This window comes from Heloderma suspectum, chromosome 4 (assembly GCF_057233095.1).
Source record: "Heloderma suspectum isolate Gila_16-S chromosome 4, 16-S_ref, whole genome shotgun sequence".
In the NCBI taxonomy this organism is placed as follows: Eukaryota; Metazoa; Chordata; class Lepidosauria; order Squamata; family Helodermatidae; genus Heloderma; species Heloderma suspectum.
Genome location: NC_139461.1, coordinates 17,916,407 through 18,060,585, shown reverse-complemented (window position 1 = coordinate 18,060,585; position 144,179 = coordinate 17,916,407). Strand labels below are relative to the sequence as shown.

Sequence of the window (144,179 nt, the reverse complement as noted above, 5' to 3'; positions counted from 1 at the left end):
TTTGTCAGAACTCTCTGCCTGACCTGTCCGTCTTGGGTGGCCCTGCATGGCATAGCTTATGGCTTCACTGAGTTACGCAAGCCCCTTCGCCACAACAAGGCAGTGATCCATGAAGGGGTTATCTATCTATCTTGCAGCATTAAGCAGTAGTAGTAAATCAGATCCCTGGCTGAATAAGTAACCTAGCACCTGCCAAGATTTCAACAGAGTCAGATGTTGGGCTCTCAAGTTGAGCCCAAAGGGGAAATGAATTGTGAGACTCTTTATTCCAGCCTTAACAGAAGAAAAAGTAAATAATTCGTAAATGTTTAAAATGACATGAAGGTATAAAAATAGGAAGACCCCATTTTTTTAAGAACTTGTAGGAGGCATGGATAGATGGATTAAATTAAAACATTTGAGAAATATTAAAAATGCAGCACTTTTGTGAGATCTGAGTATAACCACATCTGAATTTTTTTTGGCAAGTCACCTGGCCACTTCAGGATTAAAGAGGAACTCCAGGATAATTGCATTCCAGTGTTTTAATGTGAATTGGGCTGTATTTGACCCTTCACATTCAGTTCTGTAGACGTTATGTCTACCACGCATTGTCTTGTGCATGAATAATCTATTGCACTGCCTTTGTTCTCCGTTATTGTCATTGCAGTTTTAATTAAATAAATTAGCCTGCCCTGTTTAGGCACCAGTGAGAGGTGATGTTTGGTACGTTACTTGGCATATCATAACATGGAGATAGTTTTTAATCGCTTGGAGCAATGCTTCCACTCCTCACTGTGTGAACACTGGGGGCCTGGAATGGCAGTACCAGCCTCATACAAATGGGTGATATTAAGGAGAAGTGGAACTATAAAAAGATATAATTTCAGCAACATGAATAAGAAGTTGGTCTTCCCAGGGATGCATTGGATAGAAGCATCAATAGGGGAGAAGAATTGGAAGAAACTTGATGAGTAAGGAAGAAGCTCCCCTTTTGGGGAGTAGACTAGAGGCATGAAGGCCTGGGGGGGGGGGCGCGGTGGAAAAATTCAGAAAACAGAACAAAACAGATTTTTTTCCATTTTGTTTCCAAGGGCCATTTTTTGTTTTTTTCCAAAACATTGGAAACATTGAACCTTCAGATTATGAAATATTTTCTTTAAGAATTTATGAAAAGGTGTTTATATATAGCTACCAAGCCTTTACTCTCCCCCAATGATTTCTAAAACTATGTAATAAGAAGACTTTTATAGAAAGGCTAGAGATGTAAAATGTCTGGAAATAATGAAGCCATGAAAATGATTTTTTAATCCCCTCTGTAACATTCTCAGCACAATTATTTCTTCCATTTTTTATTAAAATTATTGATCCAATGTATCTTTTACTGATGGACTTTTGGGAATGCTCCAAGTCATGCTCAGTTTCTCAACATGTGAATAGAGTCACCATATCATAATATGGGAGAAAATGTATGTTCTTGACAGTCTGAGTTTTGTTCTACAGAGTCCTGTGTTTCTGGACTTGTCTTCCTCTGCCTCCTTCCTGCTGCTTCTGACTCCTAGGATGATTCAGATGTTTCAGGGACTACTTGCTGAAGTTCCCTCTGGTGAGAGATAAACTAGGAACCTAAAATATGTTATGTATAACTTAGTTTGCTCATAAAATTAATCACGTTTGTTATATCAAAATTTTAAAGTATAGTTTATTCAGACAATAATTATAAATTTACTGAGTTCACTTTTAAAAGTTTTCAAATATAACAATAATTTTACAAGTAAACCAAGTTATACCTTGCCGACAAAGGTCCGTCTAATCAAAGCTATGGTTTTCCCAGTAGTAATGTATGGCTGTGAGAGCTGGACTATAAGGAAGGCTGAGCGCCGAAGAATTGATGCTTTCGAACTGTGGTGCTGGAGAAGACTCTTACGAGTCCCCTGGACTGCAAGGAGGTCAAATCAGTCCATCCTAAAGGAAATCAACCCTGAGTGCTCATTGGAAGGACAGATAATGAAGCTGAAGCTCCAGTATTTTGGCCACCTAATGCGAAGAGAAAACTCCCTGGAAAAGACCCTGATGCTGGGAAAGACTGAAGGCAAAAGGAGAAGGGGACGGCAGAGGATGAGATGGCTAGATAGCATCACGGATGCAATGAATATGAACTTGAGCACGCTCCGGGAGAGAGCACAGAACAGGAAGGCCTGGCGTGCTATGGTCCATGGGGTCACGAAGAGTCGGACACGACTGAACGACTGAACAACAACAACAAACCAAGTTATACACAATATAACTTTAGGAATGCAAAGGCTGCTTCCTATAGCAGCCATCCTCAACCTGGTGCCCTACAGATTTTTTGGACTACAATGCCCAGCATTCCTAACCACTGGCCATCCTGCTGAAGTCAAAAATATCCAGAGAGCACCAGGTTGGGAAAGGTCGTCCTAAAGCAACAAAGTGACTTGAGATCTGTAAAATGCACTAAAAAATAAGAATTGCTTATTTTTCAATTCCCCCCCCCCCAAATTTCCACTTTTTTTCTAGGAAAGAAAAGACAAAAAACCACAGGAAAACCCCTGGGGCTTTTCCCATGGAGTCAAAATTTCTGGAAATTTTACATCTCTAGAGTAGACCCATTGAAATTAATGGATCTTAAGGCAGAATAACATTGGATACAGCCCTTTGTCTCAAGCATCTGATATTCATAAAATGAACATGCCTCTGAAAATGGAGGACTCTTTTTGCAACTGTTTCTAAAGGTATGGACAAATCTCTCAGTTTTGGTTTCTTTCATTTTCTTATTTTCCTATCTTAATTTGAGTTGATCCTGAACTTTGATAATTTCTTCATTCTTAAGCTTGGGTTTTCCCAAAATTGGAGGGTTGTGTTTTTTTAAAAAAGAAGTTTGCATAAAAATGTGTACACATCTTTGTGCACATTTCTTTTAATGCGTGCATTTTGTATGCAATTCTTCATACAAAAATTCTGCCTAATATACACAGTTTTTGCACGCAATCATTCCTAATATAATGCATGTTTAATGTTATTTCCCCATAAAGCTGACTTGAATACCATTTGTGATAGAAAGGTGGGGTACAAAATAAATAAATAATGTCCACATTTTGTACATATTATTTGATTTGGAGAACTCCATTGCAAAATTTGGAGAAGTCTGAATCTCAAAAGATAACCAAGTTGTGGTTTGTGGATTGGTTCAAAGTTGTGAGATTAGTTACATTTACATTAAAATGTGAACTGAACCAATTTCTGCCCCATCCCTACCTCACCTCAAGTGTTTCCCTAGCACCTTGAACTTCTGTTTTGTCTGGGAAGATATGATTAGCAGAGGCTTAGCCACAGGGGATAAAACAGGTTGTAGGGTACACCAGCTTTTCCCCATTGGCATGATGAAGAGAAATAGTTCCCACCCTCTGTTCAACAAGCATGGGACCTCTGGGATGCATAAACGCCCCTCTCTTCACCCAAATACAATCTAACCTAGTCTGGCAAAGGTATGCCCCTAAAATTCCCTACTCAGAGTGCTTCACAGAGAAGAGCATCAGACAGGAAGTACTGAAAAGCTCACTGGAAGATGATAATATAAAGGCCTCTCCACCCGTTAAGTTAGGAACTCACACCCAAAATACCCTTGCACTCTGCACCTTTTCACACACTAAATACCCAAGGAGAGAGACCAAAGCCCCTTCAGTGCCATCTGCATCTTTTTGTTGTCTTTTGCATTAGGAAAACCTCCTTCCCCAAAACTGGATTAACCAAAAGGATTTCCTTTTGGTTAAGAAAGGTCATTACTTACTCTGAAAAACAGCTCAGACCTTTTGGGGCCTCTTTTATCCTTGCCACTACCCTCCAATGTTTATACCATGGTAGAGAGTTCAAGCAGGTTTTTGTTCAGTTTAGGCAAAAAGAGTGGGGCAAAATTACAAAAATACCAGGATATTTTCACTTCAGCTCTTCCTGTCAGTAACTAAGCCTGAGGAGGCATTTCAACCTTTTAGAACTGGGGGGAAAAACTGCACAAAAGCCAGGAAACTGGTAAGGGAGAAAGGGTGGGGCCAAAAAAGTGGGTGTGGAAGTGGAGGCTGGTGGCTCCAATTTTGGCGGGGTTGTCAATCCATTCTGGGTTTTAGTCAGAACCAGCCAGAACTCTAAAGGGGATATCTAAGGTGCTGAACCTATTTTGGGGACAAGGTTCAGCACTTTGGATATCTCCTTTAGAGTTCTGTCTGGTTCAGAATAAAACCCAAAGCAGAGTCACAGCCCCGCCAAAATCAGAGCCACCAGCCTCCACTGGGGTGTGGCCATCTGGGGAACCCTAGAAACTGGATTGGCATCCCAGGTGGGCCAGATTTGGGCTGGGGAGGGCGCTGAGGTGCTGCACCCCTGGTCTAATCCTTCTTTCAAACCACCTGAGTTACTAGTCGTAACTGCATCCTGTGCCTGTGAATTCCTTAAAGACTTAAAATAAGCTTTGCTCTGTACAGAGAAATGTTATTCTGGGGTCAGGGAGATAGACATACAACAGCTTGCTACATTGAAACCGAAGGGTCATTCTGTACCAAAGATAAGCATGAAAATGTCACAGAGATGTGGGGTGGGAGGAAGAGAAGGAAATTAAAGAGGCTTGCAGCTAGCCACAATTCCCTGAGCAGAATCTACATTAAAGGCTATGAATCTCACGTACTCCATTGTTTGCTTCCAAAGCAGTTAGAAGTTCTCTGGGACTCTTTAAATCAAACTTTTTGGACTTTGGAAGCATACCCAATGGGCCTAGCCTGAGGTAACCCCCCAGGTGGGCGACTGGCCTATCACAGAGAGAAAATAGGACAGCATTGATTTCAAAATTTATGCAGCTTTCCTAGCAGAAAATCATTCTAAACAGCAAGGAGCTCCTGGAACACTGTATCATGTGCTGGATGCCTATTACAGTCAAATGATTTCTTGAAATGTGAAGGAAACGTACTGAGTTCCCCGAAGAAGAGAGTATTTTGAATAGGCACTGATGCAAAAATGAAGTAGACAGAGGTGGGTAGAGGGGAAAGTGCTTAATACAAGGGTATTTGGGGGCAAACCATAGGAACACAGCTTGACTATCAACTCAAAGACTACAAGAGTTGTCACTTTTTACCCTGGATGGAGAACTTTGAAACTCCCAACGCAGTGAGGAACAAGGCAATCAAAGGTGCTCCTGACCATTCTTGGCTGCTCTGGTCATCTACCTCACCTGCTTGCAGACACACCTGGAGACCTGCTTGCTACAGCAGGTGAGAGAGATGAGGCGATGACAGGCATATGGAGTTCAAGAGTGGGAGCAGCCAAGCTCCATCAGAAGTCAAGCAGGTGGATATTGGAGGAAGGGACTTTCCTGTGATAGCCCCCCAGTAAAGAACTACAGCAGGTGGAGCCAGGGGCATTTCTATGTATGTATTTCTGTGTTATGTTTATGTCCCACAGAATCATAGAATAGTAGGGTTGGAAGGGGCCTATAAGACCATCGAGTCCAACCGCCTGCTCAATGCAGGAACCACCTTTCCTCCAAGGAGCCCAAGGCCGTGTACCTGATCCTCGTCCTCTTCATTTTATCCTCACAAAAACCTTGTGGGTAGGGCAGTCTGAGAGTCAAGTGACTGGCCCAGAGTCACCCAGTGAGCTTCATGGCCAGGTGGGGATGAGAACCTGGGTCTCCCTCGTCCCAGCCCAACACTCTAACCACTACACTACACATATACATTTCTGTTGCATGCTGAAGAGCCAAGCCATTGCTCCACTGTAATTTTTTTAAGCTTAAATTAAAAAGCAGTTTACCTCTTCATTAGAACTTCAGGGAATGGAAGGATGATGAATGGAATGAAATTAAGAGATTTAGGTTCCAGTGTGGGGGAATACCTGAATGGTGTCTTTCCCTCTCTGGAACCTGATTTTGTCAGCTCCTCATGAACACCCCTTTCTCTCTCCTCAACATACTGTGGGAACGGAGGAGCTTTTCTGCAAACACTTCCCATTTATTTGCACAAATAATGCCATCTCCCTCACCAGAATCTGATTCAGTATAAGTAGATACAATAATCATCCTTCCATTCCATTCATCAACCCCTGGATGACCACTGCCTTACGTTATTTTGCAGCATTGCATATATTAATTTCATTTAGAACACCTAGACGAGGGGTGCACAACCCGTGGGCCACGTGTAGCTCTTGGCTGAACCCAATGTGGCCCACAAACTGGTGGGACCCCTCCCACTTGTCCCTACCACCCAGCTGATCAACTGGACTGGGAGAAGAAACACCAGCAATCGCTGGGGATGGGAGAGGTGAAAGCAGGCAAATTTAGAAGGGGCAGACAAACAGTGATCTCCCTGGAGATTGTGGGGGAATGGGAAAGGCTTTCATCCTTCCCAATCCCCAGCAACCCCACTTCTGAGATAGCGGTTTTCCAGCTGATACTAGTGCAAGTCTCTCCCAACACCCAGTGATCCCTAGATCTCAATGGGCAGGGAGCAGAGGTTTAAGCTGCGTTGGTTACCAGTGTGTTTCTGAGCCCAATTCAAAGTGCTGGTTTTGACCTTTAAAGCCTTAAGCAGTTTGGGACCAAGTTCCTTGAAGGACTGCCTTCATCCATATCAGCCTTCGCACACTTTAAGATCAGAAAGAGAGGCTCTTCTCACTTGCCCACCTGTGAGAGCAGTCAGGTGGGTGTTCACACTTGAGAGAGTCTTCTCTGCAGTGGCCCCACACCTTTGGAACAAGCTGTCATCAGAGGTCCGCCATGCTCCGTCATTGCAGACTTTTAAGAAGGCCTTGAAAACGTATTATTTTACCTTGGCCTTCTTTTGATATGACTGCTATTGTTGCTGTTACTGCTGTTAACATTGTTGCTGGTTTTATTGTTGGCTTTTATTGTTGTTTTTATTGTTTTTATGTTTTTATCACTTTTAATATTTTAACTGTTTTTATGTATTTTATTGCTGTAAGCCACCTTGGGAGGGCTTCTGCCCTGAAAGGCGGCCAAGAAATATTTTAAATAAACAAACAAACAAACAAACGCTGAGATGTGCGCTTGTGCATGTCTGTGTCTGCCTCCTGAATCTATGTGTCTGTGTCTGTGTGTGGGCAGACAGGAAGCCCAGAAGCAGAACACAAGTGCAATAGAACCTTCCCACCCATGTTCCCCAGCAACTGGTGTAACACAGGCAAACTGTCTCTGATACTGGAGGTAGCATATAGCCCTCAGGACTAGGAGCCATTGATAGCCTTCATGAATGGATAGCTGGAGGGAGCAATCCTATGGCCACTAGACACTGTCTAGAGGGCCATAGGATATGCTCTTTTCTGGGAATCGACCTCGGAGCCCGCACTCCAAGGTCGGTTCCCGGAAAACTGACCTCCCCCTACGTCCATGCTGCCTCGGAGGCAGCGCAGAGAATCCCCATCCTCCGTGCTCGGAAGAGGAGCGTGGAGCGACTGAAAAGGGGTGGGGCTGGGGGCATTCGAGGGCAGGGAATGCGGAGCTGTGTGTACGACACATCCTACGTGTTGTACATGCAGCATCCTCTCCCAGTTGGCCCCCCACGGCTAAACAGCCAAAAACGGCTGTCTGGCGGAAAATAGCAGGGCAGGAGAGGCACGGAGGGAACGATTCCCGCCCCCCATGCCTCTCCTGCCTTGCTTTGGATAGGCAGTTGCCTCTGAGTTTGGAGGCGGCCACCTATCTTGATAGGATCACATCCTTATTCTCCTCATCCTTATCCTCCAAGACAGAGCAACACAGTAAAAAAAATGGTGGAAGCCTCCTTTCTTTTCATGGTCCAGGAGAGATCACATTCTGAGGTCTGGGAGCCAAGGCAAACCAGCCCCAAGAACTTGCGGGAAATCTCCCATGCTGGGCACTCCACAGGAGAGTTGTTTATTAGAATGAACTCTTCTTTGCCAGGGAGGGGCCTTAATAGTGGGTATTGCTGACCCCCCCCCCCAAACAAACAGGGGAAATGATGGAGGGTGATTTATAGGAGAGGAGTAAATAGAGACCAAAGGATCATACAGTGCTGTGGTTGTGGGGGAAACAACAAAGAGGAACCTTAACATTGGACTCCTGTTTTCAATGCTTATCTCATCCTATGTGTAGAGGGCACTGGAGTTAACTACAGCTCAAAGTTGTAGCAACCCTCTCTCTAGCATGCTTGCGTTTTCCTGGGCTTCCTATGGCAGGTGGAATCTTTTATTCTTTCCTGTATTTCTAGCTAAGATGCCCTATATTTAGTACCTCTTCCTTTTGACAATTTTTTTTTATTCACATCATTTATATGCCCCTGTATTTTTCCCCCATCATCTTTTTTTTTTTGAGCCATAGTCCATCTTCTACAATTCGAGATGAACATTGATAACATCTGTCTTTCCCTCCCTTTCTTTCCACTTTGATCCTCTGCTCTGAAAAGTCAATCTTTTCATAAGGTTGATGAATAGGATATTTTCCATCCCTGGACATCAAAGCATTTCATTAGCCTTTATTGATTTAAGCCCCACAACTCCCCTTTGAAGAAAGTAGATTTTGTTGCACCTGCTTTTTTTTAAGATGAAAAAGGCAGAGTGAAAGTGCAGCCAATGCTTTTAAAAAGACATTCCCTGTGCTTTGAATACCAAACACTCATGGCATATTCACCCACGGCTCCATTGGAGGCTACTTCTACTGGGCAACCAGATGAATTTTTAACATCTGGAATCAGAGGACACATTTTAACATTTCTTTAATTTCTACACTGGTAGCCAGTCTTGACCTCTGTCTGCTAAACCAGGGGTGGAGAACCTCAGGCCTGGTGCGGGGAAGGAATCTGGCCCACCTGAGATTGCAATGACATGCTCCAGAGTTCCTCAGATGGCCATGTCCCCACCTCCTTTCTCCCAAGCACTGACCGTTTGGTGGTTTCCCAAGCATTGCATGTTTTTCCCCATTCTAAATAGGGATAGCAGAGAATCCAATGAGTCTGTGGCAGAACGGACTACCCACCTCCGTCACCCCGCGAAGTTTCCCTGGAATGGATCCTACCTGCCACCAGGCGGGGCCAGTCCGTCCGCTGCTGTCCGCTGCCAGTCTGCGGAAGCAAATGGTGTCCAGCGTAGCGGACGCCATTTACGTCCCTTCTCTTTGCCGTGATAGGCTACGTAAAGATTTACGTAATCTATCACAGCGAAGAAAAGGGACGCAAATGGCATCTGCTATGCTGGATGCCATTTGTGTCCACAGACCGGCAGCGGATGGAAGTCCAGCTGTGGATGGACCCGGCCAGCGGCTCCATGGACTTGCTGTGGAGCGCAGCCAGCCAGGGAGGATTCTGGGGGGAGGGAGGGATCACCCCCCCCCCAGGAACCCGCCCAGAGGATTGGTGAGTGAGATTCGTACACCCCTAATTCTAAAAAGTTGAAATGCCTCTCCTAAAGTGTAGTTTCTGGCAGTAAGAGCATTAAACTGAAATATGCTGGAATTTTTGGTATCTTGGGCTCTATTTCTTTTGCTTTCAGCCATGCCCACCTCTGGAATGTGGCCCCTTGACAGCTTCTCCAAAATGGAATTTGGCCCTTGGGCTGAAAGATGTTCAACACCCCTATCCTCAACCATGTAACTGTTTCAAAGGCACTCTAAGATCAGGCCAAGGCTCCATTGGGCCCATCATTCTATTCCAGTAGTGGTGAGCCAGAAGCCTCAGGGAAACCCACAAGCAAAGTACAAAGGTCTCCAGCATATGGTATTAAGCATGATCTTTCCTTTACATGGAGCATCTATTTAGCTATCAAGGCTGACTGTTGATAGACGTATCCGCCATGAGTTTATTTAACTCGTTTCAAAGTTCTCTAAGCTTAGTGTCATCACCAACTTTTGTGGGAGTGAGTTCCACAAGTTAAAGACGCATTGTATGAAGTACTGCCTTTTGTCAGTCCTAAACCTTCTGCCATTCATAGGTGATGTCAAGTCCTAGTTTGGGGACAGAATCTCCACCCTATTCATAATTTTTGCAAACCACTATCAGATCAGAGGAAAGTTTGGAGGGAACCCAAGAGATGGCTTTTTCAGTGGACACACCCAAACTATGGAATTCCCTCCCTCAGGAACTCCCCTCTTTGGTGGCATTCCAGTGAGGCATGGGGGATCCTTTCATGTTCAGCTGGCTATAGTCTGTAATGTGGGTTATTTTATTTAGATACTTTCTGGAACCTAGGAAGCTGCCTTATACCAAATCAGACGGTTAGTACACCGGGCTCAGTATTATCTCCAGCAGCTTTCCAACCAGGTGGCCTCCAGATGTATTGGACTACAAATCTCATTGGCCATGCTGGCTGGGGTTGGAGGGAATTGTAGTCCAACAAATCTGGAGGGCACGAGGTCGGGGAAGGCTACTCTACACTGATTGGTAGAGGATCTCCAAAGATTCTTACAGGGTGGCCACATGCATCACCAGAAAAAGAGGACACCAATTTACATGTATGGGACAAATTTAGAAATAATGAATAATAAATTTAAATAGGAATGCAATACTTCTCACCATAGTGGGAAAGAATGTGACCAGGTGACCTGTTTGCCTGCCTGCTCAGTCTGCTGGTTAGATGCTAACTGTTGATGGGCAAAGTCAAGGCCCTTGCTCTCCCCTTTTATGTATCTTTAAACTGTACTTGGACAAGACGGTTCTTCAAATAGAGGGCATTGTCAAATAGAGGACTGTCCCCTAACAGCCCTTTAAATAGAGGACAGTCCTCAGACAGCCCTTCAAATAGACGACTGTCCTCAGACAGCTCTTCGAATACAGGACTGTCCCCTGACAGCTCTTCGGATAGAGAACTGTCCTCAGACAGCTCTTCCAATACAGGACTGTCCTCTGTAATGTAGGACACCTGGCCACCCTAGACATACAGCCAACTGTAAATGGGAGAAGTTAAGAAGTAATGAACATTAAAAATGAAAATGAAAAACAGTATCCAAGTTGACTCTTGATTTAATGTGCTATTGCTATTCTCTGGACAAGTGTGGGGAGAGCTTTTAATTTGTGATAGCTATCCAAATACTTTTGGCTGGTCCTGCTTAGGTCTCTGGCCTGCATTGTTCTCTAATACCCATTCTCAACATCCTAAGAAGATAGGATTATATCTGTTCTGTGACTCACTGGCCCTTTGAGATGATCCATCATCTGACAACGCATGTGTGATCAATTTTTACCATGAGCGGCCTGAGTTCCATCTTGTTTTACAGCAACTAAAGCTGATCCGGGGGCGTATTAATGAGCAAGAACTTTGGGTTCTTTTCTTTGTTCTCAGCGCCAAACCAGAGAGGTCTAATCCCCTATTGATTGGAGGTGATGTATGCGACACGTTTCAATTTACCTGATCGATCGTTGTAGCTGTTGGGGGAGGCCGTTGCTTCTGAATGAGGTGTTTCTCTTCGGTCGGCTCCTAAGTACATCTTTCAGTCATAAGCAGTGCTCCTTGAAGTAGAGATCCCGCAGCAAATTTATGGCCCCACTGATGTATGTAAGAACTTATTAGTAGTGTAAAAACACACACACACACAAGTAGAATGTTGGGTATGCTGTGACCGCTCCGGCACATAATTAGCCTAGCCAGAGTTATCCATGTCCTGGTTAGGGATGGGGGAGAATTCCGCCACGGACCCCAATGAGGCCGGATTCCAAGAATCCAGCCCCACTGGAGCCTGTGGCGGAATGGAACACTCACCTCCATGCCCCTCCGGAATCCGTGTGGGTCGGCTCCCTCCGTGTGTTGATCCCGCGGAGCCGGCCTCCAGCTCCGCTCCGCTGGCGATACGGCCGGCTGCCACTGCCGTGCCATATCGCTGGGGTAGGGTAAGTGAGTCTCTGGATACAAATGGCATCCACTATGCCATTTGCATCCGGAGACTCACTTACCCTACCCCAGCGATATGGCATGGCAATGGCAGCTGGCCGTATCGCCAGCGGAGCGGAGCCGGTGGCCGGCTCTGCAGGATTGCCACAGAGCGGAGCTGGCCCGCATGGATTCCAGGGGCGAAGGAAGGATCACCGCCCCCCGTGGAACCCCCGCAGACTCAAGCTAAGGGGGTTTTGCACATCCCTAGTCCTGGTAACCTCTAGACTGGACTATTGCTGTGTATTTAGGGTGGCCACTTATGAATTGCCAAAGAAGAAACACATCACCCCCCCAAAAAAAAAATATTTGCACAACATTTGAATAAGCTAATTTATATGTATAGATGCAAATTTGGAAATAATGCATGAACTGAAATAGAAATACAATACATCTCACCATAGTGTGGAAGACAGTGACCAGGAGACTCATGTGCCTCGCTCTGTCTGCTGTCCAGGGCTAGATCTACACCAATTCTTCTTATTGGTATTGAACTGCACTGATAACTGTTGGGGTACATGACGTATTCCATATACCGCTTTTCCGGTATTATTTCCTGCTTTTTATTCTGAATTATCCCAAATACTGCAATAGATGTCTGTGAACGTCCTACAAGGGGTAACGGCGCAAAAGGGATATAGCGTCCCCATGATGGGATCACATCGGCATGATGCAAGGTGTAGACCTGGCCGACTCAGGTGCGAATGGCGGATGGCCAACTTCAAGGGCCCTGGGCTCTCCCGTCTTAGGGTTCTTTATCTTTAAACCAGACTTGGGGGTGGCTCCACCAGCAATTTACTCCGAGCTGGCTGCATGTTGAGGTCGTTAGGGATACATGATGTCATGGCCATCCAGCAGCCACCCCAGAGCTTATCAGGGAAAAAACGGATTTCCTGAAACTGTTCAAAGTCCAGTTCTTTTCCTCAAGTCGGGTTCTCCCCGGTATAGTTGCTGTGTGCCCCAACCCCTGCATTGACCTCAGGTATGCTAGCCCTGCCCAGGGGTGTGCCTTTCACCATGACCCCGGTCAAGGGGTGTTTCCTGCTCAGTGTTTCCCAGCACAAGCCAATTAGTGTCTACTCAGAGGTAACTCCCATTGTGCTCAGTGAGGCTTGTGCACATCAGAATTTAGAGATATCCCCCTGAGCTGAAATACAGATTTTAAAGCACTGATTCCCTGAAGCCTGTAAAGCGCTTTACTGAACCTGTGATTCTCTGTGGCTTGGTTTATTGCCTTTGGAAGTAACTACTTCACACCTTTGTTATAGAGATCCTGCAGTTAGAAAGGGGGATAGTTTCCCATCCTTGTGTCCCCCATCCTTTCCCAGCACAAGCATATGTGCGTCTACTCAGAAGTAACTCCTATTGTGCTCAATGAGGCTTGCTCCTGAAATGCAGGTGCATCTGGACTTTCAGGGGAAAGGAGAAGGGGGGGGAGTGCAGGGTAAAGCCTTTCTTATTGGTTGAGCAGGCCCTGACAGTCAGATGATGTTCACTCTAACCTCCACCCCCCCACCAGGAAGTATGTTTTGTGAAGCAATTTTTACTGGTGCGGAGCACTCGCTCATGGAGCCCTGCATAGACCAAAGCGCAGCAAAGCTGATTCCTTTTAAAAAATCTGGTACTCCTCCATTTGCTTCTCCTTCCATTGTCATGGAGACACAGTTTTTGGACTGGGCAGCCTTTCAAACAGAGGGCGCCTTCAAAACAGAGGACAGTCCTCTGGCAGCCCTTCAAATAGGACACATGGCCAGCCTATAGCAGGGCTGCCTTTGAAAACTTCTCTGAAACTTTGTTGTTTATTCGGTCAGTCGCTTCCGACTCTTCGTGACTTCATGGACCAGCCCACGCCAGAGCTTCCTGTCGGCCGTCACCACCCTCAGCTTCCAGAATCTCATCCATCCATCTTGACCTTGGTCGGCCTCTCTTCCTTTTGCCTTCCACTTTCCCTAGCATCAGCATTTTCTCCAGGGTGTCCTGTCTTCTCATTATGTGGCCAAAGTACTTAAGTTTTGCCTTTAATATCATTCCCTCGAGTGAGCAGTCTGGCTTGATTTCCTGGAGTATGGACTGGTTTGATCTTCTTGCAGTCTAAGGCACCCTCAGAATTTTCCTCCAGCACCACAGTTCAAAAGCATCTATCTTCCTTCGCTCAGCCTTACTTATGGTCCAGCTCACGCAGCCATAGGTTAGAATGGATTTATGGCCCCACTGAAATTGTAGCCACCAGCCTCCACTGCGATCAAACCTGGCTACCTGACAAACTGACTTCCACCATACAAACCTGCCTGCATCTTGCGATCTTCCCCAGAGGTCCTCTTCCATATTCCACCCTCCCGCCGGCTCTCCCAAGGTTAGGATCTGGATGACCAGAGAAGGGGCTTTGATGGTCACAGGAAACCATATTTGAAATATCTTACCCAGGGAGACTTGTCTAGAGCCAGCTGTGATGTCTTTTCCAGCAGTAGGCAAAGACATTTTTTAAAAAAGATTGCTCAGGCATTATACTGTGTTGTGTAGCCGGTTTTAATCGTTTTATGATTCAGCTGGCTTTTATCAATTGATATTGCTGGTTGTCCATTCTTTTCTGGCTCTGGTTCTTCTACTTTAATGCACTATTTTAACCTTTTAATTCTATCCTGGAAGCTTAGGCTGAAGGGCAGCTGAAAAATTCATAAGATCAATAGATAGACAAATAGATAATGAACAAATGTGTACCGTGTATACCCATATACCTCAATCGCCTTCCCCTTCCCAGACCATCGCTTCATGCTAGTCCTTTGTTGCTTAAGATCTTCAGGATGATTCATCCCGTGCTGCTGGTGGAACACACATCATGACCAGAGCCTTCTAATCACCCTGCAGAAGTGATCATGCAAAATCCGTGTGCAGCAAAAAACATTTTAGCCTGTTGCCATGAGCAGCAAAAAGGTGGTTTTGCAGCAATGGATTAAACATCGCTGCGGCATGGTCTGAAGCCAAGGAAGTCTGGGTCTGGCCAGGGCTTGGATGGGTGATTATGCTACGTATGCCACCTTGAGCTCCATGGAAGAAAGGCAGGATATGTCTGAGCGATAAAAATAAATGTGAGCCATGGAGCACCCACTGCTTCTGGGAATACTATTGGGCGTTTAGAGGATGGCGCATAGTGAACTAGAGGAGCCCCGAGGCCCCACATCTCTTGGCGTTGGGGGTCTGCCAGGACCCATCATTGCTGTCTTTTAGAAAGGCCCTGAAAACCTACTACTTTTCTCTGCCCTGCCCCTGGTTATGTTTTATTGAACAGGGCTGTAGCTGCAGATGTATGTGGTTTTTATGCTGGTGTTGTTTTTTAGGGCTGTACAGGGACCCCGATCCACCTCGGAGGCCGCTTTGGGGCTTCCGAGGCAGGCCTGCTTCGCTTTAGGATGATTCGGGGGTGTGAGGGGGTGTGACGTGTTTCGGCCTCTGAAGCTGAAGCGGGATTCAAAAGAGCCTCTGAAAAATCCCAAAGCACCTCTGAGTATGGACAGTAATAATAATTTAAGGCACAATCCTATACATGTTTAGACAGGAAAAAGGCCTAAGAGATCAATTGCTCCTGAGGAAGAGACCTTCACCACCCCCACCGTGCTGCGTGAGCTCCTAGCTCCTTACCAGGGCCCTTGGGACACATGCCAGCTCCCATCTTCCTGTTTCAGGGAGGAGGAGGAGGAGTTGCCACTGCTACCGCCACTGCCTCCAGCTTCCTGGCCCTTGGGAGGAGCACCGGCAGATTATTCCTGTTCCAGGGAGTCACCATTTTTAAAATGGCACCTCCCTGTATTTCTGGAAATATATCCTGTGCCATTTGCACAGGACCTATTTCCACAAATACAGAGAGTCACCATTTTTAAAATGGCGACTCCCCGGAACAGGAAGATGACTGCTGGTGCGCATTCCAAGGGCCCAGGCAAGGTGCTAGGGGCAGGGAGGCTGCGGCAGCTGGGCTTCCAGACTGCTCCGAAGTGCTGACAAAGCGCTTTGGAGCAACCCAGCCCACTTCGTGTCCCTTCCACCTCAGGAGTGGCCCAAAGAGGCCCGAAGCACCCCACTTCAGCTCAGAACTCAGGCTTCCGGCCGAAGTGGTGCACAGCCCTTTTGTTCTTTAGGATCTTTGCTCCTGTTACTTTTTATTTTGCTTCTTTTTATTACCGTATCGTATGATGATGATGTAGGTTTTGTTGTTGTATGCGACCTTGGGAAGGTTCCTGCCCTGAAAGGAGGCCAGGAAATAAGGATGATAATGATGGAGATGAAGCCGCTCACACTTTTGTTAAAGCCCGGTAAGGTTCTTGCCAGTTTCCTCTGCTCAATGGGAAGCCATTTTGCAACAAGGTTGGACCTTTGCATCCGTGCTGTGCTAGCTCCTGATCTGGCCTGCTGATGGCCAACTGGGGGATTCAGGGGGAAATGGAGCAAAGGAATGCTGGGGGAGTTAATGGGGCAGTGGAGAAAGGGAAGGAGCTGACAGAGGATTCACTTAAATGATCTTCCCCAAGGTCCACACTGACCCTAGAGCGGGGGTGTCGAACCGCTTTTAGCCTGAGGGCCAAATTATCTTCCAGAGAAGCTCTCAGGGACCGCGTTCCAGGGGTGGGTGGGGCAAAAGGGGGCACGGCCAAAGCCAAGGCATGGGGTCACAATAGAAAACAACAGCAGCAGCATGTTTTGGCTTAATGCTCTTACTGTAACTAAGCCTGAGGAGAAGCCTTTCAGCCTTTCAGAAGGGGGGGGGGACTGGCAAAAGTGGAGACGTCACCAAATGATTGGTAGTGGTGGTGGAAATGCCCCGGAGGACTTTCGATTATCGAGGAGATAGTGTGACATGCTACAACTGCTTCTTCGGGGCCTGCAGCTCCTGTGAGACCTTAAAAACCAGGTCTGGTTAACCATTCACAGCCTTCTAGCTGCTTGGTGTCAAGGGCTCCTTGGAGGCCTCTCTCAGTCTAATCCAGTAGCCAAGTCCAGACACAGACAAAGGGATTCTTTTCAAAGCTTTATTCCTCTTTTACAACTTAACAACTCTACTGTTAGCAACTAGATATGAGCAGCAGAATACCTATGCCCTAAGTTGGAACAGTTGGTCCCCGTTTGAAAGGGAATCACTGGCAGACCCTGAACTTAAGGACTAGGGAGAGTCCCTCCCCTTTTCCCTTGGATCCTCTGGGTGCAACCGTTGTTTGCGCACCAACCGGGCACTACGCCTCCTTTCCGCGCCCTCCATTTGGCGCCGCTCCCTGCGTTGGCGTCGCGTGTCCAGCAAGTCTGCTTCCCGCGCTCTGTCACTCCCAGGACTGCTATCTAAGCTAGGAATGCTGGTGGGAGGAATCTCTGTCAGCTGTTGGACCTGGGAAAGATGAGCGCACTCCTCTTCCTCAGAATCAGAACTACTCTGGGATTCTATGGGCTCAGTGTCCACCCTGACGCTTGGCCTGACTCCTTGTTTTTCTAACCAGTGAGGATGGTGTGGCCTTGGAAGGCAGGGAGGGCCTCTTCGGCTGCGGACCACCTGCTAGTTTGACTTAGGATGAAAAAATGCCTAGACATCATGAGACCCTCACAGCAGGTGCGATTGATTAGGGAGCTGCGAAAGGCAGCACATAGCCACCGGAGACTTTGGGTTAGCGATGGATGAGCCCATCTCCGTGCAGGGCGGGGGGAGCTGCCCCACGCAGCTCACGCAGCCTGGGCCTGCTCGGCAAGCTTCCCTGCTTGCCCCGCTTGCCTGTGAGCTGCGCAAGCCGCCTGTCTTCCTCACGCCAGCTGTCAAGGGCCAGTGCGGGGAAGGAGGGCCTTGGCGGCCAGCCCCCAGCCTCTCACTCTGGCCTTCTCTAGAGGAGGCCGGGGCAAGAGCGCTGGGGTGCCGCCATTGCCCTTCTTCCCCACGCTGGCTGTCAAGGGCCGGCATAAGGAAGAAGGGCAGTGGCCACCCCCTAGCCTCTTGCCCTGGCCTCTAGCAGGTGCGGGGGGGGGGGAAGAGGATAGGTGCCTCCTCCCCCCTCCTCCATCTACTACAGCAGTGGCAGCAAGGGGCAAGCTGGTCGTTTTCCGTAAGGCCAGGAAAACTTACAGAAAAAGACCAGCGTCTCCCGCACCACTGCTGCTGTAGCAAGGATGGTGGGGGGAGGAGAGGTGCTGCCGTCTTCCCCTCTCCTTGCTAAGGGAGCGGGCACCCGAGCTCTTGCCCGACTCGGCACGCCGCAAGTTGGGCAAGAGCTCAGGTCCAGGAACTGGTGTCCGGGGAGGCCAAACCGGCAACTTCTCACCGGGCTTCAAGCCCCACCAGACACTCATGCCATCCCTACTTCGGGTACATAACGTCTGACCAAAGCGTCACCCAGTTGGAGCTTCGGCGCAGACTGGGACCACAGAGGTGCTGCGTGTCAGCCGGCTGGAGTCTCTCCACTGTTGTTATCTCAGGCTGCCGACAGCACAACAGAGGAGTCAGATATTTTGCTTAGTTTGCTTTATAACATCACATGCTTAACTGTAATACCCTGCTTGCTGTAGTTAATAAAGCTTTTTGACTCTTACTCCCTTGAGTAGTCTGATTGCTCTGAATCCAAGAAAGAACCTCTCTGCCTGTGGCAAAACAGTAGTCAGGAGAAAGGGGAGGAGCCAAGGAAAGAGGGTGTGTCCCTCTGGAGCACCCCTGAGGGCTGGATTTGGCCCATGGCCCTGAGGCCCTTTGCCCCTGCCCTAGAGCCAGCTCTGTACTGCTTTGCCCCAAACACCCTGTCTTCCCCAGGCTACATCCTGCCATTGCCTTCCCTTATGCAAGGGGCAGGCCTCAGCCTCATTTCAAAAGCCCTCTGCATGCAGTCAGTTGAGATCTGTGGCAAGAGCTACCAGTCCTTTCCTTGGCAGCCTGCTGCCTGGGAAGGAAGAGGGAAGAGAGAAAAGGGGTGGCAGAGAGAGAGAGAGAGAGAGAGAGAGAAAGGGGTGAATCACCCACTTTTGGCTCTGTCCCTGCCAACCACCAGCTTTGGCCCTGCCCACAGTCAACGTACAGTCCGTGACAGATCACCCACAAGGGAACTTTCCCCTCAACAGGAAAAAAAGGTGGCCTTTTCCTGAACTAGACTCAGATTAGAATCCTTTGCGTGCCCCGAGGGCAGGGCTGGCGTCAAGCATCGGCATGGTCCGGCACTTGCCAAGGGCCCACGATCCAACAGGGGTCTCACTGATAAGACCCCCCCTCCTCACCACCACTGCAACCTGCTTGTTCAGCGGCCTCCCTCTCTGTCCCAGACGACGGTGGTAGTGAGGAAGAGGGTCTGCTGTTGCCGCGGCCTGCTCGCTGGCTGGCTCTATGCCCGGAAAGCAAGCAGACGACAGCAGTGAGGAGAAGGATCAGCAGCAGCTGGTGACAATGGCGGTTAGAAGAAGACTCACTAAAGGAGGGGCTCATTCAGGGTGTCTCACCCAAGGGTCACACAAAACCCGGAGCTGGCACTGCTGACTGGGTAACCCTGGTCCAGTCACACATACTCGGGCTAGCGTGGTCTAGTGGTCTCGCACTTGGGAGACCAGGGCTCTAGTCCTCATTCTGCCATGAACCTGACTGGGTGACTTTGGACCAGTCATGCATTCTCAGCTTAGCCTACCGCACAGGGTTGTTGTGAGGATAAAATGGAAAGGAGGAGGACCCTGTGAGCTGCCTTGGGTTCCTTGCAATAGGACAAAAAGGCAGGATATAAATGTAATAGTAAATAATAAAATCAATAAAATAACACGGGGGGGGCTATGAGGATAAAATCCCCCCCACACACATGCTCCATGGAGACAGGGCAGGAGATCCATTTAATAAAACAATATGTATTCACAAATGTCAAGTGCAGCATAAACTTTGCATAAACAGATTAGCTTGCAACACAGAAGTTTACTGGGCACAGAAATAAGAGCTTGCTCTCTTGTTATGCAGCCTTTATTTCAGTACTATTCCCGAGTCTCCTGCAAGTATGCCTCCTTTCCAAAGCTTCATGTCAAAGTTTCTCCAGACATATTGACTTGTTGGTACATTCAGCCCAGCAGGAGGGAAAGATGCTCTAAAGCTTATCAGAATGAGGAGTGAAAAGAATTTCGGGTTTGCTTCATACATCAGTAGCTCCCGATAGATCATAGAATACAAGCCCCTTGCTAGAAATCATTATTAGAGTTAGAGGCTGCCTCAAGCAGAAAAGGCTGTGGGGTGACTTTCCACATAGACAACTGCCATCTGATGGGGGAAACAGACAGCTCTTTTGCTCAGGAGGCTCTTGAACATTATTTATGGGATTTGGGAGTGTTTGTGCATGCATGAGATGGGCCTTCAGGAGATGGAAGTGTGGGGGGAAAAATAAACATTCCTCAGTGCTGTGCAACTGTCACGCTAAACAACCGAATTTACGCTAACAACCGAATTCAAAATGGCTGCTGCCCTGGGTTTTCGTTCTCTGCTCATGCTTCACTTCATGCATGCATCCACTCACAGAATGTTTTAGTTTCTACTAGGATCACATGTATGTTTCATGCATACTTCCTAGAGCAGGTGTGGTAGTATGGCTCTGCCTCATAGGTGCTACCCCTAGGGGGGGGGGGCGAGAAGAGAGAAGGGAAATTTTGCTGCCTGAGGTGAAGGGTAAGATGGCGCCCCTCCCATCCCATGTACAAAAGCTTGGCAGGTGGATCTGTCTTCCACACTAATTATGGGACACCAACTTCCACTGCACCTGAAGGCAGCAGACTAACTTAGGAGGTGCTGAGCAATGCCACATGGAACACGGGTCCCTCCTCCAACACCTGGCTGCCACCTCTCAACATCAAAAGGAGCAACTCTTCTTTCTATACCACCACCTTTGGAGGTGAGTTTGATGACGACATGAGAGAGAGCCTTCTCGGTGGCTGCTCCTAGGCTGTGGAACTCCCTGCCAAGGGAGGCCAATTTGGCTCTCTGTTTGAGTTCCTTCTGCCTACGGTTCTGCTTATAATTCTGTTTTAATGCTTTTGTTTTATTATTGTTTGAATTAAATTGTTTATGATTGTAAGCTGCCTTGAGTGCCAGTTTTCTTGCTAGAAAGGCGGGGTGCAAATCAAGTCAGTCACTCAATCTGCCTCCTGAGGTGACTGCTTCACTCTGCCTAATGGTAGGGTCAGCCCTGTATCCCTAATACCCCTGCTGTTAGTGGCAAAATTAAAAACACCCTCGTCAGCTGCATTTCCATTTGGGGTGGGGGGGAGGCTAAATCTGGCCATAATTATTTTTAAGTGATTTTTTTAAGTTCATGAGGTAAAGCACAAAGTATGGTGACCATCCTATGCCCAATTAACATTTCACAGCCTTTTCAATATATACCTATTATTACTACATATTCAAGCATGGTTAGAGACCCCATTTGTCCCAGAATCTGAGAAATTATTATTTTAAAGAAATAAATGGATGTCTCTAGCTAATGAAATCATTTACTGCGGTTATTATTGTTATTCAATCTGAACTGAAGAAATGCAGAAGCAGTCTGGCAGGAAAAGCCACAGTGACTTTTTTCCCCAGAACAACACAGCTGTTCTTTTAATAATTCATGGTGAATTGAAATGACAAGAGAGTGAATGCTGGCGCGCGTGTGTGGGCGTGCGGCCAACCACGATCTACTCTGCTTGAGTGACAGCGGTGCCTCTGACGCCCAGCCTGTATCTTTGACTATCTGCCCACAAGACGCTTCGCTGTCCTTCCTTTGTCATTCAGAAGCTGAGACTGCAGTGACAAGCGTGACACCGCCTGTCATCCTTTCCACCTTCCGATACCAAATGGTGTGGCGGCCTTGGTATGTGCACTGCACTCCTGTCCCCACCAAGACAATGCTCCGTATGTTAATGAGACTCCACAAGCATGTTCTACACTGATCAGTGTTTTTGCCTTTGGCAGCCTGGTTAGAGTGACCATCTTGGAAAGGGTCTAAAAACGCTCACCCACCACCAAAGCACCACACGCCTGCAGCATAATCATGTCCCCGTGGGAATTAAGTGCTTTTTTCCCCTTTTCTTTTTTCCTTGTAGCTAAAGATGAACAACTGAAGCAAAATTCAAAACACAGGCAGCAGCTGTGGGCCGTTTCACACACAACATCACAGCAAATCCCAGGGTAAGCTGGGGATTCCTGGGGGAATTTGGACCCACGTAATCCTCACCTCTTCTTTGAGGTGAGCACTACTAGCCCCTGATGCTAAATTTTCCACGCCCAAGTTAAGCAAGCTTAGTTGATATTTGTATGATTTCATTAGAAAAACAAACATATACATGAAAAGGTTTTTTAAAAACAAAACCCAAGGCTGGGGTCTGATGGGTTATGTGCCATGTTCTTTGCATGCAACAGTGGGGTTTTCCCCCCAAGTCCGCCCCATCTTATTCTCAGAGAGGCATGAGATAGATTAGAGCAGGAACCCACCTGCTGTGCATGAGACCCCAGGGCTACAGGCTGGACAATCTCTCCGGATGCAGAGGGGTTCCAGGTACTCCACCCACCCAGGCTGGTCATTGGCTGTCCCCAACAGGAAGGGCCATAAATGCTTCCTCTCCAGTCTGGAACTTTGTCTGAGCAATGATAGCCTTTCCTGTCTCTGCCTTGGTCTGACTTCTGGTTAAGTTCCTTTGGTTCTGAACCCTGGTGTGATTCCTTGCTCCTGCTCGATGGGTGCTGAGAGCACAGCTCTAACAAGAAACCCCTTTCAACCGCTGCTGCTCCTTCTTCCTGGATCACAAGGGATGCAAAAAAAAAATGTTGTAAAGAATCTTTGTGCAACAAATACTTACAAAATAAATAAAACTTAGCCTACCCTCCACAATCTTTATTTCCAACTGCAATAAAGCCATGTGGAACTGCATCTCTTCACATTCAGTCTTTCTTATCTTTGTCTCTCCCATCCTCCCATCCCACTTCCTTTGTCCACTCCCTATTATCAAATGTTAGGTTGTAAGTTTCTTCGGGTAAGACATTTCCCCACTCTTTTGGTTATGTTGTAAAGTGCAATACATATCGATGGCTCTGTATAAATATATTAATAGAAACAATTCTACAGATCAGTGCTGGCATCAACAATAGGAATGGTTGGGCACCTGCCAAGGGCCCACATCCCAGCAGGGGCCCACTGAGACCCCCCCCCCCCCGACTTGCTCCTCCTCTTCACCATTGCAACCTGCTTGCTGTCATTATTGTTATTATACTTATTTATACACCGCCTTTTCCCTAGTACTGGTTATTCACCTTCCTCTCACTCCGGCCCAGGCAACAGTGGTGGCGAGGAGGAGTAATAGATACCACAGGAGGTGTTCACATAATGCAACAGCCCACAGTGGGTTATTTAACCTATGGTGTGGCTGCAGCATGTGCAAGGTGCATGCGGCTACCATTTTGAATATGCAACCCCTGCTTGGGGGTTGTTGCATAGTGCAAACCTGGCGAGCGTGGGTTCTGCGAGGGTTAAACAACCCTCACATCATCCATGGTCTGTTTTCAGGATGTTTAACCCTTGCATAACCCACACTCACTGCATTCACTTGACACAACAACTCCCAAGTGGCAGTTGAATATGTATTATGGTGCCCATGGGCACCATGACTTATCGTGTGTTAAATAACCCATGACAAGCCATGGCATGTTGTCCAAACCCGGTCACTACCTACTTACTCACTGGGTCTCTGCTTGTCCAGTAAGCAGAGAAGAGTACACCAGGAGAAGAGCCTTCAGTGTGCTGGCCCCCTATCTTTGGAACTCCCTGCTCCTGGAGGTCAGGATGGCACCAACACTGTGCTGTTTCCAGCGCTTTCTGAAAACAGCACTGTTCCAGGAGGCATTCCTTAAGTGACCAGCAACGGTTTCTATTGGCATTCTGTTTTTTTAAGCATAAATTTTAATATGGTGTTTTAATCTTTGTATTCTTTTACTGTTTTATCTTTGGCGTTCACCACTCCGAAATCTGTTTTAGATATGGAGCAGTATGTAAATATTGTAAATAAATAAATAAGCAAGCAAGCAAGCGGTAGCAATGATGGGAAAGCAGATGAGGAACAATGGCAGCTGGTGATAATGGTGGTGAGCTCCCAGTGGCTAAGTGAAGCCACTGGGAGCTATCATCAGGCGGTTTGGGGTGCAGTGTCACCAGTATGCGGATGATACGCAACTTTACCTCTCATTTAAATCTATGGGTCATTTTAGACACTCAGCTGTCCATGGAGGCTCAGGTGTCAACCATGAGCCGGGCGGCGCTGTACCAACTCCATCTGATTTGGTGGCTGCGCCCCTACTTTCCCGACTATCTGCTCCCATCGGTAGTACATGCCCTGATCTCCTCTTGCCTAGACTACTGTAATGCACTCTATGTGGGGTAGCCTTTGAAGACTGTTCAGAAGTTGCAGCTGGTGCAGAACGCGGCGGCTTGCCTGACTAAAGGCAGCTGTCGGCAAGACCACATCAATCCAATGCTGAAGGAGTTGGACTGGTTACCAGTTGTTTTCTGGGCCCAATTCAAGATGTTGGCAATGACCTTTAAAACCCTATATGGTTCCGGCCCAGTCTATCTTAAGGAGCGCCTCCAACAACACCAGGGACACCGCTCAGCGAGATCGGCTTTGGAAGGCCTTCTGTCTGTCCCATCAGCCAGGACAGCTAGGCTGGTGAGGACTAGGGAGAGGGCCTTTTCTGAGGTGGCCCCCACTCTGTGGAATTCCCTCCCTAGTGACCTCTGCCATGCTCCCTCTTTGATGAGCTTCTGCTGGGCTTTGAAAACCTGGCTGTTCAGGCGGGCATTTGGGGTGCGTTAGGATGTGGTTGTGGTTGTTGTTTTTGAGACTAATATTGTTTTCTTCAGTTGATTATGTAAATTTGTTGCATTTCGTGTTGTTATTTGTATTATATGCCACCTAGAGTGGCCAGGTAGCCAGCCAGATGGGTGGCTAATAAATCTAATAAATAAATAAATTCACTGATGGAAGGGGCTAGTGTGGCCATTAAAGATGTGTGAACTCACCCCTGTCTGGGTTCTCCAGATGCCCACCCAGCTCCTGCCCCCGCTTGCCGGTCCCCGGACCACGCTCAAGCCCCTCCCATGCTTGGTGAGCGGCCCGCACTCACCCCAGTGGCCTTGTCAAGCTCCGCAGTTGCCATTAAAAAAAAATAAAAAAAAATGGCGATTGCAAAAAATGGGCATGTTTTCGTTTGTGCGAAAATGTGCATTTTACGAATGCACATATTTGTGTGTGCGGAAATGCGCATTTTCGCATACGTGAATATGCGCATTAGCAAAAATGCGCATTTTTGTGCATGCACAAATATGCACACTTTTGCGATCGCCATTGTATTCCTCAGAAATGGCAACCACGAAGCTTGACGAGGCCACACGGGTGGGTGCAGGCCATTCACTGAATGCGGGCAGGGGGTGAGCAGGGGCATGGTGAACGGGGCTTGGGGGTGCAGGCAGGGGTGGTTCCACCAGTTTCCTGGACTAAATCAGGCACCAGCACCATCCCTAGTGGCCATATGTCCTCTTTTACACAGGGCAGTCCTCTATTTGATACATTATTAGATAATTATTAGATATTAGATATCTATTATCTATCTATTTATCTATCTAATAATATCTATTAGATATCTACTAGATATTGGTATCTATTAGATACACTGATGGAAGGAGCTAGCATGGCCATACATCCATTTTTACACAGGACAGTCCTGTGTTAGAAGGGCTGTCAGAGGATAGTCCTCTGCTTGAAGGCATCCCCTATTTGAAGGGCTGCCCAGTCCAATTCCTGTTCAAAGATAAAGAGCCCCAAGAATGGTTGCCCAACCACAGTTAGCACCTGGCCAGCAGACTGAACTGGCCGGCACACAGGGCCCCTGGTCACAGTCTTCTGCATGATGGCGAGATGTACTGTGCTTCTATTTAAATTCTAATCATTATTTCTACATTTGCATCCATGCATATAAATCAGCACAGGGAAATCACTGCCGTTTTTCAACCTCATTTTTGGCGACATATTTCTTCTTTTTTCAAAATTCAAAAATGGCCACCTTACAGGGGGCCACTGAGCTGGTCTGTTCCAAGGGCCCTCAAAACCCCGGAGGCGGCACTGCCACAGACCGACCCTTTAAAACGCGCGGTCTCCACTTCTCAATGCGGATTTCAAATTCACCTTCACCAGATTTGGAATGTGAAAGTTCCAAACCAGAGCGATTTGGCTGCTGCTTCTTTCATTCTTCCTCCAAGCAGACCGGGGCTGGTGACAAAAGTTCACCTCCTGTTATGAACAGTCGATTAAAGCTGCAGAAGTTCCTGCTGGCTAACGAAGAAGCTTGTTGCTCTCTGCGCCGGGAGCTTGCAAGCGGAAAGGCCATCCCAGCCTCCAAGGTGGCAAGACGAACCTTGCGGGACTTCTTGCTCGGCACAGGCAGGCACGGCCTAATTACTTCTGCAAGCTTGCAAAAGGATTAAACTGACTTTATTGGGATGACTCCAGCACGAACCGACCGTAGCCATTGTTTCAGAATAATTAACATGCAGATTAGAGAATGTAAAGTAGGATGGATATTTCCCCCCTCCCCCACAACTCCATTAAGGCAAATAGCTCCTTTTGAAATGCCAAAGGCATTTCACCTGTCTCTTAATAACTGTTTGCGCTAAGTGATCTTTTTGCTACAGTAGACAGACTGAGAAAGCCTTTGTACATTTCCAGGCCCTCTACGAAAGGATTCTATTATGCATTCTAGATGCTATTCTGAAGCTCTATCTATGGGGGCCAGGCGGAGCATGGTCTGATTGGAACTTAGGTCAGAACAATTACCAAGATGGCTTTTGAAAAGGCCTAAACAGATGCGCAGAGGAACATGAGGGACAAGAGTGGAGGGACACTCAGCCCAGACACAAGGCACAGACTTTGCGTGCAAAGATCCCGGGTTCAATCCCTGCTATTTCCAGTTAAAAGAGAATTGGATAGCAGGTGATGGGATATACAATTGTTGGAGCCACTGCAGAGGTGCTGCTACATGGAGTGGAACCAGTTGCCCTCCAGATGCCAATTCCCATAATTAGGAAAGGAACTGAGAATAAAACTGCCCATATCATACTGCCCCTATACAAATCTATGGTAAGGCCACACTTAGAATATATTGTACAGTTCTGGTCACCGCACCTAAAAAGGGTTTTGTAGAGTTGGAAAAAGTGCAGAAAAAGGCAACTGAAATAATCACGGGACTGGAGCATCTCCCCTACGCGGAAAGGTCACAACAGCTGGGATTGTTTAGCTTACAAAAAAGACGAGTACAGGGAGATGTGATAGAGGTGTACAAAATTATACATGGTGTAGAGATGAGGTATTTTCCTTCCTCTGGCATAATACTAGAACCCAATGGGGTCATCCCATGAAATTGATTGGTGGGAGATTTAGGAAAGATAAAAGGAAGTACTACCTCCGGTACCAGAGGCAGTGAGCCTATCTACACCAGTTGCTGGGGAACATGGGTGGGAGGGTGCTGTTGCGCTCATGCCCTGCTTGTGGGTTCCCGGTCGACAGCTGGCTGGCCACTGTGTGAACAGAATGCTGGACTAGATGGACTCTTGGGTCTGATCCAGCAAGGCTCTTATGTTCTTCACACAGGACATCGTTAAACTATGGAAACAGGGAGAAAAGCTCTCTCCTAATACCAGAACCAGGTATCACCCCATGAAGCTGAGTGGTGGGAGATTCCAGATATGTAAAAGGAAATACTTCTTCACAGAGCACAGTTAAACTATGGAATTCGCTAGTTCACAAGATATAGTGATGGCTACCAGTTTGATTTTAAAGGGGGATTAAACAAATGTATGGAGGTTAAGGCTATCAATGGGTACTAGTCCTTATCGCGGTCTATTACCTCCAATATTGGAGGCAGGATGCCTCTCAGTTCTACAGTTGCTGAGGAATACAAGTAGGAGAGTGCTGTTGTATTCATGTCCTACTTGTTGGCATCCCGTGGGCATCTAGTTGGGCACGGTGGGAACAAAATACTATACTAGATAGGCCTTTTGTCTGATCCAGCATGGCTCTTCTTATATTCTTCTCCATAATGGTAGTGATGCAGTTTGCTACTTGGCTACTTATCTCAGGCAAATGGAAACTCACATTGCAGATAAAGGTCATGTCTAAACAGAAAAAACAAATCTTTCGTGATCAATAAGAGCACACCCATTCCAGTTTTAGAGAGGAATTTATGGCATCAGAGAAAATAAGGACCAGGCCCAAATGCAATGTTTGGGAAATAATGTTTCCCCCCGTCTCATATTATTATCCAATGAGGATATGAAAGTAACTTTATGGGGAATATAAAACCATCATTTATAACTTGGTCCAAAATGTTGGTTGTTTACTTGGTACCCATAAGTTATTGCCGAGCACAATTAGTTTGTGTCTCAGCATAAAGAAACGTTCAGGGGTGGGTAGGTGGTATTGTGGGCGGCGGGAGGAAAGTCAGAAGGGAAGAGTGTGTGGAGGTGGGGTGGGGTAAGTGTTAATTTCAACTCTCTCCAACACTCCAAAGACACTGTTTGTGGTTTGGGGGCTCTGAATGAGAAGAGAGGGCTAGCTGTAGAGAAATCCCTTTTCTCTTCTCCCAGTCTATGGTCCTTCAAGGGGGGCATCCCTTTTACTTCAGCATGGGCAAGTTCTCCCCACGCACCTCAGACATCCGCCTTTAACAAAACATCAAAAAGGAAAAAAAAATCCCGAAGAGCCTCTGAGTATGGACAGTAATAATAATTTAAGGCACAATCCTATGCATGTTGAGACAGGAAAAAGTCCTACAACTCCCGACATGCCCCACCAAGCCATGCTGGCTGGGGCATGCTGGGAGTTGTAGGACTTTTTCCTGTCTAAATGTGCATAGGATTGCACCCTTATTTATTATGCAGATCTCTAAAATACTTGTGGACTATAAAAATGTTTATTAGGCAGATATCCAAGATTCTCTAAAATGCTCAACGCATTTCAAGACTAGCTCTCTAAGATCTTAATCAAACCCTTCAGAGCAGATAGAACAGATGGATTCCAACGGCTACAGAAACAGGCTCACCTAAGAGATCAATTGCTCCTGAGGAAGAGACCTAGTCTCAAAACGTGTTGAGCGTTTTAGAGATCTGCACAATAAACATTCTTATAGCCCAGGAGTATTTTTGAGATCTGCATAATAAATAAATTATTATTGCAGTCCATACTCAGAGGCGCTTTTGGATTTTTTTCCTTTTCAGTGTTTTGTGGACAAGGTGCCTTCCCTCTCGGTTTTCTAATCCGCCTTTAACAAACCCTTATATTTCTTTAAAAGTAGGGGAGTGTGTGAGATGTGCCCTTTTAGTTTTTACCTTGGTTATATATGAGTCGCATGATTATGAATCAAGTTCAGACTCTGCGTAAAATTACCAAAACCATTTGTTTAGTTTAAAATACTTAAATTATAAAAGGTTTATTTAATATGAAGTTCTTGTTCTTGGTTAGATTACGATTTAATCTCCTAACCTAGGGCCAAGATCCACCCACCCCCCTTTCCCCAGGAGATGATATTAATCAGGAAAATCCCTATCTGAACCACCTATATATTCAACTGTCCCCTTTAACCGACACTCCTTCATCCCCCTCCCATCCAACATTCTTACCCATACATTCTCACTCATTCTCCAGGCAACCTCAAATGTATGGAGAAGCTATTAAACCATAAACAGAGTTTAAATAAATAAAACCACACTATCTAATCAAGCTCCCTTTCATGTTTTGTTAGTGACAAAGCTATGAACTTCTTAAAGGCAAACTCCTTCACATTAGCCACCAGATTGTGTTGTTGTTACAGCAGAAAACGCGTATACAAAATCAAGATTACGTTTCCATTCCACAGTGAATGGTAGATTTTATTTATTCAGTAGCAAGTTATTTTATACTTCCTTCAATATCTCAATAAGAAACTGCTACTGAAACTAGGGATGGGTGAATCCCCCAATGTCCTGTCTGGGGGGGGGGGTCCACCACAGGGCAATTCGAGCCACTTGGGTCCCCGCAGATTTCTCTGGAGCCCTGCCACCTCCACCAAAATTGGCGGAATGGCTCTCCAGCTTTCTAAAATATGCGATAGGCTAATGGCAGCTGCCATAAAATTACAGCCGTAAATGGCATATTTTATACCATTTGCGGCTGTAAAGCACTTACGTTTACATACATTACAGCTGTTTACAGCTGCAATTTATGTAAAAGTGCTTTACAGCCGCAAATGGCATACAATACGTCATTTATGGCTGTAATTTCCCTGCGATATGCTAATGGCAGCTGCCATTAGCGTATTGCATTTTTTTTTTAAAGCTGGAGAGCAGCACCACAGGAAAACTTGCGGACACAGAGGTGAGTGTGGCCGGTCCACTGCAGACTCTGGAGGTCAGATTCTTTGGAATTTGGTCTCAGCTGAGTCTGCAGCCGATTCCTCCAGCATCCCTAATTGAAACTATGGCAATTTAATGTGCTAAAATGTAATGGATTAATTAATTAATCTAAGAGGTAAATAATTATCAACTAAGCATTCTTTGATTGGCTGACAGCCCAACTTGAAACATGCTGAAACATAAAGGCAGAGGAGGTGCAACAGCAGACTTTTTCTCAGAGATCCTCATTTGACAATCCATGTCTGAAACCCTGCAGAACTACTCCCAGTCAATATAGTCCAGGAATGGGCAGCTTTTTTGCTGCTAAGGGGCTTAACTCAGAATGGTTTCAGAGTGTGCAGAACCCATGCATCAATTCATCCCACATCCCAGTACCCTTAAAGAGTCACAGGACAGAAATATACACACAAATGGCCCTTTCTCTCCCTGCTTGGGTGGGGGCAGGGGTGCCTTTTGAAAGTGCAGATCTGGCAGGATCCATGCTTTCAAAGGACCCTGTAAAGGTGGGCAACCCATGATAGCAGGATGGGAATACCATGGACGGAATGGCATCAGGGCCCACACTGGGAGCCCACTGTAGCTCACAGGTTGCCCACCTCTGCTATAGAAAAAATGGAACCAGCATACTGGTCCAGTCACTTCCTCTTCCCAATGCACTTAAGGGGTAATATGTGGACCTGCACAGAGGTCACGAATGGGAACTCTTTGTTGTTTTTGCTGAAACAGACTAATCCGGGTCTCTCTGGAATTAAACCACAACAAAAACATTGTTCGAACTGTGGTGCTGGAGAAGACTCTTACGAGTCCCCTGGACTGCAAGGAGGTCAAATCAGTCCATCCTAAAGGAAATCAACCCTGAGTGCTCATTGGAAGGACAGATAATGAAGCTGAAGCTCAAATATTTTGACCACCTAATGCGAAGAGAAAACTCTCTGGAAAAGACCCTGATGCTGGGAAAGACTGAAGGCAAAAGGAGAAGGGGACGGCAGAGGATGAGATGGCTAGATAGCATCACCGATGCAATGAATATGAACTTGAGCACGCTCCGGGAGAGAGCGCAGGACAGGAAGGCCTGGCGTGCTATGGTCCATGGGGTCACGAAGAGTCGGACACGACTGAACGACTGAATGACAACAACAACATGCACGTGGCCGCTCATCAAATAAAGTAGGCAAGATGGAAGTTATTATGGGAATAGAATCAAGATGTCTTTGCAAAAACAAGCCAAATGTTATTACTGCATCCAGAGCAGCCATAGAGGTAACATTTGCATACACTTACCGTTGGGTTTTGGCTTTTGTAAAATGCATCACATTTAGTCAGGAAAAAGACAATAATTTCCATACTCAGTCGGCAGAAAGCACAACTACTGTTATCCGGTTCAAAACAAGCCAAGCCTTAAATTGCAGTAGGTGTGTGTGACAGTGATATATTAGAATTTTTCTTTTAAATTACACCTGTCACGGATGGCGGAAGTGTAGAGTCAATTTGAAAATAATTTACTTGAAAATGTGTAAGCGATGCATGGCAAATTAGTTTTCGCCTTCCCAACCCTGCAGCCAGATATTAACACAGGCAATTGCTTAATTGATTCAGAAAGGTTTCCCTGCTAATAGCGTGAATTTACAGCCCTGTTCCAAATGCAGTTTTAATGGCAAATGGGCTGTAGATAGAGTAGCTGACGTTTTGTGTGTGTGTGTTTTTTTTAAAGAGAAAAACACATTTTGCAGCCATTACTCCTGCTTTTCTGATTACGGCAAAGAGTAATCTCTGCAAATGAACAACAAAGTTTAATTGGAAACCACAATACAAATTCATTTGCTACATTAGCCCCCGTTTTCTCTGTATTGGGGATAAATGATACCAAACAGTTCCCATCTATTTCCATTTAATGGGTAAGCAGTTTCCTACTCACAAAAAAAAATCACTTCATTTTGTCCATACTTCCATCAACTAATTGGCATTTGGAAGAGCAAGAAATATAGCTAACCAATCAATGGGGACAAAACTTGCTACCATTGTAACAATGTAACAATTGTAAATTAACCATCACCCCCAAATCATATTGAAAGCCCCAGTATAGTGTACCTTGTTCCAGATCCTGAATGGCCAAATGGCACGTGGAATAGGATAGTGAAATAATTGGCTTACACGGAAAGCAATAATGGCCTAACTCAGCTGAATGTTCAACTGGTGGTTGCTTACCCATACACTGAGGTCTTCTGGAGTGGCACTGTCAGCTTGTAACAATGAACTAGCATGGTGTGTAGAGTATAGGACTTTGACTGGGCCCCTTGGCCGTGGCAGCTGCCTCAGGATGTCAGGTGCTGACCATAGCCCTGCTCCCTCCCCTTCCGGAGTCAGCTTTCACCCTTTCACCTCCATCTGTTTTTGTTATGGTATTATTATTGGAAATAAAGGAAAAATATGTTCTGAAAAAATAATACACTAAGAAGGAGATCACTTTTCATGTTAAGACTACCCTCTAAAACGTTTGCATTCCCTCCCACCCTTGTGTTATATGGAAACTTGGTCGGCATGCAATTCACTCCATTATCCAAAGTCGTTGCTGAAATAATCAAGTAGCACCAGCTCATTTGGAATGCCACCAGATGCCGTTTCCAGAAGTGTTTAGGTGCTAGTGCACATTCCTTCTCTGTAGCGGCACCCACTCTGTTGAACCCCGCCCCCCCATGCACTTCAGGAGGCAGAACATGTAATATCCTTTAAATGCCTCCTGAAAACATACCTTTTCACACTGGCTTTCCCTGGGCTGTAACTGCTGATGGATTTTACCTGGTATTTTCACATTTTTAACAGTTCTATATTATGTTTTGCAAGTTGTCTTTTATGGTTTTGTGAACTGCCCAGACAGCCTTGGCTACTGGGCAGTATAAAAATGTAATAAATAATTTCCAAAGTGTAGCATTCTTGACTCCTCAAAAATGAAAATCCTATTAAGCTCAAGTGGATTGGTTCCGGTGGAGGCTGGTGACTCCAGTTCCAGAGGGACAACAATTACGTTCTGGGTTTAGTTAGAACCAGCCAGAGCTCTAAAGGAACTGTCCAAGGCGCTGAAACTTATCCCCAAGGTGGGTTCAGCACCTTGGATAGCACCTTAGGCGGTCTGCCTGGCTCTAACTAAGACCCAGAATGGAATCACTGCCCCTCCAAAACTGGAGTCACCAGTTGGTTCCTAAAGGGAGAGATTATTTTAATGTAAAGGTTTTCAAGAGCAGGTCTGCATTATTGCAAAGAACCATCTTTCAGGCAACTATGACTTGAAAAAGGATTTATTGAGCTGGGTGTATTTTTAAGGGGGGGGGACATTTGTTGGAGTTATCAAACTGTATACCCAATGACCTTAAGTTGATACATATTTGCATTATTAATATTTTTATAGCTCAGATACAGAAAAGCCCCTGTCTTTTCCAAACTGAGATGTACATAATGAAGTCGTAGCTACATACACGTGGGCCGCAATCTGTTACATATGCTTCAGCCAACTGAAATCATGGTCGACTCTGTGTTGGATTGTGGCAACAGGTGTTAATGATGACAAATCTCCCAATTCACTTCCTATTCCCTTATGTAGTCATTTCAGCCATGAGATCCTTACATTTACAAACATTTTTGTACATACTAACAAGAATGTGTCCTTAGGATTCAGAGTCGATTTTGCACTGATAGATGACATTTAGCAGGATCTTTTAGAAAGCTATAAAAATTATACTCCATTTTAACCTAAAAGTGTTTAAAATCACAATTTATTATATATTTTTAAATCAGAGGTACACCAGGAAGCAGCACAATCAATTCACATATTCTGTAGTATGTGTTCCCAATCCAGAATCCATTAGAATATTCAACCATCTACTGATTCAAGTCAAATGAAGACTGTATTTTTATTCTGCAAACACTTAGTGCCAATTCAAACATTACATTTAGAACTTGTCTACAAAACAGTCCAAAATTTCTATAGTAAAAATATATACACAAAATAAACATTCTCCAATCCTTTCCTGGTTGGCTCTTCTGTGTTTATTGTGGGGAAACACAGTTGTTTAAAGAACTGCATGTAATTCACAAATCATATTGCCACTTAAATGCTGAATACTTTTTGTGTGCACACAAGTTCAAAATGTAAAGTGTGGCCTGATTGTTAGACAAGTCCCTGATCACAGGCACAGGAGAAATTCTTTTAGTTTCCAGGACTAGCTACACATCTACTTATTACTAGGCATTTATAAGCCTGCAATATCATTTTCTTCTGTTTTGTATTTGTTACATGCTAGGAAATAAAGAGCAACTCCTCTTTTCCCTTCCATGTTACAGCATTACAAGTCATTTTGGCTGCCTCTCTTTCATGGACAGGTATACCTTGTCCAATGTCATTTTTTTCTCTTCTTCCAGAGCCTGGCACTGTGGTATATATCCACCATGATGGGATAACATCACCTACAGCAAGGATGAGCAGAGAGCACCAGGAACTGCCCTTCGTGAAAGGAGAGGCTCCACTAGCGGAAGGTACTGCTGCCCAAATTTGGGGAATCCCCCCTCCACCCCCACATCCCATTCAGCAGGATCTCCTGCCTCTCTGTGTAGCATTTTCAGGGGGCTGGAGGGGCTGCTGTGGGAAGGAGGGGGGTGAAGAAGTCCACTTCCATCAGTGCAGTTATCCAGTGAAAATCTAAGTCCAAACCAGTGGGTGCAGTTGCAGCAGGGACTGGATGTGTACACCCACATGGTATAGAGCACTGCACTGGGTATACATAAACTTGATCCCACAAAACAGTGGTGGGAATTTTAAAATTCTATTTTGTTTGTTGTTTTGTTTTGATTTGTTCGTTGGTTCTGATAAGTTTACTGAAGAAACAGGGGTTTGAGATTTCAAAGGAGTCCAATTGACCACTTGGGAAACCAAATGATGTAAAGACACACCGTCACTTTCATATCCACAAATATGTGCCTACATAATGTGAGAATGACAATGCACACAATTCACCAAAGGAAAGGCCCAGGGACTGGCTAAAGCTGCCCCGGGAGTCAGGCAATTCCCATTTCTTCCCTGTCCCTTGGGATACAGTCATTCTCACCTTTCAACTGTGACATACTTATTGAGTTGTGATTGTTCAGTGGGTTCTGAGGGGAAAACCTTTCAGGTGAACGCACTGAAATGTGGTCCAAATCACAATTCATCATATTGCTCTCCCACCCCAAAAGCAAATTGAGCCCCAAAAGCAAACTGAGGTACAATCGGAACACATACCAGAATAGGGTTAAATTACATCAATACCCCAAAACCCATGTGAATAAGGACTTGCCCAACAATACACTGCTTTTCCTTCATCAAGCACAGAGTGCTGAACCCTTTGTAGGGGCCAGCCCTATAAAACTACTGACAGCAAGATTCTTATATTTGCATTTTTGGTGCAAAACTTCATATCAGATCTCTCTCTCATTATTTAAGGTGAAATAGAAACGGATAAGGCATTCTGCAGATGGCTAGGTCTAGTCAAGTCAGAATAGTGACTGATGCAGGCCCAGGCTGCAGAGCTGTGCCTCTAGTGGAAAAACTGCTCAAAATTTGCCAGGTTGGGAAAAACAGGACCCCACAAAACCAGTTTATCTACAGTTTTTTTGGCTTTGTACTACTTCTCAGTGCCTCAAAATGGCATCCATTGTATGCCATGAGAGACCAAAGTGTGTGTGTTGATCTAGAACACTGTGCCCAAGCTCTACAATTTTTTAAATATATTTCTGAAGTTATTGCTATTGTTTGCAAAGAGAAAAAGGGGAGGCAATGAAATAATGCTTCAAAGACAGAAAGGGAAAAAATCCACTGTATATCTCCAATATATGTGTCCAAAAAATGTCGTAACGATAAAACACTTTGCACTTTAGCAGGGACTATACATCTGAAAGATGCACAGTGGCAGGAGCTTTTCACTTGCATATCACATTAGATCCCATCCAAATGAATTTGGCATGTTTGGGAGGCACTTACCAATACAGAGTCGTAGGCTTGAGATTAAACAATACATGATCTAAAATAGGACACATTTTCTTGTCAAAAATCTTGGGTCATTGAAAATTCACAGTGACAAATAAAGCAAAACTCTCCTTTGGAAGGTTAAAATGCTGAACACGATGTTTTGTTTTTTAAAACCATGCAGGAACAAGCATTAAAGAACAGCTGACCCTGGCTAGGCTAAAGTCTGATTCACACAACTGCCTTTTCGGACTGTTGGGCAGACAGCTTGAAGCAGGTTCCAAATGGACCATGTTCTTGTGAGCAGCTTCACCACATGGTTTCTTGCTTCGCCCAAACATCCTTTGTGAGCCTTACATTTGAGCCTTCCAGGCAGTCATTTAAAGTGTCCTTTTCAGTCTACAGTCTTCTTAAAGTGCATAAAAGAAAAACACACAGCCTTCATTAAGTGCTGTCCGAAGTCACAACCGGTCACTTCTCTTGTTTTTCAGGTTTGCCTCTTGTCATGGGGATAACACCAGGTTGTTGTTGTTTTTTACTCCTGAAGGAAGTAGTCATGCCCATCCATCTCTCTGTAGATATGTAGGGTGCGACTTCGGGAGTTCCTTATTAGAAGAGATTTTTTTTAAGTATAAAAACAGGAGTGCTTTTTAAAAGGAAGCTGTGCATGGCTCAGTATGTACCAAAACATCTACTGGCAAAAAGCCACCAGCTCAATCAACAACCACCCACACATCTGCCAAAGTCTAAACATACAACAGACTAGCAGCAGTATGAGGCTCTGTTCAGAAGGCTGCATTAAACATAAACGAGAACATAACGTTTGTTTTGATTTGGTAAGACCAGAAGGCTTACCTCCCGTGGGAGTCCTATCTAGATTTTCAGTGTGGATTGCTCTTGCTCTTGCACCTGTTCTTCCACTGGCTGCATGGCTTCTTGCACATAAACAATCAGTTCAGAGGCCTCTCCCCCCTGGGTGTAGACCGTCACCGTCCCAATCCCTTCCACATCATCCGAGGAGACGACCAAATGATGCTGTTCAGCCAGTTCGACGGAAGCCTGCTGCAACGTTTCCTGAATCATCACGGTGTGGTTGGCCGACTGCTCCTCTTCTGTCACCTGTACGGAAATTGTGAAAGTTACAAAGGGATCAACAGTATGAACTCTGGGTGGCAGGATTGCATTATAGCTAATATTAAGAGTGAGAAAGCTTAAAGACAAATGACTAAGCCACGTATTTCATAAATTACTTTGGGACACTGCAGCATACGCTTCAGTGAAATGACAAAACAGACCTGCCTGCACAACTGATGACCCACTATGCCAAATGCTGCTATCTAGCCATGTAATGGAGTCTGCCCGAGACCCCACAGCAAAACCAGGATCTTTACTGATCATCTGGATGGCCACCATACATGACTGTTTGGCTGCACTGGCTTGGTGGGTGCCAAGGTGTATAGCCTGTGCTAAAAATGAACCATGACATACCTAATACATGTAGAATCCTTCCCCCATGCCATTTTATCCTTACAACAACCAGGTGAGGGTGTTTGTGTGTGTGTGTGTTCCTGGCTCAAGATCACCCAGTGAGGTTCACAGCTGAGTAGAGGATTGAACCAAGGTCACGCCAGTCTAAATCCCAACACTGTATTCACAACACCATCCTATGGAGAAAATAGTACAACTCCAGAAAGATGTTACATTCATTTCAAATTTAACCGTTGGTTTAACCATACCCCAATTGCTGACACCTTCTGCACCAGCAAACACACATTTCGAATGGTGTGTACTGACTCCTACCCTATCAGCCTTGCAAGTAGTTATCTTTTTTGTAAACAAATTTGGATGAACAGCAGAGAACAGGGCATGTAAACAAGTAAGTTATCGAGAGGACAGGCACCACTGCACGTCCTACTGACACTATTTCTCTCTCTCTCTCTCCGCCACCACCCATGGGACAGCTACAGTTTGGTATTCGTATGGTCTCCAGGGGCAATCACTACTTGCCCCAGTGGAGGACCAAATTGCAAGGCTACTCTTAATCTAAAGCACACTGGTAGAAATATGAAATTGTTTCCCTTGTATCAACATAGACAATTTTATGGACTGCTTTTGTTAAAAACTAGTAACTTACAATGTTTCAACCCACTTTACTGTGGATTTTTATTCACATATCTGCAGCTCCCCAAACATGGTATCTTAAAACAGAAAGGGGGAAAAATCAACTCCCCCTATAATACAACTTGTTGAGCACCTATAAACTATATCATCTTAGCACCTATCAGGCCAGTAATGGAAATATCAAAGAACAGCCTAAGGCTCCCTTCATTTGAAGAAAGTATGCTTTCTCAAATAGTAATAGCAATGAAGCATGAACATGGGGGAGAGGAAAAACAAAAAGGAAGGGGGGTAATAGCCATTTTTCTGGAGAAAAGAAAAATGCAATTGTTTTGTGCCAAAAGGTTTGTTATATGACACAGCTGTGCTCAACAGAAGGCCATTTTATGTGTACATTAATCAGTATATGCCAAGCTAGCTATGCCGTTTAATTGATTTAGGTTGGCTTCTTCTTCTGCTAGGAGTATGAATAGCTTTTATTCAGGCTTGGTTTCTGTTTAATTCAATCTGAAGGAGCTGGGAAAACATAGGACATTGGAGCTCTAGAAAGATCTAACACAACATGCCACTGTGACAGACAGTTTCTGATAAGGTGTACAGGCAAAGGCATTCCATCTAAGACCAATACCCTGCATGCTACATCAACTCGCTTTGGATTCCCTGTTTCTAAGATCAATGTGAAAAGCAGAGCTGGCAGCAAGCTGGGTCACAGGGTCAAAAGCAAAAAGACATGTGGCAGCCCAGATAAATACCCACATGAGTAGAAAGGACAGGTAAAGCAACTTAGTAACATGTTAGCTTTGTGACAGAGTTAAGTTAATCACTCCCTCCCAGCTACATTTATTTATTTCATTAAGAACATAAGAAGAGTCCTGCTGAATCAGACAGAAGGTCCATCTCACCCAGCATCCTACTTCCCCAGGTAGCCATACAGATGCCTTCGCAGCAAGCAGGGCATTAAGGCAATAGCAGGGATATTGCAGAAATTCGCAACAGAACCAAATAAGTTCAGATTTTCATGAATTTGACCCATGAATTCCACAGCAGACCAGTTTTTCCTCTGTTGAGCAGATTTCATGCACTTGCAGACAGTTTTTTTCTAATTTTGCGCAAATGTTGTCATAGAAAAATATGCATTTTTTTAAAAAAAACAACTGGCCGACCCTGGAGTAGGTTTTAAGCAGTTGCCCTTTGGGACAGAATTCCAGAGTTTTGGAACCTCTGGGAGGGGCCGCAGCTCAGTAGTAGAGCACCTGCTTTGCATGCAGGAGATCCCAGGTTCTATCCTTGGCATCTCCAGGTAGGGCAGGAAAAACTCCTGCCTGAAACCCTGGAGAGCCGCTACCAGTCAGTGTTGACAGTGCTGGACTAGATGGACGAATAGTCTCACTCAGTATAAGGCAGCTTCCTATGTTTCCTAACTGAGAAGCCCCTGCCTCAGAGGTGACATCAATGCAATCATATGGAACCTGGACTAGGACCTCTCCTAGAGAGGTTTGTAAGCGGGCAGGTGAGTGGGGCTCAATGGAAAGGGATGTTTTCTGCTTGCTAAGACATGTGAAACGTGGGCCACCTGAGGCTTTAGATTACCAGCACTTTCAATTGTGTCTAGGAGCTGACTGCCAACCATGGTAAAGCACCTGTTTTATGTGCTCTTCTCACCACCACCCGCTCCTCTTCTCTACTCCACACAAGGCCATCTATTAAAGGGGCACACTGGGTTGTATCAAATAGCATTGCGTTGCCAGCGGAAGGGAACCGCTGGTGGAACAGATTTCCTTTTCTCCCAGCGGTCTCCCACCACCCACACCACAAATCTGCTTTGCAGGCCATGCAGCTGACCTGCCAAGACTACAACACAGCCTTTGGTCAGACAGTAATGAGAGTATTTAGGTATTCAGTTACTGAAAAGGTACAGTATGTTTACTGTTGTAGCAGCCATATCGGGGGTCAGACTAAGTAGCCTCATGCAGACTCATGCTTCATGTTCTTGCTGAGCTCTTTCTCCCTTGAATACATTGTTGTAAGCTGACGAGACACAGGAATTCCTTATCTTGTCAAAGGTCATACAATTGTATATCTTGTTCTCTGCTGTTCTCTTCTGTTCTCTCCTTATCATGGCTACCCTATAACCCAGTTCTTGTATTATAAACAATAGTGCTAGGAGAAGAAATGTTAAGGACTGCAACCCCAAGCGGGAGGGGGAGGAGGAGCCGTTTCATATGTGTCACAATGTCTATAAAACCAATGTGCTAATGTATTTCGGAGCTTCTGGCTCTTTGGAAATGATTCCAGCCTTAAGCCCGCGCGTTAAATAAAGAATCTCTTTTTCCTTCACTCCGTGGTCTCTCTGACTCTGGGTTCTGCAACACTGTAATGTATTTGCAACACCATGAGGTGAACACAAATCCAAAAAACCAGTTTTGCCACATCTTTGTGACATCCACACAGGGCTATCCAAGGTAAACATTTAAAATGTTACAGGTTACACATATATCATAATTTATACTACTGGGTCCATACAGGTAGTCAAATAGTAACACACGGGCCACTGAAATGAGTGCACAAACCTCTCTCTCTCTCTCTCTCTCTCTCTCTCTCTGAATTTGGGTACAACCCAATCTGTTACTGGTGGTAGAATTTCGACACCTTTATGCACGTGGTTGGGGAGGGGATGTTGTTTAGTTTTATACATGGCTTCACAAATCAGATTTGCTGTTCATCCTGCAAACGACACTTTGCAGTGCACACACAATCCCTAAGGTGACGAAGCTCACCACCCAGGAGAAAGTGACATTATATTTGTTCTGACCTGAAAGCAAGTATAATGTTGCCAGAACGGGAGTTGAAATTGGCTTGTTTTAGTTGAAAGCCATACATAATTTTAAACGCAGCTGAGATGCGCAAATAAATAACAAGGCGACGAAGATAAATACACACGCCGTTGACACAGAAGCAAAATGAAGCCAGAATCTCATTTGGTGCAAGGGCGTCAAACTGAATGCTTATTCAATTTTATATTCTCTTGAAACGAAAATGGCCAATAAAGAAAGTTAACAGCCCTCCTACCTGCCTTTATCCGTATGTTTTTATTGGCTTTGTCATTCAAGGAAAAATGATTAACTGCTGTTACTTATAGTGCTCCTTGTTCCCTCTCTCTCTGGTGGACATCTATCTATAATCCTCTTAGCATGACAAATTGCTGTGTTTCTCAGGGTAGGCACACTTCAAATCAGCTCAATATTTACATATGTTCTACTTGGTTCCTATTGGATTGATCCACTGGGTGCCATCTTTCCAAAATGTTACTTTTATATCCTTCCCCCCAAAAAGAGTCAGAGGGATGACAGCTGCTACTAAGCCAAGTGGAGGTGCCCTTCTATTGCTCTTTACTGGTGGCATCTGCCTTCTTTTCAAGGCTACCAGCCACAACCTCTTTGCTCTCTGTAGAATCCTAGGCACGCATACTTCTTTATAAAGTAAGAGCGGGCAACTGTTATTTTTTAACCACCTTACACCAAAAGGGTTAGGAATCGTTGCAATATATACTAAAATTCTAACTGTAAACTATATGCCCAAAGAGCATCATGGCTGAACATGACTTTAGACCTTTGTCCCCTCCACTGCACCATGTGCAATGAAAATCTTGTTCATCGATAGCAAACTCACACCAGGAACATAAGAGCAAGTGTTTCTTTTGCAAGTAAACAGATCACACAAGTAGACTGCCTTTTCAAAAAGGAACAGGATCACAGCGCACCTGAAAGGATGGAGAAGGCTACAAATAATTTATAGTTCATAGATGTAAAAAAACAAGAAAACATTGTTAAGTAGGACAAGGACAGTATGAAAATGAGTATTCTGTTAGGTTTGTTGTTGTTTATTTGTTCAGTTGCTTCCGACTCTTCGTGACTTCATGGACCAGCCCACGCCAGAGCTTCCTGTCAGCCGTCGCCACCCCCAGCTCCCCCAAGGTCGAGTCCGGGGCACATTCAGAATTTCAAAATAAAGGAAAATCAGGGATTATTTCAAGAAGTTGCAAAACAAGAAGCCCCAGGAGATCTACCTATTCCAAATGTTTATGACTCAGGGCCAAAACAGATGTGATGGGGCAGCCATCCAAATGCCTGTCCCATTCATATAAAATGTGGAAGTGTTTGCGGGGGTATTCTTTACATCAGTGCAGGGGAATGTGTGGCCCTTCAGATGTTTGGGCCTACAACTCCCATTAGCCCTAGCCAGCATAACCAATGGTGAGGGAGGATGGGAGTTGTAGTCCAACAACCTCTTGAGGGCCACATGTTCCCCACCTGCCCTTTACACAAAAGGAATGTGCCGGGCAGGGAGTGAAACCTGCCCCCCTCTCCTGCCCTACTTCCTTGAGCTCTGTTGCTGCTAAGCAAGGACTTGGTGAGGCAATTAGAGGACAAGGGTGGAGATACAGAGACAGACGACACTGATATATTGCAGGGACCTTGAATATTTTTCTTTCTTGCTATCCATTAGACTAGCTGAAGGTCACAGGGCTACGAGAGCAGCAGAATATTGTTCCAAGGGAAAAGTCAGATACAAAAACACAAGCTTTAAAATAATTTCATAGTGAACAATGAAGAATCCAAAATGATTACCAATTGACATGGTACCCATTTCTCAAGGCATTACATTCCCCAAGGTGAAATTAGCACAGGGCATTTCTTTTCTTTCTTTTCCTCCATATCAACTGCTGCAGTTGAACAGATTCAATTTTCTCTTGCATTCAATAGTGTGTGCGCGTGTGTGTGCGCACGTGCATGCGTGTGCGTGTGTATAAACTAACAAAGGCTATCTATGGAGTTGTGGAAGGTTGAACACGAACTCTAAATAAGACAGGTGGGTAAAAGGTCCTCCATGTCATCCAGATTGAAGAGCAAAAAGAAGCTGGCATGTCAACTCCAGATACACTGGCTGCAACCTGGATTTGGATCCAGATTCCCCTGCTGTTTTTATACAGGGAAAGGGCCCTTTGTCCTGCCTGAAACTCTGCCAGCCATCACAAGTAATGAGAACTTCCATGTTTAGGATCAGGACCTGAGCAAAGTAGCTAAAAAAGCATGGAAAACTGACAGGGGTTGGGTGGCATTTTTTCTGCTGGATTGTCATTCTCCTTTGTGGCTCAGTCCCCACACAGTAACAGTTGCGTAGGAGTGCTGGTTTCTGTTCTGTGGTGAGCACCCTGATTTTCCTTTGGTGGCTAAGAAGAAAGGTGGGGAGAAGCCACCAGTGCTGTCCCAATTGTCTCTCCTCATTAACAGGATAAGGAGGGGACAGAACATGCCCCAGGGTCATGTGGAGACCTTCTGGCACTGCCGCTCTCCTCAGTGCTGTTGATTCCACAATGGAGCAGTGCGATATGGAAGGAGCAAGCTCTGGTTCAGTGACCTCTTGGAGCGTACTGTGGGTGTTAAACCCAGCCGGGCACCATGAAGTGGATGTCAGGGTGGACACTGAGCCCATAGAATCCCAGAGTAGTTCTGATTCTGAGGAAGAGGAGCCGCTCCTGGGAAAGGAGCGCGCTCATCCTTCCCAGGGCCAACAGCTGACAGAGATTTCTCCCACCGGCATTCCTAGCATAGACAGCAGTCCCGGGAGTGACAGAGCGCGGGAAGCAGACTTGCTGGATGCGTGACGCCGACGCAGGGAGCGGCGCCAAATGGAGGGCGCGGAAAGGAGGCGTAGTGCCCGGTTGGTGCGCAAACAACGGTTGTGCCCAGAGGATCCAAGGGAAAAGCGGAGGGACTCTCCCTAGCCCATAAGTTCAGGGTCTGCCAGTGATTCCCTTTCAAACGGGGACCAACTGTTCCAACTTAGGGCATAGGTACTCTGCTGCTCATATCTAGTTGCTAACGGTAGAACTGTTAAGTTGTAAAAGAGGAATAAAGCTTTGAAAAGAATCCCTTTGTCTGTGTCTGGACTTGGCTACTGGATTAGACTGAGAGAGGCCTCCAAGGAGCCGCTGACAGTGGAGAGGGGGAGCATACCCAGCCCAAGGCTCTTGGGCTTAACCATGTATTGTTTGAACCAGCTGGAGAAGGAATCCCCTCCCTTTTGCAGAACTGAAAGAACTGGTGGTGCAGGAGTTTAGAGGCCTTTTCCTTCAGCTGCACACAGCCCCTTCCAGAGTTGCTCCAGATCTGGGATCATCATTCTAGCTTACGAGAGCCTGGGGAAATAGCTACCCGAAGAGATCATGGCCCATTTCCCGAGAGGGGCAGCAGCTTTAACAGCCTCCTGAGGGTAATTTCCCTATCAAGGGCATTTGTAAAGCAGCCACATGGCCCTCAATACACGCATTCACTAAGCACTACAAAATACATGTTTCTTTCTCTACAGATGCGACCGCTGGCAGGTATGTTCCTCTACAAGTTTCTGATTAAATAGATGCCAACCATAACTGGAAACCATTCTCCTCATTACTGCTCCTGTCAATTTCAAGGTAAATGGATGCCCTCTGGAAGCCCGAAGAAAAAATGGAAATCTTCTTACACTGAATTTTTGTTTTCTGAGTCTCCCGGAGGGCATTCTACCTGCCTCTTCTTCCAGTCATAAGGCTTCTGCCTTCCTTGTACACATGGCAGAGGTGGTTAGGGTTCCAGGGATGTTGTTCCTTTACCCAAGGCCTTCTTTCCCATGTAATATTTTCAGAATGTTGACATTATAACAGCTGGGTTGATACTTTGACAGCCAGTTGGCCTAGTTGGGATTTGTTCACAGCAAAATGGTAGAAGGGGTCCTTGAGCTTTCCAGTCTGGTCTGGATATAACCAAAGATGTGGACCCTTCTTAATAGTTCTAAAAGAAGGTGCCATTCCAAGGTGAGTGTATGGCCTCCAGGAGGCTCAGAGAACAGAAATTCACAGTAAGAAAATGTCCATTTTTTCTACACCTATGCATAAAAATATTGTATGTGAAGTGGCCCTGAGGTTTTCTTTTTTGAGAAAGGGCAAACAATTTTTACACTGTTGAGAGATTATGCAATGTTTTATAAATATCACATCACTTAGTCTTTCCCCTCCTAGGCGAAGTTTTTATTAATAAGGAAGACAGTCCATTCTCAGGATCATTTTAGGTGTCCCTGTGTGTACATTCTGCAGCTCTATGGTATATCTATTTTTAAAAATCTGCAAAGAGGTCAAGATCTAGCGTAGCTCCTGCTTATTTCACAATATGACACCCAAACAAACTACAGCTCAGTGTGATAGAACACATGCTTTGCATGGAGAAGGTCCCAGGTTCGATGCCCAGCATCTCCAAGTAGGGCTAGGAAGGAATCCTGTCTGAAACCCTGGAGAGCTGATGCCACCAGTCAGCGTTGACAATACTGGGCTAGAAGGGCCAATGGTCTGAATCTGTATAAGGCAGTTTCCTGTGTTCCTCGTTTCATTTGTTTTGTGCTTTCTAAAGTATTGTATTCCAGTTTAAACATGTCATTTTAAAATCTGCGCTGGTGAAACTGGATGCCATTTCTTTGCTTTTTCTTACCTAGTCCATTAGAACTCCAGACTAAATGCACCTACTCATGTTTCAACAACATTTTTTTGGGAAGCAGACACTCAAGCAAGAAAGAATAGTCTGGGCATTTATTTAGCTCAACTTAATTGAGTTTCTGCAAGGCTAGTCAAGGAATCGTTCACGTCCTTCTCAGCTAGTTTGGTTCTCTCAGGCTGCCAGCCCAATTCCCTGACTCATCAATTCTGCTGAGCAGAGACACCCTGGGGAACCAAGAAACATGGAAAGGAGAATAGAAGGAAGAGCTGAGAAATGGGAATGGGCAGAAGCTGTGAGGCAAGTTTTGGAAATGCTTTTGGCCTGCCTGAATCCATGTATCACGGTTACTTGGTTGAACGGCGAGGTAGGCCAGCCTCCTGCTTTCCTTGAACAAAAGCCTTGAGGAAAGCCCCTTGCTGCCTGTGGTGGCAGTTGGAACTGGGGCACCAGCCACCACAAGCCATATAGAAGTTAGATTACTCCAGTGCACTCTACATGGGGCTGCCTTTGAAGATGGTTCAGAAGCTGCAGCTTGTGCAAAATATGGCAGCCAGATTGGTAACAGGGACAAGAAGGTCCGAACATATAACACCGATTCTGGCCTGCTTGCACTGGCTGCCTCTACATTTCTGAGCCCAATGAAAGATGTTGGTTTTGACCTATAAAGCCTTACATGGCTCAGGACCACAATCCTTGATGGAGCACCTCTCTTGGCATGAACCGACCTGTACACTACATTCAGCATCTAAGGCCCTCCTCCGAGCTGAGGGAGGCTGAGAGGGTGGCAACAAGGGAGAGGGCCTTCTTGGTGGTGGCTCCCCAATTAAGAAATGATCTCCCAGATGAGGCCCACCCGGCGCCAACGCTGTTATCATTTCAGCGCCAGGTTAAAACTGCTCTCTTCTCTCAGGCATTTGGCAGCATATAATGAGTTTTAATCAGGTCCTGGGTTGTCTTTGGTTGATAGTTTAAAAATCATTTTTAAATATATGTCATCTCTGTCTGCTGTCTGTTTCTGTGTTTTATGTAAATGGTTTTGCACTTTGTATACTGTATTTTTAATGGTTTTTAATTTTTGTGAACTGCCCAGAGAGCTTCGGCTATGGGGTGGTATAGAAATACAATAAATGAGAATGGAATGAAATGGATGGTGGCAATGGCAAGATCAGGCTAAGATAGAATGCAATTAAGAAAAGCTCTCCCTCCCCAACACCAGCACAGACAGGTGAACAAACCTGGCCTTGCTGGGATTGGAAGGCTGTACTGATCAGGGCAATCACAACGCCTTCCAACCAGAAAACAGGACACTACAGGCTTGTGACTCCTTGCTGGAGGCTGTAACAGCCCTTTCTAGCTGACCTTCCTGGCTGCAGCTTGGCTTGTTTGGTCTCTGGACCGAAAGCAGGCCTGGCTTTGCTGAAACTGGGATGGGAGCAACAGCAGAGCACTGCACATTTCTGTGTGATGCAACAGAATTGTGCATCAGGCCCTTCAGCGTTCTCAGAGCTTTACCCTGTGCTAGCCTCTTAATGTTTGATATGGCTCCTAACAAATTGAAATTTTTTTCCACTCTTGATCTTGTGCATATATAAGTACATTTGCTTTATTGCATGCTTCAATCCACAGCCCTTTCCTTTTTTAAACACAAAAAGCCCTATGAGGATTAGCATAATGTCACCAAAACAAGATTTAAAGTAGAAGCTACCAAGGAAGTAATTTGGCAATTAACTCAAGAATCTTTCTTACAGTGCGTCTACATAGTAGAAAAAACCAAAAATTTATATGCCTTATGCTTATATGTGGAATGCCTTATGTTTGTGGGCATCCGCAAACAAACAATTTATTGAAATGCGTTTTTATGTGCAAGCCACAATCACCAGGCTCTTTTCTTTATGAGTAATGAAACCCCTCTTGTTTCATTGCAGCAACAAACAAGAAAAGAAAAAGAAAACAAAAACCTTTTAACTAACATCTGAAAGGCCTGTTTTCTCTCAGTCTAGCTAAACTCTACAGATCAAATATGTCCTCAGCATCATCTTTGCAACCTCATTGCCTCCAGTAGCTTACAGATGGCTACCTCATTACAGGTTGATACTCAGAAATTGGGGGAGGGGTGTGTGCAAGGCAGGTCAATTGTCTCAGCTGTACTGCCTCGTAAACAGCAATTTTTACCACAACATGACAACCTATCTTTGGAAGAGATACACTGGGCCTGTTGGCACGTCACGACAAGCCACTGTGTGTTAATTGTTCCAGGGTTATCCGAGGGTTGTTTAACCCTCACATAACCCACGTCTGGGTTTGCATGATACAACAAACCATGGCTCCCACCTGCCATGGCTTGAATATTCAATATGGTGGCCAGCGCACGTCACAACCCATCCTGGTTTAAAAAGCCACGGTGGGCTGCAGTGATCGTGCGAACCAGATCAATTACTCTCAATGAAGAGCCACTTGGCATATCGCACAGGGTTTCATCTGACTATAACTACTACAGCATGCTGATGTGGAGAACTGCTAGTGTGCCAGTGCTCTTGCATTAAACTGCTCCTGCACGTAGAATGCCAAGATGTGGGAGAGAGTTCCAAGCCCAAAGCTTTCTTTCTAACAGGTAAGGATTTGGAAGGAACTCTCAAGACAAGCAACACTTCCATCCCCTCACCCCCACACTGAGCTGGAATCTGGCACAGTCCCAGAAAAAATCTCTGTGTTGTGCCTACTAATTGTTTGCATTGGCTTTCAGTTACCCATGTAACAGCATAACAGGTATTTTGACATCATATACCTCCCTTCCAAACATAATGCTGCCTTGAATGCCAGTTTTTGGTGGAAAGGTAGGATATTAATCAAATCAAATCATAAATAAAATAAGAAGAATCATGCTGGATCAGATCAAAAGCCTATTTACTCCAGCATTCTGTTCACACAGTGGCCAACCAGATGGGAAGCCCACAAGCAGGACATGAATGCAATAACACCATCCTGCTCATGTTCCCCAGTGACAGGAGCATGCTGCCTCTGATACTGAAGGTAACATATAGCCATCCTGACTAGTGGCCATTGATAGCCTGATCCTGGCCATCACTATACCTTGTGGTACCAAATTCCATAGTTTAACTATGCACCGTGTGAATTAAGTACTTCACTGTATCTGTCCTGAATCTCCCACCATTCAGCTTCATGGGATGACCCTGGGTTCAAGTATTATGAGAGGGGGAGAAAAACGTCTCCCTACACACCTTCTTCACACCATACATAATTTTATACAACTCTATCATATCTCCCTTTACTTGCCTTTTTTCTAAGCTAAACAGTCCCAGATGTTGTAACTTGTTTTAGTCTCTTGATCACTTTATTTGCTCTTTTCTGCCCTTTTTCCAGCTCTACAATATCCTTTCTTAGGTGCAGTGACCAGAAACATAAACAGTATTCCAAGTATGATTCCACAGATCCGTGTCAGAGCATTATGACATTGGCAGGTTTATTTTTGATTACTTTTCTAATTATACCCATCATGCAGTGTGTCTTTTTCACAGCAGCTACACACCAAGATCTCTTTCCTGGTGTAATGGCCCCAGGCCCGTAACCAAGTGACCAGTAGTTTTAAAGGGGCCTAGAGATCCATAATGCTCTTGGCTTTGGTTCATGGGCTGCAATTCTCTTGCTAGTCGGCCACCTGGCTGGTAAGATGAGTCAAAGGTTGATATCGCCGCCTCATCACATTCCATGCTAATGAGCTCTGAATCTTATCAGAGCCTAGGATGCGCCTGAGAAGTGAGGCTCTGTTTATGCAAAGCTACAGGTGTCTGTGCTGGGAAAGTCCTGATTGTTTTCCTTCTGAACCAGCACTGTTAGTCTGTGCTGGGAAAGTTGCAGATGAACGCTAATTAACGCTTGCTGCTGTCATGCTGCCTCACTGCTAACATATACTGTATAAGACCCATTTTACCCCTTGGCTCTGGGTTCAGAGGAGCTGTTCAGAAAATCCAACCATTGGCTACGCCTGTGCACGCTGTAAGTACTCAATAAAGTCTCCTTGTAAGCAAACCTGGATCTGGCTTATCACTTCCGCAGCACCTCCAAACCTTAGCAGCCCACGGCCAGGGCATACACTTGGTCACTCACCACCAGCTCAGATCCCACCAGCAGATACATGAAGCTGGATTTTTCCCCTCAACATGTATCACTTTACACTTGCTTGCATTGAACTGCATTTGCCACTTTAATGCCCATTCTCGAGTTTGAAGAGATCCTTTTGGGCTTCTCACAATCCCTTTTTGTTTTAACCATCCTAAATAATTTGGTGCTGTCAACATTCTTGGCCATCTCACTGCTTAACGCTAACTCCAGATCAAACCTCTCTATATACCAAACTCCAAACTTTTCTATATACCAGTAACCAACTTGATTCTGCTCAGATTTAGACATATAATTCAGAATTATGTGAATTCCTACCGTGGGCTCCAGAAACAAATGTAGTTAAAAGTGGTGTTGCAAGATTGGCCGATTTCTGAGCTGCGCAGCTGAAGAGATATTGTCTCAACTTATTCCATATCTCTAGAAACATTAACATTTTGTTCATAGACAGAAAAGATCAGCCAAATTTGGTTCAAAAGGATCATACACACACACACACACACACACACACACGCAAGCCATTCCACAGGAAATGAAGAAGTGTTTACCTGCTTCACAACAGTAACAGTTCCCGGAGCCATGGCAACCACAGAGGCAACAGCAGCGGCATCATGGGGCTCTGAACCCAGCTCTATGATTTGTTGCAGGATGTTTACAGCTGTGGGGTCAAGTCGTCCCCCTTATCAGAAAACAGGAAGAATTACCATATTAGGACCAACTTTAAGGCAACAGTAAAAGTTTCATTCTGCTCTAGCTCATCTCCTTTATCCACCTTTCTGCCTTGTGCCTTCCACCACAGTATTACAGAAGACCTCCGCCATACTGTCAAGCCCCTCTCTCCTCTCTTTATTCCCCATTTCCTCCTTACTGAATCCTGGCTTCTCCCTTCACCACTATGGGTTCTTATGCCTCAAACCTGAATCCATTTCACAGAAGTAAGCCCCACCAAGACAATGCTTTTGGGAATCAGTTTACAAAAGCAACATCCATGTGACGCCTTAAAGGCTACCCTACTTATTGTGGCATCAGTTTTTGTTTTTTGTTTATTAACCCATGTGACCATATAGTAACCACGGCCCTCAGTCTAACATTGTCCTCATTTACTGTTAGTAACATCGGCACATAGCTAAATCCGATTGACTGTGCAGTGCTATGACACCAACTCCAGTATATGAACCACTGAGATCACTCAGTGAGAAAAAAAAGGAAGAGAGAGAAAAATTAGGCACTGAAGCAGCAGTGGAGGGAAAAAACAGAGGGAACAAACAGCCAAACAAACAGGATTAAAAGCTTTGGGGGGAAAATGAGGATCCCTTTGAATCACTAATTTTGAGGTTAAAATCAAATGTGGAGAACATTAGGCTTAGCACTAAGAGGTGGTAAATTCTACAATCTGAGCATTATAGTCCAATTAATGGCTGTGGATCTAGCAACCACCTGGTGCATCCCGGCCCCCCGTTTCCTACAGGAGCAAAGTATTGGCTTTCAGCAGTCTAAAGAAGCAGAAGGAAAAGCAGCTCAAGTGATTTGCACATTTTCTTATTACTCTGCCTGTGTAATGTTAAATAAGTAACTTCTGTGGAATACAGAAGCTGTTTCCACAGCAGGCAACTGTTCATTCCCAGAAGCAAAAACCAAATCAAACAAAAGGGGGCAGTGCAAATCTTCAAACCCCTCCCATCCCCTGGCCAAAATGAGGCCAACCTTAGAAGATGCTTAAGAAAATAAGTGTATTTATGGAAGCACTCCAATGTCTTCCCTAAATCAGCGTGCATCCCTCCCTCCCACCTTGGTCGTGTTTGTTTGCAACATTACATCCAGAAGCGACTCCTCTGTGTGCCCTCTCTAGCTGCTTCTGTACAATGTCTGAAGCCATTCAAGGATTTGGGAGGAAGCTGTGTTGGTGGTACCGGGCAACACTCAATACAGGTTTGTGTTTCAAAACTTTACTTGCAAAAACCAAAACGTTACATCTCTGGTATAGCTACTTTTGCTGATGTGACATAAAGCTGGTGTAGCATTGAGACAGGAAGAACTAGTAGTTCAAATGCCACCTCAGCCATGAATCTCACCAGGTGACCTTAGGCAAGCTACTCCCTCTCTTTGTCTCTCTCTCTTTCTCGGTCTCAGACACACATCTGCAATATCAGGATAATAATACTGGCTGGCTGTATGCTTTTCCAAAGTATTTATACTCCTTAAGTATGACAATTTACCATTTTCTGAGGTATATCGTAGATCCTGTAGAGCAGCAACAGCAGCCTGAGTTCCTTGCATATCTTCCGCTTCTGTGATATGTAGGTACTGTGTAGGTGTTTCTTCACACATTTCTGTTGTTTGCTGCAAAACAGGCCAGTGACTGGTGATCAAAGGGAATTATTTATTTGATGCCCTCTCCCTTTCCACCAAGAAAACGGCACTCAAGGCCATTTCAAAGGCCACATCACAAAGACACATATATTTATTTACAGATTTATTGATTCATTGATAGATACTTATTTAAATAAAGATGCATGCACGCATGCATGCATTTATAGATAGGTAGGTAGGTAGGTAGGTAGGTAGATAGATAGATAGATAGGCCACCTTTAGATACAGGGGAACCCTCACTGTTATCTCAGAAATAAAAGATCAGATGTGGGTGGGTGGGGGATTCGTCCCACTGGGGAAGCTGCCACATAAGCGAAATGTCTGGAACTGAGCCATCAGCTGGGGAAGCACTCCTCCAGCCACCGGCTCAGCCACAGCGGCTTCTCCTGTCCCGTGTCCTCTCCCCAATGGGAGAAAGAGCTGGGCAGGCAAAGTGACTTTGCAGTGTGCCTTCTCCAATGGGATTGTCTTCCTGATGCGCCCACTGGGGACCAAATGACGCCAGGGGTGTGGTTATGCCCCTGACATTAGTCAGCCTGCCGAGGACTCTGTGGTGGAAGGTCATCTCTCATCCCCATGCAACTGTGGCTGCTCTCCCCTGTTCTAGAGTAGGGATGAGAGAATAAGGGATGCTTGAGCTCACCGACGTTCTCTGAATGCTACTTCGAAGCTTGATTTGCCTCACTCCTGTTTTCCTTTACGACCTGTTTTTCTTCTTGTTCAAATGGGAAAAGTGCGCATTTATGTGCACATTTTAAAAAGGGTGCACTCCCCCCCCCCCACTGACTAAGGGTGCAATTCTAACAAGATAGGCGGCCGCTTCCGAACTTGGAGGCAACCGCCTATCCAAAGCAGGGCAGGAGATGCAGGGGATCGTTCCCTCCGCGCACCTCCTGCCCTGCTTTTTTGGCTAGATGGCCGATTGTGGGAGCATGGAGCAGGGAGCACGGAGCCACGGGAGCACGGAGCAGGGAAGGAGGCTGCTGTACAACACATAGGATGTGTCGTAGAGGCAGCTACGCTCTCCCCGCCCCGGAATGCCCCCCCAGACATGCCCCTTTCTGGATGCTCCACGCTCCCCTTGCGCTCCTCCGAGGCAGCGTGGAAGTGGGGGGAGGTTGTTTCCATAAAACACCATATCCTATGGCCATTTAGCTGCTGTCTAGTGGCCATAGGGTTGCTCTCTAAAGTATGAAAATGTGTATTTTTAAAAAAAGAATATGCATTTTAAAATGCATATTTTTGAAAAAAAATACACATTTTTTGAACATGATCGCAAGCTCAAGAATGTGTAAGTATTTTTTGAAAAATGCACTCCTGTTTGCATTAAGGGCTACAAACAGGACAAGTTTTGATGATTTGTGATGGAAATAAAAATCACGTACATCCCTTCTCTAGAGACATAGAAGTTCTCACTACCCTTCCCTTAGACTGCTTTCCTTATTCTTCTACTAGGCCACTCATATAAAACAAAGAGGCCCATTTTAGAGCTCTACAATTAACAATATTAAAATAACACCAGCAGAAAAAATGATAAAATCACCTGAACTCAGACTGGAATAACACGAGTCTTTCAAGTTTACCTAAAAACCAATGCAGGGGAGGCAATACGAATTTGCTTGGGGAGGGCTTTCCAGACATATGGGAACATCACAGCGAAGACACTGTCCCTGGTACTCACTACCCTAAACGCTTTCACCAAGGCAGGGCCTTGGATGCTGTCATGTTCCTTCGTCCTCTCCCTTCGCAATCAACACACTCCAAGATACCAGCTTCAGGCTCACTACTGTATTAGTTAACGACCAGATTCCTTACAAATGCAAATTCTAGGAAACTGTCGAGCTACAACGGAAACAGCTACTCCATACTATTACGAATACCAACAGAGGAGCCAAAGTGGGAGTTAGAGAAGTTGCTGGCAGTTTGAACAAGAACTTCCTGGCCAGACTAGCTTAGGGGGGACGCCCCTCCCTTACAGTTGATCCCCCCTACATAGGCTATCAGGCATAGCCAACCTGGAGGAGTGCCTGAGCTCCGCCTCTAACTTTTCCCGCTTTGCTCTGCAATGGACCCTAGCATCCCTCAAGTCACGCCCCTCACTCCTCCTCCCCCAAGACCTGGGTTCTCATGGAGAAGGAAAAGGGGGGGGGCTTCAGGCCGAGCCATCTGCGTGCCAAGGTCCTGAGAAGAAGGCCTTGCCATATCTGAGCTCACTAGGGAGGGAGCCTCCCCCGGTTCTGGCTCTTCCCATCCTGAGTCTGAGCTGCTAACTATCTCCACATGCTCAGATTCATTCCTGACAGATGCTGAGGCAAACTCAGGCAAGTGCGTATGGGCGTAGGCAGTCCTTAAGATAGCCTGGTCCCAAACGGTTTCGGGCTTTAAAGGTCACTACCAGCACCTTAAATTGGGCCCGGAAGCAAACAGGCAGCCAGCGTAACATGTGCACAATAGGTGTAACATGATCAGAACACCTGGCTCCTACAAGCCATGCTGCTACATTCAAAGCTTCCGGACCATCCTTAATGGCAGCCCCACCCATGCAGAGTTCATTAGAGTAACCCACCCTGGATGTAACTGATGCATATGTCACTGAAGTCAGATCTACCTTCTCCAGATAAGGCTGCAGTTGGTGAATCAGCTGCAGCTGGTAAAAAGCATGCCTGGCTGCCAATGATACCTGTGCCTCTAACAAAAGTGCCAAGTCCAGGAACACTCCAAACTGCAGACTTGGCCCTTGGGTGGAGGGGAGTGCAACCATATCTAGGACCAACTGAAACCACCATCCAAATCTGTAGAATTGCCAATCCACAGCACATCCATCTTGTCTGGATTAGGTTTCAGCTTGTTCAGCTTGAGTAGAGAGAGAACGCAGATGCACGGGCTTGGGGAATGGCATTTAATTATATGGTTATTTACTTATTTGCCAACAATACCTTATATCCTTTTCAGCCAACAAAAGTGAGAGTATAGGATACATAATTGTGTGTGTGTGTGTATATGTATGTATGTATGTATGTATGTATATATATATATATTAAAAGGATCTTTTTGCCAGACAGTTTACATCCTCCCATGTAAGACAATATAGAAAAAATACAATTTTTCACCTCATAAGGCAGTTTATGCAGTACTATTAACATTTTCTTCCAATTTTCTCTCCCCCCACACCACTCTAGAGAAGCACATAGGTTCAGGGACAGCTGTAACCATCTGAATTTACCTCCCACTTTGTCTCCCCATCGTGCTCCACTAATTTGAGTCCATGTTTGTTTTTGAGGTGTCTGTTGAATTCCCATTTTGTACCATACACAAAGTTGCACACTGGGCACTTGATACCACCTGGGGGGGGGGGGGGGAATAAAAAAAAGAAGAAGAAATTAGCACAGGTTTTGTCCTTGATAGGATGTCAGCATCCTCTCAATGATGCTAAATTAAGATATAAGCATGACATGTTACCCACAGTTTTATCAGTTTAATAGCTGTGCACTTTATGGCTTGCTTTGCACATCATGACAACCCACATTTTTTTAAAAAAAGTGTGTTGTTATGAGTGACACTGGTTGCTCCCACTGCAAGCCTAAAACAAACCATGGGTTCTTTCTGTGGTTTGTCAGGGGAGAGATAAGCCAGAGGTCTGGGTTTGGATGCAATGCTAAACAACCAAAGGACAGGGCACCCCTGGGTTGTTTAGCTGCTCCCACTGTAAAAAAATTGTGGATTGTTGGACCAAAGTTTTTTAAACATTGAGGACTCTAAACCAAACTCACCCTCTCAAGACTCCTTTGGTGAACACTCCCTCTCCCATATAGGCAAGCTCTCCACAGTTACACACCATGATACTAGGGCACCATTAAACAGCAGCAGATTGTTACTTATATAACTGCCAACGCAGAAGGAATATTTGGATTTTCTGTCCCAGGCACCATCATATTTTGGGTGAACATAGCACATATGCGTCCGCATACACATACATCCACGCACACATACATCCACACACACTCAACCATTTTGTTAAGTCATTAACAGAAACTAGAAATGGGACAAAACTGCTGTTACCATTACACATTTCCCCCTTCAATAGGAATTTATTTTTAATGTATTTCCTATTTCCTTTCTCAAAATCTCTGGCAATTTCTTTGAGCTTTTGAATTGCTTTTGTGCCCCAGATTTGAGTTTTTGTCCTGATTCAGAGGAAGCCCTGAAATCTCATAGTGAAATTTTATGATAAAAAGGGCAGACAATGGTAGGAAATGCTCTTTTGTTCTAAGACAAATCGTAGCCTCAAAATGTCTCCGAAGCTCCCTTTTCTATGGGATCTTATTGTAAGAGTGTGATGGGAAAGATCATTTTCAGCAGGCACTGATCACTAGTGAAGGTGATAAACCTGGAAAATGGAACCAGTTTTGATGGACCTTCAGAAAAACAACAAAAGAACAGTCACAGACCTGAAGACAGTATGAGAAATAACTCCATTCTTCTGCTAACATGCAACCCTCCACCAAGGACTAACAATGCATCTATTGGCTGGCTCTGAGAGCTAGAGCACATATTACTCCTCCTGAGCCCACCACCCATCTCTTTGCTCCTGGAATGGCTTACCACGTGGCTGGCTACCATCACATTATGCCTCCATACCCCAACTCCACATTATTTGGTGGACGCAGGTCAGGCTGTGGAATGTCTTCATGCAGTGGTGACTATCTGCGTGGCAAGCCACTCTTTAAGTTACTGTAGTGTGCTGAAGAATTTGCCAATAGCAGGTCAATTTCAGTGGCATCTTGGTGGCAAGTACAATATGTTTTCCCTCTTTAAGCCAAGCTCTCATAAGATAGGATTTCTTCAACAAGGTGGTTAGTAAGCCGGAATGGAATCATTTTCTCTCTCTTTTGTCTAGTAAAACTGAATTAAAGTTAGGCTCTTTTGCTGACATTTATTAATCTTCAAGGATTTTCTAAGAACCATGTATTATTATCCATAAACGCCTTAGACAATGCAGGCTGCTTGACTTTATGCAAAACTGGAATTGCTTCTCTTTTAAATGCCTTAATATGCAACAGTGCATGACACTGCAAGTACCTTTAGCACAGGACAGGACAAAGATATCATCAGTTACCAAATCTGAAATGAAATATTCATTCCATATCACCCTCTTAATAAAAACTCAATTAGGAGAAAGACCTTTCTATATTTCTTTTAAATTAAAATTACTGTAACAATAACACCCTGTTAATTAAAATGGCCACCTTTGTCAATGTGACTTTAATTAAGGAGCAACAAATGGAAGTATGCAATCGAGCCAATAGCATAAAACTGTGAGCCAGTTAATTGACATCACAGCTAAAGAAAATTAATTTCTATCCAATTCATTAAATACTGTGGCAATATAGAGAAAAAAGGTCACTGAATGACATACCTTATCTGTTTTTGACACCAGTGTACATAGTCAAATCGCATTAGAATATTTCACATTCCTGAAATGCCAGCTGAGAAAACCTACTGTTTTTCCCCCCACCCCCCAAAATGTATTAATGTACTGTCCCTTGGAAATCATGTTTAATTTTTGTACTGCATTTATAACAAGGGTCTCAAATGAAATCAAGCTCCATAGAGAGAGAAACCAAAACCACCCTGCGGATCTGTATGGGAATGATGGCATGGACATAAACTTATTTTATAAGGCTTCCTATCCGTAGCTTCCCACAAGTTAGAGTTGGGAATTGGTGTGAAAGCTGCCCATAGGGAGACTCACTGAAAAATACTACGAGCAGCATCCCACTGGACTGCTGTGCCCCTGTTCACTGTGTTACACCAGTGGGAGCGATTGCTTACACAATGGGGATTTAGCGGTTCTAAAAGTAGCCCTGGAAAAGTCAGGTTGCTTACCTGTAACTGTAGTTCTTTGAGTGTTCATCTGTGCATTTACACATATGGGCTCTGCGCCTGCGTGGAGACTCGTTCGGGAAACTTCCAAGCTGCGTAGTTCTTTTGGTAGGAACCCCTCCCCCACTGTCTCTGGCATATATAGCGTGGGTTCCCACCTTCCCCTCAGTTTCTTGAGACCGCAAGTAGTCCCAAACCAAGAAGAACACCTCGGTACCAACAGTCCAGTTGACACCGAAGTGGGGACAGTGGGGGTGTTGTGTGAATGCACAGATGATCACTCAAAGAACTACAGTTACAGTTAAGCAACCTGGCTTCCTTCTTCATGGTCTCTGTGTAACAAGCTAACTTACCGGAGGTAGGTCACTGTCTCAATGTAGTACCGATGAAAGCACAGCCCTGCCAAAGGCACAGTCTGCTTGAGCTCGGACATCCAGTCTGTAGTGCTTAATAAAGGTAGAAGGCTTAGACCAGGTGGCTTCCTTACACAAGTTTACGATAGGAACCCCTCTTGCAAAGGCGGTGGAAGTCGACACTCTCCTTGTTGAGTGTGCTCGGATTAGAGTTGGTAGGGGTTTCCTGGTGACCTCATATGCCAGTCAAATGCTGTGTACGATCCAGGATGCCAGCCTCTGAGAGGAGACTGGAGAGCCCTTATTGGGTCCCCCATAGAATAGGAAGAGCCATTGTGAGTTGGGGAAAGGCTCGGTCCGTGACTTATAGAAGGCCAGTGCTCTCCGGACATCCAGAGGGTGTAGCCGTCATTCCAAATCAGAAGTTGGGGATGGAAAGAAGGCAGGGAGCACCATCGGTTGATTATGATGGAAGTCCGTGACCACCTTTGGGAGGAATGCGAAGTCTGGCCGCAGGACCACCTTTTCCTTGTGAAATACAATGTAAGGTGAGTCTATTCGCAACGCGGAGAGTTCGCTTGCTCTCCCCAATGTCATAATCGCTATCAGGAAGGTGACCTTCCAAGAGAGCAGCCTCAAGTCCACAGCCTCAAGTGGTTCGAATGGTACCGACGTGAGGGTGTTAAGCACCACGTTAGGTTCCACTGAGGAATGAAGTCTCTCACTGGAGGAGCCAAATTTCTGAGTCCTCGCAGGAACTGCTTGCATAAGGGGTGGCTGAATATGGAGCACCCGTCAATGTTGCCCCTAACAGCAGAAATCACTGACACATACTCCCTGATGGAGGAGTACTTTAGGCCTCTGCTGAAAAGATGTCGGAAGATGTCCACTAGACAAAAGTAATTAGGGTTACTGTTGTTGTCAGTCGCAAACCGAACAAATGAAGCCCATTTTTCTGAGTATGAGCGGCACGTGGATGTTTCCTTGCCGCATCAAGTACAGCTTGCACTGTCGGTGGAATCAGTGGGGAAAAGTGGTGGGTGGGTGGATTCTCCACGCCGTGAGGTTCAGAGTGTGGAGATCAGGGTGAAGGATCCTGCCCCGGTCCTGGGAAATCAAGCTGTCTATCCGTGGTAGCAGTAGGAGGTGTCCGTGCGCTAGGTTCAACAGCATTGTGAACCAGGATTGTCTGGGCCACCAAGGGGCAGTCTGGATGCAGTTTGTGGTGTCCTGTCTGATTTTGGAGATCACCCTTGTGGGGAATGGGAATGGAGGAAAAAAGTAGAATAGGCGATCCTTCCATTCTAGGAAAAAGGCATCGCCGAGTGATTCGTGGCCAACTCCAGCTCTGGAGCAGAATTGTCCGCAGGCTGTGTTCGCTGGAGTTGCGAAGAGGTCAATCTCTGGTCAGCCCCACTGGTGGAAAATTAGTTGCAGGATTGTCTTGGCCAGCTGCCATTTGTGGGAGCACCGGAGGAAGCAGCTGAAAGAGTCTGCCAACAGGTTGTCTCGCCCTGCTATATGGAGTGCGGTCAAATGAATGTCCTTGGCAACGACCCAGTTGTAAAGGTGTACAGTGAGAGAAAGGAGGCGGGAGAAGTGTGTTCCACCTTGCTTGTTTAGGTACCAGAGAACTGTGGTGTTGTCTGTGAGGATCTGCATGTGTCGATGTCGGAGGTACGGTTTGAAGGCGTGGAGAGCTTTCCAAACTGCCAACAGCTCCAATAAATTTATATTGTACAGTGTTTCCTTGGAGGACCAGAGACCTTGTGCTTGAAGGTGACTGCAGTGCACTCCCCAACCCAGGATAGAGGCATCTGTGGTGAGAACCCTGGATGGAGGAGCGGGAAGGAAAGGCATCCCTTCGGTCAGATGCCTGGAGTCCATCTACCAGCCCAAGCTGAGAGCAACGACCTCCAGTATTGAGAGTGTGACAAAGAGAGGGTTGCGGGTCAAGTCGAAGTTCTGGATGAACCAGTGTTGAAGTGGTCTCATTCGTAGCTGAGCCTATTCCACGACCGACACCATGGCTGCCATATGGTCAAGGAGGCACTGGATGTCATGTGCCCTGGCACGGTGGGCAGAGAACATAGACGTGGCTTGTGACACGAGTCATTGGTAGGTACCCCCAGCCCGATTTGGAATCGAGGACAGCCCCTATAAATTGAGCTGTTCAAGTGGGGTCAAGTGAGACTTCTCCTCATTGATTCATAGTCCCAATGCCCGAAGAAGATCCAAGACGATCACGATATCACGCAGTAGAGCTTCTCGGGAGGAGGCCACCAGTAGCCAATCGTCTAGATGTGGGTAGATTTCTACACCCTGAAGACGGAGGTAAGCACAGACCACAGCCACACACTTGGTAAATACATGTGGTACTGCTGAGAGGCCGAACGGCAAGACGTTGAACTGGAACAGTTCTGCTCCAATCGCAAAGCGGAGGAACTTTCTGTGTGAGTGTTCTATGGCTACGTGGAAGTACACGTTTTTGAGATCGATCGTGGAGAACAAAGAGCCCTTCCATGGGAGTGAGAGAATTGTGGCTACAGTTGTCATCCTGAACTTCTTGGGGGTGACAAATTTGTTCAGGTCGTGAAGGCTGCAAACGGGCCGAAGGCCTCCAAACTGTTTCAGTACCGTGAAGTACCTGGAGAAGAACCCCTCCATACTGACGTTTGGATGAACACGTTGAATGGTGCCCTTTCGTAAGGGAGAAAGTTTCTTTGTGGAGGACCTCCGAAGGTGAAGTAACCCCGACTGGACCAAAAGGCGGGGATGTGTTGAATTCTATTCTGTATCCGTGACAGACAATAGCTAGCAGCCAGTTGTCTGATGTCACTCTTGCCCACGCCAGGTAATATTGGCTCAGGAGGTCTCTGAAAGGTGGAGTGTAACTGTCAGTACAGAGGGGAACGGAGTTGAAGTCAAAGACGACGTTTAGAGAATCTCTCACCTTTTGCCTTTTGTTGGAACCTTGGGAAGGAGTAGCTTTTTCTCTGCTGGTGCTGCTGCTGTTGGTATCTGGGTATCCGGTCCACAGATTGCTGAGGTGGATAGGTCTGATTTCGGTACCAGCAACACTGACGGTACAGAGCATGCTGCTGCTGTTGTTGCTGGGCTTGACTGATGCCCATCTTAGAAGCAGTCATTCTGGCTTTCTGCACCGAGTCCATCTGGTCATCCGTGTTGGCATTGAATAAACCTTCACCGTCGAAGGGTAGATTTTCTATCTATGAGTGGGCTTCAGGAGTTAGGCCTGCAGAGTGAAGCCAGGCATGCCGCCTTAGGGCAACAGATCCCATCATGCTCTTAGCATTGCAGTCCGCTTGATGACTGGCAGTGTTGATCTGTTGACAAAGGAGCTTGGATGCCTCAGCATGAAATATTCTAGCTAAGTCGTGTTGCTCAAGCTGAATATGAGCCAACAATGTGATGTGGCTGCAAAAAAGGCCAATGCTCTTTTGGGCTGCATTCATAGAAGCATAGCTTCCAAATCCCGGGAAGTACTAGTTTCCCTCTACTCAGCACTGGTTAGGCTTCATCTGGAGTACTGTGTCCAGTTCTGGGCACCACACTTGAAGAAGGATGCAGACAAACTGGAGAGGGTTCAGAGGAGGGCAACAAAGATGATCGGGGGACTGGAAACAAAGCCCTATGAAGAGAGACTGCAAGAACTGGGCATGTTTAGCCTTGAGAAGAGAAGACTGAGGGGAGATATGATAGTGCTCTTCAAGTACTTAAAAGGTTGTCACAGAGAGGAAAGCCAGGATCTCTTCTAGATCATCCCAGAGTGCAGGACACGGAATCATGGGCTCAAGTTTCAGGAAGCCAGATTCCGGCTGAACATCAGGAAAAACTTCCTGAGTGTCAGAGCAATATGACAATGGAACCAATTACCTAGGGAGGTGGTGGGCTCTCCCACACTGGAGGCGTTCAAGACGAGGCTGGACAGCCATCTGTCAGGGATGCTCTGACTTGGATTCCTGCCTTGAGCAGGGGGTTGGACTCGATGGCCTTGTAGGCCCCTTCCAACCCTACTATTCTATGATTCTATGATCCTCAGGAAGGTATGCGATGAGGGAGTCCATTTTCTCCCAGAGGAAGAGCTGATACCTGGCCATCATCGCCTGGTAGCTGGAAATTTTAAGCCCCAATGCTGCTGAGGAGTAGAGACGACGTCCAACGATATCAAGTTTGTGACCCTCCTTATCCACATGTGCTTTCTGCGAGCGACCTTGGGCAGACTCCACAATGATGGAGTTCGGTTTCAGATGTGAGAAGAGGAAAGACGCGTCCGTCTCTTGAACCCTGTACATCAATTCCAGCCTCTTGGACGTCGGGGTCAAGGACAAAGGTGCTTTCCATGTCTGTTGGACTGCACTCAGCAGGGCTGGAAGAAAAGGGATGGCCACTGGTGTGGACAGGTCCACTGCAGTGGCATCAAATACCAGATTGTGAATCTGTTGGGGAGGTTGTTGGACCTCGATGCCCAACGATTGTGCCATCCTCAGCACTTGTTCGGAGAAGTGGCCCATGTCTTCAGGAGGCGAGGCTCTATCTCGTGTCCCGACGACATCGTCCGGTGATGAAAGAGACGGAGGAACCAGGGAATATGTGGAGTCAGACTGGCGGTCCTCCCCAGATTCCTGTGATTGAGTAGGTCGTTGAACCAAAGTGGAGGCATGGGGTGGAAGAGGAGGTGGCGGGGCTTGATGGTCCTGACTGGTTTGGTGTATCACTGGGGACGTCAAGCGCCTCGGTACCGTAGGAGGAGGGCTGAAAACGTCCTGGGTGTTGAAGCCGGAGCATTGTCCAGACTGAAAGGGAGCATGCAATGGCGAAGTAGCTCCTAGGTAGCGGGAGCGATCGAGGAAGAGATCGCGGTCCCTACCGCGTCTCCAATCCGCATCCGGACGCCGTCGGTGGGGGAGACAACAAGGCCAAAAACTGGTCCCAATCTTGGGATGGGGAATGTGAGTGATCACAGTCGTATTGTCCCATCCAATGATCCCGACGGTATCGATCCGGAGATCGGTATTGAGGAGGCTGTCGAGGGGAAAGTGCGGGCCGATTCCGAGGTGACTGGATGTCATAATGAGGCGGTGTTGGAGACCTGGATCTCTGTCCCGTGGCTGTCTGAGTCGGGTGGGATGGTGGGGTTGGTGTATCCCTCAACGCACCCTCCAAGACCGTAGAGGCCGGTTCTAGAGTAGTCGTGTGTGTGGTGAGCACAACACGAATAGGAGAATCCAGTAAAGGAGGAAGAGGTGGGAGATCCCGCTCTTTTTCCTGTTGTTTGGAGGATTTCTTTTTCCTCTTCTTTTCTGGTGCATCCGCCGCTGGTTTAGGGAGTTTTGCCCATTTTGAGAGCGTTTTTGCCGCTGAAATGGCCAAGCTCCTTCCTGGAGTAGGTGGGTCTACTTGCACCAGCTCAGTGGTGAGCAGGACGGGGGGAGATTGGGTTGCAATGACCGCTTCTGTACTTGTAGAAGGGGCCACGGAGGGCTGGTCCCTGGATGTGTGTGTCTTAGGCATGTCGACCACCTGAAGGGCCCATTGCCACATGACCGCTTTTAGTCAATCGGACCTGTTCTTGTGAGCCTGTTTTGATAGCAACTGGCAGTAGTGGCAAGTTTCAGCTTTCTGGGATTCCCCCAAACAAAGAAGACATAAGGAGTGGCCATCTGAAGAGGGCACCTTACTGCCACAGGCCGTGCACCTTCTAAACGGAGGCTTTGCGGCCATAGGCCAAGGAAGAAAAAACGTGTTGCCGCTGAGGCAAACGACGCTCCCCAACATCACCGACAATCTCCGTCTCTCTCTCTCTCTCTCCGCTCTCTCTCCCTCTCTTATTTTGAAGATAAAGAAGAAAAATAAGATGAAAGAAGAAATGATGTCCCTTGATATTACAATCTATATGCTGGTCACAGTGCCTTCCTTGTGGTAGTAGACAGAACAAGTGATTGGAATCTTTGGGTGATATTTCAGAAATGGCTGGGATGTCCTCCCTCAATATATTGTATCTCTGCTATCATAATGTGTTCCTTTATCTTAGCTCACATTCTAAAACAAGTTTCTATTGCCACTAGACCCACATTCATATATAGACAGATAACAGTTAAATTCAGCACACATTCTACAAACATAGGTACATTCCCAGCCACTGCTAGGAATCTCCTCTCCCCAAATCCAAGAATACGGATATTGTGTATAAGCAAAACGTCAGCTTGTCAAGTTTCTCCAAATTTCACCTCAAAGCTTGTTCTGTCTCGTGTCTATATCAGATTGCAACTGATTACTTTTCTTTTTGCAAGAAAATTTGTGTGCATTTTCGTCTGTATTTTTCCCAATATATACATCAATGGTGTCCATCTCTGAAATGTTTGCATTTGTCTCCCATTGATTAAGGCATGTTTGTACACATTTTTCAAATGTACACTTTTTCATGCTCATTTTTCAAATGTACGCATGCTGTTGAATACATTTTTTGGACCACAAACCACATTGCAAGCTCGGAAATGTATGGACTTCGACAGATTGCATTCGAGTCCATGTTCGGTCAGGGAAGAGTCAACTTGGTCAATCCTAGTCAAAAATGGAAACAAATTCCTTATACATCTGTACGGAAGGATGGTTAAACTTGATGAATGGGAACTCCCATCCATATCCCTCCATTCTGATGCACGCATAGCTTCTCCTGTTTTTTATACTTACATTCTTGCCTGACCATGCATCTAATGAAGTTGGTGCTTGCCCTGAACAAGTCAAACCACTGGTTCATCTAGTTCAGTACTGTCTACACTGACTGGCTAGCAGTGGCTTGCCAGGGTTTCAGGCAAGAGTAAGAATGCAAGAATAGTTCTGCTGGATCAGACCAAAGGCCCATCTAATCCAGGGAAGCCCACAAGAAGGACATGAGAGAGCAATGGCCCTCTCGCACTCTTGTTGCCAGCAACTGACATTCAGAGGCATGTTGCCTCTGATACTGGAGGCAGTATATCACCATCATGATTAAAAGCCATTGAGTCTTTCCCAGACCTACCCGGAGATGTCAGAGTTTGAACCTGGGTCCTTTTGCATGCAAAGCATGTGCTTTACCACCAAATTACCACCCTTCAGAAGTTCATGCTGCAAGAAATGCATTTATCTTTAAGATAACACAAAACTCTTGTCTTCTCAGTCATTTCCAACACTCAAAAAATCCTAAAGTCTGGATACACCCTTTGTGCTAGTTTTGTCTCCCATTCCCATCTTTGCAACAATGGAAGGGGAGACTCAGTGTAAATTCTGAATGCATTTGGCCCATGTCTCATGCATTTCCGTGCTGTTGGAACATGGGTTAGTGCTTCTGATAGACGTGAATTGTTTGCCAAAAAAAAAAAAAAGAGAGAGAGAGAATAATTTGGAAATGCTTTTAGAATGTCACGCTTGGGAGAATTATGTTTTATTCATTATCTAGAGCTGCCGCGTTATTCTGGCATCTATTCAGGTGTAACAAAAAAAAAAGGGAAATTTTTAAATCCCCACAAGATGCTTTTTAAGGGGAGGGAAAGTTCTGCATTTTGTCATTCAACGTGGGGGTAAAAATGTAGAAACTATCAGAAATAGAGTAAGAAAGTCAGCTCTCCCAAACAGCTCCGCATTTTCAAACACAATGCAATCTAATTTGGCTGCCTTTATTTCCCCGCTTGCAGGACTGTTATGTCCTGAATCTTTAAATCCATTTTATACTCCACAAGCTAGTGAATTGTGCTGTCAGATTGCCAACTGCACAACAGCAAACGTCCCTTGGGAGATGCAAGAGCATCACACACACACACACACACCTTGTGGACATATCTGGATACTGTGCTGTTCTACAAAACCCTTAAACACCGTAAAAAACGAAGACTTCAGAACATAGAAACGCAGAACATAGAGGGCCCCAAAATAATTATTCTTCTTAAATTTGTCATCCCCCTGCCCCCTCATCCACTGGACCTTTAGTGACTGTCATTGTTGTTGTTGTTCAGTCGTTCAGTCGTGTCCGACTCTTCGTGACCCCATGGACCATAGCACGCCAGGCCTTCCTGTCCTGCGCTCTCTCCCGGAGCGTGCTCAAGTTCATATTCATTGCATCCGTGATGCTATCTAGCCATCTCATCCTCTGCCGTCCCCTTCTCCTTTTGCCTTCAGTCTTTCCCAGCATCAGGGTCTTTTCCAGGGAGTTTTCTCTTCGCATTAGGTGGCCAAAATATTGGAGCTTCAGCTTCATTATCTGTCCTTCCAATGAGCACTCAGGGTTGATTTCCTTTAGGATGGACTGATTTGACCTCCTTGCAGTCCAGGGGACTCGTAAGAGTCTTCTCCAGCACCACAGTTCGAAAGCATCAATTCTTCGGCGCTCAGCCTTCCTTATAGTCCAGCTCTCACAGCCATACATTACTACTGGGAAAACCATAGCTTTGATTAGACGGACCTTTGTCGGCAAGGTGATGTCTCTGCTTCTTACTATGCTGTCTAGGTTGGCCATAGCTTTCCTCCCAAGGAGCAAGCGTCTTTTAATTTCATGGCTACAGTCACCGTCTGCGGTGATCTTGGAGCCCAAGTAAGTAAAATCTGTCACTGCTTCCATTTCTTCCCCTTCTATATGCCAGGAAGTGATAGGGCCAGATGACATGATCTTAGTTTTTTTAATGTTGAGTTTCAAACCAGCTTTTGCACTCTCCTCTTTCACCCTCAACAAGAGGCTCTTGAGATCCTCTTCGCTTTCTGCCATTAGGGTGGTATCGTCTGCGTATCTGAGGTTGTTGATAATTCTCCCGGCAATCTTAATTCCGACCTCTGATTCATCCAACCCGGCATTTCTCATGATGTACTCTGCATATAAGTTAAATAAGCAGGGTGACAATATGCAGCCTTGTCGTACTCCTTTCCCAATTTTGAACCAATTGGTTGTTCCATGTCTGGTTCTTACTGTTGCTTCTTGACCCTCGTACAGGTTTCTCAGGAGACGGGTAAGGTGGTCTGGTACTCCCATCACTTTCAGAATTTGCCACAGTTTGTTGTGATCCACACAATCAAAGGCTTTAGCGTAGTCAATGAAGCAGAAATAGACGTTTTTCTGGAATTCTCTTGCTTTCTCCATGATGCAGCGAATGTTGGCGATTTGATCTCTAGTTCCTCTGCCTCTTCGAAACCCAGCTTGTACTTCCGGTAGTTCTCGGTTCGCATACTGCTGAAGCCTAGCTTGTAGGATTTTGAGCATCACCTTGCTGGCATGTGAAATGAGCGCAATTGTGCGGTACTTTGAACACTCTTTGGCGTTGCCCTTCTTTGGAATTGGAATGTAAACTGACCTTTTCCAGTCTTGTGGCCACTGTTGAGTGTTCCAGATTTGTTGGCATATTGAATGCAGCACTTTAACAGCATCATCTTTTAGGATTTTAAATAGCTCGGCTGGAATACTGTCATCTCCGTTTGACCACCTCCAGCTTACCTTGATTCATTGATCTGACATTCCAGGTTCCTATACAATATTGTTCTTTACAGCATCGGATTTTCTTTTCACCACCATACACATCCACAGCTGAGTGTCCTTTCGGGTTTGGCCCAGCCGCTTCACTCTTTCTGGCGCTACTTGGAAATACCCTCTGCTCTTCCCCAGTAGCATATTGGACACCTTCCGACCTGAGGGGCTCATCTTCCGGCGTCATATCTTTTAGCCTTGTGATACGTTCCATGGGGTTTTCTTGGCAAGAATACTGGAGTGGGTTGCCATTTCCTTCTCCAGTGGACCACATTTTGTCAGAACCCTCTGCCATGACCTGTCCGTCTTGGGTGGCCCTGCACGGCATAGCTTATGGCTTCACTGAGTTACGCAAGCCCCTTCGCCACAACAAGGCAGTGATCCATGAAGGGGACTGTCATTACAGAAGACTATATAGCAGGCAGGGTTGAAACGTGCTCGAAAACTCACACCCTGATGTTCAACTCATTATTTGGAAGCAGTACTTGGAAGCTGATTTCAATGGAACTCACATCTAAGAAATGTGTGTAAGAATAACATGAGTGTGCCTTCAGGAAGCTCCATGGAAGGCATGCTCAGAGTTTAACCAGGATTTAAACCCCAGAACAGATTCACAAGTGACACAGAAGAGAACTGGTCAGCTTCTCAAGTAATGAGTTGAATGTCAGCCTTGCTTGGTCCATCAGGTGCATTCTAGCGAATCAAAGTCTGCAATTCTGTGAAACTGATTCCACAAAAATCAACAGAAGTATTTTTCTAAGTAAAAATATGTTCAGGATTGGAGATGCAAGACTCAAACAAAGCTGCACAGATTTTAAAATATATAAAGGCAGAACTGGAAAGAAAAACCTGCACCATTTCTTAAATATAGCAATGACTGTTTTGCTTCAGCAGTGCCATTGGCATTGTTGTTATGCAGGAACCGAAACCTGCATAGATTTTCCCAAACTGATCCATGAGAGGATATCGGACTTCTCTCAGTTCTCATTCAAGTGAATTTCTAACTCCCCCATAACATTTGTGACATACTTTTCTTTCTTGAAAGTGATGCCAAAGTAATTCCCCAAGGAGGGGAAAAAACCCATCACCATCCATGACTAAGCTAAGCTAACTATAGCATATTCTCTCTGAGATAAAATTAATTGTCTCTTAATTCTAAGAAGTGTGTTTGCATGGTGCTTTTAAAACAGACAGGTTACCTTGTTGGAGAAGAGCTTCAGCAGCAAGTTCTCCAGAACCTGCATTAACGTACTCCTCACTGGGATGTTTCCTGTTGTAATGTCTTTTCAGAGAACCAGATATATTGCAGGAATAATGGCAGTGTGCACACCGGAAAGGCTGGAGAAGGGGAAAAGGAAATGAATTAGCCATACTTGTTTCCTTCCTTTAGAACTGCATCTGAGGTACAATGCCCAGAGATCCAGATTTCTGGCTTGAAAATAATGAGAGTTAGATCTGCCTCAATATGGTTCTGTTCGGATATAATGGTGTCCAGCACAAATTGTGGTTAATTAACCCACAAATTGTGGGGATGTGAGCTATGGTTTGTTCTTGGGTTAACCTAAGGTTGTTTAAGCCATGAACAACCCCAAGTGCCCCTTTTCAGACGTCATGAAAACAACCCTCAAATGCAGCATTTGAGGGCTGTTAATATGGAAGCAGGAAGTGGCTGCCGGACGCCACCATTACATCTGAACAGGGTCTATGTATGTTAACAAACTAATTTGTTCCATTATGTCACCCCTTTAAAGCAACACACACACATCTATGTCTTAGCAACTCTTATCTCCACTTTTATTACATTTTTATGCCCTCCAAAATTTTACAATAAGGTGGGAAAACATTGGCAGTGAGCAGTTTGGCAAACTATTTCTGTGCCATGGTTGCTAAATTCTGGTCTCTTTCATAAGCAGATGGCTTGCCAAAGCAAGGTAGAATCACTCTTTCTGAAGTTACAAAAACAACTGCAGCATTTTTTTTTTTTACTCAATAAATTGCAGGGCAACAAAATTAATGTTCTGTACTAATTTAGTGGCATACGTCTTAATGCAGACAGGGAGGAAAGCAGAACTTATGCCACATTCAAAAATGACTACTAAAAAGAGATTAATGCAAAGGGAGGAGCATATACAGCAACGCATTAAAAAGTTGCAGTTACACCAATGGGACTTTAGGTTGAATTCTGCAGTCTTAGAAGCACCACAGAACTGCAGTGTCACAGACAGGATCCTTCGATGAGAAAGTGCAAATGTTTCCACCCTCAGATAATGTATGTATAGGGTTTGATGTAATTGGCACTCAAGAAAATTATATGCTCAAAATGAAGGAGATCTGAACATATTTAATGTTCAATGGGTTCAGACACTTCAGAGGATAAAGTGAAGAATAAAAAAGCTACATACATTACACACATAACATCCTGCAAATACTGAATGAAAAACATGTCCTATATAACTCCCCTCCGCTTGAAGTTTACCAAAACCAAATGTGGAATTCTTTCAAAAGGGAATAAATGATAAAGAGTCATATCATCATCATCATCTTAGATTTAATACAGTGGTCCTCACGCTGTATGCTGGAGCATATTAATGCATTGCCAGCGGGTAGATGTACCTTGTCAACTTGTTGGATGCTGTTACTGCCACTCTGTCCCCATGGGGTGGGAAGGCCCTGTGCAACATGGATGTCTTTCTGCCAATATGTGGGTAGTGAGTGACAGCATCCTGAGAAAAGGAGTCAGGACACACTAGGCTTCTATGATGTAGACCACGTTACAGCTGACAGGTTTGAGGGAATCCCAGGAACATCATTATTGCCCAGAAAGCACTATCCCTTTCCTGTTTGAGCACAAGAGTAGGTGGGGTAAGTAGCATGTGCAACATACCCATATAAATGTAACTTTCAATTTTGGATGCACTCTTTTATATCTAAGCAGGATAATCCTGACCACACAATCCCCAGAATATGCCACCCCCTTTCAGTTGGGAGGGGCCATCAATCCAAGCTGCATTCTCCCTGTTATTGTGCTTTCTTGCCAACCTAGTAAACCTCTTGCCAACCTCTGATTTGACCTAGAGCTGGAACTTCTAAAGTTTGCCTCCACAATTGTTTTTCCTCTGTCTCCTGAAATTTATCTCCTAAAGGCTGATTTTATGCCCCCACTTTGAGGCTGCAGAAAAGCACTTTGGTGTGGCAGTGGTCCATGCAGTGGGTATAGTGCAGGAGTGGGTGACATGCAGCCCAGAGACCTCAGGTGCCCTCTTGGCTGCTTTTGCTGTTGCCGCTGAATTTAGTGTAATGACCGCAGCAAAAATCATGGCAATTTAGCAGGGAGACAAGGCACATGCTCTCTGCGCACCTTGTTTCCCCTCTAAATTGGTGGGATTTTTGTCACTATGGTGACAGATTTGGTGGTTGGGGTGGAATGCCAGTGGTAGGGGGGGGGATGCCAGTGGTGTTTTTTGGGAGGGGCACAGTTGCTGCCCAACCATGGACACTGCCCACCCCTTTGAAAGCCCCTTACCATGATGTGTGCCATGCTGAATCTCCACACACTGATTTTGAGCACAAAGAAGTACATGGCTTTTAGAGATTCTGCCCACCACATACAAATCAGCACTTGGGGAAGGAAGCAAGGTGATGTGCTCTATTTACCTATAAGAATATTTGTTTTCACTGCAAACACCAAGAAATTCCTTGCCTGGGAAATGAACTTCAGAAATACTAGTTTCTTAACTCACTTCAGAGCTAGTCCAGCTAAAATTGAATCTTATTCTTTGCAAAAATTAATCACTTCACAAAAATCAATCAGTGCAGATGCCCTACAAAATTCCCTTTAGAGACCTCAAATAAATCCATGTAAATAGGTTTGCTGACTAGAATATTGAGCATTACAATGCATTAACATTTTTCAAACATGTTTTGAGTACACAACAACTCAGAGAAGTAGTTATTCACATTCCTGTTTTACCAGTGTAGAATTGATGGTGAAAGTAATGGAGGTCATGAGATAAAGAAGGACTCTAAATCAGGTGTTTTAGGCCCGGCTTTAAACCTTCTATTTAGCAAGGTTCTAGAGAGGGTGGCAGCTCCTTAAATTTAAGTAGTCTTGGAGCATACAGATTACTTGGATCCATTCCAATCTGGGTTTAGGTCTGGTTTAGGAACAGAAACAGCCTGGGTAGCCCTGGAAGATGACTTACTCTAGGGAACAGACAGAGGGAGTCCAGCCCTGTTAGTTAGGCTCGACTTCTCAGCAGCTTTTGGTATTATTGACTATAGTTTCCTTCTGGACTGCCTGGCTGGGCCAGGATTAGAGGGTACAGTGTTACAGTGGGTCCAATCTTACCTTGCTGGTCAGTTTCAGAAGGTGGTGCTGGGGGCTTCTGCTCTGGCCCATGGCTTTTGGCCTGTGGGGTAGTGCCATGCTCCATGTTGTCCACCATGCTATTTAACATCTACATGAAACCACTGGGGGAAGTCATTTGGAGGTTTGTGCTGCAGTGTTACCAATATGTGGTTGACATACAGCTCTACCTGTTTTCCACCTATTAATCCCAGGGATACTGTGGAAATCCTGAATATGTGTTTGGTTGTTGTTTGGAAATGGATGAGGATGAACAAACTAAAGCTTAATCCAGACAAGACGGAAGTACTATGAGTGGAAAAATCTGCTGATCTTGACAGAGAGCTTCAACTGCTGTTAGATGGGGTTGTACTTCCCATGAAGAACCTAGTTCATATTGATGCTGTTTGTGGAAGCAAAGATGGTGGCGGTAGCCAAGAGTGCCAAATTCAGTTGGTAAGTCAGCTGTGACCCTATCTAGGGAAAGCAGAGCTCACCTCAGTTATGCATGCACTGTTTACATCCAGATTGGACTACTATAATACACTCTATGTGGGGCTGCCTTGGAAGATGACTGGGAAATGTCACATGGTGCAGAACATGACAACTGGAGACCTTGTTGAGGCTAGACAGTTGGATCATATTAGACCAATCCTGTATCACTGGCACTAATAGCTGCCCAATTCAAAGTGCTGGTTTTGACCTTAAAAAGCCTTAAATGGTTTGGGTTCAGGTTATTTGAAGGACTGCCTATGCCCTTATGAACCTGCCTATATGTGAAGATCATTGGCAGAGGCCCTACTCGCTGGCCTGCTATTCAGATCTGTAAGGTAGGTGGGCACTAGAGATAAGGACTACTCAGTGGTGGCTCATGCCCTATAAAATTCCCTCCAAAGATAGAAGCCTGGTTCCACCTGTTGTTGATTTTAAGAAGGCTGACAGAAAGCCTTTTATTATATATGCTGATTTTGTTGGTTATTTAAGTTTTGATCTGGCTTGTTTTCACTGGTTCATTCTTAAATTTGTTTAGAACTGGTTTATGACTTTATATGAACTTGTTATAGTAATATGGAAGTGTATGCTTTATACTGTAAGCTCCCCCTGGGAAGACTGCAGTCTTGAAAAATGAAAAAGAAATGCATTACATAAATAAAATATTTACCAGGTCACATCAGAAAACAATACACGACTTTGGTCAGGACCAAATAGTCCTAGATGAAATTTTTTATGAACATTTAAAAAATCAAAACATCTTTCAGTGTTTGACTCAATGGATAGTATCCAATGTTAGTCCTACTTAGTTAGACTAACCCAAGTCCGATTCATTTCAATGGGCCTCCTCTAAGTAGGACTAACATTGGATACTACTCATATATCTCTGCTTGACTATTTCTGAATAACTGCCACAACCCTTAAATGCTCCAGTGATTTTATATTTAAAAACTTTACTATGACAACAGCAAGAGACATTTCACAGAGCTGCTTACACTGTTGGTATGGTGTAGCGCTGGGTTTAGATGTGGGGAACTCAGGTTCAAGTCTTCACCCAGCAATGAAACTCTCTGGGTGGCTTTAGATGAGTCACTGGCTCAGCGTACACAACCTTGCAAGCTTGTTGTGGGGCTATCACAGCATTCTGACTACCAAGAGGAAAGAGCGGTGTACAAAGACAACGAATGAAATAAAAGGAAATAGGAAAGGAACCGATGGTGCACTACCACTAGCACTATTGATGTTGCGCTTGTGAAAAGCCAATGCTTGTGCAACATCAATACCGCTTGCTAGTGGGATGGGTTTCTATCAAGTGCTATGGATGTTGCACAAGCATTGGGTTACACAAGCGCAACATCGATAGCACTAGAGGTGGCATGCAGCTGGATCCTTCCCATAGCGTTTTCTGAGAGCAACAGAATACATTGGGGAAGGCTGATATATTATATTGATTCAGGCTCCTTTTCCTGAGCCCTGACAAACTTGGGGACAGCCTTTGTTAGGTCAGGCTCCTTTGGAAGAAAGGAGCACTGGAGACCTCTGCAGTAGAATTTGGGGAAATATTTCTGTTCACAAATGTACAGGTAGGGAATGAATTATGGAGAAGCAGCAGACAACACAGATAAAGGGGATGCCAAGGCAAAAGTCAATGCAAGCTCTCTGAATCCAACAGACTTTGAGCACACAAAGCCATTTTGCTCAATGCAGCATTTAACACAGCAAGTAGCCAATGTATCTTCCTTACCAGCCCCTGTGCATGGCTCCTGGGAAGTCTCTCTGCATCCCAACTGGCTTCACAGCCTAAACAGGTTGAATAACCACTTGGATTGTTCCCATTTTTTTTCTAGTGGATCTGAAAAATCCACTGTGAGAGAGTTTGTGTACAAAACGTTCTGTTTCTTTCACTTCTAGCACAATCTTTTTGCATGTTTACTTGGAAGCAGGTCTCAGTGAGTTCAATGAGTTTTACTCCCAAGTTCAGTGTGCAAAGGAATGCAGCCTTAATGATTGTCATAAACCATAAATCCTTCTGATCTTTTCCATCCCTCTGAAACATTCCTCACCTATTTCCCTCTGAATGTACTTTGAAATTGTACAGACATCTAGTTTAGGATACATGTTTGTACATAAAAAAAGTCACCACTCCAAGGAATGTGCTTCTGCATCATAACTGAAATAAAATGAAAGAAAAGGGTTTAATGTGCTTTTAAAAATAGAAGTATGTATTTATTACTTATAATGTTACATTTTGTGAGCTGCTTTGGGGACTCTGTCTGAAAACTGGGAAACAAATCTACCACCAAAAAAAAAAAAGGAAATGTGCAAGAGATCACAAATGAACCCAAAATGAAAGAATGGGATGGTTGGAAGAACTGCCAGAAGGAGCTGAAGAATCCAGCAGAGGGACGAGAACCAAGATGGGTTTTGTAGGCAAGACAAGCTGGGAGAAGAACAGTAGAGATGTGCTATAGCACTCACATATTGTGGAACAGCCTTCTCCAACCTACTACCCTCCAGATGTCTTGGACTACAATTCCCAGCATTCTTGACCACCGGCCATGCTGGCTGGGACTGATGGCCACTGAACCCCTAAACATCTGGAGATTGGGGAAGGCTGCTGTAGAAAATGGCTTCGAGTCATTACAGGTGATAAACAGAACCACAGAGGTTAAAATTTATGTAAGGGCTTTGTGACCCTCAAGAAGGTATTTTCATTTTACCTTCCCAGCTGACAACTTCATTGTACACCGAACAATTCAAAGTTAGCTCATGCCACTCAATGTGCTGCTCTTTCTTGTCCTTCATCAAGAAGCCTCATTTCCCAGCCTAATACAATCCTCCATTCTCAACCCTGCACCAACCATCACAGGGCTGATAATAAGTTCAAACGACTCTGAAATTCATCTTACCCATTAACTGTGCATTTACTAAAAGCCACAGAAATTCTGTACAGGCAGTCATGGTATGCATTCAGTATAATGATCAGATGGACTATAATGCTTCAAAAACAATGCAAAATTACAGTATCTATAATTTTCTATGCTGGAATGTACATACGAAACACAAACTTGTTCCCATTTATGATGACTTTGTTCATTTGCTAAAAGATCTTAATCTAATATCTTTAGAGCAATAAGCAGAATTATAAAAAAGAAAATACCACCTGACCCTTAATATTCTTACTGATGTATTCAAAATCTGTATATAACTGATACCATATATAACACAACAATTCTTGACAACTGTAGCTAGAACTCTTTTTACCAAGTATTGGAGGGAAAGATAAGTTTTCCAACAACAGAGACATAAGAAAGTAAATTACATGAATATTAATATATTATGTAAGAACTAAGGAAGGAAGAAGATGCAACCATTTTATTGAAAATTCGTGATCGTAAATTATTGGAACAGTCAAGTACATCTATCAGCTGATGTTAATATGTATTTAACCTTTGATAGTCTGACATTTAGTATGATTAATGACAGTGCAATCTTATACATGTCTACTCAGAAGTAAGCCCCACTGAGTTAAATGGGACTTAGTCCCAGATGAGTATACGACGTAACTTAAATTACAGCAATGCACATCAGTTAGTACCAGTGTGTGTGTCTGTGTGTGAATGCATTTTAGTGCTTTCTCTAATTCCGAATGGGAGTTACACAACAGAATGTTCAAACTAAAGTTATTTCCTTTTATGTGGGGTTAAAACAGGAGAAGTTCCCAGTGGTTTGTTCATTAATCATGACAGAATGATACGCTGTTTTCTTTAAAGACCAAATATTACATTTTACTGTAAGCAAGAACAAACCCAATTTTTCATCTTCCTTAATAATGATAAAACTTTTGGCTGACTGCAAAGTGCGTTTCTATTTTGCAGTGTTATCTGTCTTAAGACTTTGAGTATAGAGCAAATTAAAAATGTAAATGAATAAACTGCTCTTAATTCCATCCTGTGGTGCCTGGGCTAAAGCAGACACCATCTAGCCTAGTGAGTGGCCGTAGCTTTCCCCACTTGACTATGGGAATTGAAGGAAAGTTTCTGGGCTTCCTGAACCCCCATATTCTCTTTCTCTCTCCCCAACTCCACTCAGGAGATCCAGTCATTTGATCCCCTTACTCCTCTCTAAAATTCCTCTCTCTCCCTTCATCAGGCAGGGTAACCATGTCCAAGAAGGACTGGGCTCCTACAACTCTGACTATTGTACAGAAGAGGAAATGTTGCCAGGTGCGGCATTTCTCGCCGCTGCCTTATAAGCTAGCCAACAACCCTACCCACACACTGCTCCTTAGACCATAACTGAGGCCCTGCCCCAGTTCTGAGATCAACTCCTGAGGCCCTGCTCTTTGCCCCCTGCCATCAGATATTCGGCTGGTGGGCATAACAGACAGGGTATTTTCTGTAGTGGCACCCAGATTCCTGAATGCACTCCTAGGAGAGATCTACCTGTCTCTATTGTTGTTTGCTTTTTGCAGTGCAAGTGAAGACTTATTTATCTCAACAGACATTTTGCTGTTCTGTTGAATGTGATCTGTTGATGCTCCTGATGCTGCAGTTTTTATGTACCGCTTTTTTGTTGTTGTATGGATGTTGTTCTATATTGTTCTACTGCTATTTTGTAAGCTGCTCTGATTTATCACGGATAGGGAAGTGAGATAGATATTCTTTGAACTAACATACTAAATAAAACAACTTTCTTGTTTCTATCTGCCCCCTTCTATAGTCCTGCCTTCATTAAGCTCTTCTCCCTGTCCTCTACCCTACTGGAAGGGACTACAGCTCAGATGCTTTGCATGCATTAGACCGAGATTCAATCCCTGGCTTTTCCAGTTAAAGGATCAGGCAGCTGGTGAATGTGAAAGACATCTGAGACCCTGAAGACACATTACTAGTCAGTGCAGACAATACGATTTTTTAAAACAATTATCTAACTCCATCAGGCAGAAAGCCTCTCAGAGCGTCTAACAACAATACTCGTCTGACTCAATATAAGGCAGCTTCGTACGTTCATCTTTTAGGTTCTCTTTCTCTTCACTGCAGACCTTGGTTTGGATTTCAGACTCCTGAGAATGCCTTAGGCTTACCTAGTTTCCTGTCTCTAACCTCATTTACGTCTGTTTAAAATACAAAAGTGGACAACAGTAAAATATTGCACAGACCGCCTCCAACCCAGAATGGAAGCACGCAAGTTCTTACTTGGGTCTGCATAGTTCTCACAGAATACTTCACCACGCCGCGCCCATTTCTGCCTTGACTTGGAGACCACTGAATCCTGGTCGTGCCGCCTTCGGCTCAGTTTGCAACGACGCTGGCAGCACAGCAGCCAATGCGCTGCACCCTCAGCGGCTGTTCAGCAACACAGCCTGTCACAAAGCAAGGCCAGCGGCAGTCTCCTTACCTTGAACGAAGCGTGCTGCTCCATGTGCCGTAGAAGCTGGGGCTTTTGGGCGGCGGTATAATCGCACACTGTGCACTTGAACTGCTTTCCTGAAACAGAAGCCAACCAGATACAAAGGGTGGGTCCTATTAAACAGAGGAAAAATAGTGTGGGGGGTGGAGTGGGGGGGGGAATAAACAGGGTGATCGTATGATAAGCCATTTCTCTCAAGCATACGCAGTTGCCTTGGGATAGCAACCTTCGAAATCACCTAAATGTGATTATCTGTCCAAGGCATGTACTGGGAGATGGAAGTGGCCAGGAAAACGTGTCGCTCTTTTGAGCCCACAGTTTCAGAAGTCACGGTGCTTTTCTTTGGATAATCTAAAGGGTTACATAGACATGATACGGGAAGTCCATGATCAGAATCTCTCGCGGGTTTTTGTTTTTAAGTTCAAAGCTTTCGCAGAGGGAGGTGGTGAATTGGGCTGGGGAAGAAGCAACAGGGAATAGGATGGTTTAATCCTTCCTGTGCAACATTTTCCCAATCTAATTCAACCCCTGCTCCCCAATTTGCTATTTGCCCTGTCGGGAAAAATTTCACCAGGTCAAACAGCAAATTTGGGGCTGGGGAATTTAGATTGGGCAAATTCATTTAATTCATTTCATTTATTATATTTCTATACTGGCCCATAGCTGAAGCTCTCTGGGCGGTTCACAAAAATTAAAAAACATTAAACAACAACGTAAGTCTAAAACAAATTTAAAACAATCAGCTGGAGACAATCAAAGAGACTCCTTATATGCTGCCAAATGCATGAAAGAAGAGGGCAATTTTAACCTAGCACTGCAAAGATGACAATGTTGATGCCAGACAGGCCTCATCAGGAAGATTACTCCACAAATAGGGGGCCACCACTGAGAAGGCCCTCTCCCTTGTTGCCACCCTCTGAACCTCCCTTGGAGGAGGCTCCTAGAGGAGGGCCTTAGATACAGAGCAGAGTGTACGGTGCTGGGGAAAGGATTAAATCTCCCCCTTCCCCAGCACCACTTGTCAGGGTGGACACTGAGCCCATAGAATCTCTGAGTAGTTCTGATTCTGAGGAAGAGGAGCCGCTCCTGGGAGAGGAGCGCGCTCATCTTTCCCAGGGCCAACAGCTGACAGAGATTCCTCCCACAGGCATTCCTAGCTTAGATAGCAGTCCTGGGAGTGACAGAGTGCGGGAAGCAGACTTGCTGGATGCGCGACGCCGACGAAGGGAGCGGCGCCAAATGGAGGGCGCAGAAAGGAGGCGTAGTGCCCGGTTGGCACGCAAACAACGGTTGCGCCCAGACGATCCAAGGGAAAAGGGGAGGGACTCTCCCTAGCCCATAAGTTCAGGGTCTGCCAGTGATTCCCTTTCAAACGGGGACCAACTGCTCCAACTTAGGGCATAAGTACTCTGCTGCTAATATCTAGTTGCTAACAGTAGAGTTGTTAAGTTGTAAAAGAGGAATAAAGCTTTGAAAAGAATCCCTTTGTCTGTGTCTGGACTTGGCTACTGGATTAGACTGAGAGAGGCCTCCAAGGAGCCCTTGACAGCACTTCCCTGATCTGTCCCTTCCCTGCCCCAGCAGCTACTTTAAACTTTAAAAGTTTTAAAACCAACCATGGGAGATCCTGACCACAGATTCCCTACATCACATCTAGTTTGGCCCCAAGATATTCAAAGCCAGAGTGGAGCTGAAATATTCTGGAATTCCTTGTTTATGTACATTGGGGTTGTTAGTTCAGATTCTCAGGATAAAATCACACACGCACTGGGGTAACAGCCTCTGTATCTTGACTGAGTAAACAACAACACCCCCAAAGTCATTTAGAGTGCAATCCTAAGTATGTTTAGGCAGAAAAAAAATCCTACCACTCCCAGCATTCCCCAACCAGCACTGCTTGCTGGGGAATGTTGGGAGTTGTAGGACGTTTTTCTCTAAACATGCATAGGATTGCAACTTTAATAACTCTGAACAGTCTAAGTCTTGCAAGTCATTCCCTCCCACACTACCCTTTTTAATATTCTGGTCTCCATCATTTATTTATCTGTTTGATTTTGCACTGCCCAATCCCTGACCGCAGAGCAGTTTACAATACTTAAAAGTATCCATTTTGCCTCTTCTTCAGTGCTAAATTACTTTACCTTCTCTCTTCCTTCTCAGCTTTTTAAAAATTGTGTTAGAAACAGAGTATGATGAGGACATATTTAAACCTGTACAGAGATCTGTTCTACTCCTGCCCTTCCTTTATAACCAGGACAGAGAGATGGTGTTTGAAGTCCTATAAAAATAGCTGTCACAAGCCTAAAAGGGAACCCAAAAGTGCAAGTTGAAAAGGCAAATCTACACTAACTTGTCAATAAAGCGTGTTTCCTTCTCTAAATTCCAAGTTGTTAGCGAAATTTGGGAGCGGCATATATAAATGACGTCAGTTTCTGTAGAACAGAGCAGAGAAAACGTTTGATGTTTAAAATGTTCTCTGTCTAATTGAACTAGGGAAAAAGTCAGGCTTTAAGCTTCATTAGTAACAGGAACAGCAATAAACCCAGACACCTGGATTCTGTACAGCCATGGCATTCTGGGTAAAGTAAGGAATAGAGAAGGTAATGACAGGTGCACACTGAGTGTGCAGATTGGCCTCTGAACCATTAAAAAGGCTGGCCAGTCAATACTGGAAGACAGAGTACTGGACTAAGTGAACTTTTAGTCTGATTCAGCAAGATAACTCTTACCTTCTTGTGCTGATATACTCAAACTAGGTATCAAACATGGCACATGCATTTTAAAATGTACAGTTTCCATGACGGATATTTGGAAATCGTTACAGAGCTTTAAAACACACACATACACACCAGCCAAGATGATACCTAGCAATGGCGTTTAAGCAGAAAGTATAGTACCAGAACACCGTTTTTTAAAATGTGCCATTTCTGCATGGGCAGGAGGTGGCAAGGGTGTGCATAGCATGCAGTGACCCAGGTTCTGTGACATCTAAGGGCCCATTTAATTACTCCATGTGTAAGGCAAGGTGTACTGGGATTTGCACCCAGGCCAGCCCAACTACATGGTTCATCATTGCATCCTGGCCACACTTTCCAAGCAGTTGCTGGTCTACAGTGGAGATTTTCCGCACAATGAGGTGAGAGGTAAGTACACTGCAAACATCGTGTCCCAAAACATGGAATCACCAGAAGTGTTTTTTGGTGGTCTCCCCATATGGGAAGTATCATCTGAATAAGTGCTAAGCAAGCTCACTGGTCACACGGAAAATCCTTTTCCAATCACATGCCTCCCTTAGGGCATTATTTAGCGTCCCAACCGAAATTTCAGACCTGATGGAGCTACTTACCATCAGCGGTGTGGAGGAGTTTGTGGCTCTTCAGCGTGCCTTTTGACTTGAACTTTTTCCCACACATATCGCACAGGTGGGTCTTCTCGGTGCTGTGGCGGTTCATGTGAGCTTTCAGGTTGCTTTTGCTGCGAGTGGCGTATTCACAGAGAGAACATTTGAATGGCTTGACGCCTATAGAAAGCAGAACAAAAATGAACGAAGAAGGTTTTGTTTATGACTACGGCTAGTCATAAACTTTGTTGGGGCAGGAGGAACAGCTAGTTTTGGTACAGTAGACGTTCTAGAACTGCTTCGTCCCCCAAAAGTCACTTTCATATGCGGGAAGTGTATGGTGGGAGCTGAAGAGAGAAACATTTTTAAACCTCTTACTTTGCAGACAGGCCCACTTTCCTTCCATTGTGAATAGCATGTCCAGGGGGGATTTGGACTGAGGCGGGGGGGGGAGGCAAAGAGTTAAAGTCCCTGCCCACAAGCCACAGTCCTGATCTGGCTTAGGGGGTCCATGTTGGCTATTTAATTGAAAATGAAAGTGTGAACTATGGGTTGGATCTAATGGTGCCCTTGCATGGGCAGCCCAGGCCCACCAGCCCTGGTGCGCGCGCAGCCCCCAGAAGCACTATATCGTGGCTGCCAGCAGTAGGGGCCACATGTGTGGGGCCAGCGGGCCTGGACCGCCCATGCAAGGGCACCACTGGATACTGCCCATTGTGACAAATGCCATGTCTAGTTTGGCCCTGAAACAATGCATATTCTTTCCCTGTTTAGCCATGCCTTTCCTTCCTCCGTTGCCTCCCTATGCGATATTATAGATTGCAAGCACACCAGGCAGGGGCTTGCCCTCTTGCACTCTGTGCAGTGCCATGTACACCGATGGCAATCTTATGATAGATAAATAGACAGTGCGGCTAGATAACAGCAGCGCTGTTACATTTTTTTGTGCCGAGAATGTTTGGAGATTTGTCAATATCCAGAACTGAAAACGGCAGCCTTTGTTTAGATGACAGTAATAATTTAATTTAGCTTTCTGTGCATAGAGAACACTCACTGGACTAACTGTGATTCATTAATTCATAAACAAAAGGGGTTCAAATATTAATTACTGAAGAACTCTTGAGTTATCTGCTGAGGCAGAAAATCACAAACAAGCATTTTTGAACTAGATGAGCCACAAGCTAATGATTTCCATAAACTTTGCTTTAATTCCAAAATAAGATACTGGAGGAGACTTCCACAGGCTGACTTGTGTCACGCTCTGCTTTCAGAGTTATAAAGCAACAAAGGGAAGGGGGAAATATACTGCATGTCTTTTATCAAGTCACAGAAACAATAAGTAAGAAATGCAATAAATAAACTTAGCTGCAGGGAATAAACTGCAAGTCCTATGCCAGGGGGGTCTGTGCTATCTTTTTACAAAGGACAGCACAGACCTTCAAGCTATATGTTTAACTACAGCATGTGTTAAACTGATACGAACACAGTATTCACCACAATGGTAACATCTACATTTACCAAAGGTAAACATGGTATGTTAAAAAACAATCTGGTTAATGCTGCTGCTAAACATATCATGTGGAAGTATATTCAATTAAACTTATTTCCAGGTAAGTGAGCTTAGATTGCAAATGCCAAATTGTGTGTGTTCCTCTCCCCCCCGCCCCATCAGTTCTTTGATGCTGTAAAACTCTTCCCTGTACTAGCTAAGACATAACTATTTCCCCCTAGATAAAGGGAAAGATCACACATACGCATTCAGTACTTGATGACTGTAACATCAAATGATGGCCCATCACAGAACTAACTTAGATAACTGCTGCCACCGTTTGGGCACAATCCTATGGAGGCAGTCATCAGCCTCCGAACTCAGAGGCTGATGACTATCCAGTGCAGGGCGGTCAGAGCATGGTGGCGATCCTCACCTCCGTGCTCCGCCCATCCTGCATTTCTGGCTAGACAGGCAATTTTGCCTGTCCAGCCAGGGAGCTTTGGAGCAGGAGCGGAACGGGAGACCGCAAGGCACATAGGAAGCTGCATAACGCAGCTTCCACAGTCTTCTCCCCTCCCCCAGAACCACCCCCTTTTCCCTGTCTCCACACTCTGCTTCCAAGTGTGGAGACATAGCCGGTGTGGAGAGAACTGCACCAGCTGTGAGGGGGTGCCGGAGGGAGTGTGGTTTCTGGGCTCTGAGGTCGGAGCCCTGGTTCTGACCGTGGAGTCCAGAAACCGAAAAATCCTAGGTCCCCCAGATGCTGTCTAGGGTACATGGAATTGTTCCCCCCATTAATCAGATAGGATAATTTTCAGTAGGGTCAATTCACAGTTGCCTGTCATCAGGTGATTCCAGATTAGGCTTTTATTGTGATTATTGTGATTATCATTCATGGAATTTTCCTGGGGTCCAGATGATGTTGTGATCATTTTGTAGCCTGCCTGTTTTTTCCCATTGCTTCTTCCATCTTTTTTTGTTCCAGAAAAAAGTCTGTTAAGAAAAAACAGAATAGCTGCAGAATGATTCTTTTGATTCTTACCGCTAGGAGCCCTCCTTCCAGAAGTGCCCATTGTGTTAAGAAATCAAGGGAACTTCATGCATATGAGAACCGCCTGCTAAGGCTGGAATACTGACTAGCATGCATGGGTAGAGAAGTGCAGAGGCAGAAGCAGCCCTTTCCAAGCTCCCAAAGAGTCGGTCTGTCAGAGCGAGTAGCCAGAACTGCAAGTCTCTAGCTGTCCTAGAAAATAGTCAGAGTGCACCAGTGTGGTAATAGAGGGTCGGCTAAATAATAAGAAAACACATCATTGCATTTTATGTAATGATACATTACATTTATGTAATGAAGCAGATACATGTTTTATGTATCTGTTTGTTTTTTAAAAGTAGCTGTGGGGTATTTAATCAGGATCAGGACCACTGTGCATTGGGGGGAGGGAGAATTAAGCCTTTTCCTCATCTGACAGCTGCCCTCCTATCCAAAACAGCAGCTGCACACCAAGATCCTGAATCTGGACCCCCCCCCCCCCCGGCAAACACCAATGGCTGCTAGTAAACAGAACAGAACAAAAACAAATTTGTAACATAAAACACACCCTTCATCAAGTTTAGCCCTAACTGGAGTGTTCATGTGCCAGCAAATGATTGCAGTTTTAAAAAGACAGGCTCTAGCTACGCCACAGTTACCTTCATGGGCCCAAATGTGACGCTGCAGGTCTGATCCATTCTTCATGAAATAAAAGTTGCAATAGGGGCATTTCACTGCTCGCTTTCCAATTAGCCCTTTTAGCTGAACCCTCCTGCCAACAATCTCAGAGATGGTGTTCATAGAAACTTCTGGGGGTCAGGTGGGAGGGAAAGGAAGAGGCACATCAGAAAAAGAAAAGAAAAAACCAAGCTCTAAACTTCAGGGAACACATGGCAAGAATAAATAAAACATAGAATATTTAAATTCTTCCTTGTTGTGTATTTTAAGTAGCTTTCCTTTTGTATGCTTTTTTCCCTTAGGTGAGATTTTACAGTCTAAGGAAATAGTCTCATTAATTTATGGCTTTTCCAGCACAGGCCATTGCTTTTGTGTGCTGTGAACTTCCACGGCAACTTACTGTTTTAATGACAAATTAGAGTCTGGTTGTGCCATTGGTACAGAAACTGTTTTTCCGGCAGGAAGCATTCTCAGGTGGCCAATACCTAACAGGGCAGCTTCGCTAACCAAATATTTATGAGCTTCAATACTCTCAGAGAGACGCATAACATTTGTTTAAGGTTTCAGCCGGGATTTCCAGAGGAGTCGGAAATATCCAAGCAGACAGCTTGTTAACAACAGCAAAAGGCACAAAAATCCAGATGTGATGTTAAAATCGCTAGAAATAATTAAAAGACTAGATTGTTCAGTCCCAACTATGTGTAATAATCAACCTAATCACGTGTCTTTTAAAAGATGCATATGCTCAGAGTATTCTATATAAGGGATATGACATAAAGCATGCATTCCAAGGGCTTCAGGACTTGAACTGGGAACTTCATGGGCTGACTGTGGATTGTATGCACTCAGACCTCAAAGCTCTCTTCAGGCACAACAAGGAATAGAGGTGTGCAGCATCAGCACCTTTTCCTGGCAGGCAATATGAAGGCCCTGGATTAGCCAGATGTCAGGCCTCAGCAGGGGTCTGTCTTGGTTGTTGGGTGTCAGAGACAAGGGCAGGGTCCAAACAGGCAATGGCGAGGCTGGAACACAGACAAAGGGCCAGAGGCAAAGATGTGGCTGGGGCTGAGCATATGGAAAATAGGTGAGGTAAGATGAGGCAGGCTGCAGGAGTTTGCTGCTGCTGCTGCTACTTGTAGCTATGAAATGGTCAGGGTGATGGGCCAGACCTGAGACCAGGGCTTGATAGGCTTAGGAAGCCAGGATTAGACTGTGGGGCCAGCTGACAATGACTGCCGCCTAGATGGCAACCTTGCGCTGCAACATTTAGCCAGCCAGGCTTGAAGAAGTGCCATATCACTGGTGACACAAGAGGTAAGGCCCCTGGGTGCCCTGGTTTGAGACAATCCCCTTCACCCTATCACTTCATCTCTGTGCCAAGGGAAAATGTTTTTGCCCCCTTGGTTTCTGCATGTCAGAAAACTATGAATGGCAAAGTAGCTGGACCACTTAACAAGCTGGCCACCCTGGGTTTTTCTACCTGTCTTCCACATCATGATGATGATGATGATGATAAGCAGCAGACACAACTCCAGTCTATTATTTAACCTGGGCCATGCCTCCGCCATTACACTTCATTAAAAACCATTAGCGCAGCTTATCTTACCTGGGTGGTTTGTCTTTATGTGCGATTTTATAAGTCGGTCTTCAGAAAATGATTTCTCACACACAGGGCAGGAATAACTCTTTTTGTCCTTTAAAGCAAAAAGATAAGATTACATTATCAGTTCACTGAGCGGATTGCTAAACTCATTACATGCTGAATAATATATGGCTCCCAACAAGGTGATAACTGGAAGGCTCAGATGCGGATTTCAGCTGGTGTTATGAAAAGCGAGAGCAGTTAGCGCGATGAGGCACACTGAAGGAAATGCAAAAATTAGGCTTCGTTACCACATCAGCAATCTCAGAACGATTCACAGCTTTGATTTATAGCTGGGGAGGGGGACTTAATGGTGGGGAAAAAAACATATATGATCTACATCTCCGGGCCAAAAGCAGAGATCTTCTACAAGTACTATACAAGATCAAATCTACATATGCAGCAAGATGAGATGGGAACAAGGTGGGAGAATGGACTTTATTTATTTATTTGATTTATACCCCGCCCTTCAACAGGTTCCCAGAGCTCGCTGGACTGCAGCTGGGAGATGTTTTTGAATGCTCTCCTACACAAACAAAATCCTCTACAAGTAGGAAACAAGTAGGGCAGGGAGACCGCCGAGCTAAAGCACTTCTTTAGTAATGGGAGTCGAAGCAGAGAAGAAAGGGACACAGCCAGAGCTTGCAGGAGCCAGTCCTGCAAGCCTCATCCAAGTCTGTGGAATCCCTATGTTATCTTCAATCTCTTATCGGAGGGCTCATACTGGGGGGGCAAGCAGCATGAAGGGGAATCCCGTGGTCATCTCCAATCAGAGATTGGAGATAACATGGGGATTCCTCTCCCCCGCCTCCTTCCCAAGCCTCCAGGCCAGGCAGCAGGGCTTAGGGAAGGTCCTGCATGGATGCCTAACCCTCTGTGGGCCAAATTAGGCCTGTGGGCTGGAGGTTGTTCTCCAATGCTCTAGTGGTCTACTTGCAGGGACATTTTTTTATTTTGCTTTTTAATATAGGGGAGCATTCAAAATTTAATATCCTGTGGGGCCTGACCTCCCCGAGATGAGGCCCAATTCACACTATAACTTTTCATTGCCCTAATTCTGCAGCCCCAGTAAAGATATACAGATAACAGTTCACAACAGAAGACTCAGACCAGGTTCAGTTCATGAGCACCAAAACACAACCCCAATCAACACCGGATCAAGCTGGCAGAATAAATGTGAATAATTTCAGTGAGTCTAATACAACGTAGGTAAGCTTTGCAGGTCATCCAGGTGTTGTGAACCACCCAGAAGGCTTCGACTATTGGGCAGTATATAAACAAACAAACAGTTTCTGGCAAACTCTACTGCTAAAGGCTCTGGCTCAAATACAGGGGAGTGGCCACTAAAGATCAGTTATGGACATTCGATCCTGGCAGGGAAACCTGCCTTTTAGGCGATGGATGTGTCTCACAGGACACCTCTGCTCTGCCCTCTTTAGTTGACAACGCAGTAAAGGAGACACCCCGAACCACCCTCTCCCAGAGAGACCTCCTCCTGCTGGCCTGTTGCCATGGAAGGCTCCTGTGGTCGAGAAGCAGGGCCCACCATCAAGGTCAGGTCTCCCGGCTGTGGAGACAGACAGGCCATCTCAGCCGCCTGGGTCTCCCCCACTCCCGGCTGGCAAGCCAGTGGGAGGCCTGCTAGAACTGACTTCTCAGGCTCCTGGAGTCCTATGGCTGGGCCTGATTCCGCGGAGTCCCCTTCTGACTCCAAATCATACTCGGAGGCTATAGCTCCCCCCGAACTGGGGCAAGGCCTCACATATCCCATCTGCAGCATGAAGTAATACAGCCCACTCTACCACCTCATTCTGATCCAGCCAGGACTGCAAATAGTTACTCACTTGGTCTCCAGCAGCAGTGCGCAACATGGCCTCCAGCTAACTAGCAAGGGCATTTTACAGAACTTGCATTCCTTCCCTCCTTTCAGGCCTCCCAGGGCATGGGTGGGCTGTTAAACACTTTATGGTCTTATATTATTACTTAACGTTTTACTGACGACTAATTGTATGCTGGGAGTTTTACCCAAGGCAGAAGTGACAGGATTCATGCCCACTAAGCTGAGAGCCTCCCCTGCAAAGTAGTTAATTCCTAGTCAAAGAGGAGCTGTGAAGCATGTGTATCCTGTGCCAACAGCATTCTGCCCACAGTGCTATGTAGACATCCAATAAGGCATTAGGGAAAGATGCCATAAAGTAGGCTTGAAGCTGCAATGGTGCCTGGCTCTGCCAACGTCGCTGCCAAGTCAATTGGCAACTGCCCTGATTAAACCATCACCATTGGAAAGCAACCTTACAGTCTAAGGGCCTATTCACACACTCCAGTGAGGTGGTAGTTATCTTGCAAGAAATGTCTCAGTTGCCTTCATTCATATGATGATTCTGCCTGTGCTAAGTGAACCCACCAGAGGTAGTTTTATGCACCTAGGCTACCGTGTGATCTTTGCAGCAATCAAGCAGCAGGCAGGGCTGGGTGAATAAGTAAGCAAACAAAGCTGGATGAAGGAAGATCAAGACTAGGTTGGGTTGGAAAAGACAAGGCCGGGCCGGCAGTGTCAGACGGTAAGGACTGGAAGAACATATGGCACTGCAATAAAAGGGCTAGGGTTAGTGTTGATTCCAGCCAGGAAATCAGGCAGACAAGAATGACCTATGGGCCTCTCTCAGGGGAGCCACTGCCTCTGCAGTCACAGCTCTTCCTTCCAAGCTGGTCCTTACGAGCCTTTAGAAGGCAGCTGAAAACCCTTCTGTTTATACTGGCATGATCGAACAATTGCTGAGGAGCAGAACTCTTATCCAATACTTTTGATGACATTTTCAGAAGTCACTTTTATTTTGCCTGACTCTGATTGTGTGTTTACAGGTATACTGTGAGCAAACTTTGGCACATGCTGCACAGAGCCCATCACAATATGGCTGCCGCTGCTGCAGCCTCCACTGCTTAATTCAGCAGTTCCTGGGATTGCCCCCCTTTCTGATGTAGTCACTCATGTTCCTAAAGGGGGAAAGTCACAGAGGGCTGGCAGCTACCCCACAACAAGCCTGTTGTACTGCTTTCTTCCAGCAAATGTTATGCAGGAATGGAGTTCTGGACCATTTCATTACACTGTCTTCTTGGAGAGTAAAGGGAAGCTAAAGGGGAAAAGATTCCAAGTCCCAAAACTATTCTCTCTCTTTACATGTGTGTAAATGTACAACAGGACCAGAATGGTTCAGAAAGCAGAAAATACACAGAATCTCAAGTATATTATAATTCCAGAGCTAATAATTTCAAAGCCAAGCTCATGAGCTGGAGACTCTAACTCAATTTTGAACATATGGTGTTAGAGCGACAAGGGCTCCTGGGAACCCTAACAGACTGGAAGAGACATGCTGCTGCCCTTCTGCAAATGCCAAGATTTGCTTCCGGAAAAGGCAAAATGCCACATGAGGCAGTAATATAACACCCCCACCCCCCATGCAGGTCTTATAGAAAAATGGCAGAATGTGAAGCAAAGTTCTTTCCACAAAGGAAAAGCAGGAGTCACTGTCTGTGGGACCTTCGGTATGCCAGCTGGGAGGTACAACATGGGTGCATTTACATTTCTTTCCTTGGCAGGGTGTACGCGTTTCAGAGTATGCTTTGTCCAACCACACTGGAGACAGAAACAACTGCGAGCATTAAACAGGACCTTTACTTAACATTAGAAGGCATCTTCTTGTTACAACTAAAGCAGGCAAAGTAAAAAGGCAAAAGTGAAACCAAAACCAGTACCACAACTCCCTGGCTTTTCAACCAGTTATTTTCCCTTCCATACAGTGGGTTTTAACTAATGGCTATTACTTATTTCAACAGTACATTTGTAAGAGAAAGATTCCAGTGCTGAGCTTTAACAAGAGCAAACTGGAAATCTCAACTGACTCTCAATTACCTTCAAAGTGTCTCCGTGTCTGCAATTCCTTCTTCAATGGGAGGCTAGAATTTTGAACATGACACTTGGCACCTCCTTGCATTTGGCCAGATACAAGAGCATTGCAGATATATTCATGATCAAAAGAAAGCAGATATTTATAGAAAACACACACACACAATGTGTATACATCTTCTAATACAAATTGCCTGCTGTTTCTCATGCTAAACATTGAAAATCCATATACCTATGTGGTTCTTCTCAAATAAACTAATCTAGGTGCCTTCCCCTTTAAGCAAATTTGTACTATATGTATTTGAAACACTTCATTTATTACATGTAACATAATTAAGGAAGAACTAATTCTGAAAAAGAGAAGAAGCTCCCCATCTCCATGAGCAAGAATCCTGAGCTGTTGCCAAATATGAGTACAGAAGAGGAAAATGGAGGTGGGGAGGAGGAGATGGAAAAAGTGAAGCGTGGGGATGTTGACAGAGTAGCAAGGGAAGATGCATACAAAAAGCGGAAGACAATAGAACTGAGGTTTGGAGTTTGTAGATCAAGTACTATGATCCTATTGGTACTGTATATTCTTTCTTTAATGACTGTACCCAAGGTATTACTTAGTGAGTGTGTGAACAAGTCCACAGAGAACAAACACCAAAGGCAGAGGGTGGGATCAAGATTTATTCATACTTAGACTCACTGAAATCAATGGGGCTTTAGTTAGTTGCAAATAACTTAAGTCCTATTGATTTCAGTGGGTCTGCTCTAAATGTGACTAAATCTGGATCCAATCCTATGATTTCAGGTCACCTGAAATGCAATACTTTCACCAAAGATAGTGGTCACATGCTCAACTCTGTTGTTCTTAGGCAATTTGAAAGCCACCAAACCAGTTGTACAACTCAAGTTCTTCAGAAAGACTAAGTCCTTTGTTAGACAAACACACGTGCTATTTTTCTCAACACATAGCATCAGCCGAATATACCTGTGACATCCTCAGAACTCGGACAGAGAAGGTCCAACCAAAGCTGCCTCTTTTAACAGTTGTTAAGACTTAAAGTGGGAGATTTTTTCTCTGTGGACTGCCTAGATAACTGTTACTGCACTAACCCTACAGCAGCTGGCTGGGGGATTATGGAAATTATAGTCCAACACATCTGGAGGGTGCCAGTTTGGGGAAGACTGTCCTACAGAGTAATCCCCGTCACTCTTCCAGCCAGCCCTTAGGAATGTCATGGTCTGAGATTTCGCATTCCTGAGGCCAATCAGGTCATAAATGGATAGTCCAAAGAACACCTCCATCATAGACCACGGGCTCACCACAATGCCCTTGTCATATGCGTTAACAGAGTCTCTCTTAAGGATGCAGATGGGGTCCCTTTACAATATACTTCTTGTCACATTCTTTATCCCTGCCTTATGCCTTGGCAAGGAAAGGGGTAATTTATTCCATGCTTTACAGAATTTTCCCCCTTAAAAATGTCTTTGAGGACCTTCTGAAGCACAGAAACAAAAGTAAAAGCGCCTTGCAAGGACTACTTTTACCACTCCAGCTACCACCAATTTATACAGAACATGGCAAACTGAAAGTGCCTGGTGACCTTTATTCTTTTCCTTACTATTCAAAGAATACAGAGAGGAAACTGAGGCTGGGAAACAATGACAAGCCCAGAGTCACATGAAGGATGGATTTAGAGAGTGGATCGTACCATGGCGGTGACTTAAAAACACTACAACTAAAACAGATACACAGGTGCTCCTCTGGCAGAGCAGTCAGGTTGCTTGTGCATCAGCATATCAGTTGACCTGTGAATCTGCATTAATTCACAGAGAACCGAAATCTCTGTCCTCGTCAAATAACTACAGGGGGTGGGAGAGAGCTGGGGGTGAGATTTACCTCCATCCATTACAATTAACCACATGTTTGCTGGAAAATCTAGGAGGGGGTGCAGAACCGCTTTCAGCCCTAGGGCCAAATTCCATTTTGGAGATGCTTTCAAGGGCCGCATTCCAGCGGTGGGTGGGGTAGAAGGCAAAAGAGGATGGGGCCAAAAGCACAAGGAAACCACAATACTAAAAATACCAGCCTATTTTAACTTAAAGCTCTTTCTGCCAGTAACTAAGCCTTAGGAGAGGCATTGCAACCTTAGGGGAGGCATTACACAAATGCTGGGGAGCCACCAAATGATCAGTGGTTGAGGGAAAGGGACATGGCCAACTGGGAAACTCTGGAGAGCCAAGTTGGGACCCCAGGAAGGCCAGATTTGGCCCCCGGGCCTGAGATTCTGCACCTCTGCTCTAAGGTCACAGGACAGGAACCTCAATGTTCCTGAAAGGCTAGTTCTTCACATTCTATAAAGTGAGCCCCCGCCAACCGCCTGCAGTCTGAAGTGGTACAGCCCAGACACCTCAGTGACCCAAGCGTGTTGCTTACACTAAGCCAAGTGTGAGGCTTAGTTCTGTAGCGTATTCAAGAACGAAGCCCTTGTCAACTGCATGTCTCTTAGAAGAAAAGATGCCACATAAAACTTAAATAACAAGAACCTGACACCAACCTGGCACAAATAACTCTTAAGATCTATTTATTCACTTTGGCAGAGAGTCAAGCTGCTACTCAAGTATCCTGGGGTGTCAAACATTCTATCAAAACTCAGTTTTCTTCTGTTACCCTTCCAATCCCCTCTCTCCTTTTGTTGCCACGTTTATTTCCCTATTGGCTTGCAGTATTCTGTTACATGTGTTCCTTTTGAGCCAGAAAAGGAAAAAGCCTGCTAATGTCAACCTGCTGAAACTAATCTGAGTGCCGGAAATGTTTGCACAAGGTTTTCTATACATTTCTGCCAACATGCTTCACCCTGCTCTGCAAAATGTGTTACTCCAACCGTGGGATGTGTCTCAAAGGGGCAATTAATCAGGTCCACTTTTGACTTTGTATTTCCCCCCTTGCATTTTGAAAACTCAGGACAGAAAGCCGTAAGAGCCCCTGTAATGGGGAAGCAAACACATGCATGTTCTGCAGCATTCTGTGCCATTCCTGCCGCATGGAAGATTCTCATACTGGATGTTAACAAGTGTATTTGAACCTCTCTGTGTGGCACTTATGAATGCTGTTAGCGTGGAAGAAGATTTGGATGAGAAACTGTACCTACACTGCAGTCCCGGTCTTGCATTTGCCTTTGGACCTAATTTAAAGCAAAGCCCACTTAAGCCTTATGTGAAAAGAACGTTTAGATTTTCCCCACATTACAACAAGACTCAGTAGCAGACATTTCCTCCATACCTTCTCATGCATGATTTTCAAGTGAAGAAAAGGAATGTCAGAAATAGATCTTAGAGCCAAAGACACACTATCAGGAGAAGGACAAGGTGCAGGCAGATCTTACTGGGCTGTACCAATTCATACTGCAAGAGGGGAAATAACATGCATGAATGCTCTTCCACATCAAAAAGGCCAAAATGAAAACAAGATAACCACAAACGTCCCGGTATATACCAAACTGACATACCAGTAAGAAGAGAAGAACCTTCTCTCTGACATGCTAGCTGTCTTTGTGCTTTGAGTTTTCTTTTGCTTTTAATATGGTGGCGCATTCAAGCATGCATTCCCTGCCACCACCTGCAGTCTGAATGGTACAGTCCAGGAATAACTGTGCCACGGGATTCTCTTGATGGTGCTTTTCAGCTCTCCATGGGCCAGTGTGCAACAACACAGCCACACACAGTTATTTAACCCACAATGAGCTGTGGTGTGTGCTGGGTGTCTGTGGCCGCCGTTTTGAATATGCAACCCCTGATTGGGACAATTTGAGGGGCTGCGCTCTGTCATGTGAACCTGGCCACGTAGGTTATTTGAGGATTAAACAACCCTCACGTAACTAATTGAGGGTTATTTAAGCCATGATAACCTGTTGCGTCATGTGAATTGGGTCAGCGTGTCAGAAATATATTAACTTGCAATGTTTTTCTCTCTGTAAAATTTTTAACCTTAAATCTGTCTTAGTAACCTGGTTCACACATCACAGCTATTCAGGGTTTATTTAAAGCCTGAGTGGTCGTGAACAAATGGAAGTGAGTGACTGTGCTGGTTCCTGGCCATCCATCTGCTCCTGCTGAACTAGCCAACCCAGGAGTGCTCAACATTTGTTCTTGGGTTCTAACCCTCGATTATCTTTGGGTTATCTCTTCCCCAACAACCCACAATTCCAGGTTTGGAGTTCACAATAAACAATCCAGGGATGGAGTGTCCCTGGGTTGTTTAGCTCCTCCCAGCTGCAACAGGAGCAAACAGGGAGCAAGAACTAGCATGCTCGCTCACTCATACTTCATCCACAACAACCCACGGTTTAATAAACCATGGGTTGTTGTGACATGCAAACCAGATCAGTGAATCTGCTAAGGGGGAGGGGGGGATCTGTTATCTGACCCAGACCCCTTGACATAAAGGTGGACTATGATACTAATCAAGAGGGATGCAGCACGGACAACTACTTTCAGGAGGGAAGCCCTTGGGGGCCTAACAGAGCCTCTCTGGACCAGGACCTATAGATCTAGTGATGTCATGAAAAAGTAATGAGCTTCACATGGATGTGGATACATTTCTTGACTGCTTATGCTGCCCAAAAGCTAGCATGCTGGCAGAAGTTCCCATGCAACACTTCCTTCTTATGGGCAGGGAAGGACCAATGAGGGGTTTCTGTTCAACAAGAAAATCTATGGATGAGACTGGGGCAATTTACTCAGAGGAGTAGCTGTCTTCAGCCTATTATAGCAAAAGGAAGAAAGCATCTTGTGGCACCTTAAGGGCTAACAACTTTACAGAGGTATGAGTGTTTGTAGACAACAAGAGTCTACTTTATCTGTTGCATCTGATGAAACAGACCCTTGTCCAAGAAAGCCCATGCCACAAAAATGTGTTAGCCTTTAAGGTGACACAGGGGTCTCTCTGGTTTAGCCTGTTAGAATGATCCACAATATGTATCATCATATGTGGGATGTGACTGTATAACAAAGTGGAAAAGCAAAGGTTATCACCACATCATTTTGTTGCAAGAGGGTTTTTTTAATGAAATGCTAGATTTTTGTCAGAGTCAAAATGATGTATGATGTTGACTCATCTTCAACACATTTTTTTTTTTAACAAGGCCTTGGCATGGAGAGGAAAGAAAAAGGACGGTGAGAAAAAGATGTGGCATCCATTCCCAGCCACAGAAGTTTGGTGGCTTTTATCTAGCTTTCTGTCTCTTCTCCCCAGGACAGCTGTAGAAAACTTCCCTGCTATTTTCAGCCACTGCACTATGTTTTTAAATCGCATCTAAGCTGTAGGTAACTTTCTGATATACACAAACACACATGGAGCCCAGCACCTTGTAAGAAATCAAATGTTGCAAATAAAGATCAAGAATGTGACCTAAAAACAAGCTCAGATTTTCGCTGCAAAACAAATTTAACTGGAAAAACTTTCTCTAACTCAAGTAAAGTAATACTAATAAACACAAGACAACACTGTGTATTTTTAGAAGGATTCCTCCCTTTTGCTTTGAGTTTCCTGCTGCTTTCTGAAAAGCCAGCCTGTGGCTTCTGAAACCACAGTTAGAGTAGGAGGCAAACTATTCTGTTCTTTACCTTTTAAAGAAAAAAGTGAATTCTAACTGCTGGAGATATTGGCCAAAAGCCTACCTCCTGTCAGCATAAAGGAGATCTAAACACATTAAATGTATCATGTTTAACTCATGCTTTTAAGAGAAGAGCAGAAACACAGCTTGGAAGCAGATAAAAAAAAGAAAAGAATATGGAGAAAACTCCCTCATGCTCTTCTGAGATGTGGAAATTGAAAGTCCCAAATCTGACAGGGAGGTGGCATCTTGAGGCTCCTAGCTGAGGAATGGGTTTAACTGCTAGCTTTCTCACCTGCCCTGTTCCAAGGCCTTGGGACAGGTATCAGCCCTTTAAAAACCCAGTAAAATGTAAAACCCAGTCCACTGAAGTAGATTAAAAGAGCTCCCAGTTGATGTAACTCCAGCCCTTAAACATCCATTCAAACTGAAAGGGTACAACTTTTCCAAAAGGTGGTATGGTTTGGATCTCAAGGATAATTCAAAAGGAAAGGAGGATCCCTTGCTGTACATTTTTGGTCCACAAGTGGTATAGTCAAGGCAATGCTCTTAGCTGATATTAAGGCTCCAAGTGTCTGCATACTTCTTGGTCTCTTCCCCCAAATTAGTAGAAATTGCATTATGCAAAGTAAGCCAATGCAAACACACTTCACTTACATAATTATTCAGGTTGTGGAATTTCGATTGCTTTTACAAGTAGCATAAGCATAATCCCATCCAAAAGATGTCAAGTTCCATAAGGTGTCAAGTTCACCTTTAGCACTCTACCAGTACACAATTGAATTCTCAAAATTCAGGCTTTCCCAGCATAAGCCATACAAAGAAAAGTGGGAGTCACTTTCACAGTTCAAGACTCTCCCTGTACAGAACATGGCAACAACACAGTTGAAACAAACACACTGGCCAGGATTCAGTCTTACCAGCTCTGTGTGTACTTTCAGGTGTGCCTGGAGTTTGTATTTATCTGGGGTGGAATAATCACAGTCTTCCGTGGGACATTTCAGCAAAATATTACTATGCTTCTGGATGACGTGTCGTTTAAGACAGTTCTTGGTGATGGAGGAGTAGTTGCACTGAGAGCAGTAGTAGAGATGCTCTCTTGTGTGAGTACGGACGTGCATGTCGTAATGCACCTGGTACCAAAACAACTTGCCTGAAAAGAACAATTTAAAACACGGTAAGATAAATGTATCTAAGTGTGTTCCGTTCAAGCATTGTGCGTCATGGATAGAATGCTAGATGTGGTTTTGAGAAGCAGGAGCACAAATGGTTATTCAGCCCTGGGTACCAGTCATTGTTTGATAAAACAGGAAACATCATGATCTGGCTAGATACTGGGTACTGTGTTGGTGGTGCAGATAAAAGAAATGGAGGGCCCACCCTGGAGCTTTGGGATAGGATGGGCCATGGAACTAATTCATGAATCTAATGGCTGAAGCACATAACTGCAGCCTGGTCATGGCACACAGGTCACACTGACCACAAGCCTAGGCCATCATTTTTGCCACTGCTTAGCTCAATTTATAGGGGTGATCAAAATGGAGGTTTCTCCTTGTGGTGAACAATTCAGGAGGCTAGTCAGGAACATGAGCCCACGATAAGTCCTGAACCTTGGACCTCACACATCCCAATGATATGCTCGGCCTCTGTTATATTTCCCTCCACAGGCAGGGTCTGCCTCTCTTCAGACATATCGGCTTAGCCCTTTCTTATCCCCCCTACACTCCAGTGGGTTGTCCAGTGAATGGCCACAAAGGATATCAAGCAGGGATTCAACCTACACACAACCACCAAAGAAAGGACCCTATAAGAAAATCAGCCAGATCTGCAAAGAAACCAGTTGAAGAGAAACAAGTCCAAGAGGACCATAAGATAAGGCTTGAACCCTATAGCAGATTCTAAGTCAGGATTGTCCTCTGGCCTGAGCAAAGGGACTCTGTTTATTGCTGCTGTTCCAGCAACTAACCTGCCTCACTTTCCTCCCAGGATCTTGCCCCCCGACTTGGCAGAAGTCTAACCCAAGCGGTGGGGGGGAGCACTTGTCACAGATAGGTTGTGTGCCCCAGACCTAAAAACAAAATACTATTCCATGTCCAGCATGTCACATTTTTAAAGAAATCAGCGTGTTAAAATGCTAAACATTCTTTTTAAATATATACCTGCCTCGGTAAATGTGGGTAGGACAGTGCCTATGACACAGACTGAACTGATAGTTCCTAAAAGCCAGCAACCTCAACAGGGCAGAGTTAACATACAATCCTTTGACAATTGTGTTGCTGATGAAAAATCCTTCTAAAAGGTATTTTTGCTAATTGAATTCCTCTTAATGGATGCAGTCCCTACGAAATGCAATTTTGAGAATGCATTTAAATCAGGAGGCCTTATTAGCAGAACTGGTGACCCTAGAGGATTGCCCAGGACAGCTCACTCAAGGAGACAGTATTTTTATTATAGCAGCTGCAGGAGAGGGCCAGTAAGGAGTCCAGTTGGCTCAGGACTGAATACAAAATAGGTGCACGAGAATGGCACACTGGGTTCACTGCGAGATGTGGAGGAGTGAGGGCTGTGGCCTGCAGCCAGGGGAGTGGGGGAGAAATGGGAAGTGGGACAGAGGAGACCTTTCAGCGGACAGGTCACACTGGAAAGTAGGAAGGATAAGAAGGGCTATGCAGATTTATATGAAAACAGGCAAGCAATTCCTGGGCCGAGTGGGAGGGAAGGATATCATACAGGCACAGCTGAGTGGCAGAACTCAGCTGGCTTAGGATGTAGGAGGTCTCAAGGTTCAGGGCTCACTGCGGGCTCAAGTTGCTAGCCAGCCCCCTAAACTGTTTACCAGAAGCAGACACCCAGGTGTGATGCTGAGCTACTTCTCGGCACCCTCTTCCCTCAAGCTGGCTGGGGCAGTTATTTCTCATCAAGCTTTTCAAAGGGTGCATGTATGTTTTGGGCTTCCAAACCCTTAAAAAGAGAAGCCTGTGGATGTACCCAGCTTGTCAGAGCAAGTTAAAGTTATTCTCCTTTAAGTGGCATTTTTCCAATGTTATCTCTTAACCTAAAAGTAGCATTTTCTTGCTTATGTGCTTCGCACCTGATTGAAAAATTACGTGGGCAGTTATTCCTGCCTCTCTCTCGGCCGAGACAAATAAAAGTGGAATAGGATCTTTTGTTTGAGACGCACGGAACTTTAGCTGCCTCTCCTGACTAACCCCAGGTGCTGTGTGTGCCTCCTACATGTGAGCAATTTATTGAAAAAAGCAGAGCACAGGTCAGCAAGCTTTTTACTTTGTTTTCTTAACGCCTACTTTGTTTTCCCTTCATTTCTTATTGTATGCTTGTAATAAATTTCGACTTTCAATCTGGAAACTGGAGGCTGATTTCTGACCAAACTCAAGAGATGGGGTGGTGGTGGTAATGGTCATTTTTTCTCTTCCCACGTGCTCTGGACTGTTTGGTTACATGCCGCTGAATCAGACAGGGAAAAAGGGGGGATAGGACAGACTGGGACCTTGGCTGGCTGAATACCTTCCCTCAAGTAGTACACCCTGAGAGCTAGAGGATACTTTGCTCATCCTAGCTCAGGGGAGTTATACAGGTGGCGGAGGTTTCTTTTGACTGGCCAATTAAAACAAACAAAAAAGTCACCCCCAGGTCCTAAGGTTCAAATCCCAGCTTCTCCTATAAAATGACACAGGTATCAGGGAATGTTCCTTGCCTGACAGCTACTGCCAGCTAAGACTGAACTGGAAAGGCCACCACACTGGCATTCTGTAGGGCAGCTGGGTACAAGAAGGATCTTGGGGGCAGGAGGCAAAGCTTCAGTTCTGGTGGACTACTTGCCCTCCTAGCCTCTAGTAACATTTCCCTGCTCTTATACCCTTGCACTCACTCTTATACTGCTTCGCTCATGCATGCCACTGCATGGAAAAATGCCAAGTTCTGTAGATACATAAGGGAGGCAAAGGGGTGGACTCAAATCCCAGACCTGCTAGAAGCTGAGATGGAAACAGCTGCTGGAACCATTTACCCCTCTGCTAGGCTCAAGGAATTCCTGGGTCCAGACTCTGCAAGCTTCTCCTTAGCTTCACTGGTCTTGCTGTTTCCCTTCAGATCTGCTGCCTCTTTTGCCCTCTTATTCCAGACAGTACAGCTCTCCTTGCTACAAGGGAACACTCCTCCCCACTCCACATCCAGCCTGCACATGACTTTGAGGAAATCAGCCCTGATTTTATCGATCTCATTTTTAATAAGGAAACAAGTGTGTGTGTGTGTGTGTGTCTTCTTGGCACTAATAAAAAAAACCTCACCGATATCAACCAAACCTTTCCACTAAACTGCATTCACCAGGGAGTACCATGTAGTTCTGTTGCCCCCGCCCCCAGTTCTGCATACTCCTCACCACAATATTCGCATTCCAAGTCTCCATAGACCTTCCTGATCTTTTCACACAGGGCCGTGTTCATTTGTCGCTTTTGCAAACTGTCCAAAATCTGCATAAAAGCTGCCGCTCCAGTTCGATTGTCTGAAGGCAGCGCGCAAGAATCTGAATTCACGCCAATTGCTGTGTTGGATTCTGGAGCGGGAAGTGGGCTGGAGGAGCCTGCCTTTTCAGCTGTTGACTCACTCGTTTCCTGAGCTAACTGGCCCTTTTCCTCAAGAGCAGGAGCATGTGGTAGAACGCGGTGCTCCTGGCTCATACTGGAGTTTCTATCTCCCAAAACCTGAATTACTTCACACTGCACGTTCGCTGAATGGTCATGAGAGACTTCTTCTGTTGTCCCAGGGAGGGGCTTCTCCTCATCTGAACCAGGATTCTGTAGAAAGCTATCTGAAGCACTAACTGGGCATGCATCTGGGGATACTAATCCTGGCAACGGCTGGCACAACGGATCTGCTGCACTTGCAACTGAAGGGCTTTCAAAATTTAAAGGAAGGGCGTGAGAAGTTTCCAAATGGCCCCCAGGCTCTTCATGATGGCTTCCCTCCATGACATTCAATTTGCCTGTGCAAAGAGGCATCTTTCGTATACAAAGTGCCTTCGAGTTTAAGAGTGAGAGTTCAGCTGCTGTCTGCGACAATTCCTCTCCAAGGGCTTCCTGCTGGATGTCCCCTCCCGGTTCCAGAAGGCAAAAGCTCTGATTGATGGAGCTGTTAAAAACAGAAGTCTCTGGCAAGTCCCGGTGCGCTTCTTTGATATGTGCACGGAGCCTGATGGAACTGACAAATTTCTTCAAGCACTCACTGCAAACATACACGAATGGGTGCTTTCGGACGTGAAGCTCCAGCGCTTGGTACTTGGTGGCTCCGTGGCCGCACAGCTCACAAGCAAAGGGCCTCTCATCCCCGTGGACAAGCATATGCCTGTCACGATCCAGCTCGTTTTTGAACTTGCGCTCACAGATCTGACAGTCGTACAACAGCTGCCTCTTGCCTTCCCGGGTCATCAAGCGGAGCTCGTCAAATACATCCTTCACTTTTTTGTCCTGCAAGTCATGGGCTTCCTTGATATGCTTGATCAAGTTCTTGACATCTGAGTATTTCTTCTTGCAGAAGCGGCAGTGCTGCTTGATTTTCTTGTGGACTCTCTCCACATGGACCTTGAGGTGGCCTTTGCTCAGGCAAGTGAAAGGGCAGTAGTCGCAGCCAAACTTCTCCCCTGTGTGCTTCCGCAGGTGAACGTTCAGGTTGGCTTTGATGGCGCTGGCATAGCTGCAGAAGGAGCATTTGTAAGGCTTTTCATTGGTGTGGATCCGCAGGTGGGCCTGAAGAGAGTGCTTAAATTTGAACACCTTGTTGCAGTATTCACAGGTAAAAATTTTCAACTGAGTTGCGCTTAACCTAAGGAGAAACAGAATCAAGACATCAAACCACTTACACCACCAAGGCTGGCATGCAAACAGGAATCAGCCGTTTTTGGTCCGGGGGCTGCATTGCCCCCCTCTCGGGGCAAATGCGGGTTCCTCTAGGGCTGGACTGGAAATTTCCATAGGCTGAATTTGGCCCATGGGCTGGAGGTTCCCTATCATTGCACTAAGGGAACATGGGAGGTAATGTTCTTAATAAATCTCTCCACCAGCTTAAACTGTAAGAACTTGAGATGGCCCTGAAGCAGAAGAGATACACACAGGCAATATAAGGGTCCAAGGAAAAGGCTACATGCAGGGATGTCCTGGTTTCCTCCTCCTCCTCCTCCTCCTCCTCCTCCTCCAAGGAGCTAGAGACAAATGCCACCAAGGAGCCACCCAAGTCAGGAGACCTGGGAGAGCCTGGACCCTCAGGAGAGATGACTGCAGGTCCATCCCCACAGGAATAGGGGAGCTCCATCTCTGAGGTGGAGGCTGGGCAACCACCTAGCCCCCAAGAGCATCACTGCCTCAAGAGGCAGGCCAGTAGGGCTCCTTTGAGAAGAAATGCTAGATTGCCAAGGAGGACTTCTCAAGAGGAAAGGACTCCTTGGGAGCAAGTCCCTCCTCTTGAGTAGGACATCTGCCAGAGGGCCTGTAATGAGCTGCAGCTGAACCCTGGGTGTGGCACAGGAAGCTCTGGCTATATAAGCCTTCAGTTTTGCTCTAGCTGTTGCTGGAACAACATCTTATCTTCAGTTCCACTGTCCCATATCCCTGACTGTGCCTTGTGTTTCATCCTCTGTAGCTACTGACCTCTGGATGCCTGCTGGACTTTGTCTCTACTTCATTGCTCTCCTGTGTTTTGACCTTGGATGCACTTCAGACCTCTCTTCAGGAAGCCTCCTACTTGCCTGGTAATACTGTGCTTTGACCACTGCCTGTATCTTGACCACTCCTGCCTTAGACTGATCTCATACTGGACTGAAACCTTTGTGCTTGACTATCTGCCTGCGTACTTGACTTCCCTATTGGATTTGTCCCTGTATTTGTCTAATGTAGAATCTGACCCAGCTAGACCAGGACACCTGGGCCCTGACTGGCTCATCACCCAGACTTCTGATCGGCTGGGAGTCCTACATGATCTTTCCTGGGGCAGGTAAATCCATTCTGAACATCCTGCTGATGCCATCTAGTGATGACTGACCTGCTTGCTGCATTCCCTGCCTGCCTTGGGCTCCTTTCCTCCTTCATGCTTCTTCCTTGTCCTCCATGTGCAGGTGACATCATCAGAGATGGTACCATCTCAATTATTCTAATTGCCTGAGAAATTATGTCACATGAACAGCACCACCTATATAGCCCAACAGCTAGTTTGGGAAACAGAACCAAGAGGGATACTACATTTCAGAGACCAATTTTCCCATGTAACATCCATACCTGGTCTCTATGAGGAGAGCAACAGGTTCCACTGGATGCCCAGCAATTTTTAAAAGTACATTTGTGCTGTATACTGGAATTAAGACTACCCTCAAAATAATCTTTCTGAAGACTTGGTTGGAGCTGTTTGGTTCCCTTGAGTCTTTAGGTTATATAATGTTTCCACATGGAATAAAACATAATTTATTTTAAAAATGGAAAGTACCTGCTTGATTTCATTGGTTGCTCGTAAGGTGTTTGTTGAATGGCATACTCCTGATACCCTCTTCGCTGAGAGTCTGATGTTGTCGTCTCCGGATTCGTCGATTGTTCAATTTCAGGAGAAGCAGCTTCAACTGGAACTATTTTTGTAGCTCCTGCAAGAAAAATAGAACTATGCTATTTACTAAAAACTATATTCTAGTATGTTGCCTCATCCTGTATAATATTTGTATATCAAACAAAAATATTGACTTACTATATCCTGAATAATATGTATAATTGAATGACAGTGGCCTAGTCTGTTATCATCTATGTGTAAGAGCAGGAAAGCATTAATGAAATTCTATTGTCCGTCCTTTTGCCCTCAAAGCTGCAAAATATGCAAAGATGTAAAAGGCTCATTTAGCTGCTCTTTCTTTGAATTATATAAAGGGCCAGGCAGAGGATCAAACCTGTCATACATTTAGCCTTAGGTAAGGACAAAACTGCATATTAAAAGGAAAACATGAGGTCCCCAACTCTGTATTTCCCTTGTAACGCAACTAGGAGGGGTGAGCCTTAACTCTTCCTCTTCCTGTTGGTTCTGCCTAGTAAATATCTCCCCTCCCACCATGCCCACCATAAAACACACACATTCAGATCACTTTTAAACTTCCCCCAGACCTTTGGGGGGTGGGGGTAGAGAAAGAGCCTCAGGGGCATTTGCAGATGAAGGAGTGATACTCCCTTGCAAGTACCCCCTCCCACCTCCACATTGTTGCTTGGATTCAGGAACATCCGTTTTGTGAGATAAACACGTAACTCAGCCCTGAAAAACAGCTCACCTAATTTTACTGGCAACTGAACTGTTCTGCTTTCTGTAACTTTTTTATTTATTTTTTTGCCCTGGTGGGTTACATCAATGCTGCCATCACATTTCAATTTATGGCATTAGGGGCTTATCTAGAAAGGCCACAGTTTGCTTCGCTTCTTTGGTATAAAGGAAAGCAAACAAAAATGAAGGGGAAACAATTAAGACACCACGAGAAAGAGAATACCTGGTAAAAAAGATAAAGCTGACATTTAGGAGAGAACAGATGGTTTGATGAACAATGGAGGATGCTTCCTCCCTGTTTGTATGTAGGCTCTTCCCTGCCCCCACTTCTTGTCCATTTCGTAGTTTTATACATATTTGTATATAAATATAATACCTACCCCAGTCCTTAATGGTAATGACTGGGACTAAGGAGAGTAGGCAGGTGGGGAGAACACCGGTTAGTTGCCTCTGAGCAGCTTTTGCCCTGGTGGGTTATGTCAATACTGCCATCACATTTCAATTTACGGCATTAGAGACTTAACTAGAAAGGTCACAAATTCAGCCCAGGAATTTGGGATTGGATCCAGAATCAAGCTCCCAAGTCCATTCACACAAAACCCATTTTCGGTTTTCCCTCCATATTTTTTTTCAGGACCCTAAGCGGTGGGAGGAGGGGGGAGCTTCTGAGTTGTTGCCAGTGGAAGTCAAAAACCTTTGCTGACCTACTGTAAATCACCCAAGAAGCCTACTAGTAGATCCCAATCTACCTTCTGCCCACCCCTAGTTTAACACACACACACACACACACACACACACACACACACAGAGTTTTGAAAACTTTAGATTAAATAAAAGCATGTAGGAGGCTGGGCTCGCTGTAGGACAGAAAGAAGAGGCACAGCAATTTCTGCAGAAGGACTGGCTGCAAGGAGTTAAGGGAGGATGTGGTCCTGCTGAAAAGGGATGGTTTCTGCTCCAGAGAAGCACCAAACAGAATCTCAGCAGATAATTAGGTGTGGAGGGGAACAGGGAACTGGGTTTGAAAATGAGGGTATTAAGGATGTATGAACCAATGTGGTCCATTTTCAGGAGGTTTCAGGATTGCACAAGAGTACCATGCTCCTTCTCACAACAGGCAATGCACTGATCTTTCTTTTAAGGGTTAACATAACCAGAACATAGCGATCTAAAGTGATGGAATGTCCTTTGTGCTCCTTGAACTACTGCATGTTTCTTTTTGCCGAGAACGAATGGGTCAGGTTTTCTTGTTTGCAGCCCTGTTAGGTAGATTTTAAAAAAGCCCTGCAAACGCTGCACTGTTGTGCACCTGCACAACACTGCAATGTGCAAACTTTCAACCACATGATGCTATCAGTTCCACCCATATACAGTAGCCACAATGACAAGACCTCAGATTGACCTTGAGCTGTGCATTTGCATGGGTTTTGCACATCGGCTGTAAATCCAAATAATGTCAATCTTGTATGAAACCGGTACTGCCCAGCAATCCCTGGCAGGTGTTTCAGTACACACACAGTTTCCTTGTGCATTTCTTGTGCAGAGGGAGTCTACTCATGTGGGAATTTGGATCAGGCCAAGTAACTCCAAGACAATAGGACTGTATTTCCTATGGGTAATATCCGGAATGCCAATGGGGTGTCATATAGAAAGCAACTGGTCTTATATCCATTGTGGTATGGCTACAATGCAGAATGCTTCCAGTATCACAGATCAACACTGATGGTTTATCTTTGTTTTATTAATGCTACTCTGCACAACAGTAGAGGCTGGTGATTTATGTTGTTGTTGTTCAGTCGTGTCCGACTCTTCGTGACCCCATGGACCATAGCACGCCAGGCATTCCTGTCCTGCGCTCTCTCCCGGAGCGTGCTCAAGTTCATATTCATTGCAGCAGTGATGCTATCTAGCCATCTCATCCTCTGCCGTCCCCTTCTCCTTTTGCCTTCAATCTTTCCCAGCATCAGGGTCTTTTCCAGAGAGTTTTCTCTTCGCATTAGGTGGCCAAAATATTTGAGCTTCAGCTTCAGGATCTGTCCTTCCAATAAGCAGTCAGGGTTGATTTCCTTTAGGATGGACTGATTGGAACTCCTTGCAGTCCAGGGGACTCGTAAGAGTCTTCTCCAGCACCACAGTTCGAAAGCATCAATTCTTCAGCGCTTAGCCTTCCTTATAGTCCAGCTCTCACAGCCATACATTACTACTGGGAAAACCATAGCTTTGATTAGACGGACCTTTGTCGGCAAGGTGATGTCTCTGCTTCTTACTATGCTGTCTAGGTTTGCCATAGCTTTCCTCCCAAGGAGCAAGCGTCTTTTAATTTCATGGCTACAGTCACTGTCTGCGGTGATCTTGGAGCCCAAGAAAATAAAATCTGTCACTGCTTCCATTTCTTCCCTTTCTATATGCCAGGAAGTGATGGGGCCAGATGCCATGATCTTCGTTTTGTTAATGTTGAGTTTCAAACCAGCTTTTGCACTCTCCTCTTTCACCCTCAACAAGAGGCTCTTGAGATCCTCTTCGCTTTCTGCCATTAGGGTGGTATCGTCTGCATATCGGAGGTTGTTGATAATTCTCCCAGCAATCTTAATTCCGACCTGTGATTCAGCCAACCCGGCATTTCTCATGATGTACTCTGCATATAAGTTAAATAAGCAGGGTGACAATATGCAGCTTTGTCGTACTCCTTTCCCAATTTTGAACCAATCGGTTGTTCCATGTCTGGTTCTTACTGTTGCTTCTTGACCCTCGTACAGATTTCTCAGGAGACAGGTAAGGTGGTCTGGTACTCCCATCACTTTAAGAATTTGCCACAGTTTGTTGTGATCCACACAATCAAAGGCTTTAGCGTAGTCAATGAAGCAGAAATAGACGTTTTTCTGGAATTCTCTTGCTTTCTCCATGATCCAGCGAACGTTGGCGATTTGATCTCTAGTTCCTCTGCCTCTTCGAAACCCAGCTTGTACTTCCAGTAGTTCTCGGTTCGTGTACTGCTGAAGCCTAGCTTGTAGGATTTTGAGCATCACCTTGCTGGTGTGTGAAATGAGCGCAATTGTGCAGTAGTCTGAACACTCTTTGGCGTTGCCCTTCTTTGGAATTGGAATGTAAACTGACCTTTTCCAGTCTTGTGGCCACTGTTGAGTGTTCCAAATTTGTTGGCATATTGAATGCGGCACTTTAACAGCATCATCTTTTAGGATTTTAAATAGCTCAGCTGGAATACTGTCATCTCCGCTAGCTTTGTTGTTAGTAATGCTTCCTAAGGCCCACTTGACTTCACTCTCGAGGATGTCCGGCTCAAGTTCAGTGACCGCACTATCATGGCTATCAGGGACATTCAGATCTTTCCTGTATAGTTCTTCTGTGTATTCTTGCCACCTCTTCTTAATCTCATCTGTTTCTGTTAGGTCCCTGCCTTCTTTGTCCTTTATCATGCCCATCTTTGCACAAAACGTTCCCTTGAGATCTCCAATTTTCTTGAAGAGATCTCTAGTCTTTCCCATTCTGTTGTTTTCCTCGATTTCTTTGCATTGTTCATTTAAGAAGGCCTTCTTGTCTCTCCTTGCTATTCGCTGGAACTCTGCATTCAGTTGGATATATCTTCCCCTTTCTCCCTTGCTTTTCGCTTCCCTTCTTTCCCTCATCAGACAGCCACTTGACTTTCTTGCATTTCTTTTTCTTTGGGATGGATTTCGTTGCTGCCTCCTGAACAATGTTATGGACCTCCATCCATAGTTCCTCAGGCACGCTGTCTATCAGGTCTAATCCCTGAAATCTATTCCTCAACTCCACTGTATATTCATTAGGGATATGATTTAGGTCATACCTGAATGGTTTAGTGGTTTTCCCTATGTTCTTCAATTTCAGCCGAAATTTTGCAACAAGAAGCTCATGATCTGAGCCACAGTCAGCTCCAGGTCTTGTTTTGACTGACTGTATAGAGCTTCTCCATCTTTGGCTGCAAAGGACATAATCAATCTGATTTCAATATTGACCATCTGGTGATGTCCATGTGTAGAGTCGCCTCTTGTGCTGTTGGAAAAGAGTGTTTGCTATGATCAGCGTGTTCTCTTGGCAAAACTCTATTAGCTTTTGTCCTGCTTCATTTTGTACACCAAGGCCATGCCTGCCTGTTATCCCGGTGATTTCTTGACTTCCTGCTTTAGCATTCCAATCCCCTATGATGAAGAGGACATCTTTTTTTGGTGTTAGTTCTAGAAGGTGTTGTAGGTCTTCATAGAACCCATCCACCTCAGCTTCTTCGGCATCAGTGGTTGGGGCATAGACTTTAATTACTGTGATGTTGAATGGTTTGCCTTGGATTCGTACTGAGATCATTCTATCGTTTTTAAGATTGTACCCCAGTACTGCTTTTCCCACCCTTTTGTTGACTATGAGTGCTACTCCATTTCTTCTAAGGGATTCTTGCCCACAGTAGTAGATATGATGGTCACCTGAATTAAATTCGCCCATGCCTGTCCATTTGAGTTCGCTGATTCCCAAGATGTCGATGTTCAATCTTGCCATCTCATGTCTGACCACCTCCAGCTTACCTGGATTCATTGATCTGACATTCCAGGTTCCTAAACAATATTGTTCTTTACAGCATCGGATTTTCTTTTCACCACCAGACACATCCACAGCTGAGTGTCCTTTCGGCTTTGGCCCAGCCGCTTCACTCTTTCTGGCACTACTTGGAAATTCCCTCTGCTCTTCCCCAGTAGTATATTGGACACCTTCCGACCTGAGGGGCTCATCTTCCGGCGTCATCTCTTTTAGCCTTGTGATACGTTCCATGGGGTTTCTTGGCAAGAATACTGGAGTGGGTTGCCATTTCCTTCTCCAGTGGACCACATTTTGTCAGAACTCTCTGCCATGACCTGTCCGTCTTGGGTGGCCCTGCACGGCATAGCTTATGGCTTCACTGAGTTACGCAAGCCCCTTCGCCGCAACAAGGCAGTGATCCTTTCATAAATGTTAATTCCACCTTAATAAAAGTAAATAAGTGCATCTGACTTCTCTTCCCTGGAAAACTAGAAGCAGTCAGATTTGCCAAAAAGAAATTGGCCAGAGCCCTGCGTTGCACCACAAAGATGAAGCCTCTGAACCTGATTCTAAGTGGCACAGAGAAGTGGATTGAGCAGCGAATATAAAAGCTTTGCCAGCATCTCATGTTAGAAATAAAACCCAAAACTCAGAGGAAGGCTGACTGCACAGGATACACCTCGCAATATTCTAAAGGAGTGCGGGGGAGGATGTCTAGTAATAAGCTCTCTTTCCCCCTCCCTTCTTCCAGTTGATAAAAAACTTACATGGCATGTTCAATGAGGATTTTATTACAGAACATCTGAAAAAGGAAGGGGCATTTGTGAAATGTATTCAGCTCAGATGAAAGGTTGCCACTGGGTATTAAGGCACAATAAAAATCCTGCAGTTTAAACAATGTAAACCGACTTCTCTGTCCAACTTACTGATGATCTAGTATAGTCAAAAGGGGGAAAATACATGAGTTTATCATACATATGCCAACAGCAAGCCACATGAAATATTACACACACACATAAAAAAAATCTGGTGAAACTCTCTAGGGAAATGTTTAAGCAATGTCTTTATGGGACCGTGAAAAGAAAAAGAGGCCATAGTAGCCTAAAAACTTCTAGATGCATCAAAGAAGCTGATGAAGCTAAGAGAGACAGATAGACAGACAGGCAGTGATCTGTAGGCGCTCACTCTTTAAATATATCCCAAGGCTTGCAAAAGCAAAGGATCCTCTTATCTCCAGCTTCCACTGAGATGGTACGCCTAACATGGAACAGCTCCAGATGCACCATTACATGGGGCAAGACAGTTCTCTGACATCTCAAAGGTCTAATAATAGCACAAGGAGAAAGAAGGAGGAGTTGTTGTAGCACTAGTCATTGTCCCTGCTCTTTTCTGTTTCCCAAAAGACTTTTGGCCAAGGTTTAAGACTGGTTCTTATAACACGACAGCCCACTATGGCTTAATTTACCCAGGGGGGGCTGTTGTGTTGTGCCAGGTGCCCACAGGGGCCATTTTTACATAGGCCCCAGCTTGAGGTGGCTTGTAGTGTCATGCAAACCCAGGCAGCAGGGTTTGTTTGAGGGTTAGACAACCCCCAAATAACCCATGGCTTGTTGAAGGGTCATCTGAGGGTTGTCTAACCCTTAAACAACCCCTGCTGCCTGGGTTCACATGACATGACAAGCCACCACAAGGTGCCTGGCACATACAACAGCCCCCATGGGTAAATTAAGCCATGGTGGGCTGTCCTGACATGCAAACAAGCCCTATACCTCCTTCAGGACTGGGGTGAGGTGTCATCATGGAAGATCCATGCAGAACACTGAATTCTGAGGCTATGGAGGGTTAACATAAATATGTGTGTGCATCTGTGGAAAGAGGCACATTGTGACAGACTTGCACAAACCCCTGGAGACTGCCCTGAATTCCTTGGAGACATGGCAGCACACAAATTTGATCAATAAATAATACATATGCTATACTATGATTATATTACAATAGTAGTATGCATCCTTTTTTAAAAAAAAGAAGATAGCTTAAATAAATATTTGCACTACCACCCAGAACCTTAAGATGAGTGGCCTGATGGACGTCTGATTGGATGGATGGAAGGATGGGTGGATAAAAAGATCCCTTTGATCTCTACACGGTAAAGTTAATTGAGGTTAGGAAAATCAACTGCCAAATTCCTTTTGAGTTTTTCATGTCAAGTGTTCACACAAAGTGACCCTAAATTCCAAATACAGGGTTCAGGAATTCTGCACTATTTACAAACAAATGCATTTGCCACCCACATTTTCGATTTCTTTCTCTCTCTGCAATCCTGATGCCCAGGGCTTGAAACCTAAGATTTTCAGGATTCTGCAGCATCTTTCTGATTTTGTATTAAAGGCTACATTCTGTGTTTTGAAGTGTAATTGCAGCAATGCAGATACATATTACAACACGTTATGTGCTGCACGAGCATAAACCATTTACATTAAAATAAAGAGAATGGCAAAACTTGCTTCAGATCAAAAATGGTTGGAGTTGTTCATCTTACTCTAACAACTTTATGAAGTAAAAGCATTCTGTTTTTACAAGTGCACAGTTAGTTACCTGGAATTGCTTCATGAGCTGTCAAAACTACACTTATAATAGGATTCTTAGCTCCTGAGACTTGGTCTGCTTCCTTTGTGAAAAGACTCTTCTCAGCTCTCTGTAGCCGTTGCCTCTTTGGTGCTTTTTCTCGCTCGTCTTCCCTCCTGTCAAGGTCAACGTCAGAATCATTACCTAAAGAGCAAACATCAAAAAGAATGTAAAAGGAGGGCCATGAGCTGCTTTTATACAGCAGCCGACACCATCAATCGACCAGTGAGGCTTTCTGTTCTTTTGTTGAAAAGGAAACTAGCTTGCAACGATTAGCAGAAGTTGCACTACTGTCCCCTGCACACTTCTACACTGGGGTGGGGAAGGAGAAGTAGAGCTCTAATGTTTTGTGACACAAACAAAATAGATTTTAAATCTAACGCTGAAATCCAGCTGAGCGAAGGGATGACAGTGCCACATCCAAGTTGGCAAGGTGAAGCTGTCTGCAATGGTGGGCAATGACACTTGAGATTGCATTACCCTAGGAATAAGTAAGGAGAGGAAACATCGTTTCACTACTGTTGAGTCTTGTGTGTGGGCTGTAGTGGGTAGGAACAGGGGTACTGGGTTATGTATGTGATAGGGGGCCTGATGACAGTCACAGCTGAAGGTGGCCCATGGTAGCCCTGCTGCAGCTGAGCAGCAAGCCCCTCCCATGATGAGTCACACAGTGTCTGCCCCTGTTGGTCTTGAACCATGATCATTAGAGAGGAATCCAGGGAGCCATAATTCCTCTGCAACCAAACACAGCCCATCCAATGCAAGAACTACAATCAATACACTGAGGTCAGAGCACCGAACTACAGTTGCCATATCCAAGCCAAATGTCTGTCCCATTTGGAACCATTGTTTACACTTTACATGCCTGATTAAGCTTGGCTCTGAACTTCCGTTTTCTGAATACATTCGGGCTCCTGGGTTATTTGCCAATGCCCCCCACCCCAGCAACCATTATGATATTTAGGTGTAAACCTAAAAACGTGAGGTGGCAAACAGGAGTTTGAAAACACACGCACTGTACTTGTCAGAGAACCAGGATCAGCTGCAGCTTGTGGTTGGGAAGATACCCAGTGCCAACCTGTTTGTTGCTGGTAGTGCGTGAACTGACCCTGCTGGATTGTCCACCTTCCAATCTGCATTCCTGCCTTGCCCTTCCGAAGTTTGCTTACATATGAACACACTCTGTCTCTTTTCACCATGATGGCTTAAAGAGAACCCCATATTCACAGCCAGTGGCACTCTGATTACCAGACACTGGAAACAAACACTTGGGGATGGCAAACTCCATCTTGCTTTTAAGCTTCCCAGTGGCATCTCCATTCCTGGCCACTGTTGGCTACAGAGTGCTAGACTACACAGCAAAGGAACTCTTATATTCTTATATATAGTCTGGTCCAGCAAAGGAATATTTACATTCTTATGCCTCTCAGCCTACGATGGGCAGGGGGAAAGCTTTCAAGGTCTGAGCAAGCATTATAATACTCACTGCATTCAGTAGAATTGCTATTCCATTTTGGATGGAAAACAGGGCATAATCCAGTAGTAACTACAGCAAATTCAAGGAATTTTGGAAGCCAGGAGGGAGCCAGCATTATACACTTGATCATCCTATCATTTCTAATCCCCACCCCATGCCACACATACAAACTCTCTCTCTCTTTGCCTCTCTACCCACTAGTCATATTGGCCTAAACTGGCACTATGCGCTGTTTTAAGGATCAACAGTCAAAGTTCATTAATTTGTAAATGCAAGCAGGTGTCAACAAATGACAACAGATAAAAGACGTCTCTTTTTTGCCAGTTATCTTATTGATGGGGCTTATGATTCCTGTGATTAAAATGTTGTCACTGTCGTTGTTTTTAAATGAAGAATAAGAACTGCTAAGGGGAGTGGGAGAATGGGTCAGGGAGATGCCTCCATCCCGTGAATGACTGGAGAAGGAGTGAGGAGTAAGACTGCATTCAGGAGAGGAAAAGCAGGTATTTGTCCATGGCAAAGCAAAAGTCTAACAGCTGTGCAAATGCAAACAAAATAGTTTAATTTAACATATGGAACAAATCTATTAGGAGATGGAATTCGCAGATAAAATTTGTCAGCAAGGGAAGTCTGCTGGGATTTGTGATGGAGTTGCCAAAATAACAAGCAACGCAGTGAAGGTGGAAATAAATGTGCGCAGAAGGACCAGAAAAAGATACATTAAACACAAAACAAAGCAAGATGTTTTCACTGGGGATGGGCGAGGGGGGGGGGGGAATGTGACAAGCCCCAATTTGGACAATGCGTGTTCAGCAACTTTGAAAAAGCCTGTTTGCATCAATGGGTGCCAAATTGATCCTGCAAATCAGCCACGAGTCAAGTTCTTCTGCCTATCGTACCATGAGCCAGCCTGATCACTGGGCTGATAGAGACACCCAGTGCCAGTCAGCTGGCATGCATTTTGCCACATCCCTCTAAAGTGAGCCCTCTGTTCCTCAAACACTGGACTTCTTGCTGCCTCCTCTTATCTTCCATCTCATGCACAAGCTGTTTGGGTTGAACATCAAACCCGCTCCACTTAGAATGACTAAAACAAACTTTTTTTTGAGTTCATGCTTTTCCTCCCTTCTTCTCACAAGAGCCTGATTGAGATGAATAGTCTTCATTCCTGCCCTACCTTGCAAAGAAACATTAAGCAATCAGTTTGAGCAGCTGGCACTTTGATTTGGAAAACTAATAAACTGACCTCCTGTATCCAGATCTATGCAATTTAAACCTCAGTGCAGCATGCACAAAGTCTCAGCTGTCCATGGAGGCTCAGGTGTCAGCTGTGAGCCAGACAGCGCTGTACCAACTCCATCTGATACGGCAGCTGTGCCCCTACCTTCCTGACCATCTGCTCCCATCAGTAGTACATGCCCTGGTCTCCTCTCATCTAGACTACTGTAATGTGCTCTACACGGGGTTACCCTTGAAGATGGTTCGGAAGCTGAAGCTGGTGCAGAACGCAGAGGCTCGCCTGATTAAATGCAGCTGCTGGTGTGATCACATCACTCCGGTGCTGAAGGAGTTGCACTGGTTACCAGTTGTTTTCCGGGCCAAATTCAACATGTTGGTTTTGACCTTTAAAACCCTATATGGTTCCGGCCCAGCCTATCTTAAGGAGTGCCTCCAGCAACACCAGACAGGCCGCTCAACAAGATCAGCCTCAGATGGCCTTCTCTCTGTCCCATCAGCCAGGACAGCTGGCTGGTGAGGGAGAGGGCCTTCTCTGTGGTGGCCCCCACTCTGTGGAACTCCCTCCCTAGGGAACTCTGCCATGCCCCCTCTTTCATGAGCTTCTGCCACACATTAAAAACGTGGTTGTTCAGGCAGGTGTTTGGGGCGGGTTAGGGTACTTTTAGAAATACAACGTTTTAATGTGGAATTGTATTGTTTTAAACTGTTGTATTGCCCAGAGTGGCTGGGTGACCGGCCAGGTGGGCGATCAAGAAATTTAATAAAATAAAATAAATAATTTGATGCTATGCTGCATCTGTATTTAGATGGCATTTACGGGGATGTTCGCATCTCTACTGATGAAGGCGGCGGCTGTCAGTGACATATGAATCAGTATCTTCAATGGCATTTCAAGCTAGCCATCAAGATTTTCTACTCGGGGTCCCTAATTGGTGCTTCTGCCGTATACTGTGCATTCTATATTGGAGAGGCTCCCTGGAGAATCTCCAGTACATGTACTGGTCCCTTAACTGGCATGCTTTGAACTTGCTCTTCGTTGGAGAATTTGGCTCTTCAATGGAGTGTGTGTCTCTTTACTACTGGTCCTCTGCAGGATGGTAGTCATCACAATATTTTAAAAAAGGGTGGGGGAGACGATTATTTTGAAAGATTTCCACAAAACCAGGTATACTTTCACATGTGCAGAGACTACAGAAGTGGTTTTGGCTTAAAGAGGCTATTTGTTCAAAGCCCTTGCCCCACAGCAGGTGCCAAGCAGCCACCACATGCTGGGAACCCAGGGCACCACTGCTGCTTTTCAGCTACAGCCCTAGGTAGGCAGCCAACCGTTCTGCTGGTCCTGGAAATGCAGGAGAATACAGGTTGAAGTAACTGGACCAGTGCAGGGTATTAACCGCTCCCTGCCCTAGCCAGAGGAAGAGATTTTGCCGCGCAGAAGCTTCATGGATGGGAAGGAGAGAGAAAGGAAACACTCAAGTGGTTTGTGGGAGCTGAGTTATGAAGTACGAGCCCATTAGTGCTGGATGACTCTGACAACAGAAAGACGTAAAAGAAAAGAAGTATCGGTAAGAAGTAAGCCAAACCACCCAGCATAGCCATATACCTAAGATCAGCCCTGGTTATTCTATTATGCGAGAAGGAAGATGAAGGTCACAGAAAAAAAAGTTGTGTAAAAATCTGGTGCGGCTGCCCATAACCATCAGTCACACAATTGCTGTCATGACAATCATGGTACATATCTTCAAGATCCAAATGCAACAAATACTTAAGACCTTGTACAGGATCAATATCTAAAATCCTTATTTATTTTTTTTAAAATGTAGACATTTATATTTCCATTTCAGCACAGGAATTCATGGGCCCCTCTTCCCAATATAATATCCACACAGAGAACCTCCAAATCTGAGTTTTCACTTTTCACTTTAAAAGTCAATGCAAGAGCAAAAGTTCAAACGTAACGTTACAAATTAATTTTGACTAGTGATGGGCAACCTCCCCTTGGCACAATTCGTAATCGGATTGCAAATTGCGAGCATCATTGTCAATTGCTTGGAAAAAAATATTACTTCTTGGAAAGAGGGTTTTAAAATGGGCTGGCAATGTTTATGCGTATGTGTTCTCACAATGCTGCTAGGGAATTGTCGTGTGAATGTGAGGGTGTCTTGGACCGAAGCCTGAACTCATGAATAATCCAGAAGACGCATATGCGTGCTCTCTCTCTCTCTTGCACACGCACACACACACACCAAACAGCCATTATAGAAAAAAATCTTCCCAGTGATTTCCAGGAAACCTCCTGGTTACAGGGTCAAACTGAAGTAGAAGGCAGCATGGATTCAATTCCCACTCCCTCCACAGCCAAACACACAAGACTATAAATGATATTCCTGAGACAATGGATTACCAAAGCACTGTTCTGTAACTACATTCCCATTTTATAATGTCCACACACTCATTCGAGAATAAAGGTTTACAGTAACCAACTTCTCACCATGAACTAAGACACATGCCAGCCACTCCAAGCTATTCAGAGGAAGGGTGGAGTATACATGTAAATAAATAAATATACCACAACATACAATTCTGCCACACCGTCAGCTCCACAAGGCCCTGTGCTGCATTATTTGGGCTCAGTTTGGGCCAAAGCAAACCCTTCCAAGAGTTTCTCAACATTTTACTGAGAAGCAGCCAAGCACCACATTTTTGGATGAATAAGGGCACATCCACACAAACATAAGGCACTCAAGGTGTCAAACTTGAAGGGTCATTTCCTTCCACACCATACCAACCTACTTGCACTTTAAGGTCATCAGCTGATGTGCCCTTCTCCAAATACCATGGATCAGAGATGAGCTTTGTTAGAAGGCAGAGGGCTTTTTTTGGTACTGGTGCCAGAGCTCTGGAATGCCCTTCCCAGGGAGGGATACCTGGCACCAACTTTGCTGCCTTAGGCACCAGGCAAAACTTTTTTTATTCACCCAAGTATTTCAAAACAGTTTTACTACCTTACAGATTTTCAGCTTTAACTTTTGATTGTGATTTTATTTGCTGGCTGTTTGTATATATTTGCTGCTGTTTTAGCTGTTGTAAACTGCCTTGCAGCAATTGCTAAAAGGTGGTATATAAGGGTGCAATCCTATGGCCGCTAGACAGCATCTAGATGGCCATAGGATTTTTCGGTTTCTGGGAACCAATCTTGGAGCCAGCACTCCGAGCTCAGTTGCCAGAAACCTGACTCCTCTCCCCCTCCACCTCATAGGAGGTGCGGTTCATCCCTGGCTCCACGCTTATAAGAGCAGTGTGGAGCAGCTGAAAAGGAGACGTTCCTAGGGGCAGGGAGGGGAGGGGAGGGGACCGTAGAAGTGCCATTACAATGCTTCCTATGTGCCATCTGGCCTCCCCCACCCCCCCGCTCCGATGCGCCCCAGCTAGACAGCTGAAATCTGCTGTCTAGTTGCAAATGCAGGGCAGCTGGAACATGGAGGAGAAGATACCTTCTGTGCTCCACCCACCCTGCACTGGATAGTCGGCCACCTCCAAGTTTGGAGGTGGCCAACTATCCCCATAGGATCACACCCTAAATGTTTTAAAAATAAGTACATGAGATGAGGGATGCTAGCAGTGGAATCCAGCCCCTTTTTTCTTTGCACTTTTGTAAGAGGAAGGCGCTTCTGACCTGCTCTTTGCAGTGCTGCCACTATGGGTAGCCAGATGGTGGTATTGCAGCTACCAGCTTGGCAAGCATTAGGTGGCATAAGAATCCTGGCTCCTTGATCTCATCAACTCATCACTCAGGCACAGACTGAGCTTTCCCTGACAGCCTGTCTGCTTCCCAGCTCACCTCTAGGCAGCCAGTACATTCCCAGTCACCTTAGTGGTAGAACACATGCTTTGCATGTAAAGGTTCCACGTCCAGTTCTTGCCCAGCTCAGTTAAAAGGATCCTGCAGCAGGTGACTTGGAGAGCAGCTGCCAGTCAGAGTAGTCAATACTGCGCTAGACAGATCATTAGTCTGCCCTTGTATAAGACAGATTCCTATGTTGAGCCAAAACAGGTATGTCAGATGCACAACCTGAAAAGGAGCTTTCATACTGTGTGTTCGTTGGCTATTATTCTTCTGTATGGACCACACTGCCCCGTGCGAAGCCTGCAAATCCCATGATTCGCCTGCCCTTCTGTACTCAACACTATCAGAGTATCCATGCAGAACGTTAATCGTTTAACGTGGACAGTTTGAAGGAAAGTGCCCCAGGGACACCTGTCCTGAAGATCTAGTCCAGGTTCTATTTCAGTATTAAAAAAACCTGCATTGGGCAGAGCCACAAATTAATTTCCTGTGTGAGATTAATCGGTTTGCTTTTCTCAGGAGAAGTTACTTTTTGTTTACCTGCAAACAGAGACGTTGCTTTTTTACAGCAGGAGAAAGCCATCTAAGCTGGAAAAGCCCACTAGCAATCTATGTAGAAACTGTAGCCAGCTCACATTTTACGGTTTTAATGAGTAGTGGGGCAAGGATAGCTAATTTCAGTAACGGAGACACAGTTCATTTTAAAAAAAGCATTTACTAAACCCAATTAAGTCCAGAATATTGTAAATGTTATTGCTGAAGAGAACATTCAGAAGTGACAAGGGGCATAACATCTAAGAAGTCACAAATAAGACAGCGGGACATGTTTGCTTAAGAAACAAAACATCTGAATACAAAGGACTTTATGCCCCCTGCCCCCGCCTCCTTCCAAGTCTATCCAGTTTTATTTACAACCTACAGCATCAGATCCTACCCATAAGTTAATCCATGGAAAAAGCAACAGAGGCAACCAATTCTTTTCTACATTTCTATGTGTACCCAGGTTCATATCCTGAAATATCCCCATAACCCTGTGTTTTTAATTCCATTTTTAATTCATTTGTTTTTGTGCCATGTTTTAATTAAGCATTTGTTTTTGATCTGTGCTTTATTATTGTTAGCCACCCTGAGCACCATTTTGACATAAAGGTGCGATATATATTTAACATCCTATGAGCACGAAGCCAACAGTCAACATTGGAGCTCAGGTGTAAATGACATGGCCACAGATGCAACTTGTTACATATAAATGATGTGATGCTCTGACTATGTCCTAGCTAGGTGTTTCAGATTCACTGTATCTATCAAATCTGGTTTATCGGTTAAGGGTCCTTTCCATAGCCTTCTGATTCCTCAATGCCACCCCTACCTCCCAGCCTCCACAAAACACACACACCACTACCTGAAGTTCTCATGCTAAAGCTTAGGACTAAGCTAGGCAAGGCCCAAGCATAGATCTCCTGCATCTCGTCTACTTTGGCCCTGAGCCCTAACCATTCCTAAGTGTATTATACCTATTTCAAAAGAAGATGCCAAGTTGTTAGCATTCAACAGCAGCTTGTCTGGTCAGCAACAGGAACCACAATACCAGACACAGCAAACAAAACTGCCTCATCCATTGGCCAGAGAACCAATGGCTCCTTAGAGGCTGCCTCCCCTGCCTCCCAGGAAAAGCATTTCAGTAAGGGGAAGACCAACCTACCCCCATAAATCATCCGGAGAAGAAACAGCTGCAGGGAGCTTGCTTCACCCTCCCTGCCAGAAAGAACACCTTTAAGAACTCTGAAAGCAAGAACAGGTGCCTGAGTTTTCTGTTTTTTCCTCCTCCCTTCCAAGCCCTTTTCCTTTTGCACCATGTCTTTTGGATTGTAAGCCTGAGGGCACGGGCTGTCTTAATATTAAACTATGTAAGCCATTCTGGGAGCCTTTTTGGCTGAGGAGGAGGGTAAAAAATGCTGCAAATAAATAAATAAACTCCAGCTGCGTGCAACTTTCTCTGGGAGCACAGCTCACTCTTCTATGGATCCACAGCTCATCCCTTCAAACATACACACAAGTGAGCTGGCTTACCTGGATCGCCTTCGTCTTCTTCTAGGTCTTCATGCTTAACAATGATGCAGATATGCTTTCGTAGCTGCCGAGAATTAGAGAACTTCCGGCTGCACTTCCGACATTCCAAGTTGCTTGGTTGAACTTCCACCAGCTCTCCTCCTTCCTCAGGTCCCAGTTGAACATTCTCACTCGGAGTGCAGTTACTGCTTTCGGCCAATTCTTCATCAGCATAGAATTTCTTGGTTGACCCTTTTGGCCTGCCTCTTTTCCTCTTCACTACAAGAAGCTCTGCTGAAGAAACATTAAAAAGGAGCTATAAAGCTGCTGGGCATGGTGGTTCTGAGGCTTAATGAGTGTCTGCACCATTCTTTAAACTGGTGGTGGACGAATGCAATCCAAGAGTGTCTAAGCACAACAGGATGTCCATGCGTCCAAGTACCCAAAGACTAACATTTATTACAGGGTTGGAAACTAGATTATGAGACTGGCTGGCCCATGTGCTTGCTGCTTCCAGCAGCAGCAGTCACCACTGCAGTCCAAGCTACTAGGTGTTTTCCTTCCTTCTATCATACTGCAAGACTCCTTGCAAGAAAACAGGGAAGCTGAGACAGGAGTGCTGGTGAATTAATTAATTAATTAAATGTATTAATCGCCCATCTGGCTGGTCACCTAGCCACACGGGGCGATGTACAACAAAACAGTTAAAACAATAAAATCTGGAAACCACAGGGAAAAATATGGGGCTAAATGGCAGAAAGAGTTTAGGTGTCAGAAGATGCTGAACAACTTGAGAGAACTGGGACTCATTGGCACTAGAAGTATCCAATTCCAGAGTTACTCACCTAAAATTCTTTAGATCCAGATTTCTCCAAGCAGATACTTCTAGGGAAGCCTTTCCCAACCTGATGCCCTCCAGATGTTTTGGACACCATTGGCCATGCTGTCGGGGACTGATGGGAGTTGAAGTCCAAAATATCTGGAGAGCAGCAGGCTGGGAAAAGCTGTTCTAAGGTCTCATAGTGGGAGGTAGGCCTCCTTAGGTTGCACACAGGGAGACCCAAGCTCCTCTGTCCCTCTACCCCAGACTATGTCTTGCCTGGCCAAGAGTCAAGAGGGCTGGGGGCCTTTCTTTGATTGTCAGTGCTAGTGTTGATGGGGAAATCAACCATTTTTGTCCCAAATTTCCTGCTCTGGTGCAACCCATGTAAATCCTGCTCAGTCAGTTTTCATTTGACTTGTCAGAAGAGCAAGCATTGCCACCTGAAATCTGCCTGTCTGCTGGGGAGAAGTGATTCTGTTACCTCCTTGACTTGGCAGAGAAGGCAATAACTGAGAACCCCTGCCACTCAGAGCAATGCAAATGTGGGGAAAACATTCCATTCTGCCTAGACTGATATCCACAGAGATGACATTTTAAGACAAGATAAAGAAATAAACTATCCTGAGAAAGCAATCTTTACACTGTTCTTTTCAAAACACATTTGTCTTCCAAGTACCATCTAATCATTTTGTAATTGTTTAAATTCATTTAACATGCATGCATTGGGGGAGGGGGATTAACTACTGTTGCTGCTAAAGAGCAAAACCATTGAAGCCATTGCATTGAAAAACTAGGTTTTCATTATTCCCTTGAGGTTTACCTAACATGTGCTTGGATTTTACAGCACTGAACTTCATTAATTATTTGGTATTGATCCAAAATACATCAGGGAAAGTATATTAAAAAACAAACAAACACGGACCTCCCGGGTACAGCCATAACTAACTTTACCTAGACAGAGGGAATAGCAAAATGGTGGTGTTGGTTTTTTTTTTAAGCATTCTTTATCAGACTGTGCTTGTAAATGTAACATTTAGTGAGTTTATTTGCATCTAAGAATAGATTGCAAGCCTGCTGATTTTACCTTTGTACGGCACTTAGCAGTTTTGAGCACTTCAGAAATAATACACTATAATGAATGACAATCAAACAAAACCATGATACCCTGAGGAACAGGATTTAACAAAATGTGCACACACATGATCTGAAGAATATTTTTTTCTACATGTGGAAAAAAAGATTGTTCAAGACTGCACACTAAAATTCCATTAACAGAACTGCACATGCTCCTTTCTTTTACAGATAGATTGTGAGGAGGCGTTCAGGTTTGGATCAGCAGGTGACATGTAGCCTCGAACAGCAAATGCTCACCCCATCACATGATGGTTTTTGAGTCATCATGAGGCCAGACTGCAGTAGACCTAGGTTGTCTGAAGTGATCCTAGACATGGTGGCCTCTACAACCACCATGTGTTAGATGAGGTACGAAATCTAGCTTGCTGAACATACGATATACCAAAGGCTATTTCACAGACATCTTTGGACCACATCGTTCAAACTGAATTCCCACTCCATTAGTTATGAGCTGATGAAGAATAAAGCTGACTGTTTTGATACCATCCAACAATGACGAACTTCTGAAGGTGTATGCCAGGAGTACTGAAAATTGATTGAAAAATACAGGAACTACCAACACCCCCACTCCCACAAAAATTTTTATTATGATACGAACAAGTTTGGTTGCAGATGATTATATCTTTAATGGGAGATGGAACAGCAGCCACAAACTATTAAAATGTGCCATGGAACATTCTTGAAAACAAGGGAGTCTGAACTTCAGCCTCCTATTATATACTCTCGTTAACTAAATTAATTAAAAGCGCTACAAAGTTTCCCCCTAGAAACTATTCTTCTGATCCAAAACTCTACAGCATTTCAATGTGCACAACAAACTCTGCACAAACTACAGCTGTCCACTTCATAAAATGAGGACTGTCATTATTGTGAATGCTATAACTAAACAATGTATCAACTTGAATCCAAGTCCAGAAAATTGAGAAGTCTTTTTCTTTGACTTCAGAGAGAGTTTATACACACACTATGAGATGTACATTCAGGCTCCCTCTAATAGAGCAGTGTATAGGGTCAGGACCTGATCTTGCAGGGCTGTGGGCCCATCCCAGAGTTGACGGACTGGGGATAGTGGGTACAATCCAGAAAAGGTTAAACATATTTAATCCCACTGAAATCAATGACTCTTATGCATACCCAACTGACTTGTGATTGTATCCAATGTATTTATCACTAAATCAACAGAAACAGATATATCTTTATCATATTATCCAAAACACGAAAATGGAGATAGGTGCATTATTTTTTTTAAAAGAAAGTAAATTTGTCCTGGAAGGTGGTTTTATTATGTGTTGACACATCACAGACACTGATCCCATTCCTGAAGTCCACACATTGAAGTGAAGCTCAGAACTCAGGCTATATATCTATCGTAACCTCCAAATAAATGCGTGGAAGTTGGGATCAGGTCAGCACCTGTGATCCCACCACCATTTTTTTTAAAAAAAGAATGACTGAAAAGAGTTGTATTAGAAATATCCTTATGTACTTCCACTACCATTTAAGTGGCTGGTAAATTAGTGATATTCAGTTAATTTAATTAGCTCTGGAATGTATTTCAGTCTATAAAGATGGCCCTGGATATGTGCTAGATGGTATTTTGGCCCCTGAGCCTCAGTAACATAGTACATTAATGCAGGTGCATAGACAACCAGGTTGCCTATGCCAAGCGAGAACTGCCTCTGGGTGACGCGACTGGAAAGCTTTGCAAAAGTTGGTTCTTTTCTCTTTTTTTAGGCCACAGATGGCTTAGCAGGGAACTTTTTTTAAAGAAAATTATTTGCAAAGCTACAACAATATTAAAACCCAATTGCCAATCTGGGCTTGGGGAGATTTTATAACAGCATCAAGCCTTCCATTCTTTTAGCATCAGGGACCAATATTGTTCTTAGAAATTAAAGGAAGTTGTATTTGTCTTCCAGTTGAGGTAGAATAATCATCATCAGCTAAGTCATTCAACCTTTGCTGTATGGTTTTCGCTAAAAGCACTAGTGTTAATTTTCCATTATAAATTATGAATAGCCTCAGTTCTGTCTTTGCACAAAATGAGAGCTATTATCTGAAATGAATCACAGAGAGAGACTTTTTTTTGGCAAATTCCAAGATAAAATTCAGCCAATCCGCTTGCCAAAGGACTGCATGGTTTTATTTTTTGATGCCGTGGCTGCTTTCCAAAGAGAAGTTAACTGTTCTCTCTCTCTTAAGAGCTAGTTAGCCATCAAGCAGCAGGTAAAGGCTTTAGAGAAAAGGCTTAACGATGCTCATATTTAAAGCCAATGAGCAGCAGGCATCTGCAACATACTGAACATCTGGACATGACAGCTACCGCCATCACAAGAGAGCTTCGATGGTAGCCCAGATTGCTCCTAGTGGTGATGTGGCTGGCCATTCACATTTTGATAACTTGAGACATTGTAAATTGCTCTGGACTGTAGACCTGTGATGTGCCATTCTTGCCACAACGATGCTGTCTGCATAACCTCCATTTAGCAAATATAATGGCATGCAGAGTGCTCAATTTCTACAAAAAAAATTGGGGGGCTCAAGTCTGTCTGGAAACACCAGCCACATCTGGATGGCCTTCCCTCCAATTCCTGACATGCAGGACTTCCTGTACTGAATCAGCAATGAAGGAAATGCACTTTGCATCTGCTCCAGAGCACTTTAATTCATTCTTACTTCATGTTACAAGGTAGGGTCATGGGCAGATAATGCAGCCACCTTGCTGAAGTGAAGCAGCTCCGTGTCTGGTCAGTGCCTGTATGGGAGACCACTAGGAACACCCCATATACGCTGCCTTGAGCTCCATCATGGAAAAAAGGTGGGACATAGATGTAATAAATATAGATGTACCGGGCCTTTTATGCAGTGGCTCCTCACCTCTGGAATGCGTTGCCCCATCATTGCAGGCTTTTAGGAAGGCTCTGAAGACTTACTTGCTCACTCTGGGCTTCCCCTGATTATACTTTATCAGACTGGATTGTAGGCTTTGTCTTATACTGGTGGTTATTGGGGTTTTTGTTTTTTTGTTTTTTTAATGTTGGCTGTTTTAATCACCACATCACTTTTTATTTTTTGAATGTTATTGTTGTTTTCTGCCTTGGGAGGGCTCCTGCCCTGAAAGCCAGTCTAGAAATATTTGAAAGCCATTCTAGAAATATTTGGAATAATAACAATAAAAGATGTTCCAGGACTAAGTGGTGGGGAGGGGGGACAAATTTTCAGATGCCCCTAGTGTAAACACACACATGTGCACAATAAATTTCAGCGGCTCTGCCAGTGGTTTTCATTCACATGCATATCTGGGAACAAACAAAGAAAAGGAAAGAGGAGGAGAGGGAAATCTATGGTTTCCTAAATTGCTCGAAGAAAATGCGAAACGAGAGGAAAACACCTCGAGGACAAAAGGTTGTTTCATCGGTCCTAGCACTACCAATCAGCACAAAAACTGGAAGTGTGTGCACCTCCCAAAGCCTGCAACTCCCCACTTCCTGTCCATCTCCCTAGGCAAGTGGTTGTACCTCCTTCAGGAGGCCAACCTCCTGCCAAGAGTACTATAGCCTTTATCAGCTGAGCAGAAGCAATCTTGCAATTCGGGGATGAAAACCGGTCATGATTCATTGAAACATGGTGCCTCATTCAAAGGATGCTCAGTGCGTGCACCATCCCCATTTGCATGTAACATCTGCACACCAGAGCAGATTCCCTCCAGGTTGCTGGTATGTGGACACTGCGGGCCAGCACATGGATTTAAGGACTTCTAATCAAACCAGACCCACAAGGAAATCTGCACACGTTAAGCACATTTCATGCATCCTCCTTTACATATAAACTGACCCCCAGTAGCCGACAGCAGCACTCATATATGCTGGAAGAAAGGAAAGCCGAGTTTACATATGTACATATAGCTGGATTTGTGAAGTTGCTTAACACGTGCTTTTTTCTTTTTTAAAAAGGAGAGGGGGCTAGCTCAACATGTGAAGTTAGAGACATTAAGCAAATACTTATAATTCATGAAACAAACAAATCCTCTGGCAGAATCGCAAAACCATCAAAGCCTTCTAGGCCTTGTGCAGAGACATTTAATCACGACAGTCGGAAGGTTTCATGAATTAGGCAAAGACTTTGCTGCTGTCATGAATTAAGCAGAGACTCTGGTTGTTTCAAGACTGAAGCAATTTTATAAATTTAACAAAGCACATAGAATAGCAGTAATAACAGTTTGCATCCTTGCCAACTTTGGCTGGTACCTTCTCCATTTTTATTTAGATTTGTGGGTGTCGTAAGAGGTCTGAGAGGAATAATGATGTCGTCCACCTTAATCCCCTCTTCTGAATGCTTCTCGGAGACGTGAGACAGCAGTTCTGACTGGTTCGGAGAAAATAAATTACAGAGCTTACACATGAAGATGGATCTGTTCCCTGAAAAATATAAAAGAAATTAAAGTTTGTTATTAACATTTTTTGATTGTAAGACTTCATTTGAAAAGCCATAACATTATTCATGTTGAGCTCTTTTTGTTGTTAATTTGGCTTAGCCACTGAGAAGCAACACATAATGGCTGCTATTCAAAAAAACCTACAGCAAACCACAGCCAGAGCTTTTTCACTATTGCTATGGGATGGCTTCCCCTCAAAGACCTTTGCTTTCTTCAACAGGCAATGGGACATGGCTCCATGCATGGTTTACTGGATCCAGGAATAGGAAGGTATCTAAACAGGGTATAGATCGATGACAGGCACAGGGTGGACCTTGCTGAAGTCTATGTTTGTAAGCTTTTCTGTAAGCATCATCTCCCACAGAAGTTGAAGTGCTGGCAAATATTCTATAACATGCCAGCAGCTCAAACAATGGTAGACAAGTGCATTTAATTTTTAGCCTATTGGCACATAATCACATCCAAGTTGCTTATCTCATACTATCTGATCATGGTCCTCAGTCATTCTCTTTTGGCTCTTATCTCTCTATGATAGTAAGGAAAAGGAGAAGATACCTCTACATGACATGGACACATGTATTTGGCACTCAGGTAAAGCTTAAAGCTTGAACAGCCATTTTATTCTATTCTGTTTATTCTCAGCTATGCATGTCTTGCAAAGTAAGCTAACAGATCTCAACCACTTAGTTGGGATTGCACAGTTTATTTTACAAGTGCAAAGGAGCTGAGTCCTATGTAGCGCTACCCTTGGTTAAGGTACACATTACCTTAATTCCCATTCACTTATTTTGAACATTTTAGTGAAGGTGAAAAAGGCAAAAAAAAAAAAAGCATAGCGGGAAGATCCGATTTCAGAGTGCAGAGAGGAGTCAGAGACCTAAATTCAGGCCTCTCCTGTCCGAAGTAGAAATTACACAGGTCTGGATTAGCCTGTGACTTACTGCCCTGCAAATTTCTCTCTCCCACCCTCAATTCCCTATCTGTAAAGTTAGAATGATAATGAAATGTTTCACAGGTCTGTTGCAAGGATGAATGGAAACAAAAAAGTTACACCACCCACTGCATAAAATCATTACCAATAATAATAATAAGACTGCTGCTGATCCCTGTAGCAACTGAACAAATATGCATTGGGTAATTGATAAAGCAGTTGATAATTAGGCTGGGAATCAACAGGACAATAACTGAAACAGCCAATTAAAGGTAAAGAATCAAATAAGCAATATTCCAAATTAAGCATGAATGGAATTGATGAGAAGGCAGTGGGTAATTAATTAGGAGGGAAGCCAACAGAGCAATTAATTAGACAATGAATTAAATATGCAGAGAATCAAAGAAGCTGTTAATCCATTAAGTATGCAGGTACACCAAGAGCAACAGAGACAACAGAACTGGAGAAATACTCAGCTCGCTGGGTGCAATCTCATCCTCACACCCCACCAACCCAAAACCAAATTTACTATTCCAGTTCTTTCTTATGTGACAGGAAAGCATTTCGAAAATAAAAACCAACCAACTGCTATCGTTATAGCAAAATTCTCCTACTATCTCCTATTTACCCCTCCTAGAGCTGCAATCCTAAACACACTTCCTAAAGAGCAATTGCCATTGCTACTTGCTTCCATGTGAACAGGGTTGCACGGTTCATCTCCTTACACTCCCAGATGGCCAGTTCCAACGGGCCATGATCATTATTCATTCAAATTCATGTCACAGTTAATGCCAAAAAATAGGCCCATACCGCAACCCCCTATTTTTGCTGGGGCACAGTGCTGCACTCCATGGTGGGAGGAGTTAGGCTGGACACCCTGCTCTACAAACTGCTTGCAAACACCTAAATCCAAAGGCAGGGCATGAGCTCGGGATGGGTGGGGGGATAGTAAGTGCTGGATCTCCCAAAGAGATTCCCTCTCCATTTCTACCCCAAGAAGGCACTCTGCACTCAGCAGTTAAAGGAAGGGGCTGCTCAGTTCTGATCAGAGGGATCAACCCCACAAGCAGCTGGCTGGAGACGGCACCTCCTTCTCATCTTAGCTCCTTCCTTTGGATCCAGAGCCACTCCTTCAGCCTTCCATCCCAGACTGATTAGCACAACTAATGGAATGTTTGTTTGAAACTAGTAATTCCTGGGGGGAAAACTAATGGACTTTGGAATGTTTTCCTTAACGCTGCTTGCCTTGCGCCTAGTTTACTGAGCTACCCTTTGCACAGACATTCGGGGCACAATCCAACGGGGAAAGTCAACCACCTCTGAACTCGGAGGCAGATGACTATCCCATGCAGGGCAGGCGGAGCATGGAGGGGATCTTCTCCTCCGTGCTCCGGCTGTCCTGCATTACTGGCTAGATGGCCAATTTCGGCTGTCTAGCCGGGGTAGGTCAGAGCAGGGGGGGATGCCTCCACCATCCCCTCCCCAAGGACGCCCACTTTCCCCCCGCTGCTCTTCTGAGTGCACAGCCGGAGACGAACCATGCCACCTACGAGGCAGCGGGTGGGAGGGTGGGAGGGGGTTTTCTGGGAACCACAACATCCTATGGCTATCTAGCCCCTGTCTAGCAGCCATAGGGCAGCCATGCTGGCTGGGGAATGCTGGGAGTTGTGGGCCATTTTTTCCTGTCTCAACATGCAGAGGACTGTGCCTCAAATGCTTAATTTATTAAGATTACTATTTTGAACTGTTTGTGTTGTTGTTCTTACCATTTTAGTGCTGCTTTTAACTGTTTTTATTTATTTTGGAATTATAATTGCCTTGACATTTTTGGGAAAAAAACTATAAAGGAAAGCTACACATTTTTAAAGAATTTTTTAAAAATTCCTTCCTCCTCCTCCTCCAGACACTGCCCGCCCCCTCTCAAAAAAAGCAGGTCCTCTCATTCCTCACTACTGCTTTTACAAACCTGATTCTGTCCACTGCTGGGCTCAGAGAATGAACAATTCAGATTTGAGATGGCTAACAGAGTAGGACACATTTGATAAAGGGAAGGGGAGAAAACACACTCCTACTGCAATCCAACTGAGTTCCTTTGCTTCCTGATTCACAGAAAGTCTCTGGACATTCAGTGGGACTGAGTTGGAGGGAGAGGGAAGACACTGAGGTTCCAAAGGGTGATGTAAATTTAGGAGGAGAGCTCCAGTTTTACAAGTTTGGTATTAAAATAAGGGTGGGCAAATTGTGGCCCTCCAGAGTTTTTTGGCCTACAAGTGCCAGCAAGCTTCACCATTGGCTATCTCAGTAAGGGCTGAAGGGATCTGTAGGCCAAAACATTTGGAGGGCCACAATTTGCCTGTCCCTAAATTAAAAGGTAGAGTGCATCTAAATAGGTGATTCTGTTTGGATGCAATACTATGCATGTGTAAACAGAAAATAAGTCCCAATATGTTCAATAGGTTTAAGTAGCAGGTTTAAGATTGCAGCCTCGGACTGTAATTCTATACTCATTTACCTTGGAGCAAAGCCCACTGAACTCAGTACTAGTTGCTTCTGAGTACACCTATATAGAATTGTGTTGTAAATTGATTAAGGCTGCAGATCTATGCACAATAACCTGGGAATAAGCCCTATTTAACACAGTGGAGCTTAATCTGAATGAAGATGGATAAGATTGATTTGTAGAAGACACTTGTTTTTCTTTAAAAAAGAAAATCACTATCAGTAATTGTTTTGTTGTATTTTACTGTTCTTTTTTGTTGAATGTATCATGCACCACTTTGGAGAAGTTTTAGAAACAAAACAATATATCAGTATTTTTAAATGAAATAAATTAAAAAGCCACCCATTGATAATAAAATACCTCAAGCTCAGAAAAGCTTCATCAAGGATTCTTTTAGAGTGAGACTACATAGACTTCAGAAATGGATGCAAACATCTATATTGCTTGTCTGCGCCAACCTCTTTCAAAAATCTTATAGCTCCAGATGCTCATCATAAAAACAGCAGCGAGGTACACAACATAAGGAACACAGGTAATGAGAAAGGCTACATTGAGGTCTATTAATCATATAGAGAAGGTCAAGTCCTTGCTTGTAAACATGATAAAGAAAATCTTATCCATTGTGCTGACTTTTCCAGTCACTATGGCAAATGCTTGTTATCAGAACTTTAAACAAAAAGCCTGATGTTGGGAATAAATAAGTATACACAATAGCTGTAATTAATAGTGAACTGCATTCAGGCAATCAGTCAGTCTTCCATGTGGAGTTGAATTTACCCTGAAACTGACAGACCGGCATGATTACCAGTTACTGTATAAATCATGCACAAATCAACAATGCCACAAACATTCCTCTCCCCCACCACATAAATCACAAGTATTAATGGACAGCTTTAATCAATAAAATGTAATCAACAGATTACAGTACAATCCTGTGAATTCAAAAAGCATTAACCTCAAGTAAATGTGCATAGGACTAGAGATGTGAAGGCGGGGAAAAAAATAGGAAGAATTGGGGGGGGGGGGGACGACGACTTTTTTTTCCAAGGACCACTTTTGTTCTCCTGCCCCCAAATAGGAAAAAATGAACAGCTTTGGAATAGGAAATATTTTCTTTAAGAATTTAAAACAAGGTGTTTATATACTATTACCAAGCCTTTACTCCCCCCACCAAATGATTTCTAAAAACTATGTAATAAGACTTTATAGAAAGACTAGAGATGTAAAATGTCTTGAAATAATGACTTATGTTTTTAATCCTCTCTGTAAGATTCTCAGCAAAGTTATTTCTTCCATTTCTTATTACAATTATTGAGCCAATGTATTTTTTACTAATAGACATTTTGTGATGCTCCATATCATGCTCAGTGTCCCAACATGTGAATAGTCACCATGTCATAATATGTAAGAAAATGTACATATTCTTGACATGAGTTTTGTTCTACAGTGTCCTGTGTTTCTGGACTTGTCTTCCTCTGCCTCTAGTTCTTCCTGCTTCTTCTGGCTTCTAGGAAGATTCAGATATTTCATGGACTACCAGCTGTGGCAAGTTCTTGGTGGTATGGGGATACCAAGTCATCTTGTCTGCCTCCTGAGTATAACAACCAAGTAGCAACGGTAACAACAGACCACGGATCAACAGACTGGTTTAAGATTGGGAAAGGAGTACGGCAGGGTTGTATACTCTCACCCTATCTATTCATCCTGTACGCACAACACATCATGCGACGTGCTGGGCTTGATGAAGGCAAGGCTGGAGTTAAAATCGCTGGAAGAAACATTAACAATCTCCGACATACAGATGATACCACTTTGATGGCTGAAAGCGAGGAGGAGCTGAGGAACCTCATGACGAAGGTGAAAGAAGAAAATGCAAAAGCTGGGTTGCAGATAAACCTCAAAAAAAACAAGATTATGGTAACCAGCTTGATTGATAACTGGCAAATAGAGGGAGAAAACGTGGAGGCAATGACAGACTTTGTCTTTCTAGGCGCAAAGATTACTGCAGACGCTGACTGCAGCCAGGAAATCGGAAGACGTTTACTTCTTGGGAGGACAGCAATGACAAACCTTGATAAAATAGTTCAGAGCAGAGACATCACACTGACAACAAAGGTCCGCATAGTTCAAGCAATGGTATTCCCCGTAGTAACCTATGGCTGCGAGAGCTGGACCATAAGGAAGGCTAAGCGAAGGAAGATAGATGCTTTTGAACTGTGGTGCTGGAGGAAAATTCCGAGAGTGCCTTGGACTGCAAGAAGATCAAACCAGCCCATACTCCAGGAAATAAAGACAGACTGCTCACTTGAGGGAAGGATATTAAAGGCAAAACTGAAGTACTTAGGCCACATCATGAGAAGACAGGATACCCTGGAGAAGATGCTGATGCTAGGGAAAGTGGAAGGCAAAAGGAAGAGGGGCCGACCAAGGGCAAGATGGATGGATGATATTCTGGAGGTGACGGACTCGACCTTGGGGGAGCTGGGGGTGGCGACGGCCGACAGGAAGCTCTGGCGTGGGCTGGTCCATGAAGTCAAGAAGAGTCGGAAGCGACTGAACGAATAAACAACAAATAACCAGCTGAAGTTCCCTCTGGTCAGACATAAACTAGGAACCTAAAATATGTTATGCATAACTTGGTTTGCTTATAAAATCAATCATGTTTGGTATATTAAAATTTTAAACTATATTCCACTCATAATTACAGATTTACTGAGTTCACTTTTTAAAGTTTTAAAGTTTAATGATAATTTTATGGGCAAACCAAATTATATATAATATAACTTTAGGAATATAAAAGCTGCTTTACATTCCTAAAGCAGCCTTCCTCAACCTGGTGCCCTACAGATGTTTTGGACTAAAATGCCGAGCATTCCTGACCATTAGCCATCCTGCCTGAAGCTGAAGTCCAAAATAGCTGGGAAGCACCAAGTTGGGTAAGCCTATCCTAAAGCAACAATGTGATTGTAGATTTGTAAAGAGTGCTAAAAAAAATCAGTATTGTTTATCTTGCAATTTTCTCCAAAATTTCTGTTTTTCCGGAAAAAAATCAGGAAAACCTCCCTTTTTTCCCATGGATTCAACATTTCTGGAAATTTTACATCTCTATACAGGACAGCAGCCTAAAATAACTAACAGTGCAATCCTATCCATGTCTATCCAGAAAAGTCCCAAAGAGTTCAATGAAACTTACTGCCAGGTAAGTAGGTTGTTGTTGTTCAGTTGTTCAGTCATTCAGTCGTGTCCGACTCTTCGTGACCCCATGGACCATAGCACACCAGGCCTTCCTGTCCTGCGCTCTCTCCCGGCGCGTGCTCAAGTCCATATTCATTGCATCAGTGATGCTATCTAGCCATCTCATCCTCTGCCGTCCCCTTCTCCTTTTGCCTTCAGTCTTTCCCAGCATCAGGGTCTTTTCCAGAGAGTTTTCTCTTCACATTAGGTGGCCAAAATATTTGAGCTTCAGCTTCAGTATCTGTCCTTCCAAGGAGCAGTCAGGGTTGATTTCCTTTAGGATTGACTGATTTGACCTCCTTGCAGTCCAGGGGATGCGTAAGAGTCTTCTCCAGCACCACAGTTCGAAAGCATCAATTCTTCAGCGCTCAGCCTTCCTTATAGTCCAGCTCTCACAACCATATGTTACTACTGGGAAAACCATAGCTTTGATTAGATGGACCTTTGTCGGCAAGGTGATGCCTCTGCTTCTTACTATGCTGTCTAATTCTCCCAGCAATCTTAATTCCGACCTGTGATTCATCCAACCCGGCGTTTCTCATGATGTACTCTGCATAGAAGTTAAATAAGCAGGGCGACAATATGCAGCCTTGTTGTACTCCTTTCCCAACTTTGAACCAATCGGTTGTTCCATGTCTGGTTCTTACTGTTGCTTCTTGACCCTCGTACAGGTTTCTCAGGAGACAGGTAAGGTGGTCTGGTACTCCCATCTCTTTCAGAATTTGCCACAGTTTGTTGTGATCCACACAATCAAAGGCTTTAGCGTAGTCAATGAAGCAGAAATAGACGTTTTCTGGAATTCTCTTGCTTTCTCCATGATCCAGCGAAAGTTGGCGATTTGATCTCTAGTTCCTCTGCCTCTTCGAAACCCCGCTTGTACTTCCGGTAGTTCTCGGTTCGCATACTGCGGAAGCCTAGCTTGTAGGATTTTGAGCATAACCTTGCTGGCATGTGAAATGAGCGCAATTGTACGGTAGTTTGAACACTCTTTGGCGTTGCCCTTCTTTGGAATTGGAATGTAAACTGACCTTTTCCAGTCTTGTGGCCACTGTTGAGTGTTCCAAATTTGTTGGCATATTGATTGCAGCACTTTAACAGCATCATCTTTTAGGATTTTAAATAGCTCAGCTGGAAGACTGTCATCTCTGCTAGCTTTGTTGTTAGTAATGCTTCCTAAAGCCCACTTGACTTCACTCTCGAGGATGTCTGGCTCAAGTTCAGTGACCGCACTATCATGGCTATCAGGGACATTCAGATCTTTCCTGTATATTCTTCTGTGTACTCTTTCCACCTCTTCTTAATCTCATCTGCTTCTGTTAGGTCCCTGCCTTCTTTGTTCTTTATCATGCCCGTCTTTGCATAAAACGTTCCCTTGAGATCTCCGATTTTCTTGAAGAGATCTCTAGTCTTTCCCGTTCTGTTGTTTTCCTCGATTTCTTTGCATTGTTCATTTAAGAAGGCCTTCTTGTCTCTCCTTGCTGTTCTCTGGAACTCTGCATTCAGTTGGCTTTATCTTCCCCTTTCTCCCTTGCTTTTCACTTCCCTTCTTTCCTCAGCTACTTGTAAAGCCTCATCAGACAGCCACTTGGCTTTCTTGCATTTTTTATTCTTTGTGATGGATTGAGTTGCTGCCTCCCGAACAATGTTATGGACCTCCGTCCATAGTTCCTCAGGCACTCTGTCTATCAGGTCTAATCCCTGAAATCTATTCCTCACCTCCACTGTATATTCATAAGGGATATGATTTAGGTCATACCTGAATGATTTAGTGGTTTTCCCTACATTCTTCAATTTAAGCTGAAATTTTGCAACAAGAAGCTCATGATCTGAGCCACAGTCAGCTCCAGGTCTTGTTTTGACTGACTGTATAGAGCTTCTCCATCTTTGGCTGCAAAGGACATAATCAATCTGATTTCGATATTGACCATCTGGTGATGTCCATGTGTAGAGTCGCCTCTTGTGCTGTTGGAAAAGAGGGTTTGCTATGATCAGCGTATTCTCCTAACAAAACTCTATTAGCCTTTGTCCTGCTTCATTTTGTACACCAAGGCCATGCCTGCCTGTTATCCTGGTGATTTATGGACTTCCTACTTTAGCATTCCAATCCTCTATGATGAAAAGGACATCTTTTTTTGGTGTTAGTTCTAGAAGGTGTTGTAGGTCTTCATAGAACCCATCAACCTCAGCTTCTTCGGCATCAGTGGTTGGGGCATAGACTTTAATTACTGTGATGTTGAATGGTTTGCCTTGGATTTGTACTGAGATCATTCTATCGTTTTTAAGATTGTACACCAGTACTGCTTTTCCCACCCTTTGTTGACTATGAGTGCTACTCCATTTCTTCTAAGGGATTCTTGCCCACAGTAGTAGATATGATGGTCACCTGAATTAAATTCGCCCATGCCTGTCCATTTGATTCGCTGATTCCCAAGATGTCGATGTTCAATCTTGCCATCTCATGTTTGACCACCTCCAGCTTACCTTGATTCATTGATCTGACATTCCAGGTTCCTAAACAATATTGTTCTTTACAGCATCGGATTTTCTTTTCACCACCAGACACATCCACAGCTGAGTGTCCTTTCGGCTTTGGCCCAGCCACTTCACTCTTTCTGGTGCTACTTGGAAATACCCTCTGCTCTTCCCCAGTAGTATATTGGACACCTTCCGACCTGAGGGGCTCATCTTCCGGTATCATATCTTTTAGCCTTGTGATACGTTCCATGGGTTTTCTTGGCAAGAATACTGGAGTGGGTTGCCATTTCCTTCTCCAGTGGACCACATTTTGTCAGAACTTTCTGCAATGACCTGTCTGTCTTGGGTGGCCCTGCACGGCATAGCTTATGGCTTCACTGAGTTACGCAAGCCCCTTCGCCACAACAAGGCAGTGATCCACGAAGGGGAGGTAAGTAGGTACAGGATTGCAGTCTAATGCTCTAGTTGATTAACTGATCAGCTGGAGGCCAGTTTTAGTTGATGATAATATTAATAGGGGCAGGGGGCTTGTTAAAAGTAAAGAGCTTGTTTTCTTATATTTTTAAACTTCTTTGATGCTGGTATGTATTGTCAAAGGGGATTAAAAATATTAAAGCTAGCCTTTCCTTTTAGGAGTAAGAACATAAGAAGAGCCCTGCTGGATCAGAACAAGGGTCCATCTAGTCCAGCATTCTGTTCACACAGTGGCCAACCAGCTGTTGACCAGGAAACCACAAGCAGGACACAAGTGCAACAGCATCCTCCCGCCCATGTTCCCCAGCAACTGGTGTACATAGGCTCACTGCCCCTGGTACTGGAGGTAGCACAGAGCCATTGGGACTACTAGCCCTTGATAGCCTTTTCCTCCAGGAATTTGTCTAACTCCCTTTTAAAGCCATCCAAACTGGTGGCCATCACTACTTCCTGTGGTAGAGAATTCCATAGTTTAACTATGCGCTGTGTGAAGCAGTACTTCCTTTGTAGGCTTTGTTTACGAATGGTGCATTTAAACCTAACATCTCAAACCACAGTTGTTTACTCTTACAATAACTGTGGTGGTAAACTTCCTCTCAGTAGGTGTGGGTACACCAAAACAAACGATCTTTAAGTAATTTGTTCCCCACCAACATGGCTTTATGGACAGTCAAGCAGTACTCCACTGCTGAAGCTATTGCTAGAACAAGTGAGTGCTATCTGAGATCCCATCAAAATCACAAAAACGTACCTATCTCGTGGTTTAGGGATACTACAAATTTATTTAAACATAATCAATTGATCTTCTGTCTTTTATCCACTGGAAGTATTTAATTGGTTGATAATTTAATTGGTATTTAATTGCTTGATAAGCCTGATGGATAAACAACCATTGCATTGAGCTCTCTGCCACAGATGTGAAACAGCGCATTTGGCATGCCAGCAGCAACCTCTAGCGGCCGCTCACAGTCGCTGCATAGCAGACCTCAGGAACAGAGATACACTAGAAATGCAATTCTAAGGAGGGCAAATCCAGAAAGAGGGGAAAGGGAGGGGGCACAAATATTTTCAACAGCACCAAAAAGCATCTCCTCCTATAGCAGTGTTTGATGGGGGGCGGGGTTAATGAGGGAGAGGTGGAACAAAAGAATGGGCAATCGAGGAAGGGGCTTGTGGCAGAGATACATCAGTAGTTACAAGAGTCGTCTGTGATGCAGACAAAGGCAGAGATACATCAGTAGTTACAAGAGTCATCTGTGATGCAGACAAAGCAACAGATTCAGAGCAAGTAGGACCATAGCAGCAAAACCAGGATATCATACAGGAAATGGTTCGGACAACCATAGCAAAGGCACACAGGACCGAGCTAGCAGGAACACGTAAACAGGCAGAAGGTGGTACAGAAGTGGCATGGCAATTTGTAACGTTTAAAACAAGAGTTAGTGGTACTCAAGAAAACCTAGAAAGGGGCACGTCTTCCTTCTTTGAAACCTTCTGCCCTAATACTGCGAACACAGAAGCTGGTTAGGCTTATGGAAAGGAACTTTGCACATGCTCAAAATCAGTTATTTCTGGGCTGAGGTCTGGCAATGAAAACAGGTTCTAGGGCTTATATTAAGCCACAGCTGGCCGAGGACAGACCGATGTAGAATATGGGATCAAGGGGCAGGTGTACAGACTGGGAGAGATGAGGTAAACTGAAAGTTGTCTAATTCAGATTTCAAAAAATAAGGGGCATTTTGGGCATGTAGTGGACATCCACCACGGGGTTGTGATATTGTGATGTCTCCAGGAGAGGAAGAGAAGCAGGTGAATAAGACCTTGGGGCCTGGCCTTTCCCCGCAACTCCCCCCCATTAGGGTCATCTCCCTTCAACTACCCCGTGGGAAGGATTGCAAGAGAGAGAGGGAGGGAGATGAGGATAACACCAGGTCCCTGTTCCCGTTCCAGCTGGGCTTTCTCTGCCCCCCACAGCCATCTTCCACCAACTGCCCAATGGGAAGGATCCTGATGCATGTGTGTTTTAAACTTGTTCATATTGCTTACTGTGATTTTATTATTTTTATGTTACTTGTAAGTCAACTTGATAGGATTTGTATCCTGAAAGGCAGCATATAAATAAATATAATACATAAATACATACATTGTGAACTAAGGGGCAAGCCAGTGGGCTCACTGTGACACTACTGAGGCTGTTCACAAAACACACTAACCCACACTTAGTGGCTGAGTGTAGATTGTTGTTGAACCGTGGACTGTTCGTTGAACCATGGGTTAGCATGTCACCTGAACCCAGGACATTCTCCACAGGGTGGCTTGTTAACCATGCAGTGTGGCTTATTTTTCTCAAGCAAGCCACCTTGAGAACCCATGGTTTGTTGTTGAGTTATTCAGGGTGGTTAACAAGCCACACCACATGGTTAACAAGCCACCCTGTGGAAATTGTCCTGGGTTCAGACAACAAGCTAACCCTTGGTTCAACAAATAACCCACAATTCAACAACAACCCACAGAGTGTGGGTTAACATGTTGTGTAAACCCCGTCACTGGAAAAAACAGTCCTCCTCTGTCTTTAACAACTGTGTGTCTGACAGAAATTCCGCAGGAGCTTTCCCAGCATGGAGAGAGCAGTAGGAAAAACTTAACCTGAACTTTAATATATCAGGCTTCTGTTAAAGGTACAAGAGCCCTGCCAGGGAAAACAGGCTGATGGGGGTATGAAAAAATGTGAAGAGCATAAACAATGGGGTATCGGGGATAAGAGCAGCTACAACCAAGGATGGAGTTATTAGGGAGGTAGGAAGTGCCTGACTAATCTCACATCTGCCATAAAGACAAGAGCAGTCTGATCCTACGTGCTGTAAATCAGAAGAAACTAACTAATTTCAATGGTATTTGAAATGTATATAAATAAGGATACCTGAGAGAGCACCTTCTCTCTTACCAAAGTTCCCCAGGGTCACCGAGGTCATCAGAGGGCATACTCCTGGTGGTTCAAGGACCTATGGCCCGACTGGACTCCGCCCAGAGAAGAGCCTTCAGTGTGGTGGCCTCCTTCTTATGGAACTCCCTGCCTCTGGAGGTCAGGCAGGTGCCAATACCGTGTTGTTTTTGGCACCTCCTGAAAACAGCTCCTTTCCAGGAAGCCTTCCTCGGTTGAACAGCCACGGTTTAAGTGGCACTCTGTTTTTTAGAAGAATCATTATAAAGTCCTGTTTTATTCTTTTTATCTTTATATCATTTTATCTCTTGCTGTTCACCACTCTGGAATTTGTTTAGATGTGGAACGGTATACAAATGTTATGAATAAATAGTTATTCTCTGATTCAACACTTGGTCTGGCATACTGGGATGAATTCCAGAGAGGTAGGTAGGTAGCTCTGGGGGTCTGTTACAGTAAAACAAGAGTCTGGTGGTGCTTTACTGACTTCTTGTCAGTAAACCTGTCAGAACCTGTCAGAGGCCAGAGCAGACTGTGCGTGTCTTGATGTATGTTCAGGCGCATGTACACACAAACACAGAGATAGAAAAAGTGAGAAGGGAACAACGGAGGTATTTTACTATATTTAGCAGTACATAAGTGTCATAAATAAATAAATAATACCAATCCTGAACGTTTTATTGTTAACATCCTCTTATAGGGATCAATATTTTGTGTTTGGTCACTGTTGTTGCTCATTACACAAGTTTTCTTTCTTTGGCCTTTGTATTAGATTTGTACTTTTGCATAATACACTTTTTAAAAAAGTAATACTACTGCCCTTCACTACATGGCTTTTGTCAGGATTATTTATTTATTTATTTATTTTCTATGCCGCCCAATAGCCGAAGCTCTCTGGGCGGTTCACAAAAATTAAAGCCAAACAGCACACAGTAAAACAATATAAAATATGTAAAACATTAAAACCACAGTATAACAATACAAAAGATTACTGAGTCTGTGAACAGTTAAGGGCACAATCCTATGCATGTTTAGACTGAAAAAAGCCCTACAACTCCCAGCATTCTCCAACCTTTTATGGCTTATAGCCATTATGGCTTATAGATTTCAAAAGACCTCTCTTCCACGAATCCAGCTGAGAGCAATCCTACGACTCCAGCATTCCCCAGCCAGCCATGCTGTCGTAGGACTTTTTTCTATCTAAACATGCATAGGGTTGCACCCTAAAACACATCACATATACCACCCTTACCCAATCTGGTGCCCCCAAATGTGTTGGACTACAACTCCCACCAGGATAGGTAAATATACTCAGGATGATGGAATTTGTAGTCTGACACATCGGGGGGGAGTTAGGAAAGTCTGACATGTAGCATATTAAACTATACATATAAATGCCATGGAAAGAATTTACATGACCACCAATAAAAATTACCAGGTAAAATATTATATGCTTTGTTGTTGTTTATTCGTTCCGTCGCTTCCGACCCTTCGTGACTTCATGGACCAGCCCACGCCAGAGCTTCCTGTCGGCCGTCGCCACCCCCAGCTCCCCCAAGGTTGAGTCCGTCACCTCCAGAATATCACCCATCCACCTTGCCCCTGGCCGGCCCCTCTTCCTTTTGCCTTCCACTTTCCCTAGCATCAGCGTCTTCTCCAGGGTATCCTCATGATGTGGCCAAAGTACTTCAGTTTTGCCTTTAATATCATTCCCTCAAGTGAACAAGTGAATTATATGCTACATAGAGGATTTATTCCGGGGAAGGCCTTTAAAGGCTGGCAAAGTACTATGTACGGGATGATTATCCTGGTGAGAGGAGGGTCTTTCTACTACTTGTGGGCTGCTTGAGATGCCTGTTTTGTTTTCTTTCCCTTTCTTGCTATGATGAGGTGTCTTACTGTAAGGTCATTTAGGGCGCAATCCTACGGGGATAGGCGGCCACCTCTGAACTCGGAGGCGACCACCCGTCCAATGCAGGGCAGGAGAAGCACGGAGGGGATTGTTCCCTCCGTGCTTCTCCTGCCCTGCATTTTCAGCTAGGCAGCCGACTGTGGCTGTCTAGCTGCGGGAGGGCAGAGCAGGGGAGGAGGTCGCTGTACGCCACACTGGACGTCGCGCATTGTCAACACACTGGATGCGTCGTACAGGCGTTTCCGCCCTCCCCACCCCAGAAACGCCCCTTTTGGGCCGCTCTGCGCTCCTCTTGCAAGCGCGGGGCTGCCCCACACCACCTCCCAGGCAGCACGGACGCCGGGAAAGGTCAGTTCTCCGGGAACCGACCTCGGCGCACGGGCCCCGAGGTCGGTTCCCGGGAAACCAGATATCCTACGGCCGTCTGGCCTCCGGTGCAATCCTGTGCACGCTCGGGCAGAAAAGAAGCCCTACAGCTCCTGGCGCTCCGCAGCCAGCCATGCTGTTGCAGGGCTTTTTTCTGTCTAAACGCGCACAGGGTTGCACCCTCAACATGAATTGTTTGCTGCGAGTAAATGCTGTTATTAACTGATGTTATTAACTGATCTTGCTCTTATTTAAATGCCGGGCGACGGCGCAAACGAGCCGTTAACGGAGCCTATGCCGCGCTGTGGCGCATTACAGCTACAGCCACCGCGTTTTGCTCGGGGCGCCGCTTCCAGAACTGTGGAAAATGCAGAATGCAAATGAATTCGCCGTGGCGAGGAGGAGGAGGAGGAGGAGGAGGAAGGCTGCTGCTGTTCTGAGGCGGCACGGGGAGCATCAGCCCCGCCGGGGCTGGCGAGGCCAAACGCTCCCTTCGCGCAGCGCGGCCGCCGGGGTCCGGCCAAGGCGGCCGCGCGAGCACTGCGGGCGGAGAACGCCGAGGACACGGAGGAAGGGGCGCGCTACTTTTCCGCGCGGATGGACCCCTCGCACGCAGGCGCCGCCGCGGCAACGGCGGAGGGAGAGAGAGACGGAGAGACGCGCGCCGGGACTATCGCCGCCGCCGAACCTCTCGGAGGGGGCGGGCGTCGCGCGCGCAGCGCCTTTGCTTCCGGTTCCCATTTGAGGGCCGCCATTTGAGGGGCACGGCGCAAAGCAAGCAGCCTCCCCCCGCGCGCCTCTCGCCTCGGCCGCCACGCGAGTTCGACGGGGAGCCGGACGTGCCGCGGCGTCCCGCCCGCCCTCCCCCCCCCGCCGCGCTCGCGCGCTCCCTCCCTCAAGCCCGCGCGCGCGCGGGCAGAACCCCCTCCCCCGCCCTCAGCCCCGCACAGCAAGGCCCCGCTCGCCCCCCGGCCCGCTCACCTGCCGATGGAGCCTCCATGGCCGAGCGAGAGGAGGGGCCGGGGGGCGGCGCCCGCCCTGCCTTGTCCGGGGAGGAAGTCCGACTTGGTTTTTTTTGTTGGGGTTTTTTTTTTTGTTTTTGTTTCTTTTTTTTAAAGCAGCACTTTCGTCCCCCCGTTTCGCCTGCCGCCTTTTAGCTTCTCCAGAGCCAAGCGAGCACCTCCGTGTATAAATATTAATAATTATTATTAAATGGCGGCGGCTCAGCCGGCGGGCAGGGGATTATGGCGAATCTGCCGCGCCCGACACGGAAGCGTCTTCTTCTGCCTCGTGTGACGTCAGAGGCGGGAGAGGGCGCGACCGGCTGCCGTTGGGCGGGCTCGGGCTCGCGCCGGCAGCCGTTGCGCGGCGCGAGCGGCCCCCTCTGATTCGCCCCTCCCTGGTGCGCGTGCGCGGTGCCCGCCAGCGGCTGCGAAATGGTCCGGCGCGGGAGGGCCGCGCCGCCGGGAGCGTCGGGGAGCGCGGCTGAGCGGGCGCGGCGGCCCTGGCGGGAGCAGCCTCGCCCGGACCGCGGGCTTGAGTAGGCCGCCCTGTGCACGTCGCAGTTTAAAAAAAAAAACAGCCCCGCAGATAATGGGCAAAATTCAACCTAAGGCCTACTTGGAGTAGATGCATTGAAATGAAAGGGATTTAAGTTTGCCCTGACTGAAGCCCCATTCATTTTAATGGGTCTACGCTATGTAGGGCCGCGGTCCCCAACCTTTTTGGGACCAGGGACCCGTGGGTGGAAGACAATATTTCCATGTACGGGGGGGGGGATAGGAACCCCCCTTACCTTGGGTTTGCAGGGGGGGCGATTTGTCCCATCCCCCCCGAATCCTGGTCGGCCCTGGACTCTCCGCAGAGCAGACTGCAAAGAACAGGCTCTGGCCAGGGGAGGATCTCCAGCCGCTGGGATGCCATTTACGTCCCTGTTGTTTGCAGTAATAGGCTATTACTGCAAAGAACGGAGCCAGCCAGTAGCTCCGCGGACCCGCTGCAGGGCGGGCAAGGATTCCGGGGTGGGGGAGGGATGGATCACCCCCCCCCCGCAGACCCAAGGTAAGGCAGGGGTTCCCACACCCCTACTCCGGCCCGGTCCCTAACAGGCCACAGACCGGTATCGGCCCGGGGGTTGGGGACCCCTGATGTTGGGGACTCAACTGTGGGGGAGCTGAGGGTTGGAACAGCCGATGGGAAGCTCTGGCGTGAGCCGGTCCATGAAGTCACGAAGAGTCGGAAGCAACTGAGCAAATAAACAACAACAAACTTTATATAGGACTTATATTGGCTTTTACCCAATGCTTGCTATCTTGACAGTGGTGTGCCTCCTTCTCACCAACCTCGCAAGGCTGGGCAACTTGAAGTCCTCCGGGTGTTTTGGCCTACAACTCCCATCTTCCCTTGCCATTGGCTATGTTGGCTGCAGCTGATGGGGTTTGTAGGTCAAAACACCTGGAAGGCCACAAGTTGCCCACCCCTGTGGGAAGAAAGGAAGCGCTGAGCAGTGTAGCACCACATTACTTTAGGGACTGTTAACCTTGCGCATAAGCCTTACCCAAGGATTATGGTTTATGTCAAGAGCTCTTTATTTCAAAGCTATCTCTGTTGAGCAAACCTAAAAGACAAAATCTTTTCTGCAACAGTGCTGCAGTCCTGGATTGGCCTGAAATTTCTCTGGCTGTGTGTTTTTCAACTAAAATTGAAGACGCTTATTTCAACAGGCATTTCGTGTGGGACTT

General features: G+C 45.1%; 1 protein-coding gene and 1 pseudogene across 4 annotated transcripts; both read right to left on the bottom strand.

Moving 5' to 3' along the window:
• Nucleotides 1–33,592: 33,592 nt before the first annotated feature.
• ZFAT (zinc finger and AT-hook domain containing) lies at nt 33,593–142,602 on the bottom strand. 4 transcript variants are annotated; one of them, XM_084848744.1, is made up of 17 exons: nt 139,164–139,294; nt 126,418–126,588; nt 120,235–120,507; nt 111,572–111,745; nt 103,622–103,772; nt 100,533–101,971; nt 97,054–97,286; nt 86,591–86,678; nt 84,966–85,115; nt 81,791–81,964; nt 78,433–78,521; nt 69,398–69,536; nt 55,678–55,796; nt 52,301–52,424; nt 50,633–50,763; nt 37,162–37,425; nt 33,593–36,911 (listed from the first exon to the last, which is right to left on the bottom strand). In XM_084848744.1, the coding sequence occupies exons 1-16, from the start codon at nt 139,189–139,191 to the stop codon at nt 37,180–37,182; spliced, it is 3,729 nt and encodes a 1,242-aa protein (XP_084704870.1). In that variant the 5' UTR covers nt 139,192–139,294; the 3' UTR covers nt 33,593–36,911; nt 37,162–37,179. The 4 variants fall into 4 exon arrangements, with proteins under 4 accessions (XP_084704870.1, XP_084704872.1, XP_084704869.1 ...); XM_084848746.1 differs by lacking the exon at nt 139,164–139,294 and adding an exon at nt 142,420–142,602 and having other exon boundaries at nt 33,593–37,425; XM_084848743.1 differs by having other exon boundaries at nt 33,593–37,425.
• On the bottom strand, nt 61,524–63,869 carry LOC146346589 (uncharacterized; annotated as a pseudogene).
• Nucleotides 142,603–144,179: the final 1,577 nt, after the last annotated feature.

Coding starts and splice junctions, on each gene's coding strand:
- ZFAT (XM_084848743.1), bottom strand. CDS start 139,191: ATGACCTCGGTGACCCTGGGGAACTTTG. Junction 97,287..100,532: donor CTTGGAATGCGAATATTGTG/GTGAGGAGTATG, acceptor TGTTCTTTTCAG/GCAAGTTGTTTTGGTACCAG. Junction 85,116..86,590: donor CATAAAGACAAACCACCCAG/GTAAGATAAGCT, acceptor CCTGACCCCCAG/AAGTTTCTATGAACACCATC.